Here is a 144179-nt window from a genome sequence, read left to right as displayed (position 1 = left end):
AGAAACTAAAAATGTACGAAAATTGACAAGAATCAAAGACATTAAATATGTATATATATTTATTAGTAAACTCTGATGGCTGGAGGAAGTTTCCATAGCTTCTCTTCTTTTTTCTTTTTTTCAATTTTTAAATATATATATATTTTTAGTTGGCGAGCACAATACCTTTATTTTATTTTTATGTGGTGCTGAGGATCGAACCCAGTGCCTCACAGGTGTGAGGCAAGTACTCTACCGCTGAGCCACAACCTCAGCCCAATAGCCTCTCTTCTAACTGACCGAACATTTCAGTTCTGATTTTTGTTCATGGCCCACATGTATGTGGGTGCTGTAGGCCATGGGCGTCCAATGAGCAGAACGTTGACTTTGACCTTTTGTTCATAATGCTGGGTGAGTTGGCATGATGGGTGATGCTAGTGCTCCTGAGAGGTTTACCAAGAACTAAATACAAAAGCATCTAAACCACTTCAACACATGCAAAAACCCAAATACAGTGTATTCACAATGTCCTTTTAAGCTGGATGTCACATCACCTGCAGCCACTCTAAAGCTTCAGGAGGGGAAACCAAGATTGCAAGATACAGAGGTTTGTTTTACCAACTGTTGTTAAAATATCTTCTGTTTAAAATTTTGCAAAACAAACAAAATAAGTGACTATGTAAACACATAGCTATGATCTTTGCAGGGCTTAGGAAGAATCCAGGCAAGTAAGGTACCTTGAAGTCACCTTTATGAAAAATCCAGGCAAGTAAAGTACCTTGAAGTCACCTTTATGAAAAATTTGTTCCTGGGCAGAGTCTCGTAGAACACAAGGGTTGCTGGAGACTTCACCTTGTGGATGAAGTAGACTTTCCTTGGGAAAATTAAAAACAACAATGACAACTAAAAATCTAAGATGATGCACAATTAATATACTATGAGAGCAGATTGGGTAGACTAAGAGAACACAAAAGTAGAAATGGGGTATTGACCTAGCCTTACTGGGCCAATGTCAGGGGACACTTGCAGAAATAACAACTCTACAGCTGTCTTCCCTGACACTGACCCTGCAAGCCTAGTGAATTATACAAGTTGAGTGGGAGTGAGGGGGGTGAAAAGGAAAGTTCCACACCTTCAGATAGTATATTTAGGTGTTTGGAGGTGTGAGAGACCATGGCTGATTTGGGAATGCAGGAAATATTTTTGTAACTTGTGGAGTAAGTGAGGCATGTGAGGATGGACTTACCTGAGAAGCAGCCTAGAAGAGCAACCTGGGCCAGACCACAAGGGAACTTGCATGACAGTTTGTAGCCTTTGGACTACTCTGAAGGAATGAGGAATCATTGATGGCTTTGGAGCAGGGAATTTAGACGATCAGGTTTACATTAGTGTGTCAGTCTGGTACCTGTATGGGAAACTTCACAAAAAATAGAAACACTTTTCCATTTCAAATATAGAAATGCAGCAAAAGAATAATAAGAAAATAATTCGAAAGATATGACTGAGCTCAAAATTGAAGAAAACTCCAAGATCCAGAACCAAAGAGGCTCCAAAAAGTCAAAAAAAAGTAAGTAGAACTTGAAGCAGTGGTCCCAAGGGGAAGGGGACTGGATATGGATCTTTACAGTTGGAGTTTGGGGATTTAATGAGGGAGGGGAGGGGAACTGGTTGGTGGTAGAATGCTAGAACTAACTTTTAGAGTAATAAATCTGGCTGTCTACCCAGGCCTCTGTGGATACAGTGTTAGGGCAGCAGGGTACAAGCCATATTTGCCACTAACAACAAATTCAAACATTATACAAATTCATAATATTAAACAGATTCATACATACTGAGATCCTACTAAATGTTAGCTAAGCCATTATGTACTAGTGTCAGGATTTTTTTTTTTTTTTTGTATCAGGGATTAAATCCAGGGGCACTTAATCACATAGCCACATCCCCAGCCCCCTTTTAAATTTTTTTTTTATTTTGAGATGGGGTCTTGCTAATTGCTTAGGGCCTCACTAAGTGGTTGAGGCTAGCTTTGAACTTGCTATCCTCCTGTCTCAGCCTCTCAAGTTGCTTGAATTAAAGGTGTGCTGTGTACAGGTTGATTTTTTTTTTAAAGCTGCTGAATCATTATCTGGAAAGATAACTAGTGATAAAAAGTTTTGAAAGTCTTGGAATTTCTTCCCTTAGCCTTAGCATGTTCTGTCTTTTTCCACCGAAGCCCTTGTACGGTCTTTGAGCCAGATGAGCTGATTTTAGGAAGTGCCTCCTAGCAGAACTATAAGGAGAGAGGGTGATGGTCAGAAAAGTAACTCTTGGAAAAGAAAGGATCTCACCCAGACTAGCCCTAATACCTGGTCTGATGTGTTAACTAAGGGATTTATCAACAAGGCTTGCAAATTTATCAGTTCAAGAGAGGCACTCAGCTTACTGAGTACCTTACCTGTCTACCAGGAAGTAGATATGGGCAAAAGCTTAGGGACAGATAACCGATAGACAAGGCAGAGTCCACAGGGCTGGGTGGATCTGTTGCTTTTCATGAGGCAAGCAGGGAGCAAACTCAGCTTCCGAGGAAGGAGTAGGGTGTGTATGGGTTGGGTGGAGACAGTCTGTGCAAAGGGCAGGGTTAGGCTCAGTTACAACCTGGGGATTTATAACTTTCTTCCTGGCCAACGAGAGTTATGGAGTGGAATGGTTGAGATCCAAGCCTCTGAAAAGGACCAGAGACATGTATGTATCCACGTATTCCATAGCTGCACATTCAACCAACCACAGATGGAAAATATTAGGGGAAAAATATGCCTGTACTGAACATATGTAGATGCTCCTCCCAAAACAATATATAGTATAACTCTTAAAATTTTTTTTTGTAGTTGTAGATGGACAGCATGCCTTTATTTATTTTTATGTGGTGCTAAAAATGGAACCCAGTGCCTCACACATGCTAGGCAAGCACTTTGCCACTGAGCCACGGCCCTCCCGACTCCCCCCAGTGTAACAACACTTGCCATAGCTTTCACATGGCTTTAGGTACTACAAGTAATCTAGAGATGATTTAATATGGGAAGATGCATGTAGGTCATATGCAAATATTATGCCATTTTCTTTAAGGGACTTGAGTATCTGTGGATTTTGTTATTCATGGGCCCCAGGAACCAATCCTCTGGGGATACCAAGGGACAGATTGTATGTAGTTGGAGACTAATTTGCCTTATTGTGTAGCTAAGGTTCACATCTCTCCGATATGGAAGCCACTGGCCCTGTGTAGGTATTAAGCACTAGAAATGTGCTTAGTCCAAACTGTGACAAGTTGTAAATGGAAGATACTTTTGGATGATGAAAATTTGACACACAGAGAAAAAAAGTAATCTATTTCATTACTCATTTTAAACATTAATTATATATTGACTCTATTTTGTATACACTGATTAAGTAAAATTTATCAAAATTAAGTTCAACTATTTCTTTTTTCTTTTTTTTTTACATGAAGCTACTAGAAAATTTAAAATTTTATACATGTGGCCCATATTTGTGTCTTCCATTGTGTTGGCCAGTGCTGCCCTGTCCATCTGCACTTGCAGTTACTATGAGATGGGGACACCTGGGTCCTTTCCCATCTCTTCTTTTTCTCTCTGAGCTATGGGGGCCTTTTACTTTTCCACAGTGTAACTTACTTGTCCTTATTCATGGCCCTGAAAGAAGCAGCAGCAATGACCTTGTATGGTCAGGTCCTGGTGGATCACCTTCAGGGATTTCTCAGAAGAGGCAGCAGTAGGAGAGATGAGACGGAGGCCCCACTCCACATCTGCAAAGGAGGGTAAGGAGAGCGAGCCAGCCTGTCAAGGCCAGTGGTCTCAACCAGGCAGATTCCTCCCTACCCCCAGGAACATTTGGCAATGCTTGGAGACTTCTTCGGTTGCCACAGCTGGGCGGAGGTTGCTACTAGCTTCTTGGGTACAGGCCCTGTATGCTGAAACATTCTATAATGCACAGGGCCACTCCCCATGGAGAGGAACTATCCAGTAGTGTCAAGGTTACAAGACCTTGGCCCTAAGCCTAGGCAGGGTTTTGGGCCTTTGTGTATCCTTGAGTAGGGGTCAGAAGGGAGGCACACAGAGCAGACCTGCTCTCCTTCTCCCACTCCCTGGTTCTTCATCAGTGATTCACGCCCTCCTCCGGCACTCTTGAGCCTGCCTGAACTCATCTTGGAAAAAGAAAAGTTCTTCCCAGGTGAGTCACATGCTGATGCCTCAGGTGGAGACCTTCCCTGCTGAAGATAGGCCTCTTGGGAGAGAGTCCAGAAAGGAGTCTGGCTAGAGGGGCGTGGTTATTTCCCCACTTTGACCTTGCCCCTCCTCCTCCTCCTCTCTCTCTTTTTCCTCTTCTTCTTCTTCCTCCTCCTCCTTCTCCTCCCCCCCCCCCACCTCCCTCTGCAGCTGTCCTGTGCTCATCTGGAGCTCCTAGTCAGCCTCACTGACTTGTTGATCAGATGTGGAGGCCCTGAGGGAGGAGGCTGGTGTGGAAGCTGATAGGGTTTTCTCAGAGGGAATGCAAAAGGGACCTTGCCTCTGGAATTCCTTGCAGAAATCCAGGTCTCTGCAGAGCAGCACTGTTGGTATTTGGGCAGATGCATCCTATGATTTCCCCACTCGATTTCACTGAGTTTGCATTCCAAACCCCAGCTCTGGAAGGCATACTTCTGTGCCCTTGGGGAATTTATAACCCTGCTGGGTCGCAAAACCCTCACACTTAAATGTATTCTGTACATGCTTTAAAGAGAGGTTGGTGGTCACAGAGGTTTTAAAGGAGCCGATGGCCAAGGCTCGAGGGATGACCAGGGTTGCTCAGAGCTGTGGAAAGGGTCTGTGCTCTGGATCCCACAGACTTTGGCTGCATCCTGATGCTATGATTTCTCAAAGGTGCAACCACCTTCATTATTAAATAAAGGCAGCAATAAAGTCTAGAATTAAATGGGTCTGAACGGCAGTCTGCTCCCACTGCCCCTACACAGTTGGATAGAGCCCATCCCAAGGAGGACTGCTGGATGTGACAGTGTGGGTGTTTCCAGATGGCTGTCCCTGTGAAAAGGCAGCTTGCTGATGAGGAGGTGGACTGTCAGCTCCTCATGGGGAAGATGCAACCCTGGGACTTTGCAGCAGTTACACTGGGCTTCCTCTAGAGGCATCCCTGTCTGCCCTGAGGTGAAACAATCCTGCCCAGTCTTAGGCCCCACAGGTCTCTATGACAAGAGCTATAGTTTGCTGAGCATCGATTCTGTATCTCATTTAAGTCAAATACCAAGCACTGGTTGATTATTTTTTCTATTTCAATACTGGGCCAGAGGCTGGGTGACTAAGACATAAGGTAAACAAACAAACGAGTAAGCACTCCAGGTATCCACAGCTAGTGTGTGGAGGGATGGGGAGAAAAACAGAACTGACACTACGGTGCAGCGTGGCGAGTGTTGGTGTGCACATAAATAAGCAGACCTGCCTGGCCTCCTGGCCTGGTACACAGCACAGTGCCAATTGGGTGACTGATTGGGACACTTTGCCTATTCAGCAGAGGTAGCTGAATGCCACTACCCTGAGCTGGGCAGTACATGTGTGCACAGATCCTCCCCTTACCAACCAGGCCAGAGCTTATCTAATCAAACTCAGGTTTCAGCAGTCAGTAGTCACACCCAGAGACTTTGCTTTCCTACCAAAGGAAAGAGATGATTCACCATCTTCTGGCCTATGTAAACCACCTGTGTCAGCTAGCTTTTCGTCACTGTGACAAAAATACCTGACAGGAACAACTTAGAGTAGGGAACATTTATTTCAGCTAACAGTTTCAGAGATTTAATCTATGGTCAGTGTTAGTGCAAAAGCACCAGGCTGGAAGCAGACGTCACGGACCAGCTCAGCATAGCCTTTATTCAGGAACGAGGGACGCCTCTGATGGATCTACTTTCCTGGTGGAAAATGAGCCACTGGCCAAAGGGGAAGTTTAGGCTTATTTAGGTCATACGGAGAGGTGTCTCCATTAATGAGCATGTCAGTTGGGGCTATCTTTACTGGGCAGATGGAGGGTGTGGGGTCAGTGGATGTGGGATCAGCGTCTGGAAACTGTCATTTCAGACTTGATGGATATATCCTACCCGCCACACAGCCTGTAACCGGGAAAGATGGTGACTCCTTCATTCCTTTTCCCTGGGGCCATATTATTTTGGAGTTTGTCATTTTCCATATCCAACAGTAAGCTGACACCATTGTTCTGAGCCTGAGGTGAGGCAAGAACATCATGGCGGAAGGGCATGGTGGGCGAAAGCTGCTTAAGACATAGAGGCCTGCCATGAGGGGGGTGGCAGGAGTGTGTGGGGAGAGAGGTAGGAAGAGAGGGAGGAGAAGGGGCCACAGGGCAGATGAATACCCTTCCAGGGCGCATTTCCAGTGACCCACCTCCTCCAGCTATGCCCCACTTACCTATAGTTACGCCTAGTCAGTCCATTCAAACTGGGAAGAACTGATTGGGTCACAGTTCTCATAATCTGATCATCAGCCCTGTGAAGATCCCTGCCTTTAACACAGGAGTTTTTTTGGATCACGTCATATCTAAACCGAACAGAAATTTCCTAGGCTCTGTATTGGGTAGATCTCCTGCTTGAAAGTAAAAAAAAAAATAAAATAAAAATAAAATAAAAAGTCCTACCCAGTGCTTAAACTTTGGTTTCTAATAGTTTAAAAACTTTTTTTTCCCCCTTTATCAAAGGAAAACCAGAGCACAGAGGAAAGAAAGATGGATTCTATCTACAGGAGTCAGACGTTTCCCAGAAGGCATTGCATGCAGGCTGGGACTAAAATGATAATAGAACTTTGTCAAGCTGACAGTGGAGGGGGAAGTACATTCCCAGCACTGGGACAGACTTGAGCAAGGCAGAGGTGGGTGAGAACGCACGGTCTGTTTGAGTCAGGCCAGGTCACTGGTTGTGGCTGCAGGGCATGGTGGAAAATGTGGGGTGCTTTCTTGGAAGGTCAGTTTGGGATAATCTCTCCCCACCCCACTCCACGGTACTGGGGATTTAACCTAGGGCACTTTACCGTGAGCTACATCCCCAGCCTGTTTAATTTTGAGACAAGGTCTTGCTAAATTGCTTGAGTTGCTTAGGCTGACCTTGAACTTTCGATCTCCTACCTCAGCCATCTGAGTTGCTTGGATTACTGGTGTGTGCCATCATGACTGGTGGGATGGTCTCTCTTAAGATAATAGTAGAGTCTAGAGTTTTACCCATTGGTCAAAATTTGCAAACTCGAAGGTCAAAATGCGTCATTTAGAATCCTTAAATGGATTAAAAAATGTAGCCTTTATTTTTTCTTTGTGGACAAATTTTTTTGGGGTAGAGGGGCTTATATTAAATCTATAGAGACTTTTTTTAACATTAAAAAGAGGAATAATCTCTTGATTCATTCAGAGTATTTATTGAGCATCTTTGTGTGTTTAGCATTGGTCTAGGTGCTGGCTTTTTATTTGAAAGCATGTGGGTCTCTAGGTCCATGTTTTCTTTTTTTACTTTTGCTAGACATGTGAATATAACAAAGTTTCTCTACTACAGTAAAAACTCCAGGCATGTTAAAAAGGCAACAGCCAGTAATCAAGAGTGTTGGGTAAACTGGGTTGAGGGGGACCAGGAGAGGCTGAAATAGCAGCTGTGGCTCAGCATCAGACGATTACGACTCTGCTGAGAATAAGACTAGCAGAGTGATCTTTTTTTTATTGTTGCATTCTAGAGAAACTGGGAGTATGAATTTTTACAATTCGATCTGCTGAAGTCTGAATGTTTATATCTTCCTCAAATTCATATGTTGAAATCCTAACCCCCTAGGGGATAATATTGAGAGGCAGGGTCTTTGGGAGAGGATAAGGCCAAGGGCAAAGACTTTATGAATGGGATTAGTACATTTTAAAAAAATTGGTTCTTTTTAGATATACATGACAGTAGAGTGTATTTTGACATATTATACATACATGGAGTATGACTTATTCTAATTATGATCCCATTCTTGCAGTGGTACATAATGTGACGTTACCCTGGTCATGTATTCACATACGAACATAGCAAAGTGATGTCTGATTCATTCTACTGTCTTTCCCATTCCCATCCCCCTCCCTTCCCTTCATTCCCCTTTGTCTAATTCAATGAATTTCTATTCACCCCCTTCCCTTATTGCATGTTAGCATCCACATATCAGAGAGATACTGCCCTTGTTAAGCAGACCCAAGAGCTGGTTTCCCCTTCCACCATGCGAGGACATAAGGCGCGGCTTATGAACTTGAATCCTCCCTGGACTCTTGAGTCGGCTACCGTCTGGGTTCCGCAACTACCGGAAATACATTTCTGCTGTGTAGGAGCCACCCAGTTTATGGCATTTTGTTGTAGCAGCTCAAATGACTAAGACATGATCTCATCGAATTTGCTGGGTTAAACTTGGTTTGCTGTCCACACACAATCTGTTGGCAGGATGCGTCAGTGATGTGGGTGAGCCGTCAATTTTCCTCCACCCCCTAGGCAGTAGGCAGCAAGAGAGGGGTGGCCACCGTGGCTAGACACCCACCCAGGACTCATTCTGCCCTTCCTTGATAGCCCGATCCCGAGATAGTCCAGACGGCCTGTGCCCAGCTAAGACTTTTATTTCCCAGCTTCCCTCGCCAATTGTGACTTCCAGTGCTGAAGTTCTGGCTCGGGAGAGGCACACAGCTGTTACTGGGAAGGCTATCTAAAGGGAACAGACAGCTGGCAACCCCCCCCCCCCACCCCCATTCTTCAGCTTTCTTCTTTGAGCACTGAATTGTTGGTTAGGGCTTCAGTAGCCGGACAGGACCCAGAGGTGGCCTCGAGTATGGAAGCCGCATTCCTTTGCTGGCCATTCTTTGTTATGGCCTCCTGGAGGCTGGAAGTCCAAGATCATGGACTGGTAGGAGCCCCTCTCCTTGGTTTACCAGTGGCCACCTGTGCACTGTGTCCTCACGTGGCCTTTCCTTTGTGTGCACAATCCTGGCTTTTTTGGTGTCCAAATTTCCTCTTTGTGGAAGCACAACAGTCAGACTGGCTTAGGACCACCCTGGGGTGGGCTCATTTTAACCTCATCACCCCTTTGAAGAACCTGTCTGCACATCCCACCATGTTCTGAGGTGCTGGGCATGAGGACTTCAACATATGCATTTTTGAGGGAACAATCAAGCCCATAAAAGAAAATACGCACTAAAGATGCTCGGACAGAAATACAGAAGGTTCCTGGATCTCTGTTGCTTTCACAGAGCCTTTACACCAGTCAGGACTATTTCCAGACTTTAAAAAAAATTCCATCACAATTCAGGACACCTGGGATGACTTCTCCCCAGTCCCTTTATCAGCCTAAAAAAAAAAAAAAGAATCTCTTTGTGATCACTGTCTTAGTTCTGTCTTAAATGTAAGCCCTTCTGGGAAACTTCTCTGACTCCTCCAGGCAGAACTCGTCCTGGTAAACCTTAGGAGGTTGAAATTCTTATAGTCAGTTCTCTGAATCTCTTGACATATTGGAGGCTTCCGGGAGAGACCTCTGTTTTCCAGAGGTTGGAGTCAGGGGAGCGACACTTGGACATTTGGAGGTTAGGGAGACTGTATCAGAAGAAAGTAAATGGGAAAGTTTGTTATTAACTAATACATCTGTGTATCCCATCATCTCAGGCTTAAACATGTAGCTCTCAAAATTCCACATGGCTGCCTTCTTGTTGTGACCTCACTTGGAGGGGGCGGGGGAGAGAAAGAGAGAAAGAAAGAAAGATCATTCTCTGGCTTCTCTTTTTATAAGGACATTAATCCTACTGGAGCAGGGGCCTACCCTTATGATCTTATTTAACCTACTTATTTTAGGCCTTACCTCCAAATACAGTCACTTAGGAGGTTAGGTCTTTAACATATGAATTCTGGGGTGGTGGTGGTGGGTGGGCGGGGTTAACTATTTAGTCTATAACACAAGATCAAGAATGTCCATGTTGAGAGGTGTGTGTTAGATGTTCCCTAACAATTCAGGACTCCTGGGTTCTCTGCTTTCTATGTTATGGACTTCTAGCAAGGCTTAGAAGTAGTTAAACTTTTTTTTTTCCTGTTTATTTGTTAAATGAGGTAGTTTAACACCTGGTTTACCTGTTGTACAGCATTTGATGAAGAGCAAATAAAATAATAAATGTGAAGATGTTTTGAAGAACTAGAATTATCAACATCAGTATTTCCAAAGTCATTTGCTTAACTCCTTTGAGATGCTTTGTCTTGTGTGCCACCTGCATTGTGAATTTTCTAAAAACTGGGCTGTCCTGGACAACAGTTTATTTAAAAATCCTTCTTCTTAGAATCAGATAAAAAGTAGGATACAAAAAAATAATAGTGAGGCTGGGTGCAATGGTGCTCACCTGTAATCCCAGCAACTCAAGAGGCCAAAACTCAAGTTTGAGGCCAGCCTCAGCAACTTAGTGAGGGCCTCTTCAACTTAGTGAGACCCTGTCTCAAAATAAAAAAAGAAAAGGGTATAGAGAAAGGGCCGGGCATGTGGCTCAATAGTTGAGTACCCCTGGGGTCAATCCCCAGTACAAGAAAAGAAAGAAAGAAATAAAAAAGAAAGAAAGAAAGAGTCATTCGAAGATGATCGGAACTCAAGTTCACTGGCTTCAAACCCCAGGGTTCCTCCCATATCACTTTATGATTCCCTGATCCAGTCCTTTGTGATTGAGCTGGAATTTAAAGAAAATAGTACCATTGTCCATTTGTGAGATGCAGATATCAGAAAGAGGCAGCGTAGTGTATTGGTTGAGACTATGGTATCTGGAACTAGACTGCCTAAATTCAAATCTTGGCTCTGCCTTTTATCAGCTGTGTGACATTTTAGACAACTTACTGAGTTTTTCTGTGTCTCAGATTCCCAAGGAATAATAACAGGACCCATTTTGTACAGTTGAAGATTAAATGAGTTGATACATGTACAGTATATAAAATAATGCTGGCACGTATTTTACCCTATCTAAATTCCTAATCTTATCTGTGTTTTATGGTGTGGCTACAGTGTTATGGCTTGGGAGAGAATGTTCCACCCTTGGTTACAAAGGCAGTTTGCCAGAACATCTCCTCTTTAAAGCCGCTTTCACGTCCTTGTTCCTCAGGCTGTAGATCAGAGGGTTCAGCATGGGGATGGCCACAGTGTAGAAGACAGACACCACCTTGTTTTGGTCCATGGAATTGGGAGAGTTCGGCTGAGCATACATGAAGGTGGTGGTGCCATAGAACAGGCAGATGACGGTGAGGTGGGAGGCACAGGTGGAGAATGCTTTGCTCTGTGCCTCCAGGGAATTCATCCTGCAGATGGTCACCAGGATGTAGGCATAGGAGACCAGGATAATGGTGAGGGTAAAAAGGATAATCAAGGCAGACGATGAGAAGACAATGGCTTCGACTTCCCTAGTATCTGCACTGGCCAGATGGAGCACAGGGGGGATGTCACAGAAATAATGGTTAATGACATTGGGGCCACAGTAGGGCAGCTTAAAGATGTGCCTCGTTAGCAAAGCTGAATTGGCAACAGAAGCAGTATAGGTGGACACCACCAGTAGGACACATAGACGCTGGGACATAATGGTGTGGTAGAGGAGAGGGTGGCAGATGGCAGTGAATCGGTCATAGGCCATGATGGCCAGGAGCAGACACTCAGCGGTGCCATGGAGAGTCATGAGAGCCATTTGGACCACACAGCCTGCAAAGGAGATGGACTGGCTTGAGATGAGGAAGCTCTCTAGCAGCCTGGGGGTGTCCACGGTGGAAAAGGAGGAGTCTATGAAGGAGAGGACGCTCAGGAAGAAGTACATGGGCGTGTGGAGCTGTGGGTTGGTGTGGATCAGGATGATCATGCCCAGGTTTCCGATGAGGGTAACTGAGTAGATGAGCAGGAAGAGCACAAAGAGGATGCCCCGGAGCCCTTCCTGCTCTGTGAGCCCCAGCAGCAGGAATCGGGTGACTTGGGTGCAGTTCTCCATCATGGTGGGCATGTCGCTGCAGAGAGAAAATAAGACCAGCTTGCACCCTAGAGCCAGATCCAGGGCCAGTGCCCAAGCCCTTTTATTTTCCCCAGAATGGAGGTTGGGGGAACTGGGGAAGGGGAACTAGTGTGGACTGAATACCTACTGCCAGCCATCTGTTACCTCATTTTCTTCTTGGCTATTTAAGCATCACACTTACCTTTGATCTAAATATTATGTCCACTTATATTTAGTGAGATTATCAACTTGCCCAAGGTCAGAGAGCTAGCACATAAGAAAAGTGGGATCGGAACTTAGTCCATTCGCATACCTGGATGCTTATCATAGAGTTAGAATCATTTTCTGTCCTCAAAATCTCTTGTTTTAGGGCTGAAGCTGTAACTCAGCGGTAGAGCACTTGCCTAGCACATGTAAGGCACTGGGTTTGATCCTTAGCACCACATATAAATAAATAAATAAAGGCATACTCCCCATCTACAACTACAAACAAACAAACAAACAAACAAACAACTTGTTCTATGAGGAACCAGAATCAATTAGTGAGCAGTGGTTGGCCCAGAGAGGAAATCAATGAAAGAATGAATTTGGGCCATATGTGGGAACAAAGGCTTCCAAGAGTGTCCATCCCCCCAAGGCCAGGGACACAGGAAATCCTATGCCTCCTGTCATCAGAATGTGAAGTGACTCAGCAGAGCAGTCATTTCCAACTAGTGTTGTGGGTTGAATTGCATCCCCTCCCCCTCAAAGACGTGTCCCAGTCCTAGCTCTACGATAATCTGATTGTGGCCTTATTTGGAAATGGGCTTCACAGATGTAATCAAGCTCAGATGAGGTCATCCTGGATGAGGCTGGGATCCTGATAAGAAAGCAGAGATGCAGGAAGGACAATGCCATGTGAAAACAGAACCAGAAGCCAGGCTCTGGAGGAAGCCAGCCCCGTGGAGAGGGAGGCAGAGGTTGTGGCTGCCACAAGCCAAGGGATGCCTGGGGCTTCCGGAAGCAGAAGAGCCAAGGAAGAATCCTCCCCTAGAGGCTGAGGAGAGAGCACGGCTCTGCCTACCTACTTGATATCAGACTTCTAGCCATGGGAACTGTAAGAGAATACATTTCTCTGTTTTAAACACCTATGGGTGTGTACCAAAGTACCACACCCATAGGAAACCAACACACCCAGTTAGGGATGCAGGCTTCTGTGCTCCCTGCAGGACGGCTAAATGGCTGTCAGAGATGGGACTTAAGCGGGACTTAAGGAGGGAGGCTGTGCTGGCACATGGCTTATGCTCAGGACTTGAAGCCAGCATGGGTGACGTCGCAAAGAGAAAAAAGAAAAAATTAGAGAAGGAAAGTGGGTTTTAAAGATCTTTATTGATAGAGCTAATAATTTGTGGAGAGAAAAATGGAACGTTAAAACAAAGTCTGCGTAATCGGGAGAACAGGCAACTACAGTAAACACGTCAGATGAAACCAGGACACAGAACTAAGGGCAGGTGTTTTAACTAGAAACAAGGCAGGACAGCAGCACAGGCCAGCCTTGTGGCTTTGGGGTCCAGGGGAGGACACAGTTCTCAACACAGAACTGGAGATAACCTCTAACCAGAGAACAAAGGTCAAAGAGCCCCCCTGTTTACCCTCATAGGCTCCCCAGAGGGCTCGTATCCCTGCAAGTGTTATCAAGCTCCCAGGCTTTGGCCTCCGGTAACCTCATCTTCTTGGTTTTCAGATAACCAAGGCAGCGCTCCAGGGAAGCTACTTGAGTCTGATTGTGGAGCTCTGTTCTGACTGTTTGGGCCTCTGCTCTGACTGGCTGGTGCCCGAGGCCTATCGGTTATCAGATGTTTGGAATTCTCTATGGGTTGAGTAAGACTGAGAACCCAGGAGGACTAAGGCAGAACCTCTTTTAGAGTGTCCTGGGGTACTAGAATAAAACGTTTTGTTTTTGTTTTTGTTTGTACAGGGGATTGAACCCTGGATTCTTAACCACTGAGCCGCACCCCCAGCCCTTTTTGTTTACAGTCAGGATGTTAGTAAGTTGCTGAGGGCCTTGCTAAATTGCTGAAGTTGGCCTTGAACTTGCAATCCTCCTGTCTCAGCCTCCCAAGCTGCTGGGATTACAGGTGTGCACCACCATGCTTGGCACTAACATGGTTTTTTGTTACTCCCATCTTAATGACAACTCATGACTTGTTGAAATATAATCGATGCCTGCAGATTTTAGCTGCGGAGAGCACCAAAAGGAATATTTCTTCACTCACGATGTTTCCCTTGGAGGAATATCTGTTGTGTAACACTCCTACCCTCCTCTGGTGGAGGAGGTGTGCCTTATGTGCCTCTAGTTCTGCTCTGCCCTCTTGTTTGCTGGCCAGAAGCACAGATTCCTGTTCTGCTCCTCTGGAATGTAGATCTTAAAACCAGGCCGTCAAGTCTGTCCAATTCTGGGGTTGAGTTTTAAGAAGACCACTTACCCACAGGTGTGAGTCACATCCTGCATTCCCAGGTTTTGTCAGTGATGCAGGTAATATTTTGATCCTCCAAATATCTTGTGGCTACACCTTCTCACTTTAGGGGTCCAGAAATTTGGGTGGGGAAGAAGGATGCTATTTATGGTGGTCCTTAAAGCCCTCAACGGAGAGCAAGCAAGAAGGAAGCTGGCAGAGGTTGCTTGCCTGTCCTGTTTCCTCCCAGATCTCCAGCAGACTGATGTGGCTGAGTTAAGGGATGAGGTGGCTGTAACACTGGGGTGTGGTGGAGCCTTGGAAGACTCTGGGCTCACGGTAATAACCCCTGGCTGAAAGAGCAGGAGGACAGCTCCCCTGGTTCCCTTGCTGAGGCTCCAGAGGCAGGCTGTCACAGCAATGGCCATGCATTTGGACTGAATGTTAAAGTGTTCCAACGGAGGCCAGGAGAGGAGAGATTTAGGAAAAGTGGAGACCTCTCAAGATGCGACAGTCCTGAGACTATCTGAAGATGTCCTGTTCCTGTGGCTGTACTCCAGAGCCACCGATGGGTTCCAGTTCTCTGATACTTTTGTTCTTTTTTTTGGGGGCACCAAAAGGGAATGCCCGGTATTCCTTGTTATTTGTGTTTTAAATACAGTGATTAGGGATATGTCCTCTCAGCCACTTTCATGAATAATTTCCCTCTGGATAGAAAGAACTTTAGTGAATGGGAAAAGAAGGCTGGAGGTTTCAGACCACCAGGGTAGTCTACGCACTATTTCTTCCTTTCAAAATCAATCAGTTAATCAATCAATCAATCAATCAATAAACAAACACTTATTAAGTGGTCCTGGTCATTGTTAACCATTGGGAAATACTGTCTGGTGGCTGGAGAATCAGCCTGGGACAGCAGAATGCAGAATGGTTCCAAGGTTTTGAGGGGGATGGTGATATTGTCACACTAAGTTGTGAGCCAGGAAGGTGGGGAGGGAGATAGATTAGGCAACCAATCACAGTGACCTTGTTTTTAATTTATTCATGAACAGTTAAATCCTATTACTGGTACTGGAACAACAAAGCACACAAAACATTTGCACTCAGAGAGTAGAAGAATCAAAAGATAAAGGAAATATGTAGGAGATGATGTATCAGTACTTGTTCCTTCGTTGGATATGTGGGCTGAGGGAGGGTCAGGGACGATTGCCAAGGTTCCTGGTAGCAAGGTAATAGTGGTGACGTTCACTCTAACAGTTAACAAGTTCAAAGAGTGATGCGGTGAATTTCAATTCTGATAGAGTGAATTTGGGAGAGCTAAATACTTGGGTCCAAGAGACAGGTGGGTATACTGTTTTGAAGCTTAGGATGGAGTTTACTATAGGAGTTGGAGGTTGAGGTGATTGGTATGATACAAAGATAAAGGGAAAACAAACCTGGTGTCACTTTTGTGGAGTTGGGAGAGAGATAGATATTAACCAAATAATCCTACTAATTATTGTAAAATCGTCACTGTGGCAATAGCTTTCAAGGTGAGGTACCCAATGCTGTGAACCTAAAACTGGGGAGTTTAACCCAGGGAGGAGGTTTTTCATACCTGAGAAGGTATTGCCATAGAAGGGAAGAGTGAGAATAGCCCTTATAAAGGTCCTGAGATCTGGGGGATGTTGGTGAGGAAGCGGAGCAGATTAAAGGCCGTGTGGGTAGAGGGAAGCATTGTCAGCTGAGCCTAGCAGTATTTTGTAAATTTATTGAGTGGTTATTTTGTTCTGGGAATTATTCCAGATATTTGGTTTTATTTAATCCCCTCAACAACTTTATGGGAGGTACTATCAATATCTCCATTTTACATATACGGAAACTGAGGCACAAAAATTAAGTAACTTGTCAAAAGACACAGCCAGTGTAATGGCAGAACTGGAATTTGAATCTAGGTGGTCAGGTTATAGAGCCTGTGTATCCTAAACCATGCTAAGAAATTTGTTTTCTTGTGGGATAGCATTGGCGATAATTATACTTATTTTTTGACCAGATCACAAGTTCAGTTGTGAAGAAATAATTGAAGGAGAGCCAATGGATGAAGGAGACTGGCAGAGAGGCTATTGGAATCATTCACGTGGGGTTCATGGCTTCAGTTAGAGCTGGGGTGGTGGAGACAGAGGTAAATGGATCTGAGAACTGTCAGGATTCTGTAATAGGTCAAAGATACCAGCGTGAGGAGAGCGGTATCAGGGTGGATTCCAAGGTCTCTGGTGTCAAGATAGAGCTGGTACTTGAAACGAAGAGAAGTTAGAGTGTGCCAGGGAGAAAGTGAGTTGTTCAATACAAGAGTCCCTGGGCAAAATCCTAAGGCAATTCATTTCAAATTTATTGCATTTTGCTTCTGAGTTCTGTTTTTTTCCATCCACCTGGGTCCTGGGCCTGGTGATCAGTTCTGAAAAACTGTGAGCATGACTTAAGAGGCAGGGAGGATCAGGAAGTCTGAACTGTGCTGGTGATAGGATCCCAACCTTTAGCTCACTTACCTGGGGTTGATCAGAGACCATTCATCCTTGAGCTTCCTGGGAGGGGGGCGGTGTTTCTCTTCCTCTTTCATTGATGGCCTCTGACCAGCTTTCTCAAGAACATGTCTCAGTCGGAACAAAGCTTTGAGAGTGTTTATTCCTGGGAAGACGCTTATCTTAAGATGCACCTGGCATTTTTCATCCTGATTCCAAGAGTTTTGAAATGTGCCTGTGGGAATTTGTGACTAGTTCTCCCAGGAGCCTCCCCAGAGCTGCAAGGGGCCAGAGGGATTTTGGTAAGGATGTCTGGGAACTCCCAAAGAGCAGAGATCCTCTTCATTTCTTATGTTTATTCCCTGAAGGCTTCTTTGTTGTTGTTGTGTTGTTTTGGTACTGGGGGCTAAACCCAGGCATGCTTTACCACTGAGCTACATCTCCAGTCCTTTTTATTTTTTATTCTGAGACAGGGTCTTGCTAAGTTGCTGAGGGTCTCACTAAATTACTGAACTTGTGGTCTTCTGGCCTCAGCCTCTTGAGTTGCTGGGATTATGGCATGACCCACCACACCAGGCTTCCCTGTAGGTTTCCATTTTTTAAGTTAACGAGGCTTAAAAGGCTCTTCAGACCAAGAGGTAAAAGGGGACCCATGTCAACACAATCCTGTTTCTCACAGGAAGTGATTGGAAACGCTGATGATACCAATAATCAGCACTTGTGTGGTCTTTGAGTATCTTGAATATTCAAATATTTTGAATGACTTTCCCAAATGTTATTCCTTTGGTCCTCAGAGTATTCCTGGGAAAGATGTTTGGTGATCTGTATCTCAAAATACACACACACACACACACACACACACACACACACACACACACACACATTTTTCCATATCTTTGGGGGATTTTTTTCCAGGACTCCTGTGAATACTAAAATCTGTAGATGCACCAATACCTTATATAAAATGGCATAATATTTGGATATGACTTATGCATATTTTTCAGTATACATTAAATAATCTCTAGATTACTTATAATATCTAATACAATGTAAATGTTACATATAGTTGTTATACTATATTGGTAAAGAAATAATGACAAGAAAAAAAACCCCAAGTCTGTACATGTGTAGTACAAACACAATTTTTCCCCCAATATTTTTGATTTTTGGTTGAATCCCTGAATGTAGAGCCCATGAGTATGCAGGGTTGACTGTATATCTATTCATTTAATAGTAGTGAAAATGCATCTTTTCCTTTCAAGAGAACATTATTCCCCTCTTGTCCAAATAATTTATTGTCTTTGCAAAACCAACACATGTTGGTGGTAAACAGAAAAATTTAAGTAATATGGAAAAGAACCAAAAAAGAAAGTAAAATGTCATTTGAAATCCCACCGTAGGAAATGGGAGTTGGTGTCTTCTTTCTATAAACCTCTCAGTGTGCTCATGACTGTGATTTTCCATAAACAGAATCATACTCTACAAGTGATTCTGTCATTTACCTTCCCACTCGGCAATATGTCATGAACATTTCCCATGTCAAAAAATAATAGTCGACATCATCATATTGAATGGCTGCATATTATTTCATCGTGTATATTTACCATCATTTCTTTAACTCTTTTCCATGGGTTGATCAAAGTATTCCCACCTTTCTGATTCTATATATAACTCCCTGGCAGATGCCCTCTTGCCATGAGGCGTAGGCTTGGAGAGCCAAGGGAGAAGGTGGTGGAAGTGGGGACTACTTTTCCTGGTCAGGAAGGAAGAGGTTGCTCTCTCGCTGGGGGGTGTAGGGGGGTGGGGCTTGCTCTTTGGGTTTTCGCAGCTTTGGGGAAAATCATGATGCAAAGCAAAGGGCCTTGTTAGGCAAATGACTTGTTTGTGTGAAAGAAATATAGTCCCTAGATACTGATGTGGAAGAGAGTTTCACCACTGGAGGGAATGGATTGCTTAGGTTTCCTGCAGATAGGAGAGATCTGCTGAATCTCTCTGCAGAGGGCAAGCAGTGCTGGGTCTTCTGACCTTCGCCACTGCATTCCAACCTGGGAATGTTGCCTGCAGCATCTGCCTCAGAAACAAAACCAAAAAGCCTCCATCTTGCCTTTTTTTTTAAAAAAAAAAAATATGAGATGGATCTAGCCATTAGTGGCAGGTTTGAAATAATCCTGTTTTTTGTAAACCTGATTGACAGATGCTATGCTGCAATGAAAGCAACTCTTGGATCAAAATCTTCCTACCTTAAAAATTCTGCCAAGCTAACCTGTTAGTTAGTAAACAAGCAGAAGCAGTCCACACTCCTGTCTGTCCTTGGGGACCAGCTCCTTTCTTGGCTCCCAGTTACACTGACCAGCAAACTTTTCATGAGAAGCTCACATCAGCGGGCAGGATCTTCCAGGGTGTAGAGAGATGAAGAATTAAATGGCTGTGCACTGATTCCGTGGTGGTGGAGGGGGAAGGCACCTATGAACTTTTACTGTTTGCTTGTATGGTATTGTGGTGTGTTCTATTCTGAGTATCGCGTGTCCTTGGTCTCAGAAAATATGCTCCTGAAGGAAAACCATGTAAAGGATATACTAAATAGATGTCCTTTATCATCTTTGCATCTTTTTTTGGCACTGGAATTGAATTTAGGAGCAATTGACACTGAGCCACATTCGCAGCCCTTTTTTGTATTTTATTGAGAGTCAGGATCTCACTGACTTGCTTAGCACCTCACTTTTGCTGAGGCTGGCTTTGAACTCGAGATCCTCCTGTCTCAGCCTCCTGAGCTGTTAGGGTTACAGGTGTGAACCACTACCCACAGCTTGCATCTTTTTTATTAAGGGGTAGAAATATATTAGTGGAGCCAGTCCAAAGAATTCCAGAAAGCTTGAGTTGAAAGGATTCTAGGGGAATATGTGGTTTAAAATGTGTGAGAGTGGGTAGAGAAGCCCAGACAGGGGCTGCCAAAAATTATATATAGCCAGGGAAATCTGGGGCCGGAGACTTGGTCTTTCAGCATAGGAAAGCACATCCTACAACTACCCAGGACGGCCACAGTACGGTCCTGCTGTTTCCAGCTCCACTGGATATCCTGGACCCTTTGGGGAAGCTGATGATTCATTAACCCTCTGTGGCACAGGTATGGCAATGAGCTCTTCTCCAGCTGAAACTGTTTCCCCGTTAACTGTTTCTGTGGAGTTGGGTGGGAGAGACGCAGCTTTCTAGCCCCAGCATAGAGTCATTGGTGGGAGCAAGTGAAGTTCTGTTTCCGTGGAAACATTAGAAAGTCTCATAGTGGAGTTAAAAAATAATAAGTTGAATGTGAGAACTTAGACCATCTGTGTCCACATGGCTTAACTGTTGGGGCTGAGTATTGAGACGTACCTGACTTAACTAATTGTTCCAGGAAATTCAGGCCAAGGCTATAAACCAATAAATAACTTCACTGTTTGCTTCATGGAATTCATGCAAGATATTTTATCTGAATTAACAGTTGTGTCCCCTGGGCAGACAGATGTCCTTTCAGGATAATAGATGGCTTACCTAGACAAACAATTTGCCCAATGAACAACAGTTTACTCACCAAGATTTGCTTCCTGGCCCTTCCATCCCTGTGCCTGTTGATGCTAAACTGTAATGTCATGAACTTTGTCCAATCCTGATCTGTTCCACACTTTGAAAAACCCACCATAAGCCTTATGAATATTGTTAGTGACTTCCTCCAATTGAGATACTGCTGAGCATCTATCAAGAGGTATTCTTTCTTACCACAGTAGGCCTAATAAACCTTGACTTTGGCTGATCAATACGGACTTTTGAAGAGCTATATAATCTCCTGTTTTCCCAGGGTTATTTGAGGATATTTTGCTTCCTGTTTTTCCCCCCCTTTCTTCTTGTTTGGGTCATCTGTACTTCTTTAACTATAATTGGGAAGAAAAGCAGATTTGCAATTCGCCTCTGTGGGTAGAGTTTTCCTCATCGGTAGACATTGGTACTGCTGAGAGGGTTCAGGTTAAATGTGAACATCAGGACTGGAAGCCATCTTACTCGTATGGTCTTTTCTAACTAACTTCTTCTTTTTTTTTTTTTTTTTTTGCATAAGGGGATATGGTAGACCCTTCTTTGATTTTAGAGAGATCCACTGAAGTTGGCACTATCATTTCATTTAATCCTATATTTTTATGCAAGGAATGTGCTTGTCTACTCTTGAGATCTTCTGGATGTAAGTTGGAAGAAGTGGTCTCAGTGGTCGTTGTGACTCTCAAAAATCCCAATACTAGCATCAGAAAAGGATTCAGGAGGAGATCAAGGAAAGGATTCAGGAGGAGGTCAAGGGAGAAGTAACTAGGGAATTGGAACTTTCTTTAGTGGCAAGAGGTTGGGCCCAAGCAGTGGCACCAGGAGCCCTTCCATTTTCTAACATTTTTTTTTTTTTGCCCCTTTGATCCCATTTCTTCATTCCTTTTCTTTATTGCTCATCAGGCGCTTTGTAAAAACTGAAAACTCTTGCAGGAGTTAAAGCTCTATGGGGTTAACAGAAAGTTAAACTGATGGAAAATGTGGGAGTAGCTCTTGGATTTTTTGGAGGCAGTATATATATGTGTTACATAATTCTCTGTTGGGGAGCAGGTGTTGGACAATCCTACACCTTATCTATTGCTTTGGTCTCAAAAGTGCTAACTTTGGCCACTGTCTCTTATTTGGAGCAATAGAAATGTGGCAGAGTGGTCAATGTCAGGCCTGGAAATATGAGAGGGATCTTCAAAAGAAGCTTAACTTGAAACAAGAAAATTTTTTTTCTTTTTTCTTTTTGGTACTGAGGATTGAATCCAGGGGTCCTACCATTGAGCTACATCCCCAGCCCTTTTATTTATTTATTTTTTAAAATTTTGAGACAGGGTCTTGCTAAACTGCCCAGGTTGGCCTCAAATTAGTGATCCTCCTGCCTTGGCCTCCTGAACTGCTGAGATTACAGGCGTGTGCCACGATGCCTGGCAACTTCAAACAAAATTTGTGCATAAGCAAGAGTCTGGAGAAATCTGGAAATGACCCCTTGCCCTCAGTCATGACAAGGAATGCAACATTTGTGCAGCTCCAAGCTTACCACCTGCGGTTCTAGCTTCTGGCCTGACTTCACTTTGTGATGCTGCTTTTCTTGTTGCCTTTGGTTTTGGAATTGTATCCTTCCTTTCCTGGTCTTTGGCCCTTGGCTCATCCTTAGTTTAGAATCATCCTTCTGCTCTCCAGAGTGTGATAACTTGTCCTGTCTCTGTTCTGCTAAAGGACTCCTGGGTTAGCTGGTCTCCTTGAGATGGTGAGAGCTTGGCTGAGCTTATGTGACCATGCCAGTGTCATAGAGGAGGGAGGCCATGCTGAGATGGAAGCTTTGCTGAGGACATTCAGGGAATGCATCCTTCAGAAGGTGTTCAAGACAATGGGGGTGGTGAAGAGGGTAAGCAGAACACAGAGGGCGTCCCCAGCCTCCGTTATATCAACACAGGAAAATTGGGTGTGGAGAGAGGGGAGGAGAGAGATCACAGGAGTGTGGATTAATGATGTTGGAGCACAGAAAGGGAAAATGAAGGTGTCATTCTGCAGGACCACATCACTGATACCAGTAGCCAATGCCCTTTTTATTTTTCATTTTATTTAAATTTTTTTCCCCATATCTTTACTGAAGTAAAATTGAAATACAATAAAATGCACAGGGGCTGGGATTGTGGCTCAGTGGTCGAGCGCTCACCTAACATGAGCAAGGCCCTGGGTTTGATCCTCAGCAACACATAAAAATAAAGATATTTAAAAAATGCACATATTTGAAGTATGCAATTTGATCAATTTTGACATGTATGTAATCAATACAATCAATATAAAAGGCACTTCCGTTACTTTTTTAAAAATTTGAAATCAGGCAGACTGTGTTTCCTGCATGATTTATTACATTAGAAATCAATCACCTTAAGACATATAGAACCCCCTCCCCATGGGTCAACTATTTCAAAATTAAATGGCACACTTATAAATATCTCACAGGTCAAGGAAGAAAGCACAAGAAAAGTAAATAAAAAGTGCTTTGAACTAAGCAAAAATAAAAGCTTAACATATCAGGATCTCTGGGATGAAACAGTACTCAGATGAACATTTATAACTCAAAGTACTTGTATCAGAAAGAAGCTAGAATAACAAATTATTTTCAAATTATGTAGTAGGAAGGAAACAATAAGAGTAGGAGCAGAAATATATGAAATAGAGAAGAAATAATGCAGCTAAAATTTGATAAAAATCAAACAATAAAGAAAAAAAGCAAGAACACAAAAATTAGTATCAATGGAAAGGGAGCTATCAAAATAACCCTACAGATGCTAAAAATATATTAAGGTAATATTATAATTGTATGCCAACATATGTGATAGCTTACATAACATGGTCTATATTAGAGATGGATCCGTGGGCTGCTGAGAAGAAACTGTATTCAGTCATTGATGGATGAAATATTCTAAATATGTCTGTTAAATCTAAATTATCAATTATATTTTTTATTTCTATAGCTTCTTCATTTAGTTTTTGTTTGGAGGATCTATCCAGTGGTGACAGAGGCATGTTAAGTCACCCAGTATTACTATGTTGTTGTCTGTTTGATTCTTGAAATTGAGAAGGGTTTGTTTGATGTACGTAGATGAGGATCCAATGCCCTTCTACTAATTCAGATGGGTCATGTTGGGCAAGTGGGGAAACTGGTATCAAATGAGCATTAGCTCTGAACCATGCTCTATGCTGGCCTTTTAACCATGTGTTTATACCAGTTTCTCATTTAAAAATTATGCCAGGTATCAGACTAAAACCAGATTTCACCGTCAGAACCATCTGATTCCATAACCCGTATGATTTTTGTTTGATGTCATGTATTATGTAACTGCATTTTGTTTCAGCATTTCTGGTTCATGGTGAAAGATAAATAAAGAATTTGGGGAGTATGGTTGGGTGGTCCACAGGGGTAGTTTGATTACCCAAGAGGCCTGACCTATATTTAGGGGCATGTGATTTCTCAGTGACTTCTAGGCCTGGGGAATAGGAAATGAGGGACGAGCATGGCAGAATGGAGAACTAAGAAAAGTCTGACACCTCCAGAGTCTCTCCCCATGGAGATCTTTGGTTCTTTGGTGGTAGATTCTGTCAACTTATTTGTGGCTTCACTGAACTTTCCTATGGATGGAAATAATAAGGGAGACAAAATAATATGCTAACACAGGCTGGAGAAAATCTTCAGTGTAAGGATGCCTGTTAACCACAGCTAAAATGTCCTGAGCTCTAACTGAAGTCCTGATTATTGTTCAAGGCCCTTGTAGACATTAAATCTCCTTTAATCCACACAAACACCTTTTTGAAGGAATTAATGTTGACATACTTATTTTTTTTTCTGATAAAGAGTCCAAGGTTGCACATACAGCTTTGTATGACAGAGCAGGAATTCAGTCTTCAGCCTGGCTGTGCCCAAATTCCATGATCGAAACCTCAAGGGTATACTGCATTCTTAAGGGAAAAACAAACAGTCAAACCCAGTGAGATGGGGCAAGACTGCATGGACACAAAGACCAGACTCCATGGTGATACCACTGAGCACTACCCAAGGTTTTGGATCTAATTCAAGATGGTTCGCTATTGGTTATTCTGGTTGCTTCTTGCTATATAAGAAACCATCCCAAAACATATCTTAAAACTACAAATTCATCAATTTGTTATTTCTCACAATTCTGTGGTTTAGGGATTTGGTCAGGGCTTGGGTGGTCTGCCTTCTGTATGTGGTGTAGACTGGGGTCCCTCGCTCGGCTGTGTATAGCTGGTGGCTGGGCTCTACTGAAAGGTCAGTGAGGTTTTATTCCATTCTGGTGCTTGGTGCTTCTCCAAAGTGGGCTGCCCACATGGCTCATTGGGCTTTCTCAGAGTATGGTGGTCTCAGGGTATGCTTCCAAGGTGGAGGGAGTAGAAGCTGATATCTTTTTTAGGGCTAGGCCTGGGACTGGCACAGGGTCTTTTCTTCAAGTCACAAGTGGAATTGCCAGATGAAATACAGGATGGATGCATAGTTAATATTTGGATAAACACGGAATAATTTATGCACTGTTGGATACATATTTATATTAAAGCTACCTGGTCAGAAAACAAATGGCAAAGAGCTCTCTATTTCTATGCCTGGGTGTCCCTCTGAGGATCACATCTAAGGTGAGCTCCATTTTGAATACTGTCCTGTATTGGCAGAGTGGCCAGTTGTTCTGTTGGCACTTTCCTCAGCCTTACCCTGGAAACAAGCCAAAACACACAGGTTTGACATGCATGCATTTGGAAATCCCTCCAAATAATACAATGTTAGCTCAGCTTTATTACTTCCCCAAGGTTTTAATCATCCAGGGACCTGTAATCTGAGACTGATGTAGCACAGAGGAAACGGCCCCAGGAGGAAGAAACATAAAGGAAACACGCAGAGGTCACCATGAAGTGAATATTGGGTTGAAGAAGCCGAGGCTGAGCAATTTGGGTTTTTAGGAAAAGCGTTAGCAAGATCCTCCTTGTTGCTGTAAAGATCATCAGCTTCCATGAAATGTGGGAACAGCTGGAGCAGCGATTTCTGCTCAGGAGGGAGAGTGAGGAAGCAACTCTACTTCATCTCTGCAATGGAGTCTTTTGTATTTTCTACACATGTGAGCGGAGAGGAGATTGGTGAGCTGGAGGCTCGGTCTCTGGCAGCCTGTCTAGCCAACGTGTGAGATGGATTTAGCCATGAGGTGTGACAGTCGCGCTGAGTGAAAACTCTGATTGACAGAAAGGGATGCGAGGAGCTGGAGGATGATGGCTTGCCCTAGGAGCTCTGCCATGGAACTTTGGTGCTGAGCTGCCAGGGCAAGGACTCACATCTGTGCAGAACGTCGGGCACACCTCATGACTGGGGTACTCAGAAGAGGGAGAGTCACAAAGGCACAGGCGCCAAAATAGGAACTCCTGAGAAAAATGTGAAGAATCCCAACCAGCCCATAGTTCCTGGTCTTTCCCTGGTCTTCCTTCCTGTCTCGTCTTCCTAGGGTATACTGCAGGGGCCCTCCAGACTTGCTCTCAGCTTTCATCTGCGGATGCTATCTGTGTACACAGAGTGATTTGAGTCATTTTTATGAAGCATTGTAGTTTTGAACTTAAAAAGCACAAGTCAGCAGAAAAGCAAACTTGCAGTCGGATGCAAAAATAACACTGGACAGAAGCCACCCTGTTCAGACCCTGAGGCCATGGCTCATCTGGCAGCACTTCACAGATCTGTGGCCATAGAGCTTTCTCGGGAATAACAGCTCTGGAGGGCTGGCCTGGAGACCTCAGCCTCTTAGAATGACGGCAAACATCAAACTTTTCAAGCATCTTAGAGAAGAATGGGGCTCTGAGAATGCCTGGTCCCCGCCGTGGAGCAAATCCATCTTTACAGAGCTTAGCCAGGCACTGTCTGTGAGCTCATGGAAGTCAGCTGGTGGCCAGATCCTCAGGGGTCCTGCAGAAAGTCAGGATGAAACTGGATCTCTGACCCACCCCCCCAAGAATGGGATCCGTGTTCGGAGGTGCCCTGATCTGGGGAGGAGGCAGGAGGACCACTCCCTAGCAGAGCCAGGAATCTTTGCAGGGTGTCAGCCTTTCCCTGTGGACGCTAGTTACCTCTGACCAGTTCCATCTGGGGCTGTCCTCAGGTTGTCTTGGGATTCTCTCCCCAGGGCGGGTCCCTTTCTCACCTACATTTGTCTCTTTCCATCCTGTGTCTCTTAAGTCCCATAGGGTCAGCAGGGAATGGCACATATGGAGTTTCCTCCAGGGAAAGAGTTGGGAGCTGAGAAGTGGTGGCCCCACATTGTCCTTGGAGGTGGTGCCTGGAGAGACAGTCCCCTTGGTGAATGCTCTGGTTTGGCAATAGTGTGAGTGTCTTCCCCAGAGTCTCACGCGTTGAAATTCATTTCCTGTTGGGAGATATTAAAAAAGGCGAAAACTGAATCCAGTCATCATGTCTGGAGATGGGGCTTTTGGGAGGTGGGTGATTGGGATTGGATAAGGTCATCAGGATGGAACCCTGGTGATTGAACCCTGGTGGTTTTAGAAGAAGCAGGAAAGAGACCCAAACAGAAACACGTGTCTGCTCTCTGTCTCTTGCTATGCGAGGTCCTGTGCTGCCTTGGAACTGCTAGCAAGAATGCTCCCACCACTCTCTGACTCCTGGCTGCCACGCACGAGGTGAGAAGCTTTTCTCTGCCATTCCCTTCCACCATGACATTTCTGTCTCGCGGACCACAGACTGAAACATCTGAAACCCTGAACACTCTCCTCCTCACCCCACAAAAGGAGGTCATCTACCAGATTCAGGCTCTTGAACCTCTAGGACTATCAGCTAAGTAAACTTCTTTTCTTTATAAAGTTACCCAGGCTTTGTTATTATAATGCCAAATGGAGTAATACGGTGAACGATAGCTGTCAGCCACTGGAGAGCTTGAGTTTTCCACTCCAGATCCTAATGCCAGGGCTCACTCCTTGCTTTTTACAATTCCCCTGCTCCCCCACCCCGCAAGAGCCTCTAGAGTTAATTTAAATAAATATGAGACTCTTAAGAACAAGATTAATACCCAGGGATTCAAAACAATGGACTCCCCCTTCCATTTGTAGCATGGGATTTTGGGATCACATCTCTGTTCCACACAAATAGACCTGAGGCCCAGCAAGGTTAACTAAGGTTAATCTTTTTTTTGCACGATGGACCCAGTAATTGATAATCCTAATTATTCATTTAGGATCCATTGCTCGCCAGGACTGTGGTCCAGCTGTAGCCCAGTGACTTGGAGCCTGGCCAGGACCGCAAGCTGGCTTTTCAGTAGCTGCAACTGATATGTCCCTGTACCTTCCCTATGGCTCCCAATAGAAAAATTCTGGATTTTTAGGTACTGCTAGGGTGTTAAGATATAGAATAAATAAAAATATTCCTCAAATGCCCTTAAGAGAGTTTCCAATTTGACTTAATTTCTAACCAACATTCCAATGACTTCTATCGTGTTCTGTGGCAGATGGTTTTAGGTGAAAGAGAGACGAGGACACTGGCTGCATTTGGACAGAAGGGTGTGTGGGAACAAGGGGTTGGATGCCTTTGCCATGCCGTTGGCTTTTTCTATACTCGCTTCTCTGCCTTCCTTCCTCTGTTTCATTTAGGACACTCACGTATCCATTTCTCGGGATTCTGCTTACTTCTTCTTGGTCTGTGCCTAAAGCCGTGGGGTAGCATGCAGGTATAGGAGTTGGTGAGGTTAGAAAGCAGAGTCTGAGTCTACCAAGGTGATAAAGAAGGGTTTGTACCCTCTTCTTTATTCTCTGGTTGTCTGTGTCTCTTTGGACGTAAGGGGATTGATTATTCAAAGGAAAAGTCCCTGTTAAGACAATGGCTTCTTTTATTGGAAAGATTTCAGGCTCTAAATTCCTGAGTCTGGGTTGGAGTGTTGGGGTGGTGATGGTGTGTGTTAGTCAGGTTTTTGTTTCTCTGAGCAATATCTCTGACAGGAATAAGTTAGAGGAAGAAAAGTTTATTTTGGCTCACAGTTTCAGACATCTCAGTCCATGACTGGCCAACTCCATTGCTCTGGGTTAAAGTGAGACAGAGCAGCATGGCAGAAGGGCATGGCAGAGGAAAGAGGGAGGGAGGAAGGAGGGGTGAAAGGGAGCAGGGAGAGAGAGAAGAGCCAGGGACCAGATATAGTCCTCAAGGCCATGCCCCTAGTGATCTACTTCCTGCCGTCATATCCCACCTGACTATAGTTACTACCCAGTAGTCATTCAGCTGTCAGTGGATTAATCCATTTACTGGATTAATGAGGTCAAAGCCCTAATCATTGCTTAAAAATCCCACCTCTGAATGTGACTGCATTAGGGATGATGATGTTAACATGTGAGATTTTTGAAGGACATTCCAGATCCAAACCATGACATAGTGGTAAGCGATTGCCTGGAACTTGCTGTATTTTTCTGTGATAAGAAGAATTAACCCAAGTTTGTAAATGAGTCTAGGAGATAATGCCTGTATCATCCCAAAGCATTGATTAACATGTTTGCACATGTTTTATCTTAAATCATTTAAAAATTTTAAAAATTTGGATGAACAACATGATATTGGCTGCCGTGGTGTCTGAGCAGGCAGTTGGAGCATGATGGAGTGTCACGGAGGTGGCGATTGATGACACTGGGACCTTGTTAGAGCAAGATGAATGCATTCTCTGTCTGTAGAGCTGAAATGAACACCCCCATTGTGTAGGTGACCACCACCTGCTGGACATACAGGGCTTGGCTCAGATGATATGGTAGAAGAGAGGGTGACCCAGAGCAGACACTCTCCTGTGCCATGGAGGATCATGAAGGCCATCTGGGCCATACAGCCTGCAAGAGAGATGGACAGTTCAGTGGTGAGGAGGTTGGTCAGCTGTCTGAGAGTAAATATGATGGAGTCGCAGTTATCACTGAAGGAAAGCCTGGCTCAGGAGGAAGTACATGGGTGTGGAGGGCAGAGCTTGTGCACATGAGATCTGTCATGCTCAGGTTCCTCCCTAGAATATGGAGCCAGTCCACAGGAAGATGGTCTGTCTGGTCTGTGAGGACCTGCAGGATGATGGTATTGTGCCCCAAATGCTACCCATTTGGTGTGTTTTCCATAAGATTATAAGAAACAAGAGTATGGACTTTTTTTTTTTTTTTTGATACTAGGGGTTGAACTCAGGGGCACTTGACCACTGAGCTACATCCCCAGCCCTATTTTGTATTTTATTTAGAGACAGGGTCTCACTGAGTTGCTTAGTGCCTCACTTTGCTGAGACTGGCTTTGAACTCGTGATCCTCCTGAGCTGCTGGGACTATAGGCATGAGCCACTGCACCTGGCAAGAGTATGGATGTTTTCACTAATGTATCTTTACACAGAAAGACAACTACTCCATGATTTCACTCATATAATTTCAAAAACTGAGCTCATAGAAGTGGAGAGTAGGATAGTGGTTCCTAGAGGGGGAGGATGGGGAGAGACTGGTTAACTGGTTACCTGTTAACAAGTAGGTTAACAAGTAGGAGGACTAAGTTCTGTAGTATTATTACATAGAATGGTGATTATAGTGAATGATAATATAACATACAAATTAAAAATTAAAAAAAATAGCTAGAAAGAGAGGATTTTGCATGTTATCATAAAGAAATGATAAATGTTTGAGATGATATATAAGTTAAATGAGTATCTTGAGTTGATCATTATACCATGTAAATATGTATCAAAATGTCACACTGAATCCTATAAATATGTAGCATTATTATCTGTCATTTAAAAATAGAAACTTAAGAAAAGAGATGGCCTTTAATGTCTTCAACAATGGAGAGGCTCTGCCTATCTCTGTGTCAGGCTACCCCCCACAATGATCCCTCATGTCACACTCATTCTGTTAAGAGTTCCCTGAGTCTCTTAGGATTAGGTTGAAATCATTATTTTTTTTCCCTAATTTTGAAAAGTATGGCAAATACGTAGAGCATAAAATGTACCATCAGAACCATTTTTAAATTTACGGCTCAGCAATTTTAAATCCATTCATCATGTGCAAACATCACCACTTTCCATCTCCAGAACACTTTTAATCTTGTAAAACTGTAACTCTATACCCATGAAACTCTCCATTTCCCCTTCCCCCTAGTCCCCGGCAACCACCACTTTACTTTCTGTCTCTGTTTTGATCACTCTAGGGACCTTGTATAAGTGGAATAATACAGTGTTTGCTTGCTTATGGTTTGTTTCACTTGGCACAGTGTCTTCCAGTTTCCTCCATGTTGTAGCATATATCAGAATTTCTTTCTTTTTTTTTTCTTTTCTTTTTATTTATTTATTTATTTTTAGTTTTAGTTGGACACAACACCTTTATTTTGTTTACTTATTTTTATGTGGTGCTGAGAATTGAACCCAGGGCCTCGCACGTGCTAGGTGAGCGCTCTACAGCTGAGCCACAATCCCAGCCCCAGAATTTCCTTCATTTTAAGGATGGAATAATATTTCACTGTATGTCTTTTCCACACTTTGCTCATTCAGTCATCCATCAGTGGACATTGGGTTGCTTCCACGTTTTAACTATCAGGAAGGTCTAAACTCTTTAGCTCAGCAGATGTCCTCCATGCACATCTCCATGTCCCCTAGTTCTCAGCCCTCCCTCCAGCAACTCTGAAAAGCTTTCTCCTATAAACACATCATAATCTTACGCCTTGTCTACATTCCATGACTTATTCTTGGAAAGTATTTTGGTCTCTCCAAACCCAACCTAGAGTTCTCCTTTTCTCTCCTTTGATTTCAAAGATCCTCCTTTGGTTGAATTAATGACACTAAATTTTCATATTACAAAAATGCACAGCCATCTTTCCTATTATATTTTCTTACTTGTAGAATGGGAGTTACTTAACATCTCAATTTTTTTTTGCCTTATTGGCTATCACAGTTCTTGGTTTCAATGTATAAATATAAATGAGTTATCAATTCAGCAGGAAAATCTTCTCCGCTCACATTCGGACAATTCAGCCTTGGTTAAAATATTCTAGCCATTTTTGACCCATGGAAATGGTTAGCAAATCATATTGACTCTACCCTCAAAATAGGTACTGACTTGTTTGCACAATACCATCGTACCTTGCTTGGATTGTTATTGTTGGCGTGTCCAGCTGGGAGTCCAGGTCTTTGGTGTCCCAAACAAAAAATGGAGCAGGACACACAGAAGTGATAGTCAAATACAGATTTATTGAGGGTGTAGGTAAAAGTGGCATCCTGTAAGATAGAGTGGAATGGCCTGAGAAAGAGAGAGAGACCAAGGCTCTGATGACTGGAAATTAGTGTCTTATAGGCCCAGGTGTGAGGCATTCGCTTCCCTATGTGGGCCTGATTGAAGACCTTACCCATCTGCTCCCACAGGTCACCTTATGACACCTGATTACAATAGTGTCCAACTTTCCCTGATGGGTTAATTCAGAAAATCTAATTAGACTACTGTCTACTTTGCCCCATTGGTCATTTTAGAGTACTGTGGTAGGAATTGTTACGTTAATGGGACTTATTGTAAACAGGGACATGATGACTCATCTTATACCCTGCCTCTGCCATCTTGGATTCCCTGAACTTCTACCTAACAGGATTATAGCAATTACTCTCTTTTTCTTTGGGTACTGGGGATTGAACTCAGGGACACTTGACCTCTGAGCTATATCCTCAGCCTTATTCTGTATTTTCTTTAGAGACAGGGTCTCATTGAGTTGCTTTGCATCTTGCTTTTTGCTGAGGCTGGCTTTGAACTTGTGATCCTCCTGTCTTAGCTTCCTGAGCACCTGGGATTACAGGTGTGCATCACCGCGTCTGGCTGCAATTACTCTTAGCTGTGTCCCACTTTCCTGGTGTGAGCAGAGCAGTCTGAGAGGTTCTGTTGACACACAGGCCCTCATAGTGGTCCTCCAGCCCTGCTCCACTTGGTTGTCCTCTACCCTGTTACTCTTCTGCTTCTCTGTCCTCCTTTGCCACTCTTCTCACCCTTGCATTCTCTACTCTAGCTACATGTGTTTCCTTGCTTCCCTTGGGACTCACCAGGTGTGACTCAGGGCTTCTGAACTGTTTCTCAGAACACCCTTACTGCAGTTAGCGGCAGGGTCCTTCCTTATTTAATTTAAGCTTTGGCTCCATGCCACCTCTTTGTGAAGCCCTCCCTAACCATTCATTTAAGACTGAAACCTCTCCTACTCAGAGCTCATTATCCCTCTTCTGTTTTGTCTCTGGTATCTCTTACTCTCTTCTAACATCGTATATACACACAATCTGTTAGTTTTGCTTCTGATCTTTGTCCTGACATTAAGATGCAAGGTCCAGGAAGGCAGGGTCTTTTGTCTAATTTGTCCCTTGCTATATCTCCAGTGACTGACACACAGTAGGCCCCCCAAGAAGCAGATGTTGAATGGGAGAGTGAAACAAAAACGACACAGAGTGTCTTCAAAGCACATCAGGCTGCAAAAAGGATAAGTACAGATGAGAGAGTTCAGAATTCCATCTGACCAAACCAAACAATAAAAATTGGAGAAGGGTTATAAGAGAAGAACATGAAATACGGAGACATGCGTTGAGTTGTGAAACTCAGTATGGACTGAAAGTGGAGTTTGTAGTGCCTTGTTGTTGCAGCAGCAGAACCTGGCTGTAGCTTCCTAACATAAAAGGTAGGAGTCCTCCAGGGAGGTGCATAATCCTTTCCACAGTCTTGAATTTAGTGCTCAAATTCCTGCATCCCTGTTCTTGACCCTCTGACAATTATCAGTTTGTATTTTAGATGCTATAGAAGCCTCGGGTTGATTCTTTTCAGATAAATGTATGCTTTCCATTCTTTATTGGTAATTTTGTGTAAGATCTATTTATACAGATACACATGATTTTTTGTCATAATTATTCTACTTAATACAAATTTGAACACATATTTGAATATATACATATTGAGTATGCATACTACTTAAGATGTTTGAAACATTTAAGAGTGCTTAATTTGCCTTGAAATATTGAGGATGATTAGTTAAACCAAATTAACAAAATTTATGTTTGATTTGACTCTGTTAAAATGCAGATGAGCATTTGGTTTATTAAATGTATACAATTTAATTTAGTAGATTTTCAAGAGTTGTTTAAGTATTTATGAAGGCATTTGAAGGGCTTGAGAAATCAAGTACATTTAAATTTGTAATTGTAGTTTAAAAAGCTTAAGGGAATTTAATTAATTAAGTTTATAAATAGTTTTTAAATACTTAGGAGAATTTGTTTCTTTTGATTTTTTTTTTTTGTGATTTTACTTTGAATTAACCTAATTTGATTGTAAACAATGCTCAAATTACATGGGGGGAACTTGTTAAATTTTTGGGCTAATGGAATAGTAATCAAAAATCAATTATGATTGTTTTAACTTTGAATACAAACATTAGTAGATATATAATTAAATCTGTGATATTTGAAAATGGCATTGAATGGTCTAAGAAAAGAGTTCCACAACTTAAAAATTTTATCGCCCATTAACAGAGGGCTTTAGATATTCTCTTTTATTCACAAATGACCTGAACATTAAAAAAGAATCACTTGTATCATGGTGCATTGTGGGGGCTCACACACTTGCAAATTCAAACTCATTATTAAGGGGAACAACATGAAGTACCCAGGAAATCGAGAACCTGAATTCTCTAAGTATGGCTTGGGTTCTTTCATGCTTTATAACATGATGGCGGGCAAATCATTTCAGAACATGGAGTCTTTCTTGCTACCCATCTGTGAAGTGGACAGATCTTGGCTGGGTTTTTTTGGGATTCAGGGGACTGAGATGACAAAGAGAGAGGTGCTTTGTAAAGAATGATGTCCTTATCATAATCCTGGGTGGATATGGAGTGAGAAAGAAATATTAGGATGGAGGAAACAAATATGTGCTGAGCCCTTGCTCTGTGCTGTTCTCTGGGCCAAGCGACCCCTGACCCAGCCTTACCAGCAGGAGGTCACTTGGAACCTTCCTGGGAAATCATGACCCCCAGAGTCCTCAGGCTCTGAACACACACCCTTTGGGATTCCCCCAGCAATGACTGAAGGCTGTGCTACTCTGATCTCTGTTCCAATAATTAATTCTGCTTGGGGACTCACCAAGAAGGGATTCAAAAAGTCTTTGTTGCATTAATCAATTTCACTGAATTTTTGGGTAGCTAGACCCTAGAAAGAAGAATAAGGGAATCAGCTTTCAATTTTAGTGTCTGCTTTCTTGAATGTGAAATGTTTTTGTGGGTATAGAATTCAGGAGGGACGAGAGTGAAAATAAATCCTTCCACTATTTTTACCCCTTTGATTCCCCAGCCGCTCAGTCTTTCTTCCTCAGAAACTGCCCCCCTTTTTGTGTGTTTCTTTCCACGATTCGTCATGGCTTATATAAGCAGTGTGTGTACCTATATATTCTCCTCTCTCTTTAAAAAGATTCCATAGCATCAAGCCACACATGGAAGCAAACTAAATACATTGTTCTGCTTTTTAATTTAACAATTTACCTTGGAGAGTTTTCCATGTCAGGAATATAATGCTGCCCACCCCCGCCACCCCCACCAAGACTGCACAATGTCATATTTTATCAATGTTGCTTTTAAGTAGTTCCTTAATGAGGGGCATTCAGATAGCTGACACTCTTTGGCAAATACCAGCAAAACAGCACCTGTCATAAAGCAATGTTGGGTGAAAGCAATTTGGAATCTAGAGCCATAGAGACCCCTCCATAAAAATATTTCCATGTAATCTCTGACTTATCTTTCTTGCAAAGGGCTTTCCAGGCTTGCTGGACTTTTCAATGTTTTCTTTTCGGGGAGCAGATAAGAGGCAATTGGCAGAGGGGCTTTGCCTGGCTTTCTCTTTTTCCCTCCCAGGCAGATGGGACAGATGTTCACAAGCTGGGGACATTGATCTTTGATCGTGTTGTTACAAGAAGTGTGCCCAGTGCCCGAAGCGGCACACCCAACATCATTGGGTATGCCTTAGACATACAGAATCGGGTTCTACCCAGACCTCCTGAACTAGGTCTGCATTTTTAACAAGATCTGCCACTAATTCCTATTCCCCTTGGAGTTTGAGGCTGGCTAGCTGGCAGCCCGGCTGGGCTTATTGCAGGATCTGCATATCTTTGGAGAGGGTCAGAGACTGGAGGTGCCTGCTCTCTACGTGGAAACTCCCTAATCACCAAAGAAGCTGCTCTAAGCACCACCCCTGTGTCAGGGCTGATCCTGAAGTGCCTCCACATTTGGTGAGAAGGTCTGAGAGTGAGCTGGGAGGTCTGCCAGGGGGAGTGTCAGAAGGCAGTGGATTCCAAGGGGACAAGGAGGCCTGGAGAAGTAGACACTCTTTTCATAGCCCGGAGAGAAGGATGCTGGAGAGACCCTGGCAGGAGAGTTTCCTCCTTTGCACAGGATGACAATTCCCTGTCTTTATAGGATTTTTTAGTTGATATTGTGCTTAAAGAATAGCCATGAGTGGTTAATCTAAGTATCTCTTTTTGGGGGAGCAGGGGTTAAAAAGAGATATTTTAATCTAATAAATAGAAGAATTAGTACAAAACTTAATAATGAAGTATAGAGCAGCCTGAATGGTGGGATGTCAGGGGCCCAGAGTCCAGGAGGACTTGCAGACTGAGTGCCTGGCTCTGAGGACCCCCTCTAAGGAGCAAGGTGAACGTCTGAAAGTTCTGGAACAGCTTGGAGAACAGAGGGCTTCCACGCCCCTCTTCCTGCTCCTCCTCTGACCATTGCTAATACACCACCAAACTGTTCTTGAGAAGGGTTTCTTCCACCAGCTGCTGGCTTCTAGGACGGGAGATTTCTTTCTGGGAAGGATCATTGCTAAGTATTTGAGGCATGAGTCTTGGAATCAGCCAGCACTGTATTTTACTCCAAGTGACAGACCTTACTAGTTTCGTGACCCCAGGATGAGTTGTTTAGCCTCACTCATTTCTGCAAAATGGGAATAATGTCCCCATCCTTAGGATTGCTAGGAGGATTAGATGACATGATACATTTGAGGCACTTGGTCAGTGTGTCTGGCCCAGAGTAAATATTCCGTGCTTGCTATTATTTCTAAACAGGGGCCTTGTGGGTACAGAGAAGAAGGGGAGTCACTTTGGAGCACAGCTTTTAGGAATTGGGGGTCATCCGTGAGCTCACTGACCTGTGGAGCAGGAACCACCTCCCTCCAGTCCAGCCTTCCGATGCCCTATGGGATTGGCATTGCCTTCTGGGATGTTGAGTGTCTTGGACTAGCTCCAGGGGCCGGTATGCTCTCAGACAGTCCCAGATCTCTCCTGCCTGGGAAGGCTTCTGGCTGAGCTGTTATCCAGCCTTTCCACCCAGTCCTATGAGAATTGGTTCATTCTGGCTTGTCCCAGGGGCTGAGCCAGAAGCCACCGACTGGTGATGTGGGATAAACAGGGGGTGAGGCTGGGGGTGGAGCTCCTTTTGAGCTTGGGAACTTCTGGGGTTCCTTGCATGGGACTGACGCTGCTTCCCCTGGAGCCCTCTAACTTTTGTTTAATAAATGTGAGGAGAGAGAGAGAGAGAGAGAGAGAGAGAGAGAGAGAGAGAGAGAGAGAGAGAGAGAGAATATGCATGAAAACCCCTCATAGGGGGTCCACACAATATCACCTTCTTGGGGAGCCCGAGACAGTTGCTTTTCCTCATTAGCAGCCAAGAGGTTGTTAGGGATCTTCTTCCTCTTTCCTCACGAGAGAAAACTGAGACCCAGTAGAACTCAGGAACTTTCCTTGGATCACTCAGGGCTCCCGTTTGGATGTGGTTTGTGGCTCATGCTGAACCTTAATCTTTCAACCGCCAGCATCAGGAGGTAGGTAGGCCATTATGAGGTGATTAGGCCACTGGGGTTCTGTCCCTACAAATGGATGATTGTCTGTGCTTGTCAGTTTTGTGTCTCTGTGACCAAAATACCTGACAACCGTTTAGGGAGGAAAGATTTATCTTGGCTCCTGGCTTCAGTCCCTGGTGAGGGGGTCTAAGGCTGAAACCTGCTCAGCCCATGGCAGTCGGAAAGGGGAGAGGGGACGACAGGGACAAGATAAACTCCTCTTGGGCCACCCTCTGGGACCTATTGCCTTCAACCATTCCTCACCAGCTTGTAGTTCCCACCATCTCCTGGGAGGGTATTCAGCCCTCAGTAGACGGATCCACTGCTGAGGCCAGAACCCCTCATGGTCCAGTCACTTCTCCAAAGCCCCAGGTCTGGACTTTGTTGCTCTGGAGACCACACCTTCAACACATGAGATTTTGGGGAACATTCCAGATCCAAGCTATAACAATGTCTTTATGGAGACATGGTTGGGTTGGGTCTCTCAAGAATGAGTTAGGTCTTGGGGACTGGACTTGTTATAGTGAGGGCTGGTCATTTTAAGCAAGATTACCTGGTGCACATACCCATTTGCCCCTCTTGCACATACTCCCACCTGTGATGTCATTGGTGGTGTTATGTTATGATGCACCTGCTTGATCTTGGATTACCCTGCCTCCAGAACCGTGAGATAAATAAATAAAAAATAAATAATAATTTCTCTTTTTAAGTCATCCAACCTCAGGTATTTTGTTGTAGCAATACAGACACAGAAAATCACTGGTAAGTGTGATAGAACTTGTGTGCTTGCATATGTGGCAATAGCTTGCATGTATATTACCTTATTTTATCTTCACGCAACCTGAGATCTGCTCGGTAAACATTGTGTTCTCCTGTAGGAAAACCTCAGGAAAGGGGTGTGACTCTGTCAGAGACAGTGGGGAAAAAGCCAGGTACTTCTGGTGTTTGATCTTTGCTTCTTCTTACAGCTCCCGGCCTCTGAGGGTTCAGCCATATTGGAGAGAGAGAAAATAATCTAGTCTAGAGAAATAATCCCCAAATTTTCAAGTAAGTAAGGCATAAAGCAGATTCAAAATCACTGCACCACAGTTTCTCTGTCCTTGATGAGATGTCATTGGTGGTGTTATGATGCACCCTGCATGTTAGCAGCAGATTCTGATAACAGGGCACCTTCCACTTCCTCTTCAGACCTGAGTCCTGTGTAGTACTGACAACCTGTTTGTCACAGGACCTTGGGTCTGTTGCTGAATCTCAAATGGGTTCCGGTGCTGTTCTTTCTTCCTAGTGCTTTTCTTTCTCTGATTGCATTTCTCTCTTTCCCTCCATTCACCTCTAGCCCAGCATATTTCACAACTGCAGAGACCCCATTCCCTCTGCGTGCTTGGCAGATGTCCCCTCCTGGAGCATACCAGTGACTTAGACTTGTCAACATCACAGGCTCTGGGTGGCCAGCCTTTTGTTTTGCAGCCGCTGCTCCTAACCCTGTTCCCTGTCATCTGAGACGTCCCCTCTCTTGCTACGGCTTCAGTTCCGTCTCTTTCAATTTGGTCACAGGTGTCTGAGTTATGCCTAAGTGGCCCTGAGGTATGACAGCTTTCCGCTTTTCCTATCTCGAGGATCAGGTTGAAAATCCTTCTGACAAAGGGAAACTGTAATGGTTGTTCATATTATTTAAGAATCATCCTCATAAAAAATGAGAGCAGCTAAGTCTAGAGCCAAGGGACTTGGATAAAGGAGGCAGAGAATATGTGTGAGGAATATTTACAGGAAAGTATGAAAGGACCAGAAAGCATCACATATTTATGAGGCACACAAACTGCTGGGTCTTCGTGGAGCACTCAGTATTCATGAAATCGTACCTGGGCACCCTTGGGCGATGCCCTTTTCTGGTCCCACTTGTTCTCTGCCTAAGACGTGAGGATAAAAGGCACGGCTGCTCAGCAAGTCACCAGTGATCAAGAGCTCTTGGCCAGCGGACTTGCTCCTCCGTCTCTTGCGATGGAACATTTGTTGGCCCCAGGCAACTTCTGTTGACACCCTTTGTTATGCTCAGCTCCATGTTCTCAATGTCAGTAGGAAAACTGATGGAGATAGAGGGAATGAGACAAAGACACACACACACACACACACACACACACACATTTTGGGTAGCACAGGATTGAGAAAGGGTGGTTTTTCCATCCTGCCTGCATAATTTCCTAGATCTCTCTCTTTCCCCCTGCATCCCCTGTTTCTGAGGTTACTAACTTAATAAAAATTTTGATTTGAACCTTTTAATTTGATCCACACGTTTTCTGCTCAGTAACCTCCTAGATGGTGCCCTGGGAATCTACCTTCTCACCCAGGCAAGATGGTGAGATGGGGGGCTGGGGATGTGGCTCAAGCGGTAGCGCGCTCACCTGACATGCGTGCGGCCCGGGTTCGATCCTCAGCACCACATACCAACAAAGATGTTGTGTCCGCCGAGAACTAAACAATAAAACATTAAAAATTCTCTCTCTCTCTCTCTCCTCTCACTCTCTCTTTAAAAAAAAAAAAAAAAAAAAGAAAGAAAAAAGAAAAGAAACTATACCAAAAAAAAAAAAAAAAGATGGTGAGATGTCAAGTTGGAGTAAGTGGACTTACAGGTCCCGTCAGTGGTTTTAGGTGGGGGCATGGAGTTGAAGCAGCTTGGCCCCTGAATCATACAAAGGAAACTGTGGGGACAGGGAGAGAGGTCAGAAGGGGGTCTTGGTCTCTGGAACACGTTTGTACGTGTGATGGTTTTGTCGTGGCCACCCAGGTGGATCTTGGCATTCTCTCTGCCTGGATCCCACCTCAATTTTTCATCCACTCTAGCCCTGTGTTTGGAATGTCTGCCTCTTCTCATGCTCTGCTGGATTCTCTGCTTTGAGCCAGAGAATCTGGCTTCTTTCTTGTATTTGGGTTCTGACTGGAAGAGCCAGTAAGAATGGCCCACAGTGACGAAGGTACTTCCAGATGAAGCTGTAAGGAATTGGCCTCACTCTTGTGCGGTTAGGGTGTTGGTTTGGTTATTAAGCAACACAGAGTTGTTGGGCAGGTGTTTGTTTGTGTGAAGAAAGTCCCATCTTTTTTTGTTTTTTTGTTCTATTAGTTATACAGGATGGTAGAATGCAATTTGACACATTGTACACAAATGGAGTCCAACTTCTCATTCCTCTGGCTGTAGTCATACATGTATATAGGGTAACAGTGTCCATCTCATTCTGTGGTCCTTCTCATCCCCATAACTCTCCTACCCTCACTCCCCTCTATACACAAACCAAAGTTCCTTCATTCTTCCCTATCCCTCCCAGTGCCCCTCCCCCATCCCACTATGGCTTAGTGTCTGCTTTTCAGAGAAAGCACTTGCCTTTTGTTTTTGAATTGGCATATTTCACTTAGCATGATATTCTCTAGTTCCATCTATTTACCTGCAAATGCCATAATTTCATTCTTCTTTAAGGCTGAGTAATATTCCATTGTGTATATGTACCACATTTTCTTTATCCATTCATCTGTTGAAGGGCACTTAGGTTGGTTCCATAGTTTAGCTATTGTGAATTGAGCTGCTATAAACGTGGGTGTGGCCGCATCACTGTAGTATGCTGGTTTTAAGTTCTTTGGGTATAAACGGAGGAGTGGGACAGCTGGGTCAAATGGTGGCTCCATTCCAAGTTTGCTGTGGTACCTCCATACTGCTTTTCACAGTGGTTGTACTAATTTGCAGTCCCACCAGCAATGTATGAGTGTACGTTTTCCCCACATCCTTGCCAACAATTGTTTTTGCTTGTATTCTTGATAATTGCCATTCTGACTGGAGTGAGATGAAATCTTAGAATAGTTTTTGGAAAAATCTCATCTTTAGACTCCTCATTTTGGGATACAAACTGGGCTTAACGAGATTTATAGAGAAGGCAATGCATGCACTCTGGAGAGATCTGGAAGTCCCCTCTGAGTCTGGAGTGTTCTGTGGGTGCTGAGCATCCTCCCTATATTTAGCTGTCACGTTCGTCTCCCTCAAGCACCCGGTGCGTCTCTGCACTCCTCACCCAACAGCATGCAATAGCTCCCTGAAAAAAATCTTTATTGGTGCATTATAATTATACGTAACAGTGGGGTTGACGATGCCATATGTCCCTGAAATTTTATGAAATAAAAGGCTGACAAACACAAATGGCTTCATGTGTCTTTTAATTGCTTCCTCAACCTACACTGACCATTTTCTTCCCTTTCCTTGGTGATATTTTGTGTATATATAATCACCTTTCAAGTACAAAGACAAGAACTCAAAGTAGATAAATTATTGCCTGTAATCCATCACTTTTTCCTGTGTTCATGCCTGTATCTTTTCTTTTTTTTTAAAAAAAAACGTTTTTAGTTGAAGATGGACATAATAACTTTATTTCATTTATTTTTTATGTGATGCTGAGGATGAAACCCAGTGCCTCACCTGTGCTAAGCAGGTGCTCTACCACTGAGCCACAAACCCAGCCCATTCATGCCCATTTCTATGAAGACGTTAGGCCAACTATGAGAACTTAATCAACTAGTTTGCTCAAATTTTTTCCATCCACTTTCATGAATGAGATTGACCTATCATTTTCTTACATGTTCCTGTGCCATTATAAACTCAGGTTATAATCACCTTTCCAAAGAATTTGGAAATGATCCGTTTTATTGTGTCTTCAATGCGTAAAAATTCTTACTTTTAAAATAATATTTTCTAGTTGTCAATGGATCTTTTATTTAATTAATTTATTTATTTAATTACGATGCTGAGGTTTGAACCCAGGGCCTCACACATGCCTGGCAAGTGCTCTACCACTGAACCCCAACCCCAGGCCTCCAAAATTCCTACTTTTGAGACCTTCTGGGCCAGTAGTTTTCTTGGTGGCCAATGTTTTTCAGGTGAATCTAAGTTATTGATGAGTTATGGGACTGTGTAAGTTCTTACTCTTTTTGTGTCTGCTGTAGTCAATTTGTTAGGTATTAGAGATGCTGGAGTAAGGTTTGCATGGGCTTTGTTTTTTATACCTACAGGAGGGAGAAGCTCTAGATGGGTGTGAGGAAGACCAGGTCAGTGTTCTGATGTTGCTCGGCAGGACGTCATCATGAATGAGAGGGAGACGAGGGGGTATAACTATGTATTAGGGGATGAAACTAAGATTTGCTTCTACAGGCATCTGACGTTGCTCCACTAGCTCTGTCTTTGACAAGACTTATTCTGCACTTGGGGCCATGATGGAACTGGGAGGTGTCCGTGAACAATCTGGGGTTTTTAGCAGTGTTTTTAAAGATTCCCCTACTTTTCAGTGGAGACATAAGCTTGCATCAGTTTGGCCATTCGGAGAAACAGATATTCCTTTCATGTCATGTCCTTAACAATCTTGAGTCAACAGTTCCCACTGGAGATTTAGTGAGAGTCTTCATGGCATTGAGTAGAGGAAGTAGAAATCTGAGTCAAAATATTTTGAAGCCACCAGGTGGACTTGGTGGCCCATGCTTGTAATCCCACTAACTCAGGAGGCCGCGTCAGGAGGATGGCAAGTTTGAGGCCAGCCTCAGCAACTTAGAGAGGTTCTAAGTACCTTCGTGAGACCCTGTCTCAAGAAAGAAGAAAAAAAAGGGCTAGGGATGCAGCTCAGTGGTAAAGCACCCTGGGTTCAATCCCTTCACAGAGGAACTCATTTAACCATTTTACCATTCTTTACATTTTATAATTCTATACAGTAGCCACGGAGGGACGAATGAGGAATCCAACCCTTTGGGAACGGGTGGATACTTGGAGGAGACTGGGCTAATTACACGGTTTTGGCAATTTCCAGGGAGGACAAAAAGAAGTGATATTGGGATGAGGGAACGTAGAATCCAGGCTGGGTAAGGAGGGACGTGAAGCCGTGGCGGGTCAGGGGTTTGAGAGACCTTGTCAGTGTGCTTGATCAGGAGACTCTGGGTCCAGGGGTCACTAGATTGGGGGTACTAGAGAGAGTCAGCTGGAAAAATGGAGAACACTGACTGGGGAGCGGGTGACTTGAACTTGACATGACAGAGAGGCTGTTATTGACAGGTCAAGGTCTAACACAAGGTCATAATCACAGCCGTGAATGGCTGAAGAAAAGATGAGCTATAAAAAGGAGTCGGGGACTGGGGATGTGGCTCCAGGGCTGGGATGTGACTTAGAGGTAGAGAGCTGGCCTGGCATGCCTGAGGCCCTGGGTTCAATCCCCAGCCACTTAGAAAAACAAAACAAAAGAAAAGAAAAAACACCAAACCCCAAACCAGCACAAACAAAAACTCACCAAAAAAAAAAAAAAAAAAAGACAACAGGCAGGGTATGAGAAGGATCAGTCCCACACGGAGAACAATGTCATAACTCATATCTTATCTGCCTATTACAATGCAGAAAACTTTATTTATTTATTTTAATGTCTTATTTGCTTATTATCATCACCTAGAGTTTTGCAAAAGTCTTAGTGCCTTTGTCCTCCTTAGACCAAAGAAAGCAGGACCTCTGTGGCTACATCCTGACATAGACAGACTTCACAAGAGCTCCCCAGGCGGTTCTGACGTGCAGCCAGGGCTGAGAGCCTGTGAGTTACAGGGACATCAGAATCACCGAGAGTGATCTTCGCCAGGAGCTTCATAATCAGGCAGAGGCCCAGGGCTGCAGACGGCAGTCATAGGAGGGATGGTAGGTGGCATAGTCTGATGATACAAGAGTAACTTAAAAATTTTTAAGGTATTCCAGCTTCTTGGTGTGACTTAAACCCCAGTTTTCTGCTCAAAAATCATCTTGTTAGAACTTTTCTGATCTTATACAAATAGCAATACCCCAGTCCCTGTCTTTCCTCCCCTATTATTATTATTATTATTATTATTATTTGTTACTGGGGATTAAACTCAGGATTGCTTCCCTGCTGAGCTATGTCCCAAGCCCTTTGTATTTTTTTTAAATTTTTTTTTTTTTTTTTTTTTGAGACAGGGTCTCACTAAATTTCTGAGGCCAGCCTTGAATTTGTGATCCTCCTGTCTCAGCCTCCTGAGACACTGGGATTACAGGTATGCACCGCCATGCTGAAGTCCTTCCTTCCTTTCAAATGGCATTTTTTGCCATCTGAGCCACTATATTCCTTCTCATTTGTTCTTGTCTGCCTTCTCCACAAGAATACAAGCTCCACAAAGACAGGAATTCCTGTCTGTTTTGTTCACCCACGTAGTCCCAGGGCCTGAAAACACTGGATAGAGTAAATGTTCATTAAATGGAGGTGGTGATGGTGGTGGTTAAGAGGGGAGTAGAGTGGGAGTGAATATATAGAGCAAGTGTAAAATAAAGCAAGTTCTGAAACAAAACATCTAATATGAACCCGTGTGTGTGTGTGTGTGTGTGTGTGTGTGTGTGTGTGAATCTCACATATAAAGGCCTGTAAGGCGTATGCTAAGATGTTGACAATAGTTATCCTGGGTGAGGGGACTAGAGGTGAGATTTTGCTTTACTCCCTTGGTGTGTCTGAGTTCTTTCCAACTGTCATGTATGCACTGTGCCCATCTCCCACTCTACTCCCCTCTTAACCACCACCATCACCACCCCCACAACAACAAAAAAGAACCACTGAATGAGCGGAGAGAGGAGGAGGTCTTGGAGTAAATACTGGCAAAGGCAAAGACTTGCCTAAATCCAGATGAATCCCTGAAACAGAAGCTGCTAAATCCGAATAGCAACAAAGATGAGGGAATGCTTGTCTCCCAGGGAAAAGGTAAATCTGCATACTCATTGTTTGTGGCAGGCTCCAGGGGAGAAGGCACATTTGTATGTTTTATTTTCCTGGAGGTTCTCATCAGTAATCGAGATGGTACAAATACCACCTTACCCTTGGGGAACGCTACAGCTGAGAGGTGCTGAGGCTTCTGGAAAAGCAGAGACCTAGAGACGGTGCACGTGGGACTCTCTCCATCGGATCCCTTTAAGGTCGGAAATGTGGGTGTCTGCATTTTCTGTTTTTCTCATTCAAGGTGAAATCAGTCAGGTGCCATGTAGCCAAGGAGCTGCCGTGGAAGGGTTAATTAAAAACAAAATGGAACCACCATTTCACCCAGTTATCCTACTCCATAGGATTCTGGGATGACGGATACCAGGTTGTTTTAGACAAACAATTTGATTGTTCGGCAGGGAGAATGGGGCATATTGTGCAGAGTTTGGGGAAATTTTAAAGGGGTGTGTGAGTTCCCACTCGTTTTGGTATTCAAGTTTGTTTATTTGTATGAAAGGATGAATTTACCTTTGAAAGGGTTGCTGGCTTCCTTTGGTATCTGTTAGCCAACTGGGAGTTAATTTGTTTCTAAAACAGTACAAAGTTTTTTTTTTTTTTTTTTTTTTTTTTTTTTTGGTTTCACCTACAAAAGTGAATGGGTCTCTGTATTTCAAGGTTGCCCATTTTTTTTCTGCATTTCGTTGAGGCCGGAGATAAGAACTGCAGGCTGCAGAATACAATGGGCTATTCTTGTAGCTCCATGTGACTGAGCACCATGAGTAATCTCTGTTCTTGACCCTACACCCACCTCCAGGCTGCAACTTTGTTATCACTTCCCAATGCAACAAAGGATTAATGAATAATGACAATTTTACTGAACATTTCTTGGGGAGATGGCAAAACTCTATGTTATCCCGTGGAGATAGTTTTGATCTATGGCAAAACCGAATCAAAATTCCCATGAGACATACGTGCTATCTTTCCAAGGGGGAAAGGTTTCACATTTCCTTTATCTCTTTTCCCTATGTTGTTAAGCAAAATGGTCTGATTTCTTTCAATGTCTTCAGTCTCTCATTCTCCCATCTGTCCCTCTGCCTGGCCAAGACCCTCCTTAGGATCTACTCCTTTCAGAAGGGAGAGGGGACGTAGGGAGTGGGGAAGGATTGTAAGCATCTGACAATCCACTTTGCCCTTGGAGGGATGAATGCAGACAAGGAAAAGAGAAGCCCTTATCATCTTGCTGGGACTGGGGTTCTCGTGAGCACGGGATCCTCCTGGACAGTGTTTCCTAGTTATCCCTTCTTTGTTTACATTGATGGGAGGAGGCTGGGCTTGGGGATTCGTAGGGTTGGTAGCTTTATCTTTCAAAAGTCCAAAAGCAGGGAGGATTTCCAGCTTGGATTTTTTTGCTACTTCCTTCCCCTTCCAAGTCTCTGCTTCTAAATCCCGAAAAGATGAATTCCTGTCACTTCCCACTGAGAAACTAATGTGACTCCATTTTTTGAGAAACCAGCCTCTACCTCAGAGCAAAGCCTGTCCAAGGAAGGGGGTGTGACCCTTGTCCTTGGAAAAACCCACAGAGCACTCCTAAGCACATACCCACCCTGCTGAGTTGTTTGTCTGTGAATAACAGGAGAGATCTGTGGTGCCAGGTGTCCCTGACTCACTTAGGCTAGGGGGGGACCCATAGCAACCCCCTAGCAACCTCCAATCAGCATGAGACAGGGAAAATACCTGGAATGCCAGATGACCCCCAAGTAGTTTATGGTGGTTGATAACGTGTTGGGAAACCATGTAGTTTAGCACGTACACCCCTCGTGGCCTAAACCAGTCAATTCAAATGAATCCCCCTCTGTACTAACCCATCACCCCTACCCAACTTGTTCCCGCCAGTGAATGTGCTAATCCATGTTAAGAGTTGTTGTTTGACTTTCCCGAGGTATGGAATGATTTGCTGTGTGATGTTGTAATGCATAGAGTATCCCCCAAAACCTATAAAATCTTACTGGACAAAGGACCGGGACTCACTCCCTGGGACTGCTGCGTTGGGAACGGTTGTGAGTCCAGGCTCAAGCTTGCAATAAAGACTCTTGTGTGATGGCATCGGATTCGGCTCCTGGAGGTCTATTGGGGTCCCACGAATCGGGCATAACACCACCTTCTTTTAGGCGAAGACACCGGGGATCTGGCTGATAAAAGTACACCATAATAAAGCACCCCGAGTCCTAGAGCTGTTGCCTTTCATTGTGATCTGTCTCCTAAGGTAGACGTTCTTCTCCATATTAGTTCTAAATTCAACAGAAAAGTCACATATGCGCAATCACTATAAATTTTACTCCATGTCTTTAAAATATGTTCTTAGGCTGATAATTTTGTAAATTTACCCCATGGGGTCTGCTTCCTATTGCTATCGACTGTATCTTTCTCACTCCTCATTCTGATATGAACAGTTTGTCCAGCATTGCAGATTCATCCATCCATCCATCCATCCATCCATCCATCCATCCATCCATCCAAACATACACCTATCCATCCATCCATTTAAACATCCATTCAATGTGGTGAAAAAGGTTCACTCATACATTGCTGGTGGGACTGAAAATTGGTGCAACCACTATGGAAAGCAGTATGGGGACTCCTTAGAAAACTTAGAATGGAACTACCCTTTGACCCAGTTATCCTACTCCTCAGTTTATATCCAAAGGACTTAAAATCAGTATGCATTGATGTGATGTAGCCACATCAGTGTTTAGCAGCTCAATTCACAATAGCTAATCTATGGAACCAACCTAGATCCTCTTCGACAGATGAATGGATAAAGAAGATTCATATATACACAAGGGAGTATTACTCAGTCATAAAGAAGAATGAAATTATGGCATTTGCCAGTAAAGAGATGGAACTGGAGGGTATAATGCTAAGTGAAATAAGCCAGTCCCCAAAAACCAAAGGCCAAATATTCTCTCTGATATTGGATGCTAACCCACAACAAAGGAGAAGTCCATTGGATTGGCAAAGGGGAATATAGGGAAGGGAGTGGGGAGGAGAATAAAAAAGACAGAATTAATTAGACATAACTTTTCTGAATACATGAGCAGTGCAATTCTACATCATGTACAACCACAAGAATGGGATCCTAAACAGAATAAGTTATACTCCATATAATATGTCAAAACACACTCTATTGTCATGTATATCTAAAAAAGAACAAATTAAAAAAATTCAACCAAACATCTATTCATCCATCCATCCATCTATTCATCCATCCATCCATCTATTCATCCATCCATCCATCTATCCATCCATCCATCCATCTATCCATCCATCCATCCTAACATCCAACCATCCATTCAAACATCCATCCATCCATCCAAACATCTATCCATCCATCCATCCATCCACCCATCCATCCATCCAATGTTATTGAGCACTTACTATGTGTCAGGCAATGTTCTAGGCCCTGGGGAATGTAGTGAAAACATAGTGAGAAGATTCCTGCACTCATGTCTTTTACACCAGAAAGTATCTGAAGGTGACAAATTCTTTGGAGAAAATCAGCAAAGAACGACAGGTCTGTGTTAGGGACTACTATCATTGGGCTAATAAGGAAGGTCTTTATGAGGAGGTAACATCTGCTGATTTAAAGTTTCAGGGCTCATACAATAAAATTATTAATTTACCTTTTCCTCCTGCCTCTCAGTTTGAATTTTGGAGTCAATGTTTTAATGTAGACTGTACAACTCTCATTTCAGAGATAAATATGAATCTAGGACAGGGATTGGCCAATTTCTTCTGGAAAGGGCCAGATAATAAACAGGTTTGGCTTTGCAGGGCGTAGTGCTCTGTCACAACTCAGAACTCTGCTGTTCACAGCACAGGGGAGGCAGCCGTGTTCCAATACAACTTTATTTACAAAATCAGGGGCCCCTGAAAGGCCCAATCACTGCAGCTTGCTGATCTCTGACCTAACGAGCACTTTGCCCAAACTGCTTCCAAGTGACGCATTAGCCCTTTTCCTTCAAGAAGAAGAGCCTCCTCCCTTACAGTGCCTTTTGCTTTATTTTTTCTTCATAAAAAGGTTCAGATTATGATACACTAATTTGGAGAATTTGTAAAAACTTCCAAGAGAACAGTAGGAAAAAAAAAAAAGTGAAAATCCTACCCTTCCCTTCAACTACACTCTGAAAATCATGACTGCTAACAGTGTGATGTACCTGTTTTAGGCTTTTTGTGTGTGAATATTTGCAGAATAGATATATACATGCACATATCCAAAAAGGGGGGCTTCCTCTTCCTTTCGATCCTTTCTCTTCCTTACTCCTCCACTCCTCTCTGTTCCCCTGCCTTTCTCCCTCCCTCCATCCCCTTCTTTCCTGTTTTCCCCTCTCACACACGATGTCATTCATTCTGAAATACTGGCCCTCTGCTTGCTCCTTTTGGAATGCCTCTTGGGATTTGAGAGGCACGCATTCCATGGTGGCATCCTGGAGTTGCCAGTGGACATGACGTGAGTGTCAGAGTATCCGTGGTGAGTGGTGTTGGGAGCAGGTGCTGGCGGGGTGTTGGGTGTCTCCACCCACACACCCTCACCGTGATGGGGTGTAGGCCAAATGCCAGCAGCTCCAGCTCTTTCTGGGTTTGCTTGCAAATACAAACAGCTGGTCTGGAGTTTGGAAGGAGACCCTGTCTCCATCATCAGGCATACAGACCAGCACTGGAATGAAAGTCCTGCTCCTGAGCAGGTAGGTGCCATAGTAGGACTGCCAGACACATTGGGGAGAAATGGGCCCAGGTGGCCCCAGCCCAAGCGCCCTCTCCTTATGCAGATGATGCCTCAATTTAAAAATAAACCTTAATCATACAGTGGCCACAGGCCCTGCTGTACGATTCCAAGTTAATCATACACCTCCATGCCCCATTTTTTTTTTAGAAAAATTGAAAAAAAAGGATAATACAAAACACCCATATATCCCCAATTCACAATTATTAACATTTTTCCATATTTGCTTTGCCTGTTTTTCTTTCTCAATAATTAGTATATTCACATATTTATTTACAGAACAATATATATATGCTAAAATATGTATGGATATACTTTTAAGTTATATTTACAAACTATGGTTATAAACATGGAACACTGAATTTGCCATCTTAACCGTATCAAACCATACAGTTCAATCGCCTTAAGTATATTCACATTATTGTGCTCCAGATCTCTAGAACATCTTCATCTTGCAAAACTGAACCTCAATCCCCATTACACATTAATTTTCCCTCTCCCTTCTCCAGTCTCCCGCCGTCCTACTTTCTGTTTGTATGATTTAGTACTTTAGACAGCCTGTGTGAGCGGAATCATGCGGTGTGGGTCCTTTTTTGTGAATGGCTTATTTTACTTAGCATAATGTCCTCAAGCTTCATCCGTGGTGTAGCCTGTGACAGGATTCCCTTCCCTTTTTAAGGCTGCAAATACCTATCTCTCCATCTCACATTTTCTTTATCCAATGTTGGTTGATGAACATGGTTTTATGCACTTATATCTTTTCCCAGACTACTTGAATCACCACGTTGATGGTTCTCAAGTAAATCACATGTCTTAAACTCTGCTTTCTCCAGTCGTAGCTATTTGTAATATTCCTTAGGCCAATTAGCTAGCCCCAAGGGCCTGGACAAGTTAACTTATTCTCATACACCATGCCACTCATCCTGATATAGTTCCCAGTAAATCACTGCTAATAAAACTCAGCACCTATTTGACCTATTTACTGGGTGAGCTGAAAAGCCATCAGACTCCAGTCGGCCCAGGAGAAAGGCTCCGGGGGTGGGTGGGGGTGGGTGGGGGTTGGGGGGGTGGGGAGGGTGGGGGGGATGGGAGGGATGGGGAGGGGGGGAAGGCTCTGAGTGGACTGGCTCTGCCTCAAGGCTCTTGAAAACATTTCGTATGAAACATGGACCACTTTAGTTGGCTAGGATTTTGGAGGACAGTCATATTTCTTTTTTCAGCAAATACCTTTTGTGTTTTGAAAAGAAATAACCTCAGGCTTGCAGCTGGGCTCTGCTGCGGTCCACATGCTATGTCCCTGCCTCCTTCAAATCCATAAACTGAAATCCCAATCCCCAAGGCCATGGTGTCCGGACACGGGGCCTTCTCCAGGTTCTTAGGTCACGAGGGCAGAGTCCTCATGAATGAGATTTGTGCCTTATAAAAGAGATTCCGCCCCCCCCCTCGCCCCCTGGACCTAATGAGAAGGACATAATGAGAAGTTTGCACTCTGTGGCCCGGCGGAGAACCCAACCATGTTGACACCGTGATCTTGGACTTCCCAGCCTGAAGAACTGTGAGGAATGAACTTCTGCTGTTTATAAGTCACTCAGCCTAAAGTACTTTGTCACAGGAGCCCTGGCAGCATAGCCCGGGGACCCTGCTTGGAATCCTGGCTGGCCAGATTAGTTTACCTACCCAAATAAGAAACAGGCAAGTGATGGTAAAGGAAAAGTGGATTTTACAGTTTGGGGACGAACAGCAAGATTGCTCCCCACCCCACCCCATCCTGCCTCCACAGAATCCGTTACAATTTACAGAAATCAAGTCCAGGTGATGTCCAGATGTAGATGGAGTTCTCCTGTGCCCACCAGGCGATGTCCAGATGTAGATGGAGTCCTCCTGTGCCCACCAGGCGATGTCCAGATGTAGATGGAGTTCTCCTGTGCCCACCAGGCTGGGTGGGAGACGACTCTCCATTCTCTGCTTCCTTGGTGTCCCCAGCCTGGGAGGCAGCTCGTTGGCCTGGGCTCTAGAACGAGAGTCCCACAGGCTGCAGAAAGTTCTCAGGAAGTCCTTCTTCCTTTCAGCCTGCTTTACCAACAGACTAGGGCAGGCTCTGAGGGTCAAGGATTGGGAAGATGGATGAGCCGAAAATGGGTGAAGGGGTCCGTGGGAGGTGCGGACCCACCTGAGATGGGCGTGGATGGAGAGGACGTTGGAACCCCCTTGAACACTCACCCGAAGGCTCTGATGCAGAGGAGGCTCTCCGTGATGGGGGAAGTGGTTGCATTCCTTTCTCTGACACCCCAATACTCAAGGTTGCTCCACGCAGAGTGACTATGGTGGCAGGGACGGAGGCTGTGTGTGCTCACAGCTCTCACTTCTCCTCACCAAGGCTGGCTTCCTATTGCCTTCTGAGTGTCTGCATACTCATCAGTAGCAGCAGCCCTGGAGCTCGGGAAAAGCTGTGAGAACTGGAGGGCGGGGCGGTTACGAAGAGGCAGGTTGGCTGTATTGGATTTCTTCCAGGATGGAGAGTTGTTTCCAGAGACTCTAGATTGAAGTTGGGTTTCATTGCTTGCCTCAGTTCTGCCAGCACCACCATCCATATGCCTCAGTCTGAGAATCTGCACCAGTGGCCTCTAGGGAATACTTGGCAATGTCTAGAGATGTTTAAAAATGATCGTGACCCAGAAAATGTTCTAGAAGCCCTTCCAAGGCACATGTAATTGAGTCATCAGTGTTAATTTGTTGCCTTATCAATGTTAGTTTCCTTAGATATAGAATGGGCATAATAATATCCATGTCATCGTGTCACTGGGACCATCAAATTAGGTTACATATGTAAAATATCTGATGAGTGCCTCACTTATAGTGTGCAAGTAATAAATATTGGTTTCACTCTCATTCCTTTAACAAACGATTAGGTGAAATAAAAAAAAAAAATCTCTACCTTTAGGGAGCTCCTAGGATGTGTATCAGTTAGCTAGAGCTGCTGTAACAACATACCACAGTCTAGATGGCTTAAATAACAGAAATTTCGGGGCTGAGGATGTGGCTCAAGCGGTATCGTGCTCACCTGGTATGTGTGTGGCCCGGGTTCGATCCTCAGCACCACATATAAACAAAGATGTTGTGTCCGCTGAAAAACTAAAAAATAAATATTAAAAAAAGAAAATTATTTAAAAAAAATAACAGAAATTTCCACACAAGTCTACAGTCTGTAAGTCCAAGATTAGTGTGTCAGGAGGGCTGGTTTCATTCTGAGTTCTCCTTCCTTGCCTCGTAGATGGCCATCTTCCCCCTCTGTATCCTCATGGGTTTACTGTGTGTGACAGTTTTAATTGACATCTCTTGCTGTGTAGGGCAGGGAATGCAGGTACCTGCATCTAGTGGGTAGATGTCAGCTATGCAGCTAAACATAGCAGAGTGCACAGGACAAGCTCTCATCTACAACAAAGGATTATCTGCCCCCAGTGTCAAGAGTGCTAAGGTTGAGAAGCTTTCATACCACCAAGATGTCCTTCAGATGTCAAAACTGGAGGGAACTTAGTCCTAGTTAAAGAACTAAGATCAGAAGTGTGTTTTGGAATGCATTCAGTTGTAAGTAACAGAAAACCTGACTACAGGATTTTATTTTCTCAAGTAAGTTTCTGGTTTTGGTTCAGCGGCTCAAAAATGTCTGAACTGAGGTGGCTTTTCTGAGGTTGCTCCTTGCTTTTCTTCACGTTGTCAGCTAGCCCACTAGAACGCATGCATCACAAGGGTAAGGACTCGGGTTTTCTTACCGCTATATCCCCCTGGCTTGGGAAAATGCCTGGAACACAGCAAGTATGCATTTACTGTTTGCTGAGTGGTTTGTTGTAGCTCCAGCTATCACTCAAGAGTTCCAGGCCACTGAAAAGTCGACAAGCTTTAAAAGAAGGGCTAACCCCTGTGTCAAGTAAGTAAAACATTCCTGGGGAGTCCATAGCCAACTCCTGCTAGAGCTGAATTGACCAGAGCTCAGGGTGACCTTAAAGAGAAGCTGGGATATATACTTTTCAGCCTGGCACACCCACTTGGATATTTCTTTCCTGTAACTAAGGAAGAAGGAATGGATACTGAGCCGAAAAAAAAAAAAAAAAAAACTCAAAAAAACCCCCATAAAACCTTGAAGTCGTTCCTGTAGACTTGCCCAAGCAGGAGCCCAGAGGGTGAGAGAGATTGCAAGATAGCAAGGTCAGGGCCACAGAAAAAGAAACCAGAGCAACTGCTTCATAGAAACTGATGGGAATCGGCAGAGAAACAGCCTGGTGGTGAACTTGTGACTGCTTGCTGCCTGTGACTCAGATGTCTCATTTGCATACAATGTAACGAATCCAGTGCTGACCCTATAGTTCCAGCAAACCAAAAATGGACTTGGAGGTTCAACAGTTGGCAGGAGCTGAGCTCCGAGACTGGTTAATCCTGTAATGAACAAAACCAACGAATGGTTTGAATCAGGCAATCTCTTTTCCTTATGAACTTTATAGCTTTTGCTTCTACAAATGTCCTGCTCTTGGGTCGGCGAGATTGTGTTCCCAGGTTTTCTGTAAAACTCGTGTAATACGCAAAGAGCTTCGGCAGTTTTGTGGAGCTTTTAGTCAAACTTTATTAAAAAGTCATTAAGATGGCGACAGTGGAACTTCTGAGCGCTTCCACAGGTCACACACCTGTGAAGCAGGCTTTGCGGCTACTTATATAGGATGAAACCCTCAAGGCTTTTAGACTAATTCTCTTTTGAGTTATTTTTGACAGCGAATCTGAAGACCCCGTCCCACAGGGTTATGTCCTTTTGTGTTGAATCAGATTTTCTCCTGCTTTGCCCAGCAATAAACTGAGAGTGACACTCACAGTGATTCAGAATTGTTATTTTTATTTTATCAGCACTCATTTGGGGTAGCTGCCACAAGGGAGGTTCTGGTTAAATGTAAGGGAATGAACCTGTGATGTCACAGGCAATGCCATCTGTGGATCTACCAAAATTTTAGCAAGAGGGGGAAAAAACCAGATATGAATCCAGAAGGTGAAGGGAGTATAAGAAGAGGGCAGAGCAGCTGAGAAAGAGAGGAAGTTTATTTTTAAGCCCCTCCGGAAGGCAGAAAGAGTTAACAAGACATTGGCCTAGCTGGAGTCCCAGGGTAGCTCTAAAAGAGGGGCAGGCTGGGCAAAAAACAAGAAGACTATTGAAAGTCCAAATGAAGAGTGATTGTACCCCTAATCCGGTACTTCACCCCAACAAATGATTAGAGGCAAGTTTTATGTCTGGAGAAGCTGAAGAAAGAACTTTTTGCACTTGTGGATACCAGGTCCAGTTGAGGGCAGGAGTCAAATGCCAGATTGCAAATGTGGGTTACTGAAAACCCAAAAGAGGTTCCCTAGGCTTCTCACTCATAAGCCTGGGGAACCTCCCAGAATGCTTGCAGCCAGACTCCTAGCTGGCCCTTCACTGATGCCTCCAAGGCAAGAATCCAGGCCCAGGCTTGGTGGGCTGGGTGTCATTCTTAAATACGAGTGGACAGTCTAGTCTTTTGGGGGACATGTGACCAGAATGAAAAACAAATAAAAGTCAACAAATAGGAAAGTAATTTGGAGAAAAGAGTACAGAGAAAAAAACGTCAACTTCAAAATACTATAATATTTCATGAGAGATGAGAGAGGAAGACAAGGAGAGCTGCTCCCCACCGTTTTCTACATCTGTTCTTTGTTCAAAAATGTTCAATTTTTTTTTTTGTAGCGCCATCACATCTTGAAAACTATGTAGTATATCTATTAGTTATTTCTCAATTCGGTCACCTCTGAAGGTAAGCTAGATGAGGGCGGGGACTTGGTCTTGTTCATTCTCTGTCACTATTGCTCACGACTGATAACGAGGTTCTCAATCACTATTGTTGATTGAGTGGATAAAACCTGTATCCATCATCAAAAACGAGGTGCGATAAAAATGCTAAAATGCTGAAAAACACTGGAATATTAACAGTGTAATGTAAAAATAAAATAATTTGATAGGAAATTTGAAAAAAGAAAACTGAAGAAATGTCCTCAAAATACAGAATCAAGTGATGAAAAATAATAAAGAAAACACAAGAGAATTGGAAGATCAGGCAAAGAGTTTTGACATCAGACAATAAGAACTTCAGGTGAAAAAAAACCATGAAATTGAAGGCAAAAGATTATCACAGATAAGGAAAAAAATTACAGATCAAAAACATACAAGTTTCCAGATTTCAGGAGCTCACTGATTGGAAAGATAAATGACAAGGCACATAACTCTAAAATTTCAGATTGCAATAAGAACCTATAGAGGGCTGGGACTGTGGCTGAGTGGTAGAGTGCTTGCCAAGCATGTGTGAAGCACCGGGTTCGATCCTCAGCACCACATAAAAACAAATAAATAAAATAAAGGTATTGAATTCATCTACAACTAAAAAATATTAAAAAAAGAACCTATAGAGTTAAAAGAGACCATGAACAAGAGATCATTACCTAAATGTCCCTGGACTTCTCACTATCAGCACCAAGATCAGAAGACAGTGGGATGATGACTTCAAGAGGGTGATGCCCACTTCTGAGGCCTAAGCTTAATCAAACTCTTAAGCTCCTGTGGTTTACAATAAAGAAAGGTTCAGATCTGCCAGGTCATAAAAATGTAACTCTCAGGCATCCTGTCTCAGGAAGCTGCAAAAAAAAAAAAAAAAAAAAAGAAGAAGGGGCAGGAATCCCCTTCCTGAGGATGGCTGCATCATGCCAAGAGGGCAGCCGATCCAGAGAGGAAGAGGAGTTTGTAGGGCCCGGGAGACCTGTCTCTGAGAAATATTGAATGAATGAATACGAATTACTTGTTATGAAAGTGAGTTTTTCGTTGTTTTGGAATAGTTTGGGGGTTGCTTAAGGATGCATTATTTATAGGCACATAGAAAACTTAGCAAATGAAAAGCTAAGGCAATTGTCAATTCAGGAAAAATAAAAAGTCATTCAAAAGATATGTGACTGTAATATACCTAATATACCTAATGAGTCAACTGTGAGTTACACTTTTATTAGCTCACAATGCAAGCCTTAAATATTAATTTAGCAAACAATCCTGATACAACTTTCTTTGGAGAGGATGATAGAGAAGAAACATAAAGACGTGGATGTGATGTGTGGGCTAAAAGAGCTAAATCTTTGTTTTCTTGCAGCCCAAAATGAAAGTCTTGGAAAAAACCCTATAAAAATGGTAAAAGCATGTGATCTAGAAACAGCAAACAAGAAACAAATGGTGGATTTGAAAATGCCTGGGGCGGGGGTGTTGGGTCTGGGCTAGGGAGGTGTGGATCAGTCAGCCTCATGGCCCTGAGCAGCTCTTTAAACTGCATAATGAAGTCTTTTGAGAATACAAAATAATTAAATAAACCTCAGTATGGTAATGAAGTGGTGGTTTTCCATAGCACTTCATCTGTAATCGATTGGCCTCACGGTGTGGGATTAACGGGAGTGGGGCGTTGGGCTGTCATGTGGAATGTGTGATCTGCTTTGAAGCCAGTCACGAGCTCCTCTCTGCAGTAGAAGATCTGGGAACCAAGAGTCTCCCCGTGCATTTAAGGATAAACAAACATACAAGTAGCTCCCAAACACTAGGCAATTTCTCCTAGCTGCAAGACACAAATACGCTAATTTCTACCCTTCTACCCTGTCCAGGGATTGACTTAGTTTTCTGTCCCACTTTGCAGCTACATGTGTCTACATAATTGTTCTTACTCCTTGTCTCTAGTTCTGTTCTTTCTACTCCTTTTCTTTTTTGGTGGTGCTGGGGCTTTGGGCGTGCAAGGAAAGCGCTCTACCAACTGGGTTACATCCCCAGCCTTCTTTTTGAACTCGTTCCAAGAAGTGTTCACTCCCAATACTCCTCTAAAACCAGCTCCTTCAAAATCTTTACTGACTTTGATGTGACTAAACCTGTTGGTGAACTCAGTTTGTATCTTACTTGGTGAATCGAAGTAAGTGAATACTAAGGGAATGGGTGACGTTTGACACAGTGGAAGATGTCAGATTCTCCGGCACCCTTTCTTCTCTTGATACTCACTAAGCACATTCCAGCTGCTTCTTCTCTGTCTCCTTTGTGGGGTCCTCCTATCTTTCTAGCCGCAATGGAGAGGTCCTGAGGGCACAGTTTCTGGGCAGCTTCTCCTCCCTCCCTCTACTCCCCACCCTGGGTGCTCTCAGGTCGTCTCATGGCCTTACGTGTGATCCATAAATGGAAGACTCTCCAGTTTATATCTCTAGTACAGATCTCTCCAGACTCAAGGATCTAGTTCTCCCCTTGATTTTCCTACTTGGATGTGTCTAAAAGGATTTGTTGTTTGTACTGGGGATTGAACTCAAGGTACTTTACAAAAGAGCTACAGCTCTTATTCAGAGACAGGGTCTTGCTAAGTGGTTGAGGCTGACCTCCAGCTGTCAATCTTCTTCCCCCAGCCTCCAGAATTGCTGGGATTACAGGCATGAACTACTATGCCTGGTCCCTAAAAGAATTTTTTAAAAAATTATATCCAAATCCAAACTACTGGTCTTTTGCCAGCGAACTTGCCCTTCCCATGCCCTATCCCACACGAGTTACTGGTTTTTCTGTCCTTCTAGTGGCTTAGGCCAAAACAGGATATTGCCTGGTGTCTCCTCTTTCCCTTGAACCCCACACCCCATCATTGGTCAGATAACTCTGCTGTCTGCACTTTCCAAACATGTGTGAGACCTGATGGCTTCTCATCACCTCTAGTCCCATCCACTGTGGCTTCCCACCGGGATCACTGGAATAGCCACCTAACTAGTCTTGCACCTGCCTTTGCCTCTTTGCGGTTCTTAAAAAAATTCAGTAGTCAGAAGTGACCCATGGTTTCAGCCAGACCGTGCCACTCCTCAAACTTCTTTATCGACTTTCCAAATAATTCTTCACATGGATGTGATTTTTTTTCTTAGATTTTCATTACAAAATTTTGAAGTCATGTGGTTAAATTCATGAAGTGTCATGACATAGCTTCTTCTTTTTTTTTTCGCTGTCGATGGACATGATACCTTTATCTTATTTATTTTTATGTGGTGCCGAGGATCGAACCCAGTGCCTGACTCGTGCTAGGCAAGTGTTCCACCACTGAGCCCCAGCCCCAGCCCCCTGACATAGCTTCTTGATGGAGTGTACCTTTAATCAGGTTCAGAGTGGTATTGGGAAATTTAATACCTTTTCTGACTGCAAGTTCTCTCTTGTTAATATAATATCACCATCCATGCTTCCCCCCAGAATCCCCCCACCCCTTCTCTCACTGTACTAGGATAACTTCAGCTGTGCTGTAAGAACATGGACTCCAGATCTCTCTAACATCACTACGTTTTTCCTCTCACTCCTGTTGATTGCAACCAAAGCATGGGAAAGAGGGACCTGGCTGACGGCTGCTTCTGTTCCCTGCAGAAGTGGAAAGTAGCTCCAGGGTCACATGAGGGTTTCCCTCTACTCCAGACATCTCTCACGTTGTATTGGCTATAGACAGTCTCCCAGTGCCCAGAAAGGAGGAAAAGTGGGATTCAGTGAACAAGAGGCATTTTTTAAAAGAACATTTTTATTCTTATTATTTTTTATATATGACAGCAGAATGCATTATAATTCTTATTACACATATAGAGCACAATTTTTCATATCTCTGGTTGTATACAAAGTATGTTCACACCAATTCATGTCTTCATACGTGTACTTTGGATAATAATGATCCCCACATTCCACCATCATTTCTAACCCCATGCCCCCTCCTTTCCCCTCCCACCCCTCTGCCCTATCTAGAGTTCGTCTATTCCTCTCATGCTCCCCCTCCCTACCCCACTATGAATCAGCCTCCTTATATCAGAGAAAACATCCAGCATTTGTTTTTTTGGGATTGGCTAACTTCACTTAGCAGAATCTTCTCCAACTGCATCCATTTTCCATGCCATGATTTTATTCTCTTTTATTGCTGAGTAATATTCCATTGTGTATATACGCCACATTTTTTAAATCCATTCATCTACCGAAGGGCATTTAGCTATGGTGAATTGTGCTGCTATAAACATGATGTGGCTGTGTCCCTGTGGTACGCTGTTTTTAAGTCCTTGGGGTATCGACCAAGGAGAGGGATAGCTGGGTCAAATGGTGGTTCCATTCCCAGTTTTCCAAGAAATCTCCATACTCTTTTCCAGATTGGCTGCGCCAATTTGTAGTCCCACCAGCAATGATATGAGTGTACCTTTTCCCCCACACCCTCGATAACACTTATTGTTGTTTGTATTCATAATAGCTGAAGAGGTCTGGTTTTGACACAGTTGCTTCTCAGGTTGCATTGTCTGGGGGTCAGAGGGAATTTGTGCACCATCATGAAAAGTGCCACCTACATTTTGATGATGATATAAGCTTTATTACGAAAACAATCTTACTTATATAATCCCAAAGCCAGCTCTTTGGTCTCCTATTTCTTGTAAAGTCCTCAATTTTTGCCCTGAGGAGATCTTGCTGCGGAACTCAGCAACTCTTCCAGTATAAAAATGTCATTACAACAGTCTTGGGACCTACTTTAAGGGTCCTCATTTCAGAGATTAGAGAGCATAGACCAGAGAGTTTATATGCCTTAGGTAAGGTCACACAGCAAGTGAGTGGCAGAACCAGGATGCTTTATTGAGGGTCCTGACTCCTGGCTTGGTTTTAGGATCCATTTGCGTTTCTGATGAAGCCTCTTCCCATGATTTCTAGCTTCCTTCTAACCCCGTAGCTCTCTGCTGCCCTCTATTGGCCTCCTCAAGTTATGATCAAGTGAAAATTTGCTCCGTAGTCTCACCCCACACACTCTAATTCCCAGGTGCTGAGAAAACAGCAGGACCAGTGGGTAGTCTTACTAATTAACGTTTAAGAAAAGCAACTCTAATTGGGGTGTTGAGCCCTCTAATGAGTTTCTGCTCTCAGCCCATCACTGTGTGGAAGTGATCCCTTGGACGACTCATAACAAACCCATAAGGAAATGCTAGTAAGTCTCTTTTACAGCCAATAAAGCTGAAGACCAGAGGCGATATGACAATATGCTCAGGATGTGGAGAGGACAGAGTGAATTATTAACGTTTGTTCTACAGACTGTTGTGGAACACATATTATCTGCTGGACTCTGCTAGATGTTGGGATACAATTAAAGTCTCTGCATTTCACAGCGCCTAAGATTCAAGCCCAAATGATTCTTTCTCTTTTTCATAGAACTAAACCACAATGTTTACCTTCTTTCAAGACATTCTAATTGCTACTTTCTTTAGGAAGTTCTTCCTGATCCCGCCTTTCTCCATTTCAGACATGAAAGCACAATTTGTCTTGGCTCTATCCAGGTCATAGCTAACGTTACCAAAGCCCAGTTGGAGTGCTATAGTTTGAATGTGATTTGAGTGGTTTGCCTGAGAATTTTATATCAAAATTTAACTCCCATTGTGAGATAGTAAGAATGAAAACTTAACCCAGCTCCTGTGTTTAGAGGTGGGGGTTTGGGGAGGTGATAAGGATCAGGTTAGGTCACCAAGGTGGAGCTACCATAATCGAATACTTATTGGAAGAGAGAGAGAGAGACCAAAAGAGACACATGTGCATTCCTTATCTCTTGCTCTGTGCCACCTACAGTCTCTGCCAGAAAGAAGGCTATCACTAGATGCAGCTCCTTGCCTTTGGACCAGAACAAAGAACCTAAATAAGCCTCTTTTCTTTACAAAGATTCTAGCCTCAGGTATTTCATTGTAGCAATGCAAAAGGGATTGATGCCTGGTATTCCCTTTGTCTTTTGGTTCTAGGAATGGAAGGTCTGAATAGCCTCTTTTGGGGATGACAAATATGTTGCGTGTGAGCTCTTACCTCAATTAAACTTTTTAGCAGACATTGATACTAAATTACAATGTCTTTTCCATTCTTAGCCTAACTATCCTTCTCTCTGCTTCTCTTCTGGTCCATTATGAGCTTGTGTCAAAAGCTTTTAGCCCAAATGCTTTTCTCTAACATATATGAAATGCAGAATTATGAATGGAATGGTCTGGTTGCATCTTGGAAGGAAAAGTGTCTCAGCACATCCTGAGAACCAGGGCCTCACTCACTTGGAATTTCAACCAGTTATTCACTGCACTGCAGAATGAGTAAGCCTTCAGACAGATATGTGAAATTATTATCTATTTTATTTATTAGATGTGGGACCTTGAATACAGAAGTTGTATAACCTCCCCAAGATCTAAAGAATCACATGTTATTTTAGTGGGTTATTGTAAGATTAAATGAGGCAGTGTGTATAAGACGTACAAAGTCAGTGCTCAATAAATGAAGATTATTTTCTTTATTGGCTATGATGCCCTCTTGACCTTTGGGAACCTGTGTATTACTTTGCATTTTCCAGAGAAACAGAAGAAGATGTAGATGTATGCAGAAAAAGACTCATAGACGAGTGGAGTGTGGTGGTGCATGCCTACAGCCTCCAGTGGCTCAGGAGGCTGAGGCAGGAGGGTCGCAAGTTCAAAGCCAGACTCAGCAATGGTGAGGTGCTAAGCAATCCAGAGAGATCCTGTCTCTAAATAAAATACAAAGTAGGGTTAGGGATGTGGCTCAGTGGTCGAGTGCCCCTGAGTTCAATCCCCAGTACCAAAAAAAAAAAGAAAGAAAAGGGCTTATAAGGAATTGGCTCCTAGAGTGATGGGGTTGACAAGTTCCAAGTCTGTTACATTAACATTGCCAAAAGGTCTTTGCAGATGTGATTTCTATGTGGACTAGAGACAGGAAGATCATTCTGGATTATCTTGGTAGACTTAATCTAAATTCTTGAATTCTCTTCTTTCTCTGGTGCTGGGGATGGACCCAGGGCTTATGCATGCTGGGCAAGGTCTCTACCCAGGCTCCAACTTGAGTTCTTAAGAGCAGAGGAGTTTCTCAGATGGAGATGGTAAGGAGGAAGCAGGAGACATGAAGCAGAAGGAGAGCTTCTATGGGGAATGGGAGGTAAACTGCCTGATCCTCACGCCCCAACCGAATGCATCCATTCAAGACTGTGGGCATCATCTAAGCAGGAGGGAAAAACAGGCCAAGACAACCAGAAGGGACTGAGCCACGCATTCCCAGGGCACCTGCCAGTGTCACCCACCAGCGTGGAGGTGGAGTCAACGCAGGAGTGAGGCAGAGACAGAGATCCTGGTAGGACGGAGCTTCAACACCATCTTTCCAATGAAAATGTGAGAATCTGAGGGTGGCGGGAGGGGAGTGCATGAAGGGGTGGAGAAATAGGGACAAGATTTAGAGGGATCTAAATTTCTGTCTTAACTCAAATAACTGGATGCTTTGGGCACCTGTGCAGAGCAGGAGGAAGGAAAAGAGGAGGGTGATATTCAAGTGCAGCAAAGCTTGGAATCCTTGAGTATGCGGTCTGACCCAGAGTGCCTTGGGGACCCTCCCTCACTCCCGGGGTACGTGTGCATGTCAGATGGGAACTAAGGGCATCACACCCTGCGGGCCACGTGGTGACATAGGATAGGTTACTGGACCCCTTTGGGGGCCAGTGAAATGCTGTCTCCGACTAAGACTGTGGGATAACTGTGCTCTTTTCCACTGGGCTAATGCTACGGTTGTAGGTCCAGAGCCGTTGGCAGCCACCCTGCCATCAAGTGGAAAGGGTTTGTTAAAAGTGAAGCCAACCTGAGAGCCTGGTTTATACCCAGGGGGCTCCCATCATACTAGTCCACTAATGTCCTTTTTTTTTTTTTTGGTGCTGGGGATTGAATGCAGGGCCTTTAGTATACTTGGCTAATGTCCCCCCCCCCCCCCCCCCCCCCCCGCAAATGAGAACTTTTGACTGCACCAGCTTGAGTGGAATTTTCTGTTATTTGCAACCAAAATGTTCCTGATGCACAGGTCTCGTTTTGTAGGAATAAGGAACAGGAGGATCAGAGTGTGGGACGGGATGTCCCCAGGGGTACATGCATAGTAAGTGGCATTCGTCATAGTCATCGCAAGCACGCACATCTCTAAAGCTGCTCAGGAAACCAGCCACGTCCGGAACACCCGGGGATTACACAGATCGCCCTGGAGTTATGCAATTTGTTTCTGAATCCCCTCAAAATTGATTTTAAGGGCTGTTCCTTGTCATGTTTTTCTTTCCTAGTTCCTCTGGGAGTATCTGAATCTCAGGTCAAGCACATTTACGATACAATTTGAATCAACATTGCCAAGCTGATTAAGATATTATCCCTCTGCGCGCACGCACACACACACACACACACACACACACACACACACACACACTGAACAATGTTTTGCTCATCTCTGAACCTGTGTGGGGTGGACTCCTTTACAATTCAGACCTCATCATTTCCTAGCTGTAAGGAGATGTCCCTGGATGTGTCTAATGGAACTCTCCCGATGGCCAGTGTTGGACATACACTCATTCATTTTGATTTTCCCCCTTTGCCCTAAAGTTACATTGAATCCTCAATGCTGAGAGACATCCCCTTTGCTGATTTGTGAGCTCTCTGTATCCACAATGTATATGTATTCTCACAGGTATTTGCATTGGGATCTGCTATAACAACTCCTTCTGTGCCCCTATATCCCTGCATCGGACCCTTATTAAATGCTCACTCTGTGCTAGGCACCATGCTCTGAACAACTCAGATGAGACTCAGACCTTGCAGAGTGTACTTGTACATTGTAGAGGGGCTTTGCTCTCTGCCTCATAGCCTCTCTAGGCTTATATGGTTTGTGGGTTTACACTTGTTAATTCCTCGTTTCCTGAGTTCAGGGTGAAGGTGGATGGAAGGGAGGAAACTTGGCTTCATTGGTGATAAAATCATCTTTTTCTGTTTTTAAGTCCTTTCCCCCTGCTGGCTGGAGAGTCATTTCCTGTTCCCTTTTGTTTCTCCCTTCCTGTTGATCCCTTAAAGACCTCTGTACCTACTGAATCCTCTGGCCCCTTTGTAGTACGTCTGGTACCAGGTGCATCCTAGCAGACTTAGTACATGCCAGAGAGTGTGCTAAGTGCCCTCTTACTGCAACCCTGTGTGTTGGGCATCTTGGGAATAGGTCTTTCTTCCTTTCTCTTTTTTGTTTGTTGCTTTTAGATATACATGACACTAGGGTATATTTTGACATATTATACATACATGGAGTGCAAACCCTGGAATCAGTTTTTTCTACCATAAGTTAACTTCAAGAATTTTTTTTTTCATTTTCAGTCAATTCTCTTTGCATTACTCTTTGAATTGGGAATGTTCAGAATCAGATTCAGCTGCTATTTAATCTGGACTGTCTCTCATAGGCCCGATGCTTCCATAAAATGCAACAGATGGAGACGACAAGAGCAAGCCTGAATGAAGTGGCTTTTATATCACTACTGACCTGGTCTGGTCACTTTGGGCATCAGAATTTTACTATAGTTGAGTTCTACAGAATTCAACTATCTCACTTTAAAGAATATGTACCAAGAGCCTGGATATGAAGGAGTGGTAAGTTCATGCTTCAAGAATGCCGTTTACTTATGGCAGAGTAAAACTTCATTGTCAAGGGCTGTGGAATGGTATTGGCCAATTATATCGCTATGCTGTGTGCATGTATGAATATGTAAAAACAAATCCCATCAAGATGTACAACTATATAATGCACCAATAAAATATGTGGGAAAACAAAACAAAACAAAAAAACAAGAACAACAACACCACCACCAACAAAAAAAATCTCCATTGTCATTTGCAGGAAAAGGGATGGATCTGGAGAACATCGCGTTAAGTGAAATAAACCAAACTCAGAATGTTAAGGTCATATGTGGAAGCTAGGGAGAAAAAAGGAAAAAAAAAGGGGATCTCATGAAAATAGAAGGGAGGCAGTAGAGTTGAGGAAGTGGATGAGTGGGAGGGAGGAGGGGTGGTAAAGGGGACTTACATGGGAATGAAATTGATCAACTAATATGTGCATGCACAAATGTGCCACAAAGGAAACTACTATTCTATATAATTATTATATAGCAATTTTTAAAAATGCCCTTTCCTGAAAAAACAGAGCAACACTGGCTAAAATAAGAGAAAACAAAAGAAGGCAGTTAGGGTCAAATACAGACTAGTGTTTTTGAAGATCCAGGCTGGCACAGAAATACAGTGGTCAGGGTGGAAGGGGTGGGATAGACTTGCTGGGTCAAGAGTATTTCCTGTGAGATGGGGAAGCACCACAGGTTCACCCACTGAAGCCCAAGGGTAGGGTGACGTTCACATCTCATTCTTGGCCCTTTTGGAAAGAGACTGGAAACAAACTTGCTGCCAAGTGAAGAAACAATGGATTCACTTCAGATGAAAGTAATCGAACAGAATAATCAGACAACCCTTTAATGTAAGTGTATTGATTATTCCAAATAAATAAATGAAGGAAACACTAACTTCCTGAATAAAAGATATCTTATACATACATGTGCCTACATATGCAAGTGATGACTCTGGAAGGATAAATAATAATCTGTTGGTTGCAATTTTGCCTCTTTTGAATTTTACATTAAGTGTATGTATTCCCAATTCAAAATTAAATAAAAAGTTTTTTCCTAAAAATTTAATTCAAATGCAAATAATTGTGAACAAACATGTCTAGGCATGTGTGCATTTTCCTTATAGGAGTACAATCCTACAGTAATTTTACTTGAAGAAATATATCCCAGAGATAAGACCACCTTACATGTTCAAAATAATGTCATTTAATACAGAATTATTTTAATGGCAAAGACTAGAAGTGGTTCTTGCAGGAGATTTGTGAATTAGTCATGTTCATCAATGGAGCACCTTTAGTAGATGATGAAGCTCATTTCATACAAATATGAAATTATCCTTGTAATATTTTGTTCAATGAGCAAGGCGAGAAGAAGTATGTAGAGTGTCAACATTTGTGCATAAAAGGGAGAAAAAGAACTCTTGTGTGTGTCTGCATGAATACCTGCATGCATTTCCACCTATGTGCATAAAACGTCTCAGAAAGAATACAAGTAATTGATGCATTGGTTGCCACAGAGAAAAGTGAAACTGAGCAGCTGGAAGGAGAAGCAGGAGGGTAACTTTTCATTGTTTACTGGTGTAAGCTTTGGGCTTGGACCACATAAATATATCACATATTTTTAAGAAAATATGATGTGAAATGAATGGGCTGAAATCTAGTTCAGATGTAGGAAAAGAAAGAATTAGAGAATTGGAAGACAGAATATAGGAACTCACTTAGGATTCATTAAAGAGAGTAAAGAGAAGAAACATGTAAAGGAGGAGTTATATACTGACAACAAACTTCTTATTACAGTAACAGACCTGGGAAGATGTTATGGCTTGGATGTGAGGTGTTCCCCCAAAATTCACATGTGAGATAATGTGAGAAGGTTCAGAGGGGAAATGACTATGAGAGCCTTAACTCAATCAGTGAATCAATCACTTGATGGGATTAATTGAGTGGTAAATAAAGGCAGGTGGGTGTAGCTGGAGGAGGTGGGGCATTGAGGGCTTGGCTTTGGGCTATATATTTATATCTGGAGAGTAGAAATCTCTTTCTCTCTGCTTTCTGATGCTCACGTGAGCTACTTTCCTCTGCCGAACTCTTTTGCGACGATGTTCAGCCTCACCTTGAGCCTGGAGGAATGGAGCTGGCTGTCTACAAACTGAGGCCTCTGAAACTGTGAGACTCCAAATAAACTTCTCTTCCCCTATAGTTGTTCTGGTCAGGTCCTTTAGTCACAGCAGTGAAAAGCTGACTAAAACAGAAGATAATAGAATAAATTTGAGGTGCTGGAGAAAATCTGTCAACCTTTAATTTTACCATCAGCTATACTATTATTCAAGGAGAGTGAAATAAAAACATCTTCAGACATATAAATACTGAAAGACTTTACTACACATAGATTGTAACCAGGAGACTTAAAATTTACTTTAAAAATGGAGGGAAGATGTGGAATCCAAAAAAGCAAGCATTTTCTAAATACTTTTCTGACCCAATTCTAAAACATTCTAGTGAGCCTGGAGATTAATAAAATGTGTTGAAAATTTTAATTAATGGTTAGAGTCTAAAAATTACAACTTTTAACAGCAATAATAGCAATTTGGAGAGATTATTCAAGATGTGGGGCTTAAAACACTCTAAGGATCCAATTGTAGCTGGAAGGAATCAAAAAATGTAAAGTTTGACACAAAATTTAAGCATTTGGGTTGAAAAATTCAAGTCAGCTATTAAAATAATAGAAATAAGAGCTACAGTTCTCAAATGAGAAGCAAATACACATTATTAAAGAAAATGAAGTAGAAAAGAAGAAAGAGAGAATGGTAAACAGAAAACACAAAATGTGATAATATAATAGTCTAAATCAATTTATGAATTATGACTTACAAAAATGTAAGTGAAATAAAATAATCTTTTTAAAAATAGAAGCAATCGAAGGATTAAAAAAAACCCACAAAAATGAAACTCTTTGCTTCCTACCTACAAGATAGAATGATTAAATGTGTACACACACACACACACACACACACACTTGAACACACACACTGACATATACAGGTTGAAACTGAAAGAATGGAAGATGATGTATAATGCAAATAATAAGAAGTTACTGTGACAAGATTATCAGAAGACCAAAAATATCTTAAAGCAATAAACATTTTAAGGATAAACAAAAAAACTAAAAAAATATAATAAGTGAGAGCACACATCAAGAAAACATAATAATAACAAAATTCCATGTTCCTAATACAACGATCATGTATTATAACATTGCAATAAATAGGGCAACCTTTGACAGAATAGTAAGGGGAAATTCATAAAACCATTGTAGGAGAGTAATACAACTCATAAACTGAAACCAATTAGAAACAAATTAGCTTTGAATAATAAAATTAGCAAATGTGACCTAATCTCTAAATATACATATTTAAAACCTTTGCACACAACATGTGCATGTACATATCCCTCCCAAGTACAAATAGAAGCTTTGTGAGATTTGAACATGAGTTCAAAAAGGAACTCAACTTTCAAAGGATTGATATAAAAATGACCACCATGTCTCAGGACAGAATCAAGTTAGAAATAACCTAAATGGCAAAAATCAGTCTAATGCCCCTACTTTCTCCTTTTTCCTACTTATTAGAACTTTTCTAATGCATACCTGAGGAACTCATGAGTTAAAGAAAAGGTAAAAAATATAACCATTAAGTATTTAAACTGAACAGTTTAGAGTGTATTATAAATAAAAATGCACCTGAGCTGGTCAGAGAGGTGACTAGAGTAAAATATATAACTTCATCGTATTCATTAAAAGTTAAGAATAATGGAAATAAATGCATTGTATTCAATCAAAATAGCTTAAAAAGAAAAATAAAGTAATCCGCGAAGGCAAAAGGAGGAAAATAATAAATGTAAGAGCAAAACTTAATGAAATAGAAAATTAAGACAATCGAAACCTCATTCTTTGAAAAATGAAAAAAAAGGAAATAATGAAATGAGCAAATCTTTCATAAGATTTATCATGAAATAAAGAAGTAATATGTATATAAGCAATCTATGAGGTCAAATATTTGGAATAGCACCCCTGGATATATGACACGTGTAAGTAGATAAATATTCAAGGGAGAGTGAGGGCAATCTCAAGAGAGAAGACACCTAGGGTGTAAAGAATTGCATTTGGAGGACGATGCAGGCCATCTTGAGAGTGAGAGATGCTTTTGGGGTTCCTGGCTCTTCTTTTTAAAAAAATTGTGGTGAGGGGTGGCTATGGGAAAGACTGTAGGAATGATATCAGTCTGGTGACCTTAACGTAGTTTCTGATTGTCTGGTCAATCTCTGGATCCTCAGGCTGATATGGTCTTCCTTATCTGATCAACAGAGAGCACAGGAAAGTACCCTGAATTATGGGCTGCTCAAGATATTGTCTCACTCTTTTATTTAATCGATTTATGGAGGGGGGGGTTAATTAACAGTACTCAAGGTGATTATCGTTAAGTCAACAGATTTATGGTTAACTAAGTTTTACAGATTTTCTAGGAGTTAGGAGTAAATGTCCTGGGAGAGAGACTTGGAAATGTATTTGAAACTTCTGAATTAAAATTTTATTTCATTGTCCTTTCCTTATGACTCCTTTTTACCCATCTTAACAATATTTCTTCTATCCTACCTCAGGGCTGCTCAGGAATGCCTCTTGTTATTGTAGGGGTGGACAGGTACATGCAGGTGTGCAGGTGCATGCCCCCACTCTAGAAGACAATGGCCTTCTTGGATCCATGATAACATCTGGGACGTGGGATCACATCCCTCTCTCCTGTAGTAGCTCAGAGCCAGGGACTGGCAGAGTCTAGCTGGCATGGGACTTTCCCTGATGACCCCTCCTCCTCTGCTCTGAAGTGTTTGTCTTGAGAGTCTACAAAAGTGGGGCTCCCGTACAGCTTCTGCCTACCCTCTGGGGTAGAGTTCCTCCTGATTCATTATCTTCTTTCCTTTGTTTTCTGGAGGCTTCACACCTCCGCAGAGACCTGATCCCAGGGGCCGTCCCTGGGGGGTTTAGGTTTAAACATGGAGCCGGTGTCATTTTCTTGCCAGTGATAACTACCCTATTCCTTCCCGTTCCAGCTCCGTGGAGGGCAGACCTCTGCCCTCTCTCTTGGGTTCAGAGAAGCTGGGATCTTTGAATTTGGGGTCCCCGTTCCACAATGGGACCCGAGAACCTGCCCTTCCCACCAGCTCCAGAGTTCTGAGCATGTTTGGTTTTCGTGTTCCATCCAGAGAAGAAAGCGACAGGAAGAGGTTGCGGGGACAGGTGAGTGGTTCCTCCAGAGACCTTTGCACACCTGGACGTAGGCTGTTGGCTTCTGGAGTACCTTACGCTCACATAGAGTAAGGGTGCTGAGGGACATTGGGGGGTTTTAGGTCTTTTTTATCTGTGGCCGCCTCCCTCAAGCCACCTCAAATAAACCTTCAGTTTAAATAGAATCCATTTGCTTGTTAGTCCAGAGCAGCTTCAGGACCACTCGGGAGCCCCGGATTCCATCCAGTCCTCGGCTTTCCATCCAGTGAAATGCTGCAGTGATCAAATGGTTTATAAGCAAGAGAAGCAGGACAGTAAGGTCTCCCCAGAGGTAACGTTGAAGTTTTCCAAGAACGGACACATCCCTCTCAATGAGTTTCAGAATGGCTGGGGCGTGGCAGGTGGGGAGTGGGGCAGGCAGAACAGGGATTGTTATTCCTTTCTTGAGACTAGGAACTGGAAGCTAGAAACTTTGATTCCCACCGTGGTTCTTTCCTGATCTAGTGGACTCTCCAGTTCAACAGGACTCTGGGGTCTCCGTTGCCCCCATGACTGGAGAGGGGTCAGATTGGGCTGTTTTCTGATCTGGACTCATCACTTACTAGCTGATAAGAGCAAAGCTTATGTTCTTTTTGTTCTTCTTCCCAGCTATCTGGCGATGGAGGAAATATAGGGCATGCTAGACCAGAGTTTTAAAACAGCTAATGTAGTACAGCTTTCCAGGGAATTTAAAATCCAATTCAGCAGCTAAGAAAAAAGAAATTATATAGAAAAAAATCAATTCAATTTGCCTCCTATACAAGGGAAGTGACAGTAGGCTGGCTCTAGGCACACAGGGTGTCATCCCTGCAGGCATCCCGTGATCTCAGAGCTGGGTGACAGCACGGTTTCATGGACCTCACCCAGATTGGACGGTTCTTCTGTAAGTATAGGTGGGCTTCTGTTTCTTCCCATTTCCTCAAAAAGAGGTGGCTGGAAGGTGAAAGAGAACTAAGTACTCTGGGTCCACATAATGGTAGGAACATGCATTTATTCTTTTATTCATCAACATATTTATTGCATGTGGATTACCTGCCAGGGACTCTTTTTGGTACTGGCAACACTATGATGAGCAAATTGTCAAAGGCACTATTTTCAAGGAACTTTTGTGTGTGTGTGTGTGTGTGTGTGTGTGTGTGTGTGTGTGTGTGAGAGAGAGAGAGAGAGAGAGAGAGAGAGAGAGAGAGAGAGAGAGAGAGAGAGATTATAGTCGAGCAAATAAGTACCTATCAGTTGAAAAGGAAGTTGTGACCAGGAAATTCCAGCTGAGAGGGGCTCAGAGAGTGATGGGAAGTTGCCTTTTCAGACAGGTGGTCAGAAGTGACTTCTCCATTAAGGTGGCCTTGTGCACAGAATTGAAGGAAGCGCCAGAGGAAGCCACATAGAGATGAAAGAGGGAACAAGAATGGCACAGGTCCTGAGATTTCACTTGATGCTGCTTCCTCCATCTTGAGACCATGCCTGCAATGTGCGTGTTGCTCTCCTGATTTGAAGATGGAGACACAGAGGTTCAGCAGGTTTAAATGACTTTCTCAAAATCATCGCTAGTACTAGATGGAGCCAGGGTCAAACTCTGCTCTTGTGGTTCTTGAGACAGTGCTGTTGACACAGGGGACCATGTGCGTGAGACGGGCTGCCTCTTTGCAGTGGGAGCTGGGAATCAGCCATGCAGGGAAGAGCAGCCGAGGACAAGCAGACAGCAGGGGCGGGCATCCTGGGGCCCCTTCTGTCTGCCTCATGGCACCCACCTGCCCTTGCTCGCTCACCATGGTTGGTGGTTATTTTCTGAAATCATGACCTGGATCTCAGTAAGCTCATTTTCCATTCCTTTCACCTTTGGGAACAAGTCTCCCAGGGGCCAGGTAGAGAGAACGGAAATGGAGAAATTCAGTCTCTTTTACCAGCCTTGTCACAGAGCCACACAAGCTAATGGCTTCAGGAACTAAGTTTTTAATTTCCCTGCATGAATCCCAAACTGTTTTTCCATATTTGTAAGAAAAAAAAAATCTCAGCCAAGGAAACACCATCTTTTGAGGACACCAAATTGGGTCAAGTTCCTGGGTGGCCTCTCTCCTTATTTAGTAGTTGTCCTGTGTGACCGACTCCTCTCCCCTTGGCCACTTGCTCCCCACGTGGCACTTGGTTGATGAAGTTCTCTTGACCTCAGAGAGGAAGCTGATGTCTGGGTGCCTCACTGGGCTCCTGCAGGTTGCTGCAGCCTGTAGGGGTTTCCTCCAGCCAGCAGGGCTGTGAGCTGCAAAGAAATTAACCTCACCGTCAGGGCCGGGAGTCAGGGCTTGTAGGCATGTCATTTGGTGAAATGGAACAGCAGAGAGGTGGCATGGTGTGCCACATTTGGCTCCTATCTCTGCTACATAGAGTTCTTTAATCATGTGCAAGTTATTGACTGTTCCTGAACCTCAGTTTTTTCAGTGGTAGGAAAAAAGGACAAATAACACTCCTATCAAGGATAGACCATTGAATCATGATATTGTTATGAAGAAAAAAATAAGATAATAGGAGTCTGGCAGAATTTGGCCCATGGCAGGGATACAGTTTATGATCCCTTCTCTGTTTTGGTGAGAGGCTCACCTTCCTACCAACCCCTGGCCTGTGAAGGTGGAGGGGATGGAGATGCAAAGCAGGATCTGGATGCTGCGGGGTGAGGCAGGGCCCATTCTGAACTCTTGTTCCGACGGCATTTCTCATTACGCTGTCTGAAGTGATCCCATCAGATATACTTACTCCATTGTGGTAAGCATCACCCTCCATCTGGGGTTTCTTTTATTTCATTTCGGTTAGGAGGAGGGCCTGGGATCTGGAGGCACCAGGTAGTCTCCTGCCTTCCTGTGCACATCTCCTTGTGATTCGCTTGGTCTTATTCATGAGGTTTAGGCCTCTCCCTCTGGGATGCCTTCTTCTCCCAGTTCTGCTCTTGGTTTTGCTTCTGTCTGGCCTCCACCACCCTCACTGTGATCTGGTTGGGATATTTGCTTCTTAATCTCCCCTGTTCTTTCTTCTAGGCCAAATTAATTGTCCCTGATTTTGTTTTCCTGGATGCATAACAGATTCATCACATCTTGGGTTCTTAAAAGGCAGGGCTTGGCCCCTATTAACTGTTACAGGCCTGATGCCCTGTCCTACGCCTGGCACGGAGGGTCTCCCTGACGGATGCTGAGTGGGGAAGTGGTCAGCATGCAAGTGGGCATACACCACATCAGTGAGTTAATGGGTTTGAATGCTGTGGGTTTCAAAATTTGCCATGAGTTAGGTAATCCCGAGATTCTCTTATTTAATGAATGGAAGTGAGTTAACATGCAGTCATGCGTTGCATAAGTTGGCTTGGGCAGGAACAGGCCACACTTAGTGATGGCATAGCTGTTGTAGTTTGGGTAAGTACCTCTACAATGTTCACGCAATGACAAAACTGCTTAATGATGCTGTCTGCAGAACATATTCCTGTTGTTAAGTGGTACATACCTGAATGCTAGTAAGTGCAGTGATGGGACATTCATTCAGTTATTTTATTCATTTAAACTTTTTGAATGGTTTTCTCAATATATTCATCCAATTCATTTGACAGCTAGAGTTCATCCCTTGAGTCTTTCAGAGGATGCAACGAGGTATCAGACAGTAGAGGAAGAGCTGGTAGAATTCAAGCTCATTCTTAGGATTTTTTTTTGTTTGTTTTGTTTAGATTTTGGCCTTCAATTTGGAATTCAAGAAAAGGTCTCTTTGCACTTTGTTAAGTAGATAATAGGATAGGAGAAACAATAAAGAAACATTTTTTTTTTAAATCAGGCTGAAATTGCCCACCTGTGTCCAACCTATACCTTCTTGGGTGTCAATTATCCCCCACCCCATCTCTCTGCAGAACAAGAGAAAATAGATGATTTGGTAACAGCTTGGCTGCATGATGGTGGCAGAGGTGGTGTGTCCATCAAGTAGGGTAACTGAAGCTTACCACAGTCTGATGATATTCATTTTTTTGTTCATCTAACAGTCCGGTGTGGGACGGGGATTAGCATATTATAGCCCACGGTCCATACCCAGCTTGTAGCCCAGTTTTATAAGGCTCATGAGCTGAAAATGATCTTTACATTTTTAAAGCTTTGCAACCCCCCCCCCCATATGTGGCAGAGACTATCTGTGGCTTCCAAAACTTAAATTATTTACAGTCTGGCCTGTACAGAAAAAGCTTGATGTTCTCTGTTTCAGGAAGACATGAGTTGTATTCTGCAGGGAATTCGGGTTCTTTCCATCTTTTGACTTCACAATGGGGAAAGAACAGGGAAGCCACACACACTTCTCAAAAAAATCCCAGCCACAGATGACATGCATCCCTGAGTGGATACAAGAAGGTGAAAATGTAGTCCCTTTCCAACTACGCCATACTGGGAGAGCATGAATCTTTGCACTTTCTCTGTCTGAAACATCCTACTTCTCTATCCTCCTTTGCATTGGAGTAATAAAGCAGGTTCTTTCAGTGGATCTAATCTGGACCTGATATGAACCCCACAGGTTTTGGCATACTCTAAGCCATGGATCAGAGAATTACAAGGCTCCGTGCTTGACCTCAGGTTGGCTGTTGGCGGGCACCTGCTCTGTACCAGGATGCTCTTCAGTATCTGCCAAGGTTCCTGGTACAGAGCAGGTGTGTTTTTGTACTTGTTGGCCTGATGTGCATACAAATTGGGGGGAATGAGGAAAGTAAAATGCACTTAAATGAAGACAGATAGGACTAACAAACTTGTGTCACAGCTGGAGGGACAGGGAACATTTAGAATAATAGTAACAATTCATATATGAGACAGCCAAGCTAGTGTATTGCAGATCCAAGGCTGATTCCAGATCTGTGTGACTCTACATCTCATGTTCCTCCTGAATACAGAGAAGAGAGAACATTTCAGAGAACTTTACTCCAAAATCTGTTTATAACAGCTGTCAAGTCAGGCTTCCACAGCGTCTGTGTACAGTGAACATCTCCTCTAGGGAGGGCAGGTAAGGATGTTGCAGCTTGGACTTAGAAATGGTGAGGATATGCACAGGAATCTGAAGTCACTGACCTGTTCATTTCTGATTTTGTATCTCTGCGTGCTTTCCTCATCTGGAAATCACAGGATGTTGAAACCAGAAGGAACTTGCTTAATTATAAGCAGGAGGGGAAAGGGCTTTAAAGAACTTGGCAAACCTGGATTCAAACTCTCTTTCAGGCTTAAAGTGGCAACCACCAATTATTTAGCTCACAAATTAACAATTGGGGAGGATTCATCAGGGAAGGCTGGTGTCAGTCTGGCAGTCGTAACCGGGGATTAAAGGATATATTTGTTAGACTTCTTATTCACCTACATTAGCATGTTACTGCTGGCTGTCAGTGGGAGATTGGCCAGGGTAGGGGCCCTAGTTCTTCTCTATCTGGGCTTTCTGCAAGCTGCTTGGGCTTCCTTACAATATGGTGGTTGGATTCCAAAAAGCAGGAAGTGAAAACTGACAGTTTCTTCTGATCCTGAAAACAGGCACAGCAACACTTCCATTTATTTTGCCCAGATTCAAGGGAATAGCTATTGATCCCATATTTCAGTGGGAAGAGTGTCAAAGAATTTTGGGTTGCTTTTTTTTTTCTTTTCTTGGTACCAGGGATTGAACCCAGGGGCACTTAACCACTGAGCCACATTCCTAGCCCTCTTTATATTGACATAGGGTCTTGCCAAGTTGCTTATGGCCTTGCTAAATTGCCGAGGCTGGTTTTGATCTTATGATCCTCCTACCTCAGCCTCCTAAGTCACTGAGATTACAGGCATGTACCACCATCCCTGGCTTTGGGTTACATTTGAAAACTTCTGTAGGAATGGAGATACTACATTTCCCCTTTACTCTTAAAATTAGATAGGAGTTTAATCTCTTTGTACTTCATTTTTATTAGGTTTTCACAATGGATGATCCAGCTTGTATTTGAGCTCAATCTTGTGGATTCTATGTTAGATCTCCTGACATGTCCATAGTTAAGGCCAATATCACTCCATGTTATACTCACAACAATTTCCCAATCTGGCCTCCCTGCTTCTTTTCTTATCCGCCAAACTTGCTCCTTCTGAAGGGCAAAAAGGAAGGATTGCTGTCCTTAGAACTCTTCGAGCCCTCTGTGGCCCTTGGATTGAAGCAAGCTTTTCCTTTCCCTTGACAAATCCATCCACAATGTCCTCTGTGGTGCTTGCGATTTTATGCTTGCAACATTCTCTCTACTTCTCTACTGTTTATCTCGTGAACTTACATTCTCTCTACTTCTCTACTGTTTATCTCTTTTTCAGGTTCAAGTTTACTGCCTCTTCCAGGAAGACCCCTCAAGACTGGTTGAGCTTCCCTGCTATTTCCTTCCATAATATCCTGTCTCAATCCTATTCAACCCTTTTCATTTTGTTCTGAAATTGTCCATTTTCCCGTGCCCCTCAGACTTTGCGTTCTTTGTGGGTGGGGGCAGCGTCTGACTTCACCTTCCTTTTCTGCCCTGGAAGGTATTACAGTCGACATCCTCTTAGGCTCTCTTGGAGTTTTCACCATCGGGAAGGCTATGAGTCTACCAAGTTCTCCCTCCCACCTATGCAGCCATATACTCAAAATTGGACCCAAGTAACACAGTTTGTCATGGTGGGCTTTGCTGGGGTGCAAGAGGCACGCCTCCTTTTCTTTGCGCTTTTCCTCACCATGTACCTGTTCACCTTGGCAGAGAACTTGGCCATCATATTAGTGGTGGGCCTTGACCACCGGCTCCGGAGACCCATGTATTTCTTCCTGACACACTTGTCCTGCCTTGAAATCTTGTACACTTCAGTCACGGTGCCCAAGATGCTGGCTGGTTTTATTGGGGTCGAGGGGGGCAAGTATATCTCCTATGCTGGATGCCTGTCCCAGCTCTTCATCTTCACCTTCCTTGGGGCAACTGAGTGTTTCCTGCTGGCCGCCATGGCCTACGACCGCTATGTGGCCATCTGTATGCCTCTCCGCTACGGGTCCTTGGTGTCCTGGGGCACCTGCATCCGTCTGGCCGCTGCTTGTTGGCTGGCAGGCTTCCTCACGCCCATTTTGCCCATCTACCTCATGTCTCGGCTGGCATTTTGCGGCCCCAATGTTGTGGACCACTTCTTCTGCGATGCCTCGCCCCTGCTGGCCTTGTCCTGCTCGGATGTCACCCTGAAGGAGACGGTGGATTTCCTGGTGTCTCTGGCTGTGCTCCTGGCCTCCTCTGCCGTCATCGCCGTGTCCTACGGCCACATCGTCTGGACGCTGCTGCACATCCGCTCGGCTGCTGAGCGCCGCAAGGCCTTCTCCACCTGTGCGGCTCACCTCACAGTGGTGGGCCTCTTCTATGGCACTCTTTTCTTTATGTATGTCCGGACCAAAGTGGCCTCCTCCATCAACTTCAACAAGGTGGTGTCCGTCTTCTACTCCATCGTCACACCAATGCTCAACCCCCTCATCTACAGTCTTCGGAACAAGGAGGTGAAGGGAGCCCTGGGCCGAGCCTTTTCCCTCAAGTCCTGGAAGAGACAGTGAGGAGGCAGATGGAGGATACCCAGCCTCCTTTTCTGGGGTCTCCAAAAGGAGCATGGTAAGGACTATGGGAGGAAGGTGTGGCTGGGTACCCAGGAGTTATAGACTGTGCAATAGTTAAAGGAACATGCTGTGCTGCTATAACAAGAGAGGCTTAACTACAACGTAGCATTAAGAATGTAGGATATTTTGTCTTCCTGGCAGAAGTCCATGGTGAGGGTTCCAGGTTGATGGGTAGCTCTGAGCAGCAGGTATTCCAAGGTTCAAGTTCTTTCTATCTCATAGGGTCAACCTTCCTTAAGATGTTGGCAAAGTAAAGCCAGCAGGCCAAATCTGGCTCAGCACATGCTTTTTAATGGCCTGTGAGATAAGAATGGTTTTTACCTTCCTAAGTGCCTGAATAAAAATTAAAAGAATAATGTTCCCTGACACAAAAGTTCATAAAATTCAAATTTCAGTGTCCATAAATTAAGTTTTATTAGAACATAACCACATCCATGTATCTTGCTCTAATGACAATTAAGGCCATTTTTCTGCTAAAATAGCTAATCTGAGTAGTTGTGACAGAGATGACTTGCAGCCCTTGATCTAGAAACTTCTTGCTATTTACACGGTCAACACTGGGCAAGAGAGGCCAGAGTAAAACCTGGGGGAGACACACTCTGGGCCTTAACGTATCTTGAGCAGATGTGGTAATGACCACTTCCACTCACCTTTTTCAGTGAGAAGCGAGTCATAAGTTACATCTAATCACAAAGGAAGTAAAATTAGTCTCTAGGTGGGCAACCAGATGCCCAGTTTACTTATTGTAAAAAAATGGAAGAAAACACAATTTGATAGACAACCAGCACTTTCCACCACAGATGAAATTCCCAGAATCAGAGCTGATTTTTCCATATGATTTATGTTCATTTGTAATATCTGCATTCTGTGATTTGAAATATAGACTGATCCTCTCCCAAATCAGATGGTGTTTGCAAATTGAGTTCAAGAGATCTCTATGGCAATGCCAGTTCTAAGTTATGCTTAAAAAGACAATTACAATTCAAGTAGTTCCCTACATGTACCAGTTGCGTTCCTAAAGGCATGTAGAATCACCATTTGAATGTGGATTCCAGAAACTACAGTAAATGGAAGAAGGAAATATTGAACTTGGGACCGATTGGGGGGAAGGACAGATTTTCTTTGACAATGTTCCTCAACTGGCCAGATGACATGGCAGCGTCTTTCAACACCACAGATTTGCTTAATAGCATTTGAGCTGTTGTCTTTCCCTCTGTTAATAGGGAGTACACAAGTCAAGCAGTTTGAAAACCTTACATTTACTTTTTTTTTTTTTTTGGCACTCTGAATTTAACATGGGGCACTCTACCACTGAAGTACATCCCCAGCCCCTGTTATTTTTTACTTTGAGACAGGGCCTCGATAAGTTGCCAGGGTTGGCCTTGAACTTGCAATCCTCCTGTCTCAGCCTCCAGAGTTACTACAACTACAGGCGTGTGCCACTGTGCCTGGCTCATTTACTGAATATTATATCACTAATGTGCTTTAGATTCTTTTCAACGACTGTGGGATGCAAAAATAGTGCTAAAGTGAGAACTTCTCAGGATCAAATGGAAGAATTCACCTGAATGAAATAGAAGGACTCTACATTTCCAGGCACTTGACTCAAGGAGACATTAACACAATACCTATTGGGTTTTGACTGAGGAAAAGAAAATGCACTGGGTTACGTAGTACTCATTTATGCTAGCAAGAAGAATTCAACTTTAAACACAAGTACTGTTTTCTGAATAAGAATAACTCCATGGGAAGTATTAATAATGTCTACTATTTTGGGATTCTTGAGGAATAAGTCTATATTTTTGAGACAAATTGCATCAGGAAGGCTCTTGCACGTATAAAGTGAATCTTGTTTTAATAAAACCTTATACAAGAAACAAACCTGGGGGAAAGCCCCACTCTTGTGAGTGTGATTATTTAGATTACAAAATTAAAACTATCGCTCTCTTAAAAAAAACAGCTACCATCAGAATCTGGGGCATACGAAAAGTGGAGGTATCAACAGACCATGTTTTCAAAGTGGCTACTAATGGTAGATCCACGTGCAGTGAAGATAAACTACGAAATTGTGTCAGGGAAAATGCACATTTCAGAAAATAGAAAATTTCTGAAAACACAATTGCTTCTCCGAGGGTTTCTGTTCCTAGAGTGAAGCATGGGCTCAGTGTGAAGTGCTGCCCGGGGGGTCTGTGACAGTCACCTGTCCTCATTTATGAAAAGGCAAGTAGCTAACCACAGCAGGGACAGGTTGTTTACTTAGAAGAAAATTTCATAGTAGACATGTCTAGTGTAGTTCAAACAGGTCAAATTGGAAATGTTAGACCCCAAGCTCTTTGCTTATAAGAATAAGTTTTAGACTCTCCAAAGAGCCTCCCCTCCCTATGACCTAGCTTAGAATAAGGGTCACAAAAAAAGTTTTAGTTATTTGGCAATAAAACAAGATATCCAGATTTTGCCACTATTCATCATTTTATTGAACTATTTAACAAATAATTGTTTGTGCTTACCATGTGCCTTGTACTCTTTTAAATGTTTTATAAATATTAATTCATTAACTCCTCAGTGATAATTCCATGAGGTCAGTGCTATTGTTATCCTCCTGGGGTACAGAGAAGCTAAGTAACTTGTCCAAAGTCACGCAGCTAAGTGGCAGAGCTAAGGCTTGAGTCCTGTGCATCTGCCTCTTAATCTGTGTATAGTGGTGATGCTCTGGGTAAATTGGTCCTCTCTGAGCATTTATTCCCTTATCTGTAAGAGATCAGAGCAGACAAGGTGTCTTTAACTCTCTACTTTTCATGTGTTTCACGTGTGCCGAGCACTTTCACTATTTTCCCATTTCATCATCCCCACAACCTGGAGGGGAGAGCTCAGCCTCATCCTCTGCAGGAGGAGACGGAGCCTCAGGGAGGTTAAGTTACATGCTCAAGTTCATACAGCTACAAAGGGAGGAGCCAGAGAATTTGAACCACACTTATTGGACTCCACTCAACCCCTCTGTCTCCATGCCTCCTCTCCCGGGTCTCCTCGAGTGCTAACTTTGCATAAGTGGATCCATTCGTTCATCAGACGTAATCAGTCTCTTCTGTGTCCCTGGCCTTGACTCTGTGCTTAGGGGCCAAGGATGAAAGAGACCACCTGCTTCCATCAAGGACAGTATTTTTTTGCAAATGTGTCTTATCTCCCCTGATGGGATGAAATACAAAACAGAGGCAGCTGGGGAAAAGCAGGGGTTCTGGACCAGTGTGAGGGGGCTCAGAGGAAGGAGTGTTCCCCCTGGTAGGGAGTGAAGAGGGCATTCCCCAGAAAGCAGGACTTCCTGTGATCCCCTTCTGCTTTCCTCACTTGGGATGAGGCCTGCCAAGCATTTGTCCTTTGGTGTTCTTGGCAGGGTGGAGAAGGATGATGTAGCACTTGGGAACGAAGAGACAGAACAGGAGGCCTGCTCCTGATGCCAAGATGGCAGAGACCGCCACGGCCGCGGTGTCTTTGCTTTGTGGGCAGAGATGAAGGACACCCGGACACGGAGCAGACCAGTGTGCTGACAGTGATGTGCTTTGCTTCATTGAAGGTGTCAGGCAGCCTGTGGGCAGGGAAGGCTACCAGCAAGCTGAGCAGACCTCGCAAGCCCAAGTAGCCCAGCATGGCAAAGACCAGTTCCAAGGAACCCCCATTACACTTCAAAGTCACCGAGGATCCTGGCTCTGTGGAGTTTATGGGCTGTGGGGGCCATCTGGTCACCCAGAGTATGCACAAGGCCGTCTGGGGCAGGAAACAGACATTGGGGAGGTGCCAGGGAGCATCGGCCCTGCCCACACCCTGATCTCCGTGTCTGGCCTTGTGGCATGGAAGGCTGCCATTACCACTATAGTCTTGGCCAGCACAGTGGACACACAGACTGTGAAGGTGACCCCAAAGGCTGCCTAGTGCACAGCACAGGTGAGGGGACCTGGGTAGCCAATGAACATGAAGGGACAGAGGAAACACAGTGCCAAAGAGGACAGTGGGAGGTAGCTGAGCTGGCTGTGATTGGCTGGGACGTTGGGGGTGTTCTGGTGCCTGATGACTGTGCCTAGGATGGCCAGGGCGATGGGGAGAGCAGGGCTGCACAGACGGCCAGCGCTGTGCTGAGGGGCTCCTGCTAGGACATGACGTCCAGGGTATCTGCGGTGCACTGCGTCTTCTTCCCGTTGGGCCCCTGGTCCACGGGGACACTTCTGGCGTGTGGCACTCTCTGAGGGAGAAAGAAACTGGGTCAGAGAGCAGAGCAGGGAGGCTCCTGGAGACAGCTGAGCGGTTCCACGACGTGTGGTGGCTTTTGCAGGAGGCTCCGAGTATTTCCGTCTCCTTGCAGTGGGCCTTCCAGATTGTGCGATGTCCCCGGAACCTGAGCCAAAGGCACAGATGGCAGAAATCCCCATGGTGGCTGCTTATCATGCGTCAGACTATCATGAAATAACATTGAGCAACCTACACAACCTCCTTTCCGGGCTGCGTCCTTTTGAATTGAACGACCATCGCTGCACTGTCATAATTAATAGTTGTAACTACTTAATCTGTGCATTTGTTTACCCAACAACCTATTTTATAAATGTTTATGAAGTCCTTAGCATTTACAAGGAATCCATCTCTTTTTAACAAAATTTTGGTTATTTTTTGAGATGGGGGTCTCACTATATGTTTCCCAGGTTGGTTTTGAACTCCAGGATTCAGGGGATTCCCCCTGCTTCAGCCTCCAAACTGCTGGGACCGCAGCTAGACACCACCATGCCCAGCTAGAAGAAAGCCTCTCTTTTTAGAATGCAGCCACCAGTCTCTTAAATCATTCCAGTGATAGAACTTGACAGAGCTTTGTATTTTGTAGTTATAGGATAGATTTTGCAGCTGGGCCCTGAAATGGTCACATAGTCCCTCCCATTTAACCTCTTATCCTGGCTTGGGTTATTTTTGCTTCTAGAGACTTTTATTCCATGTACCCTTAATCTCCAAGTCTAAGGATTCCTTCTTATTTATCTTTCTCCCATCCTTTTCAGCACCCAGTGGCTTCTCCTTGGCTTCATTGAGTGGCACCTTTTCCTTTAGAAGGGAAAAGAGTTTTCCCAATGATTCCACCCTCTCAGAAAGAGTTTTCAGTGTAAGAAAAGACTTTGTCCGACTCTGTGGCTTCTTTAGTTCCCGGGGCCCTGGACTGGTGTCCCCTTCCGATCATCCTCCTTTCTAGTACGTCCACCATGTGTTCGTCTCCCCTGATCCCACGGCAACATATGCTGGGCTTCTCTGTGAGCACATCAGCAGCTGCTCATTTCCTACAGAAGAGTCTGTGTGCCTGGGTCCAAAGAGAGGCCCTCTGTGATCTGGTCACCTGCTTCCTACATCACAGTCTCAACTCAGTCTGCCCATGGCTCCTCCTTGCTTTCAAACCTTGAATCTTTGCTGACTTACCCCTTGGCCTGGGCTGTCCTTGTTATGGCTTGTTGCCTTTAGGATGTCACTCATAGATTAAGGCCTGCATCACACACCGCTCCCTTCAGTGAAAAGTCTCCCTGCACACGCCTCTTCAGGATTACTTATTCCACTGTTCTCAAGGCTCAAACTTTTACGACGGCTGATAACTTGGCTTCATGGTCTAGTTTCTTTCTCAAGAGAGCTGAGCTAGGAGGGCAGGGTGGGGGCAGAACGTCATTGTACTTGAACACATCAGGAACTCTAGGAATCCAGGGACTGTGTCTCCTTGGCTGTTGCTACACTTGTACACGGCAGTATATAGTAGGTGCCACTTAGTACCTGATGAATGAAAGACATCTTAGGAAAATATGTTTAAGTCAACAGGGGGAATTTTCTTCAATGTTTTTGGACTACCAAGTGCCAGGTCTTAAACTAGTTATAGGATTTGGATAAATTCATGGTTGATTTAAAAAAAGGATATACGAGGCTTAAGTGACGTGAGTGTAACCTGCGGGAAGGACACATTGACCCCATCTTTTTGGTCTCGTTGTTCTGGTGCTTTTTCTCACTGAAGGATCTTCCCTGGATGTGAACATGAGGTTTGATCTGAAGCTTACTCTGCTGCTGCTGCTGCTGGCCACACTCTGGTGAGGGCCAGCCTCCCTCCTTACCTGGTGACATGGCCAAATGTAGCAGCATTTTATCTTGTCAAATTAGGTCAACTTCCTTGTTCCCACAGGACATTTTTCATTGCAGATTGAAGAGGGTACCTGCGCAGGAGAGGAGGGAGAGAGGGCTGGGACTTTGCAGGGGAGACTCAGTAGTCTTCGACCAGGCTTTAGGGATCAGCAGTATCCCCCTCACCTAGCAGGTGTCTCCCTCTCTCTTTCTTTTTCCCACTCCTTCCCTTTAAAATCAAACCCTTCTTTAACTCCTTTTTCTTTCCCTCTCTTTTTGTTCCCCTTCCCTCCCTCTCTTTCTCAGATAATTATCAATGTGTTTCACATACTACGTTCTGTCAAAGGCATGAAGGAAGCTGAAACAGGTAAGGATGCGCTCTCGACAATTTCACTGTCTAGTGGGGAAATGGAGGCTTCTTGAGCCAGAGACAGGGTTCGGTTAGAACTGCTCTGCCATGTATGGACTGGGTGACCTTGAGTTTCACCTCTCTGGGCTTCAGTTCTCCCTTCAGTAAACTGGAGACCGTAGTGATATCTGTTTTGAAAACTGTGTGAAGTTTGAGTGAGACAATCCAAGTGAAGCTACGTCATAAGTGGCCGGAACTTTGTAAGTGCACAGCAAATACTCAAGAAGGATAATATTGTGAAGTATTAGCTGGGGGAGTGTGCCTTTCACTCTGGGCTCAACAAATCCTTCCATCTGTATTTCAAAAAACTCATTTCCCCAGCCCAGACAGAATCAAGCTCCACAGTGAATGAGAAACAAAGATTTCAAAAACTATCCAAGCCTCAGCACCATTCACGAGTTTGTTAAGCCTGGGGTTCCTCAACCTCTGCATTACTGACATTGGGGCAGGAAAATTCTTTGTTATGGAGCCTGTCCTGTGCATCTCAGGAGGTTTAGCAGCAACTGTCCTCCACCAACCGGATGCCAGGAGCACTCCCCTGAGTCGTGGCAACCCCAAATGGTCTTCAGACATGCGATGGTTCTCCAAGAGGCAAAATCACTGCAAATGGAGAACAATTGAGATTCAGATGATGCTTGCAGAATAAATTTTCTTGGGAAGGCATGATGAAAGGATATTGTAGCCTGGGAAAGGAGAAATGAGCCAAGAGGGAAGTACCGAGCTGCAAGCTACCTCAGACGGTGGCACTGAGCAAGCACCTCCACCTCCAGGGGCGGCAGCTCTTGTCTGTGGAGCCAGGGTGCAGGTTCTGCCTGTGCTCCGTTCCCTGCTCTCCAGCCACCTAGTTTCCTCCTCCCAGGGTGGAGGAATTTGGAAATGGAGTAGGATAGATGAACGCATGGAAAGAGACATTTCAGACTAAAAGCAGGACCAGAGGGAAATAGTTAGAAATCTCTACAATGGGCGAAGAACGTGCATACCCGATGGAGAAATCTTCTACTTTTATTCTTACTACACACTGGTCTGCGGAAGATGCTTTGGCTGCCCAGTGAAGGGAGAGTTCAAGCTGCTGTAATAGAGAAAACTGCAGGAGGCCTGCCCTGAGAGTTGAGGTGTAACTGCACTTACATGAGAATTCCCCCCTCTGCCCCGCTGAGCTGCTGTGGGGTCTGGCCAAGGACTAAAGGGTTTCCCTGGGTCATTTCCCATTGTTTTAAAAGAGCTCAGCATCGATTGACTATTTCTTGACTATTCCTAGCAACTCCAGGAGGACACATTAGCTACCTCAGGGTGAGCTTGGATCTGCAGTGGAATACAATTTATCTTCTCATTTTCTTTGTCTTTTGTAAGCTTCTTCATTTGGGAGTGGCTTAGGGAGGTTCCACTCAGAGATGTGTAGGTTAATAACTCACCCCTTTTGACCAAGTAGGCTCAATATAACAAATACTCCTGCGTGTACAGAACTTACCTATAAGTGCTCTTCTGCTCAGGTAACAGCTCTCTCATTTATCGGTAGCTGTTTTCCATGGGGCCCCCTAAAATCAGAAAGTCCAACGACTTTCTATCCTCTCTGATCTGGGAGGACCGCCGATGTTTCTAATGTCAAATGCTGTCAGCATCTCACCATCCTTGGTGAAGAAATCTCTTCCTGGGTTCTGGTGGTGAGGTGGACATTCCTGGTGTCATGGCGCACCTGAGAGAGGATAAGGAGACAGAAAGTGGACAGGAGCAGCGCCAGTCCTGGGGTGCTTCCTCCCTGCTACTGCACAGTTCCCCCATATCTGAGCTTGCTGGTGCTTGTGTGGGGGGGACCTGATATCCACACATTTGATTAATTCTGATTAAAAAAAGAACCCTCTCTTTTCACATGCTGTGAGTTGTGTTCATCTATGGGTGCTGGAGAGCCAAGTGAAAATCAAGGCAATGGGAATCTAGAAGCATTGGGTTTTGTCTAAAATAGATTCAGAGTTATGCTGCTCTATGAATATGAACCTATCCAATTCTCTACCACCCACCCACCCACCCATCTATTCATCTATCCATTCAAGTCCGTCTTCTGTCTGCCCCACGCTTTGGGCCACTCCTGCTAATGGCATTTTCTCCAAAACTCTGCCTGATGTTTATGATAATTTGTGGCTCTTTCCAATCAGAGGGTCAACACCTGGGGGGCAAGCACATATTTTTGCCCATTTCCTATCCCCTCTTACTCCAAGGTTCCTGGACATTGCTTAATACATGCTTGTGGCATAAAAACTTTTTTGTTGAGTTAGCCTGAGAGATTCCAGCCAAGAGGGATCATTCCTGTCTAGAAATTTCTTGATTGGGGGTAGGGCTGTAAAAGAAATAATTAATAATTAAGAGTGTGAAGGGAAAGCCTATGGAATGGGAAAAAACGTTTGCCAGCTACTCTTCCAACAGAGAATAAATATCCAGAATATATAGAAAACCCCAAAAACTTAAAACAAAAAAATCTAAATAGCAAAATTCAATAAATGGGCAAACGATCTATGTAGACATTTCTCAAAAGAAGAAGTATAAATGGGCAACAAATATATGAAAAAATGTTCAACATCTTTAATAATCAGGGAAATGCAAATCAAAAAATACACTGAGATTTCATTTCGCTCCAGTCAGAATGGCAGTCATCAAGAATACAAATAATACAAATAATGATTTCTGGGGAAAATGGTATGCTTACACAGTGCTGATGGGATGGAAAATTAGTGTAACCATGTTGAAAAGCAGATTCCTCAAAAGGCTAGGAATGGGACACCACTCTTTGGTGTTTATCCCAAATAATTAACATTAGCACACCACAGTGATACATGCATACCAATGTTTATAGCAGCCCAATTCACAATAATCAAGTTCTGGAACCAGCCTAAATATCCACCAACAGACGGAAGGATAAAGAAAACGTGGTAGATATACACAATGAAGTTTCACTCAGCTATGAAGAAGAATGAAATTATGGCATATACTGGTAAATGGATAGAACTGGAGAATATCACACTAAGTGAAATAAGCCAGACTCAGAAAGTCAAGGGCAGGGGTGCAGGGGCAGAAAATAAAAGTTTGTTGGATTAGACAAAGGGAGATGAAGGGAAGGGGAGGGGATGGGAACAGGAAAGATGGCAGAGTGAATCCGACAAAACATTCCTATGTTCATTTATGGATACACGAGCAGTGAAACATCTTATACAACCACAAAAATGGGATCCAAATTAGAATAATATACTCCAGGCATAAAACAAGGAAAAAAATAAGAAGGAGATCACATGAAAATAAAAATGGGAAGGTGGAGTAGAGGAAAGGCATTGAGGGGAAGGGACGAGGAATGGGTAAAGGGAGCAACTGTGGAATGAAACCGACCAACTTATGCTATGTGTGAGTACATTGTATTGAATTCTACTTTTAGGTGTAACCATAATGCATCAATTAAAACCAGACAAAGATGTATAAGGAGGACCAGTAGAGTAGAGGAGGGGGATTGCAGGAGGAAGAAGAGGAGGAGAAGGGGAAGTGCTGGGGATTAAGAATGAGCAAACTATATTGTATGCATTTATGATGATGTTAAAATGAACTCCACTGTTATATATAACTCTACTGCTCTAATAAAAAGACAACAAAATAAGTCGTTCCTGATTTGAAGATTTCTTTGGTTTAAACACATGTTTTTCACCAAATTCACCTTGAAACTCATCTGTCTTGTGGTGATATTGACAGGTGAGGCCTTTGGGGAGATGATTAGGTCACAGGGTTCTGTCCCTATGAATGGGTTAGTGCCTTACAGAATCGATGGAGGGAACTAGCTAGGCCTGAATTTACCCTTCTGCCTTCAACTGCATCAAACACAAGGAGGTCCCCACCAGACACAGAATGCCAGAGTCTTGATTTTGGATCTTCCAGTTTGTTGAACTGGGGGATCAGATTTATTTTACTCACAAAGTACCCAGTCTTTATTAAATTGTTATACCGGCACAGAGGCACTAAGAAAAACTTCAATTAATGTTAGAGGAAATGTGCTGGGCACCATAGCGTTTGCCTGTAATCTCAGCAGCACTGCAGGCTGAGATAGGAGGATCATAAGTTTGAGGCCAGTCTTGGCAACCTCGGGATGCTCTAAACAACTTAGTGGGACACTGTCTCAAAATGAAAAATAAAAAAGAGCTGGGGATGTAGCTCAGCGGCAAAGCATCCCTGGGTTCAATCCCCAGTACAAAAAATAAAATATGATAAAGAATTTTCCTCTACTTCAACTTTTCAACATTGTTTGGACGTTAGCAGTGGTGTACTGCTTGTTCAACAACTGTCTCTCTGGGAGAACATAAAAGTCAGCTTTTTTAGTGTTCTCTAATTTTCTAGGTGAGAATATTCATAACATGGCCAGCCTCAAGCTCCCAGTGGGGTAATCAACAATTTGCACAATTCCTGAAAAATAGACAATGGACCCTTGTTGGTGGGAGCCAGTTCTGTCTTGTTACTCGAGACCCCTAGTATCTTTGGTGAGGCATCTTACGAATGTCCTGAAGAGGCAGCTGTCCACCTCTCCCTCTCTCTGCTGGAGATCCTCATGTTCTCAGGCTGCCAAACTATGCCTGCAGCCAAACATGGTCTGCACCTGTTTTTGTGTGGCTTGTGAGTTAATGATAGCTTCTAAATTTTTAAATCGTTTAAAAAATTAAAAGAATACTGTTATATCACACATGGAAGACATGTGGAAGAAATTCAAATTGCAGTGTCCGTAAATAAGGTTTCATTGGAACACAGTCATGTCTATTAGCTTATGGATTACCTGTGGCTTCATGCATGCTACTCAGTGGTGTTGAGTACTCGTGATAGAGATTATGTGGACTGAAAATCCTAAATACTACTATGTAGCTCTTCACCAAGAAGGCTTATGCATCATTCTTAGTAATGTAGTCCATTAGTGGATACTTTGGAAAAAATTTTTTTTCCAAGTAAAATGTTATTCTGAATACCAATATATCATGTGGAAAAAAAATAGCATCTCTGATTGGAGCAGGCAGAATGGGGGTCCAGATTCCCACCTCTTAGCCTCTCACTGCCCGGAGACCAATCCATAAGCCTGGAACTCTTAAATCCTTCTCTAGGACCCTGAAGCTCTAAGGAGCACACTATAACAGTTACCCGTCTGTTCCAACCTTTCTATGGTTATACAAATCTTCCTTGTCTAGTTTGTTTGACCAAGGTACCTAATTTCCAGAGAGGCAAAGAGACTTTTCTTAAATCACACAGCAAACTGGGGATAGAACAACAACACAGACCCAGCTCTTCGGGCTGAAAAAGCAGTGCTGTCTCTTGAAGCTCTTGGCTGAAGCTTTTGTCCTCCCAAACATGCACCATCCATCTCTCTCTCTTTCTCATTTTTGGTACCAGGGTCTGAACTCAGGGGCACTTAATCACTGAATAATGTCCTTTTTTTAAAATTTTTTTTTTTTTTTTTTTTTTTTAGAGACAGAGTCTTACAGAGTTGCTCAGGGCCTTGCTAAGTTGCCAAGTCTGGCTTTGAACTTGTGATCCTCCTGCCTCAGCCTCCCAGGCCTCTGGGATTACAGGTGTGCAGCACAGTGCCTGGCTGCCCCATCTCTCTTTGAGGCTATTCTAGCTTTGCCTGTCTGATGACAGTAGGAGGACTATCTCACGCCCCACTGCTGAGCCACAGATGAAGCATGGGTGGTCGTTACCTATCTCATGTGTGATTTTGCAGATGTATTATTTTCTTAACTGTTTGGTGAATTCTTTCCTACTCTGGACCTCATGTTGTCTTTGCTGCATGTCAGCATTGGCAGGTAGTGCCCTGAACGGCCACTGGCCTCCCTCCTGGCTCTGCCTTCCATTTCCACGACCTCCTCTATGGGTCAGAGCAGCTGATTTCTAAGACCTCTCTCGGTTCTCACATCATCACCATTGTTGTTAGCAACACCAGATCACCCGGAGCGGGCTGTACCTGATGACGGGCACTCATCACCTCGCACTGTTCATATGCATGACCTCTTATTTTTTTTTTAAATAACCCTGAAGTGTAAATATTATTATAGTCTAGAGAGGAGAAAGCTGAAGCTCAGACAAAGGTGAGTGACAAGACCCCACAGAAATGTCATTTTGGGATTGGTCTCAAATCCTTTGGGCTCTCAGTTCAGCTTTCCTTTCATTGGGCCGCTCTGCCTCTCTGCATGTCTGGGCTTCATCCTACCTGGGGTGGACAGGGCTGGGTGAGGGATTTGCTTGCTCACCTGCCAAGGCCTGGCATTCTATGCATTGGCACATGTGCCGCCCAGGTGTGGTCCCTCTCCTGGAGAGCAGGATATCAGGTTCCCCTAGGTGACCAGCAGGGCTTTGGCTGCTAGGTAGGCTTGGGGAGTGGCAGTGAGATCAGCAAGGCTGAAGGTGGACAGGTGGGCAGTCTGCATGTTCTCCCGCCCTGTGTGAGTCTGAGCCCCTTCTTTAGCACTTTGGGTAGAGGCCATCTGGATCCGGGCAGCCCTCCCACAGTTTCCTCACCAGAGGGTTGCCTGGGAATGTGGCTGGGTGCAGTGTCAGCTGGAAATCCTCAAAGCCAGGCAACCTTCCTGAGGGGGTGGCCAGGCTGAAGCTACCATTCAGGAGCTTCTGTGCTCCAGGACCCAACACTGAAGGACTGTAGAAGAAGGAGGTGGAGAAGACCCATGTCCTACCAGTCACATTGTCCTGAAGGGCCTCAGCCAGGAGTCTGAAGTAAAAGTGGTGGCAGTCACAGAGCATGACCTTGGTGGTAGGGGTGGAGGTGATGACTTTGGCTGTGTTGTCAATACTGCTGTCTAGATTGCCGATCCTGTTGGAGAAGGCCACGCTGCCACCCTAGTCCCCATCTGCCATTTACTTTCCAAGACTACATCACTGACGTTTGGTAGATGCTATGTCCAGGCCCTTCTCAAACCTGCGGGCTCAGGTCTGAGAAGCGAGTTCACCTTACGAAGGAATGCAGTGGAAAAATCAGGTCTTTTGGCACAGGTGGGAGAAACAGAGAAGTACGGATTTCTAAGGGTTTTTCTTTCTGCATTATGCCATTCTTGACATTGAGGGGTACAGACTCAAGGGAATTAAAAACTACCGTCATTGTTAGGAGACTAGAAACAACATACATACCTTCCAAAGCAGCAGAAGGAAAAAAACGAATTGGAAAAAAGTCAGCAAACTTAGGATAATAGAAAAAGGTACATAAAAGCATAAAAATATCTTTTAACAAAATCAAATGAAAATATTCTGTTTATTATTTCTATTACTATGTTTTTAATTGATTGATCAAAAGCAATAACACAACACAGTAAATAGATGAGTATATGGAAGCAGATGAGATTATGGAAACATATCTGCAAAAAAAGTGAATGTGGAGAGTCGTGCTCCTGGGGTGGGAAGAGCGTGCTCTCTCCCCTACTTGCCTGTCTAGGTGAATGCTCCAGCCTCCTCTCTGCTCTGGGCCTCAGAAGACTGATTGCTATGAATGCTCTGCCCTCTGTCTTCTGGCAGGAGGCCTGATAGGAGAACAGTGTGGGCAGAGTGAGGCAGGGGCTGCCAGTGCTCTCTGCTCATCCATGCTTGGCAGTGGCTGTCTTCTCTATGAAGGCCATAGCTCTGGTAAGGGGGAGGGGCTCTCCTCCTTCCTCCCCATGGATAGAAGCAGCTTCATACCTTGGCATCCTTCACCCTGAACTTGGCTTTGGAAACAGCCCCTCCCTCGAGCTCTCATCTCAGGGTGCCATCTGGGCTTTTCCTTTTTCAGGGGCAAAGAGGAGAGGACCCTGCAGATCCTGACCATGACAGGCACTTAAGAGTTGGATAAAGGAACAAAAGTCAGACTTTTTTTTTTTTTTGCCATTTCAAAGAGACACACAGAAAGCAAAATCAGAAGAAAATTCAGTATCAAGGGATGTGTCTCATTGAAGTTTCAGATGAGGGCCCTGGATCTAGAGGCTTTGCAGCCCTTCTGACCCATGGAAGGAGGCCAGGCCTTTAGAGCAGCGCGGTAGGGATCAGCCCGTCAGGGAGTGACTGCTGGTGGGCAGGTGAAGTGGGCGCCACGTGGTGGACTCAGTTTTCTCAAATCTGCTTGTTAGCAGAAATCTTTTAGGATCAATGACAGGGCGGTGCTACAGCTAGTGGAATATTGGTGTTAAGAGACAGTCAAGGGATTAAGAGATATTATGTTTGGTAGAAAATATAAGGACTAAGCAATTATGGTTTGTTTTCTTTCCTTTTCTTCCTACTCTTCCTCTCCCTCTCAAGTCTCCAGATTACTCAGTATGGGGCTTGTTTTGGACGGTCCCCAGCACTCTGTCGGGAAGCTGTCCCACCCGTGACACATAAAAGTCCTTTTATTCCAAGTGCTTGGTGACTCTCTGGGTCTATACTGTACAAAATATACAGAGGATCAGGGAACTGTCTCTTCTCAAAAGTTAACTGCTCCTTCCAGGATTGTATTGTTATAATTATTGTCAACAACAATAACAATTAACGTCATTTAGTTTGTATTGTTATGCTATGTTATAGTCTGTTAATACCTGCAAAGACTAAAAGCTAGACACATTGTCATTAGCCTTTGTTATCTTTATTGTAGAAGAGGATGACATGATCAGAAGGATGACTTAACTTGTCAATATCACATAAGTGTAAGTAATCTTCTCAAGATCCTGGCTTACTGACTGTCAAGCCAGTGCCCTTTGGAATTTCTAGTCCTTCTTCTTCCTGACCCATTTCTGTGTCTGCTGGGGGTCATTCTAGGAGTCATATGCATAAGGAGGGTCTAAACTGGGTCCTTTGTTTTTTAAGGACTCTGGGGTTTTGCAAACCAGAGTTAGGGATGTCAAGGGCCATTGCAAAATGCTTAGTAATTTCCTGAGGTAGACTTAGGACTTCCTTTGAATATTAGCAAAATGAAGGTAATACCCAACAGGTGAATACCCCAGTGCTAGAGAAAAGATGCATAACATTCTAGTATTTTTTTTTTTTTTTTTTGTGGTGCTGGGGATTGAACCCAGGGCCTTGTGCATGTGAAGTAAGCACTTACCAACTTAGCTATATCCCCAGTCCAAGATGCATGCATTCTAAATGAGTTCATTTTGGGGGGGCTCAAGACCCAGGTATGTGTAGCCTCCACGGCTGATCCTGTGGAAAGCTAAGTTCAATCTCCTGAAGTTAATATCCCCACTAAACACACTTTGGGCTTGATGCTGGAGTGACCTGGGAAGTGAGATGGCATATGCTCAGGACTGGAATGTTCCTGAGGGACTCTCTCTGTCTCCTACATGAGCGAGAGAGTCAAATCAACTAAAAAAGTGACTCAGCCTGCCTGGGTGTCTCTCTCTTTTATAAAAGAGACAGTCTGTGCTGAGCCAAATGTTGGCTGCCTCGGCAGGTCTGACTTCATAGCGGCAATGGTCCAGGTATTTCCTTGTGCCCTGATGCTAGATTCATGGTTCATCATTCTAAGAATAATCTGGTTTCAGTCAGGGGCTTTTCTGTAAGGAGCGAGTACAGTGAGCAGCCACAGGGTTGGTAGCACTGGAAGTTATATTTCTTATTCAGAGTTAACATGATGTTTGGACTTGACAATGATTTGGGGCAGCACGAGGCAATTCTATTGAGAGTTGTCGCTTCTGGGTGAGGGTGCACTTCTTGAGACAATGATGTCTCCAGGCTGCCTGTGTCCCACTCAGCTCTGAGCTCTGTGGGGTTGACAGCCAGGCCTCACTCATATTAGGTGGTGAAGTGGCTTGTAGCTATTGATCAGAACACACCTGGCGCATGGGCGTGAACTGGGGTATGTCTGGAGCTACAAAGCAGAGTCTTCAATAAACAGCACCTTGGTGTGAATCTGTTAGAAGGCCTGAGTCCCTTGTCAGTGGGGCCCTTCACCTAAAAGCAGTGGCTGCTGCCCTGATTTCATGAGGGTGACGGGCCTGGAGAAGGGAGCCCTGGTGAAGGGAGTAGCCACGTGGGGTGGATGGTCTTGGGTCTGACACCACCATGGCACTGCAGTGGGACCTCAAAGCAACCTGATACCATGGGGATGTGACAGATCTCATGCACTTGATCAGTGAAGGCACTTAAGAGCCAAGAAAAGTGATTTGTTTTCATACCTTGGAAGACTGTTCATGTAAATGAAAACTGGAGGAAACAGTCCACCGTCAGCCACGTGGCTAGTGTCTGACTTAGAACATGTGGTCTCTGTAACCCACGGTTCCAGTGTGGAGCACTGAGGCAGGGTGCTTCCACCCTGAGCTCTCCCAGGGCAGATCTTTGGGGGGCTCTGTGGGTTTACGCTCACCTTCTCCTCAACTGCAGGACAGAGTGTAGCCCCCATGTGCCTCAAAGGACATGAGACTGTAGCATCACGCTCTATACCATAAGGAGAGGGGTGCTCAGGAAAAACTTGGAAACAACTACCACAGAGATAGGCAGCCTCTTAAAAAAATTTTTTTTTGTAGTTGTAGATGGACAGAATGCCTTTATTTAATTTATTTATTTGTTTATGTGGTGCTGAGGATCGAACCCAGTGTCTCATGTATTCTAGGCAAGCACTGTGCCTCTGAGCTACAGCCCCAGCCCCAGCCCCAGCCCGTAGGCAGCACCTCTGTCTAAGTGGGGTTTCCCTTCCTGTCTTTTGTAACTTCTTCTCTCCCTGGAATCAGTGGTCTGGGTTTCAATCCCAAACCATTACTCATTAGCTATGTGACTTTAGGCAGGTGAAATTTTCCTCCTCCAGCCTCAATTTCACCATCTATAAAATGTGAATTATAATAGTGGCTTTCTCACAGAGTTTTTGTATTAAATGAGATAATAAAACGAGGATAATAAAATAATAGGAAATATGAACACAATATTGGCTATAAATTGGGCATTTAAATAAAATTTTTAGATATATTAACTCATCGGATCTTAAGAATCGTAATATATGCAAAATATAGGAAAAGCAGTTTCTGGAGTAGCAGAGACACGATAAACGGTAGATGTAGCTATTATTAACTTACACTAAGTCAATATTGCAGAAGGAGGAAGGAATGTGTGAATGACTGACAATATGCACACAACACTGCTCCTAGAGGGTAAAGTATTCTCATCGGGTTGGATGATTTTTCATTTGAAACCACAATGGAGTCTGGAAAGGAAGGTCTTTAGGGGTTAAAAAAAATCACAATTAGGCAGTCACGTACCTTTCTCTAGGCATGCTGGGGAAGATAAAGTTTCTCCACCTTGGAAGGATTTGATAAACACTGCTTCGCTGCCTAACAGGTTTGGTGGATATGGAAAGTCAAATAAAAAATAGTCAGACAAATATTTCATAGAAGTCTCAAGAAATCTCCCAGAATGTCTTGCTATGTTTGCTACTTTCCCAACCTCTGATAAGGGGAGAGGGGAGAAATGTGACCATCCCAGCCTGGAAGTCCTGAATGTGGGGCAGGTGGAGAGGGAAGGGCTGCCAGGGGTCATTAATCCCTTGGCTCCCTGGCTCTTTAACAAATTAATAGAATAGTTATGGGACTTTGGCCTAAGTTAGACAGATTTTAGTTTTGGCCCAAAATTTCATTGGAAAAATACTTCCAACTTTCAAAGAGGGCTGGTGACCTCACCTTGACTCATGTGTCACCTTATCATTTTCTTGTCATATTGTTGCAGACCAGAGATTGTCATGGAGCAGCACGGGTCTTTAGACCAGAATGAGGGAAGCACTGAGCTAGTCCAAGACCTTCATCCCAGTTTGTGGAAGGAAAACTCCCAGGCTCTGGGTCGTCACCTTGCTGGTAGGACATAGCCTGCTGTCTTTCTCCCTGCTTGTATCTGTCATTGTGCCCTGTGCCAGAGTACAGATGGTTTCTGACTTAGGGTGTTTCACTTAAGACTTTTGAGTCTACAATGGTGTGAAATGTTAGGCATTCAGTAGAAGTCATACTTCAACTTTTACATTTTGTTTTTTTCCTGGGCTAGTGACATAAGGTACAATGTTCTCTGGTGGTGCCGGGCAGTGACAGCTCCCTTGCCAGCTGTGCCAGCATGTGGGTACACAAGGAAACTCTCGAGCGGGCCACGTTGCCAAGCAAGGAGGTTTGGTGGATTATTAATGCATTTTCAACTGAGTGATATTTTCAGCTTATGCTGGATTTACTAGGATGTAGCCCCACTGTTAAGTCTAGGAGCACCTGTATGAAGTGGTTTCCTCTTTCCAGGTACGACTCTCACCTGAGGGACTCTGTTCGCAGAGAGCAGCTCAGCCATGGGCTCTGACTCCAGCAAAGTCATCCCTTCAACCACCCAGAGGGGTTTCTGGGGGCTGCAGCCAAAGTTGGTCATGGGCTGGAGCTTGTTGGATAGCAGGGCCAGGGTGCTCTGAGAGGTCTGGACCCCTGAGATGCAGGAATCGTAGATTTGCTGTCCTGCCATGATGTTGGAAGGAAGGCTGGGTCCTCTTTTGCCTCAGCCCCAGCAAAGAGAAGCCTCAGAGCATTTCAGAAAAATTGATCCTGGAATCTTGAGAAGGGAAAGGACGGGGAAAGCTGGGATTGGTCAGTAGCCCTACAGAGCCCCACAAAACATCCCTTGACATGGAGAAAGAAGGCAGTTTCCCAGAGATGGATAAGGAGACGCACAAAGTGACAGTATGCAGACATACACACATACTGGCAGTTGTGCAGACAGGCTGACAGCGATGCAGGCACACATGCACCAGTCCATAGTCTCCCTACCCATATGCATCTGTCTATAAAGTCAGTGGGTACAGAATGGATGTGACACAGAAAGACACAAACACTGGGAGAGATGACTCAGATGCAGAAACAGAGACACATCCAGAGACCAGCACTCGGATGTGGATGAGTCAGTGAGACCCGGTGAATGGGACAGACACATTTGGAGAGTGGTAGCCTTACACACTGGCAGACAGATGGGCACAGGCACCTGCATAGACAAACTGCCACAGATACAAGCCCAGAGCTCCGAGTAGACGCAACAGACACACAGACTGGCTTTGACAGTGGCTCAGGCGGGAAGAACTAAGACAGACATAGGGGCAGGGGGACATAGGGGCCTGGCTGAACACTTCCCAGAAATCTTTTTGGGTAGGGCCTGTAGGCTCAAAGACTGAACTCTAGTTTGAAACTTGGTAGGCCTTGGAGATGCTTCAGATAGTCCTGAGAGCTGGGTTCTTGGGTGAGAGATGCTGCCAACATGGGCCTGGGGCTGTCCGGCTGCACCCCATGACTCTGCCTTCATATGCACTTCTCCACAGCTGTAGACACCACGATGTTGAAAGTGTTCCCTGGCCTCAGATTGCACATTGCACATTGCACAGAGGGGGGCATTCATGCCTAGAGTGAAAAAGGGACTTGGCATTAGTTAATCAGCAATGTGGAGAGGGTGGGGACTAGAACCAGGCCTCTCAAACCTCTGAAAGATTCCAAGGGAACTCAGGAGGAATGCGCTGTCCTGCTCAAATGTCTCCCTGACAGAGATCCTTGGAGGGTGGGTGACAGCTGCAGGGGCACCCTGCTGGGTAGGGGGATGAGGACAGCTGTTCCTGTCACCCCCTGCCTAGGGATCAAGCGCATGACCTCCGCTCTGCACAGCGGCTGCTCCAGAGGCTGCTGTCTGTTGACTTCTGGTTGATCCACCAGGGCATGTAAGGGAGCCACAGCTCCAACGAGCACATCTCCCTCAGTAGACAGGATGCTCCGGAGCCTGAGCCTTGGCAGCTAGCCAAGGGCATGGATAGTGTTTACCATGGCAGCTGCTGAGAGCAGAACAAAAGGACAACTGCCCAGGGCATGGGGACTGTCCTTCCCTGTCGGTGGGTGGCCGGGGTCCTCTGTTGTCAGAGCATCTGGACTTGCTTCCTCTAGGAGGCTCCAGACACACCTGCTGGGTTTCCAGGAGACCTCTCTCCTTCCAAAGGGAGTGAATTTGCTAATCTCCAAGCCTTTTCCCTGCATGACTGTGACTTCAGAGTTCTCTGGGTCTCTGAGACCCCCCTGTGGCGCTGGCCTCCGGCCGCCCCTCACCTTCTGCGTTCAGTCAGTTGCTAACTTTCCTTACTTTCTGGCTGAGATGCCTGGCAGAGACGGGCCCTGCCTCTCAATACTTCTTTACTTCCGGGGACCCTGCTCCTGGGCCTGTGTGTATGAAGGAGGCCGACTTCTCTGATCTTGGATCTCCTGGGCCTGCTTGCACCCTATAATCTTCAAAGCCAGAATGAATCCAACGGTGCTCAGCAGAGGCCTGAGGTCTCCAGGGAGAAGCTGAAAAACAACCAGCGAAGCAGCTTTTCTGAGTGCAAGGCCGCAGGGCTCTCTCTCAGGTCCGGGAGGGTGGTATGCTTGGTATCCTACAGGCTGTGAGGCACCTGCAGGGGGACAGCGAGCCCTAGGGTTGATCTTCAATCTCTTTTGACCTGGATTTTATTCCTGGTTTTGCCATGCATGTGTTTCAGGGTCAATGGGCAGGTCCCCTCCTCTTTCTTGGGGCTCAGTTTCTCTTGGGTAATAGGGAAATACCTAACCCTAACCCTGTTTCAACAGCAAAACCCTCTGTGACACCTTACCTAGTGTGGAGAGTACAAAGGGTTCCTGAGACAGGGATTCTTCCAGAGAGGTGCAGTTGAGTACCTGAGGGCAAGCCAGAGGAGGCTGGAGCCAGGGCTCCGAAGGGCCAGACCAGGTGCAACTCGACAGCATGAAGACATCCTCGGACAGCGTTTCCCATTTAGTCCTCACGGTAGCCCATGCCCACAGAGGAGCCATCCCTCTGATTTTACAGATGCGATGCTGAAGTCCAGAGAGGGTGATTTGCCCCCAGCCCACAGAAGAAGTCAATGCCATCCAAGTCTCCTGGATCCAGTTCCAGACTTGTCCTGAGTGACAAGGTCGTCTTTCAGAAGCAGGGCAGAGCATCATCTGCAAGAACTGCCTGCTGACTTTCTGGATGAGGCTACTTATGCACCTGGGCTGCTGAGTGTTTGGAATATTTCTGAATGCAGGTAGAGAGCAGGGCCTTGAGCCACGGACTTTCTCATCTGAGCTACCTTGCAGAGCAGATGGACAGACAGCTGGCCACAAGCTCCAAGAACGCCTGAGGTACACAACGGCTAAAGCCTAAAATTCCTCTGTTATCTGAGATGCTTCCTCCAGCCCATGCCAATGAGCTCATGCTGTGTGAGAAGATCCCCCAAGTGTGAGCCCTCAGATGCTTCTCAAGCTACATCGTAGACCATCCCCAGTGTTTGAATCCTGACTACTGCTGTGTGACCTAAGGGGCAAGTCATCCGGTGTCTGTGGGTCTCACCTTCCTCTCAGGCAGAACGGGAACAATGGTGCCTTCCTTGCCCATGGGCCACTGGTGAAGCCTAAATGTGGTAAGTAGCTAATTGGAAGAGATTTGCCCATTTTAGGAAAAATAGGGTTGGTTCTTCCAGGGAAATTCAGTTAACAACAGTATATTTGTGTATCCGCTCTCTGGAGCTTCAGATCAGGGACAGGTACTGTGCTGCTGGTGGACCTGAAGGAATCCCAGGTCCAGGGAGTAGGAGATGTGCCCAGCCAGAGACAGGGTCGGTGAAGATAAATTGTCCACTGCATCATTCTGCCTAGATGACAAATGAGCGCCCAGGCCCAGATGTCTGGCTCCATAATTTTACAAGAAAGGAATTTCAGGGTCAAGAAGAGGGAGCAACTGGCCCAGAGAGAAACTGCTTGTCTGCCCATGCATCGGGGGTGACAGTACAGCTGTCCTGTGGTTGTGGGGTGTGATTTTTGCTCTTGACTGCTCCTAGATGTGTCCATGCCTTGCACATTGGAGCATCCCCACCTCATCTGGAGTCAATACCCTATTTGCATGTGTCCCCATTGCACTTGCTGGCTTCAGAGCAGATGTTGTGTGGCCTGGTCTTAGCCTTCCCTACCGATGTCTTAGGGGGCCCTGGCGGGTGTTTGATATATGAATGGAAACAAGACCCCTTGACCCATGCTGTCTTTCCTGTTGATATCTGCAGTGGGCAAAATCTGGAGGAGGCACTTTACTCCCATTAACGGTACCCCTGTTGGTGTGGGGAGTTTGCAATGTGGCTCTTCTGCTCTGAGACACAAAGTGGCCAAAGTCAAGGTGTGAGGAGGCCCTTTTCCTGGTGTCAGTCCTTGCTGCACTTGACCTCTGCTTCACACCTCCCTGAGAGAGGACGACTATCCATCTCCCTATCTGTGGGTCTTGTTTATTCAGTCGGGCCCTGAGCAGAGTTGGCTGTGCCCTAAGCATCTCACTTCAACCCTTGGAGTCAATTTCTGCAGCTGGTACATCATACGCTCCTACCATAGGAGCTCAAAAGCGGTCCATGGACAGATACTGGGTCACCCTTCCCCTGGCTTCTAGGTTTCTGAGCAAAAATGTCCCCCTCTCTACTCTGAGCTCCCAAAGCCCATGCAAGTTGGGACCCTCATGGTCACAGGGTCCACCTACTATCAGCTTAGGACCACTCTGCTATTTAACAAAGGAAGGAAGGCGGCACCAGTGTTGGAACTTCAGGCTTCAGTGGTAGATAAATTGAGAGCGTGACTCTTGAATCACCACAAAAAGCACAGAACACAAACCATCGCCACCAACATAGCCAGGTACTGGGCCATGTGTCCTTACTATCATGCTCAGGTGGTTGGGTTCTGGGCTGGTTGAGGGGCTCAGAGACAGGATGGGGCTGCCTAAATTCTCTCCAGGGTGCACAGAGACTTCTTTGTCCTTTGGGCCTCTTTCTGGGAGATGGAATCTTAGAGAAAGCCAAACAGTGTCCTCGCCTGACACAGCTGAGCAAGGACCAGTCCAGACCCCTCCTTTCTGCAGGCCACTGATGTCCCTGGTCTCATGGCTGATGCTGACTTAGAAGCTGTGGTTTGATCTTGTCAGGCAGAGGTCACCAGTTCCACCGAGTTTATGAAACACACAAGGAGGGGCGAACCTTATTTCAATTCCAGAGGTCTCACACGCTTGAGACCCAGGGGAACCATGAGAGGAGAAATGGTCCCCTTTAAGGCCTGCCCTTGCCTTGCCCCCAGATGAGCTGCATATTTATCTCATAAGATTAATTCCCCACAAAGTCAGACAGACAGCTCTTTCCCAGGGACCTCCTAGAGTCTGGGTGAGTAAATTTGCTCTCCTATGATTGAATCTGCCAATGGTGTAAAAGAGCTATGAGAAGAAGGCAGTGACCAAGGGTTATGGGTGAGACTTAGAGCTACGTGCCATGAGCAGACAATTTTCCAGGTATGAGCCACCGTATAGTTTGGATGCTCTGTGCTGCAGAATTTATTGGTTGAAATCTAATCACCAGCGTGATGGTGTTAGGAGGTGAGAACTTTGGGATGTGAGTTGGGTCTTATAAATGAAGTGCTAGGGAGCTACCTGGCTCTTTTCACGATATGGAGACACAGCTATATGGCACTAGTTATGAATAAGAAAGTGAGGCCTCACCAGACATGGCATCAACTGATGCCTTGACATTGGACTTTCCAGCCTCTGGAATTATAAGAAATAAGTTTTTGTTGTTGAACAGCGCACAATTTATGCTAGTTTGCTTTAGCAGCCTGAACCAATGACGATAAGTGTTGATGAGGTGTGCAGGTAATTGTGTCCAACCATCATGAACCAACATCTGTGTGATCCATTCTTTTATTTTTAAAATTATAATTATTGCCATTATCAAGTCAAACAACAACAAGTGCTGGCGAGGATGTGGGGAAAAGGGTACTCTTGTACATTGCTGGTGGGACTGCAAACTGGTGCGGCCAATTTGGAAAGCAGTATGGAGATTCCTGGGAAAGCTGGGAATGGAACCATCATTTGACCCAGATATTGCCCTTCTCGGACTATTCCCTGAAGACCTTAAAAGAGCGTACTACAGGGATACTGCCACATCGATGTTCATAGCAGCACAATTCACAATTGCTAGACTGTGGAACCAACCCAGATGCCCTTCAATAGATGAATGGATAAAAAAATGTGGCATTTATACACCATGGAGTATTACGCAGCACTAAAAAATGACAAAATCATGGAATTTGCAGGGAAATGGATGGCACTAGAGCAGATTATGCTTAGTGAAGCTAGCCAATCCCTAAAAAACAAGTGCCAAATGTCTTCTTTGATATAATGAGAGCAACTAAGAACAGAGCAGGGAGGAAGAGCAGGAAGAAAAGATTAATATTAAACAGAGACATGAGGTGGGAGGGAAAGGGAGAGAAAAGGGAAATTGCATGGAAATGGAGGGAGACCCTCATTATTATACAAAATTACATATAAGAGGTTGTGAGGGGAATGGGGAAAAAAACAAGGAGAGAAATGAATTACAGTAGATGGGGTAGAGAGAGAAGATGGGAGGGGAGGGGAGGGAGGATAGTAGAGGATAGGAAAGGTAGCAGAATACAACAGTTACTAATAGGGCATTATGTAAAAATGTGGATGTGTAACCGAAGTGATTCTGCAATCTGTATTTGGGGTAAAAATGGGAGTTCATAATCCACTTGAATCTAATATATGAAATATGATATGTCAAGAGCTTTGTAATGTTTTGAACAACCAATAAAAAAATAATAATTATTAAAAGAATGATCACTTACTATATGCCTGTTTGTGTTCCACATATTGTATATATATTAGTTTTGAAGTCAGCAAACCATGGCTCACAGTCTAAATGTGGCTTGCAGCCTATTTTTGTAAAAAATGTTTTATGGCTACCCAGAGACGCTTGCCTATGGCTGCCTGCTCACACAAATGGCAGACCTGAGTGATTGTAATGGAGATTGTCTGGCCTGCAAAGCCTAAAATATTTACCATCTGACCCAGTTCAGAAAAAGCTTATTGGCCTCTGCTTTAAACTTAACTTTTATTTTACAAGAAATACAGGGAGAGTGTCATGCATTAGTTTTCTATTGCTGAATAACAGCTTACAGTTAGCAGCTGGTAATGACCACAGGTCAGAAGTCACAGTTTTCGGTGATGATTCTTCCTCTTCCTCCCACCATCCCTTGGCTTCCTTACCAGTCCCTAATAGCCCTGTTATACTTTCAGTTTCAGGCCATTTTTTTTTTTTGAAAAAAACTTTCACATATGAGATAAAAATATAATATTCATCTTTCATGTCTGGCTTATTTAGTGCAACAAAATGGTTCCTAGTTCCATCCATTTTCCTGCAAACGACAGGATTTCATTGGTATTTATGGCTGAATAATATTCCATTGTGTTTATATACCATATTTTCTGCATTCATCCCTCTGTTGATGGGTGCCTAAACTGATTTCACAGCTTGACTATAGTGAATAGTCAATAAACATGGACATGCTATTGTTTCTCTTGTATGCTGACTTAATTTCCCTTGGACGCATACCCAGGAGTGGGAAGGCTGGTTTGCCCAGAAGATCCGTCTTAGTTTTTTGAGGAACCTCCACACTGTTTTCCAAAGGGGATGTGCTAGTTTACAGTCCCACCAACAGTTTATAGTGGTTCCCTTTTCTCCACATCCTCATCAGCATTTGTCAATTTTTTTTTTTTTTGGTAATAGCCATTCCGATTGGGGTGAGATAGAACCTCATTATAGTTTAAATTTACATTTCCCTAATGGTTAAACATATTGAGGGTTTTGTTACATATTTACTGACCTTTTTATAAAAACCTTTTTATTGGTGCATAGTAACTATACATAATAGCGGGATTCACCATGACATATCTGTACATGAACATAATAACATCATTTGACCAATTTCATTTTCCAGTATCTTCCCTTTTCCTTCCCTCCTCTCTCCTATTCTCTTCCTCTGCCCTCATGGTCTCCCTTCTATTTTCATGATATCCCTTTCCTTTTTTTTCTCTCCAGCTTCCACATGGGAGAGAAAACATATGACCCTCTATTTTCTGAGTCTGGTTTATTTCACTTAACAGAATGCTCTCCAGTCCCATTTGTTTTCCTGTAAATGACATAATTTCAATCTCCTTTATGGCCAAATAAAGTTCCATTGAGTGCGTGTGTGTGCGCGTGCATGCACGCGGGTGCACATGTGTGTATGAGCCTGCACACATGTGTATCTGTCATTTATCCATCTATCATATCTATCATTTATCCTATCTATCTATCTATCTATCTATCTATCTATCTATCTATCTATCTATCTATCTATCTATCTATCATATTTTCTTTACTGGACACCCAAGTGAGTTCCATAACTTGGCTATTGTGAATTATGCTGCTATAAACACGTGTATACATGTATCTCTATAGTGTCCTAATTCTTTTGAATAAACTCTGGACTGTATGGTAGCTCCATTCCTAGTCTTTTAAGGAACTTCCATGCTGATTTTCATAGTGCTTATACTAATTGACGTTCCCACCAATATTGATAAGAGTTCCTTTCCCTCCACATCCATGCCAGCATTTGTTGTTACTTATATTCTTGAGGATTGCCATTCTAGTTGGAATGAGATGAAATTCTCATCGTAGTTTTGATTTGCATTTCCCTGATTCACAAATATATTGAACATTTTTAAATTTTTTATTTGTTGGCCATCTGTACTTCTTTTGAGAAATGTCTGTTGTGTTCATTCAATTTCTTTAGATCATTTGTCCTCTTTTTGATCGGATTATTTGTTTTATTTTAATGTTGTTTTCTTGAGTTATATATATATATTTTATTTTTTGTCCGGGTTCAATTTATGTGATATATTGATTGATTTGTATATATTAAATCTTCCTTTTTCAGATAAGCAGTTGGCAAAGACTCTCTTCCATTTTGTAGACTGTCTTTTTATTTTGTCGATTGTGTTCTTGGATAAGTGGAAGCTTTTTAATTGAATGCATTCCCATTTTTCACTTTTGTTTCCTGTACTTCCTACTGAGGAAGTTGTTTCTTGTGCCACTACCTTGAGGGGCTTACCCTGTTTTTCTCTAGTAGTTTTTGGTCTTACATTAAGGTCTCTGATCCATTTTGAGTCAAATTTTGTACAGGGTGAGAGTTAGTGGTCTAGCTTCAAATTACTATAAGTGAATATCTAGATTTCCCAGTCCAATTTACTGAGAGGCTGTTGTCCTTTTTCTAAAGTATATTTTTGGCAATTTTGTTGAGAATCAGTTGGCTGAAAATGCATGGGTCTATTTCTAGATTTTCTATTCTGTTCCATTGGTCTGTGAGTCTGTTTTTAATGCCAATACCATGCTGTTTTTATTACTCTTGTTCTATAGCATGCTTTGAAATTAGATATTGATATACCTCCAGCATTGCTCTTTTTGCTCAGGATTGTTTGGTTATGTAGGGTCTTTTGTGCTTTTGCATGAATTTTAAGATTTTCTCTCCTAGCTTTGGGAAGAATGTCATTGATATTTTGATGTGGATTGCATTGAATATGTAGATCGCTTTGGGTGGTTTGGTTGTTTTAACATTATTAATTATCCCAACCATGATTATGAAGAGGTTTTTCCACCTTCTGTTTTATTCAATTTCTTTATTTAATTTTTGTAATTTTTGTTGTAAATCTCCTTAGTTAGGTTTATTCCTAAGTTTTTAATTTTATTTTTTGGGGCTATTGTGAATGAATTTATTTTTCAGACTTCTTTATTGGTAAATTCATTGTTGGTGTATAGAAAAACTTCTGATTTTTTATTGTTGATTTTGTATTCTACTATTTTAATAAATTTATTATTCTAAGAGTCTTTTAGTGGAGTCCTTGGGATTTTATAAGTATAGAAATAATGTATAGAACTATATTATCTGCAAACAGTAAAAATTTGACTTCTTTTCATATTTTTATGACTCATTTCTTTCTCTTGCCTAATTGCTCTGGCTAAAATTTCTAGTGCTATGTTAAATAAGAGCCATGGGCATGTACATATTTATCTTGATTCTTGTCTTGAAGGAAATAATTTTAGCTTCCCTGCTTTCAGTATAATGTTGGCTACAGACTTGTCCTATACAGATTTTATTATGTTGAGGTATGATATTTCTGCATCTGGTATTTTTCTTCTGGACTTTTATCATGAAGAGATGTCAAATTTATCAACAGCTTTTTCTGCATATATGGAGATAATCCTGTGAATTTTTTCCGTGGTTCAATTTATGTGATATATTGATTGATTTGTATATATTAAATCTTCTTTGTATCCTTGGAATAAAGGCAATTTGATTGTGACATATGATCTTTTAAATGTACAGTTGAATTCAATTTGTGAGTATTTTTTTTTGTTCATCAGGAATATTGATAAATATATTTTTCTTTTTGTTGTGTCCTTGTCAGGTTTTGGTAGTAGGTTAATGTTGGCTTTGTAGAATGAGCTAAGGTGACCTTTCCTTTCTATTTTATGGAATAGTTTGAGGAACATTGATGTCTGTTCTTTAGTTTTATAAAATTCAGTAGTGAAGTCCTTTGGTTCTGGGTTTTTCTTTGTTGGGAGACTTTTATTAATGATTCAATTTCAATGCTTGTTAAGGATTTATTTAGGTTTTCATATCATAGTTATTGATATATATATATATATATATATATATATATATATATATATATATATATATATATATATATATATATATATCATACTGATTGAACCCAGGGATGCTTAATAGCTAAGCCACATCCCCAGTCCCCTTTTTAATTTTTTTTTTTTTTTGAGACAGGGTCTTGTTTAAGTTACTTAGGGCCTCATTAAGTTCCTGAAATGGGCTTTGAACTTGTGATCTCCTGCTTCAGTGTACCAAGTTGCTGGGATTACAAGTGTGCACCACTGTGCTTAGCTAGGCATATATTTTTCAAAATATTCCCTAATGATCCTTTGAAGTTCAGTGGTATCTGTCGTAATGTCTCCTTTTTCAACTATAATTTTGTTTATTTATTTATTTGGCTCTTCCTTCTCTTCCTAAAGATGGGTTTACCCAAAATTTTGTTTATTTTTTCATTTCAAAGAATCAACCCTTTGTTTCATGGATCCTTTATACTGTCCTATATTTATTACATTTATTATTTAATATAGAAAAATAAAAAGAAATAAAGAAAAAAAAGAAAAAAAAAACAGTCTTACTTGCCAAGGTGCTTGGATAAGGGCAAGGGCAATTATGACCTATGTGGACCAAAGCTTCTCTCTGGGTCTTGAGCTGTGTGCTCCTGTGGGAAAAACTATGCATATGGGCTTTCCACCACCCTCCTTTATTCAGCCGTGATGCCCTCCAGGGATTAGCCAGAGTGATTTGTGGCTGAAGGCAGTTTAAATTTTTCTCAACTGCTTTGCCTCCTGGAATAACCTAGTTGAAATGTGGAACTCCTCATGCAAAGATTCCTTTGGAGCTCTTTAGGCTGCAATGCTGGGGGTGGGATAGGACAGACACCAGCGTTATGGTGTGTACCCAGATGGTTCTGAGGGTGGGAAAGGCCACAGAGCCATAAAGATCTGTGCCGTGATGGGGGTGGTGGGATCTGTGAGATCTGCCATCCTTGTTCATGGTGCCATCAGACTTGGTGCCCACGCAGAACGCCATGTGGCTGTGCACGCCACTGAACTCAGAAGGCAGGTTCTCCAAAGTGCCTTTGGTTCCTCTCTCCATCCCACTTCACATTTCCCACAGCATAGAACTCTTAGCAGATGGACTCCATACCCTGAGCCAAGACTGTCTCACGGAAGTCCATTAACTGTGACCCTGCAGTTGAATGGCTGCAGGGTCACAGAGATAGGGAAATTCAGATGTTTTTGACTTCCAAAGTGATTCAAGCTAAAAAACAGGCCCCTTTTCAAGATGACTCTGGATTTAAGCACTCGGAGAATTCCAATGCTCTCCCATGGCTACCCATCTCAACATTCAGCTGACTACATATCGGTGGTTTTGGTTTTATCTTGGGAACAATCAGGCAAGAAGTGGGTTCCTCTATACTGCTCTCTTGCCCTTTTGGACTAGCACATCAAATCTCTTGATTAGTGGTAGCTTGGCATGGACAGCCTTGATTTCTCCCATTGCTTCCATTTTCTTTGACTTGATGCCACTGACCGGAGCCTCATAAATACCAAGGTCAGAAGCAAGTCCTGGATCGATTAATTTAAGAAGATTCTTGAGTCCTCAACTTTGCTTGCTCCTAACTTTGACTTAAAACATGGCGGTGGATCATGATCTCATTGAAGTTTATCATCTTTCATTTCGTTGAAACAGAAAAATGATTTCAGGGTTTCTTAGTTCAAATGCTTTAAAAAGAGATTAGGTTCATCCAGCTGTCTTTTGTTTGAGGGAAGTACATACATGAAAAAAATTGAAAGAATGTAACCAGCTTAATATTAACTGCCTGCTGTGTCAACAAGACAAGTTATGTGACACAAAGCAGCTTTCACACATTCTGTCTGGGCCATGGATAGGTCTAGTGCCACATCTTGTCTAGAGTTGTCCATAACTCATTTTGGAAATTTCCAGTGAAGACTTGTTGAATTGTCACACAAATATCATTATATTCTAGTACTTAGTAGCTCCTTCTCTTGAGGTGAGATTATCCATCCTTATTTAGCTACAAAGTCTTTGTTTTTTTTGGAATGGAAATTTACAGACATGAAATCTATGCTTTGGGATAGCCTAACTAGGGGGTCTCCAAGGACTCTTTTTTTTTTGCTATTCTTATTTCTGAAGCACAAGATTATAAATACAATTTTCTTTGAGGCTCTGAATCTCTGAATTTTTCAAAATGTGAACCAAGTAATGAGCAAATTCAGATTTCTAAATAGCAATAGTCTTTATAAATTTATAGCAAGGTCTTTGCTAGGGAAGGTGATGTGCGGCTCGGCTGTCTTTTATATCTCTCTGAGCTCTTTGCTTGCAAGAACTGTTCACGGGGTAGGCAGTGGGTGAGGAGAGGAGGCAGCATGGTGTGCTTCAGCAGCCAGAGCTGAGGGAGACCCTCACAAAGGTAAGGGGCTTAGTTCTTCCTGAGATATCAGCGTAGCAAAGAGGCCGGAACCACAGAGCCAGTGAGTCTCCAGCTTGCAAGGCCGTTCGCAAATTCCACCATGGCCTGAGCAGGAAGGAAGCCACACTAAGGGGCAAGACACCCTAATGGTGAAGAGGGAGGCCTGTATCTCAAAGACCTCCTTCCCTGGGCCAGTGAGAGTCTCAGTTCTGTTTTATATAGTCCTCCTGCTAATTGAAGTGATCATTCATGTATATATTAAAAGGAAAAAGGAAGGCCAATTATTAGCCCAATTCACAGGGGTCCCCATATGTCATCTTTGACAAGAACAGGGTAATGTTGATGGGAGCCCAGAACAGAGGGAAAGAGTGGCAAGCGTTGGGGTGGTGAACTTCAGGATTTCTAAGTTATGACATCAAAGAGTGGCAGGACTGTTGAGTGACAAGGAATGGGCTGGAAGGGGTATTGCTGGCTACAAACTTCACAGCTTTTGCAGTGTTTCTCATGTGCCTGGTGGCCCTGGTCTGCCTTGTCTCCCTTCGTGCCTATAGGATGCATACAGTGCTGGAACCTGTTGGATATGTAGCCATGGGAACAAAACTACCTAGGATGAGAAGTCCTCTCATGTCCACCTACCCCCTCTGGGACACCTGGACTCTACCAGTGACCTTTTTGAAGGCAGCCTTCACGTCCTTGTTCCTCAGGCTGTAGATCAGGGGGTTCAGCATGGGGATGACCACAGTGTAGAAGACAGACACCACCTTGTCCTCCTCCAGGGACTTTCCTGAGCCGCTTCGTATATACATGAAGATGAGGGTCCCAAAGAAAAGGGCCACAGCGGTGAGGTGGGAGGCGCATGTGGAGAAAGTCTTGGCCCTGCCCCCTGAAGACTTCACCCTCAAAACAGCCTTGATGATGAGCAGGTAGGAAATGAGGATGACCAAGGCATTGGCCAAAATCACAAAGTTGCCAAAGAAGACAATGAGGACCTCAGTGCTCGTCGTGTCACCGCAGGCAAGCTTCAGCAGGGGCGGGAGGTCACAGAAGAAGAAGTTGATCCGGTTGTCCTCACAGAAGGAGAGGGAGAAGGTGCACGTGGTTCTCAGGATGGCCCCAGACATCCCACAGACATAGGCTCCCAGCACCAATCTCCAGCAGACTCTGGGATTCATGGCCACAGTATAGAGCAGAGGGTTGCTAATAGCAACATAGCGGTCATAGGCCATCACTGCCAGCAGGAAACACTCTGTACCTGCACAGATGGTGAAGAAGAAGAACTGGGCAGCACAGCGGCCATAGGAGATGACCATTTTACCTGTGGTCAGCGTGGCCAGGATCTGAGGGGTGATGACGGAGCTGTAGCAGGCATCTAGCAGGGAGAGGTGGCTCAGGAAGAAGTACATTGGGGTGTGGAGCTGGCCATCCACTCGGATGAGTACCACCATCCCCAGATTCCCCAGAAGGGTGACAAGATAGAAACTAAGAAAGATCAGAAAGAGGGGCATCTCCAAGTTGGGGTGGTCAGTAAAGCCTGTGAGGATGAACTCGGCCGCTGTAGTGAGATTATTTTTGGCCATGGATTCAGCGTGGACTGTTGGTCTGAGGATGAGAACAAAGTAAAATAACAAAACAAACAAAACAAAATTTTTAGAATCAGGAACAGAATCTTTTTCTCTATGGTAGAAGATGAGTTTATAATTCTGAATTTAGGTATAGAGTTTTTTTTTATTTTAAATTTTTCTTTAGAAATCCTGAACCCGGATGATTCTCCTTGAGCTTCTTCTGCATTGTATGGAGCTGAGAACCCTGAGTTGGTGCTTCTGATTCAAATTAATTCTGCTTCATCTTGGGGATTCCTCTGGAGATACAAGACACGTGATTCTCAAGTTTGGAAGGGAGCAAAGTGACATGTATTCTAACCCCATCTGGGGCTGGAGTCCCTCTCCTGCATACCCCGTGTGGTCATTTAGTTGCTACATGAGCCTCCATCTGCAGACAGCTCCACCGGTAATTCTCTGTTTTGGATCTGGATTCTTCCTCTCTGTACCTTCCACCCACTGGCCTTAGTTTTATCCCTTCCAGACATGCAACAATTTTAATCTCTTCTTACCATCTGTTCAGAAGGTGGAAGATGATGATCTACTCATCATGTTGAATAATTCCTTACTGTATACAATGACATATTTTTCTTCTTATTATATGATTATTCAACCAGGCAGTTGAAATTTCCTGGTCAGTCAGTGATAATGAATAGATACAAGTTTTTTTTTTCCCTCCATGTTAATCTTTACCACTCCAGCTCAGAGGTCATCATCTTCACAATATTATTTATTTATTTTTTATCATTTAGAAGATCATGATTATAAATAATATGTCCAAACGTATAGTCTTGCTACCTTTTAGTTATCTGACTTTAGGAAAGTTATCTAACACGTTTGTGACTCAATTTCTCATCCATGTTGCAGAAAATGTGTGCCTATATCATAGGGTTATTTTGGACTTTAAATAAATTAATACCTGTAACAGGAATGCTACAGAGTCCAGCTGTTGAAAGAGCTGAATAATGCTAGTTAATCTTATTTTTGCTATTATCATCAGTCTTAAAAAATATCTATTGACTTCTTGCTCTGAAAGATAATGCATTCCCTCAAGAAAATTTTGTTATATTGCAATTTGTCTCTCTTTAAATAATATATTTGTTTGTCTACATATATATATATATATATATATCTATGTGTGTATATTTTTTTTCTTTCAGTAATTGAGTAAATTTAAACTCTCACTAAGGTGAAAAAGTCATTTCCCTATCGTTTCTTTTCTCTTCCTTTCTACCCCATTAAAACAAATATTTTATTCCATTTCATGTGACAATGTTTTCTATTCTAATTAGCTCTTCTATACTTTTCTATGGGTTGATTATGACAATAATAAGAGGCATTTCTCTATTATTATTACATGCTTATCATACACTAAAAGACTAAATAGCATGATAGAATTTGTAGAGGAAGCAATGTCACTAAACCTTAGCTTGAGGACAAGCTTTCAAATATCAAGTGAAATGATGTTCTTTTCTTATACTTTACCAGATGCTCAAAATAATTATATTTGATTTGTTTTATATTTGAGTCATGGAAATTTTTGCATTCCCTGTAATTTTCTGTTATCACTGGGCACAGATTGGGGTCACATCAGAGTGAGTGTGCTTGCTGCTGGCCCCTTTCCAAGTCCAGCCAGAATCCCCATTAAAGTGCCTAAAGTCCAAGTGATGCTTGAGATCTTTGCCTGGAAATCAGGATTCATACCTTTTTTTCTTCAATGTCATCTCTACTGTTCTAGAACTTTCCATATGCAATATTTTATACATCCTGGCAACAATCCTACTGGACAAGTGACATTTGTCTCATTTGTGGATGAGAAACAGATGAGACATGTAAAACTAGCTGTTGACCTCACATGTGGAGGAGCAGGGTCCTCATCCAAGACTCCTGATTCCATTTTCTCTCTTTGCTCCCCTGAACCATTTCCCTGCCCTCCTAGTACCACATCCCCAACTCTCTCATGTTGGCATTTGCTAATTCAGAATTATTGAATCTATAACCAGATCTATAAATATCAAAATTAGTTTTTAATAAATTCTTTTTCGCCAGTACAACTATTAACTGCTCTACTACAGGGGATTGCCATTTTGATAAGACTCATGGTAGTCAAAACTACTTACTCATCAGAATACCTCTTTTTCACTTTCTTTCATACATTCTTATATTCATAATCATCTGTCATTGCCTTCACATCCCTGTGAAATGGACATGATTGGTGCTGTTATTATTTTGGTGATGAGAAAACTGATGCCCAGAGAGATTAATGACTTCTTCAAAAGTCAAGGAGTGAGTTGTCTGCAGACCTGGGGAGAGCAGGCAGTTCTCCTGGTGACCATGGGAGCACTGTTCTATTTCTAGTTCTGCCGAGATCTTCCTGCCACAGGTTCTGAACTGGTGATGAGGCCCTGAACCAGCTTGGGCATCTATAAAATCATGATGGCTTTATGGATTCCACAGGTAGAGATTCCAGCTGCACACACTTTCATGAAGGGGCCAGTGGAAAGTGCCCTTGAGTCCACAGCATCCTCAGGGTCTGACCGAGGATCCCTAGTGAGAGGAAGACATTGTCAATCACACACAATGCTCCATGCCACCCCAGCACCAGGGTCCAGGGATCAGTCAAGCCTTGCTAGAAGCCCATCTTGGGATTGTTCCAGCTGGGCGGTTGCCGTCTCTATGACAGGCACTGAACCGCTAAAGAAACTTCAAAGGGTTTCTTCCTGTCCTTGGGCTTCACTCTATTCTGAAGACAGTGGATCTAGATTATATGGTCATCTTCTGCCTTTACAACCCAGGATCTTATGACGAAGTGTACAGGCTAAAGGAGGCTCTTGGATGGGTTCCTAATATCCATACTATTAGAAATAGGTGCACTCCTTACTGATTAGATATGTACTAATTATTGATTAAATATGTACTAAGTACTGATTAGATAAACTGTGCAGGCACTATTCCAAGTGAATTGTAGTTACTTAAACATAATATTGTGGGACCTTAGATCTGAGCTGAATGACTCATACTCTCCGGTTCCCGATGGCAGTCCTCGTTGCTCAAGGCAAGGCACTTCTTCATTATATTTTATTGTTTCTGGGCTTCTCACCCCATCCTCATGCCTTTCCCTGTCCTCATGGATATTCACTCTACTATATTTGAAATTCAGGGCTGGAGTTATAACTCAGATGTGGGGTGCTTGCCCAACATGTGTGAGGCACTGGGTTCGATCCTCAGCACCACACAAAAACAAATAAAATAAATATATTGTGTCCAGCTACAACTAAAAATATTTTAAAAACTTAGAACATAACAAAATATATATCCTTCCACGTTTATTCTTTTTATATTTGTTTACAGATATGTATATATTTAAAAATACAGTGGTTTAGTTATGTTTTCAAATTTACACGTGTGATGTTGTGATACAAATCACACTTTATTTCTTTTTTCACATCCACCATATTTTTTGTGATCTTTTATGTAACATAAGCAACTCTAATTTGTTATTGGTGACTTCATTATCATCTTCCTTGATATGCTTATAGCATATTTAACTGATCCATTCTGCTAAAGATTTTGGATACTTTGCATGTATTATCTAATTTAGTCCTTGAAATAGACCTTTAAGCAGCCTTTATTATCTATTTTTACCAAAGAAGAATTTAAACCTCTAGTAGATTAATTGGTCTAAACTCAACTTCCATGGGAGGATAGAATCAAGAATGATTTTGGAGTCTTTTTTTGTGATCTAAGTTTTTTCTTCTTTTCCTTTTTTATGGGTTAGGACAGACTTAGTTGTACCATAATCTCTTTTTGGAAAAACTTCTTAACTGATTAGAACCTCAATTTCCCCAAGAATAAAATGAGGACAGAATAATGATTTTTGAAAACTTAGAATGGATTTTTACCTAATGGTAAATTTTGCTTATTTTCAAACAGAGAAATTTGCAAGATATTTTCCAGAAGGAAAAATGGCAGGATCTGGCTGGCAATGCCCAGTTTTGTATGATGTTATTTAAGAAGGGTTTGTGGTAACATCAACTTGGATTGAGGCAAGAGCAGAGGGAGTAGAGGTCTTTGATTCAGGTAGATGCTTAAAGACTTTATTTCCTTTTTAACTTGACAATAACATTATGACTTGGGGATGTTTGCCCTTATTTTATAGATGAGGAAACTGAGGCTTAGAATCATCAAGTATTTTGCTTGAGATTTCACAGCTAGAAAGAAAAAAATATTTAGATTCTACACTGGTTCTCTGACCCCAGTTGAATGACGAGGCTGTATTACTTTTCTAAATGCTGGTAGCCATTGAACATCTGCTCTCTGTCAATCATGATGTTACACATTCTACACACATTATCTTATACAAATCTCACAATGCTATGAAATTTGTACTGGAGCATACTAAGATTCTGAGTAGTTAAGTCATTACCCAAGGTCACATAACAAGTCAGTAAAGAAACCTGGACTCTCACCTAGGTTTATATTATTCCAAAGCCAGAGTTTTAATATGTATAGTTAGTTCTCTTACCAGCATAGATATAGAAAGCATAGTAATTTACAGTGACATGTTTTTTATAAACTTGGCACTTTCTAATATCAACTTCCCATGAAGTTATATTTTCTAAAATTGACCTAGTGATACATCAAGCCAGAGAGATTAAAATGTTCCAGTCTTACTTGCGTGTTTCATACAAGAGCCGACATCCTAGGCTGGATGTGGTCCCAGGAGATGGTAAATTCTGATAGCAAAGGCCAGATTTTCTGCCTAGTTCCATCTTACTAGTGTGCGTGGACCTTCCCTCAGAGCCAGTATCTGCCCAGGATTTTAGGGTGATAATTAATGTGTTTATTACCTGGTGCAATAATCCAGTTGATTCATCTTGGAAAAACCAACCTAAGGTTTTTTCAGGCAATTCATAAAAGGCAGTTAAAGTCGCTCAGATAAGTGAATGTAGCTGACCAATTTTAGGTTTCCTTCTTATTCATCAAGCCAGTGAGTATTTAAGATGCTTTGGAGGTGGTTTTGTGGGAGAGATGCTGTGAGCCCAGAGGGTTTTGCTGGATCATGAATCAGCACCTGAGACCCTCCGGGGCTCCTGGGAAAAGGCAGCCCTGTCAGGGAGAATGCACTTCCGCAGAGCTCATTATCGCATCCTCTCCACACATCTTAGAGGATAAAAGCAAATCTTTTGGGATTCTGTGGCAGCTCCTAGGCCTTGTGAGTCTCTTGTTAGTCTCAAAGCTTCTGCAGGGAAGGGCTTGGTTCTTTTCATCATTGGCCCTTGTGTTCTGCTGTCCTGCAATGAGTGCTCTTGGGACTGGAGCTTGGATGCGGACTTTTGGTGAAATTCTCTTTACGTTGCACCCATCCTTGGTCCTGATGTCAAGTCCCATCTCAGGGGTGGAAGCCTCATTGCACTGTCTGCTTAGTGTTTTACAAAGAAGACCAATTATTGGAAGGGATGTGTCCAGGGTGGCCTATACACATTTCAATTACATCTACCCTGGATAGCTTGTTAGCTCACCTTCTTTGAAGATTTATTTGGAGGATCTGTATCCTCCAAATCTGAATCTGTATGGTCAACTTTCTCTGGCTACTCCAACTCTCATTTCTTCCCTGGCCTCTGAAACTCATGATTTCTTTGTTAGAACCACACATGGTGGCCCTGCATTCCACTTGTCTTCCATTGTTCATAGCTCTTCCTTAGCGGTTAGTCTCATCTCCTTAGCTGAACTGTGAGTTCCTGGAGAACACTTCTGACTTCCTGCTAATTCCACCATGAACTTAGTTCTGCCTCCGGCAAGAGATTTGACATTTTGCAGTTTATAATAGCCACTCGCTGACTGAGCTGTCCTCAATATCCCTCTATAGGGGTGTGACTTCCTAGAAATTTCTAGGAACAGTGATCCCTTACTCCAGCGAAGGATATAGCTGTGAGCCCATAGTCATCAGTGCTCACAGTAGCTGCAGGTGATATGCGACTAGTAGCTGGGATACTGAGAAATGGTCTTTCTTCCTGATGGACTTTTGAGTATTTATATCTGGGGCTTCTGATACCACCATGTTAGTGGAAGTGGATCAGAGGGAAAGTTAGGAGATGTGACCTGATGAGAAAATTTGAATTTCTGAAGAAATCATGCCTGAAGGCATTGGAATCAAATGGCCTTGGTACATGAGTTGGTAAATTTATTTTTTTTTGTATTGTAAGTATATTTTATTGGGTTTTCTAACCATTTCAACTGAAAAAAGTTTCAATACCAACTCTGAGGTATTTATTATTTTATATATTTATACAGGCATAGGACTATTTAGAAGAATATATACCAAATTGAGGTATTTATTGTTCTGAATATTTATATAAGCATTGGAATAGCTAGAAGAGTATAGATCTGTCAAAATGAGTATCAGCAGGCCTTATAAAAAGGATATCACTTTCGTAATCTTTGGAGATTTGTTGGAAAAATGACATATTATCAGAAAGAAAATATTTCAGTATTTATAGTACAATAGGAAGGGAAAATGGGGTGAAAATAACAGAGAAAAACTGGAAATACAAAAATAGCAAATAACCTGCTTGATATAAACTTACTATGAAGCTTTATTAATGAAAGAGCATTCTTCAGACATAAGAATTTGTAAATATATCACTATAACAAATTACAAATCCTGGAAGAATATCCAAGTGTAGATGAGAATCTAGAATATGATGAAGCTGCCATGTTACATCAGTGTAGAAAGAAACATTGTGGGAGACCCACCTTGCACGTGACTGGGTCACACTCCCCGGCTGGGTGCTGAGGCACTCAGGTACAGAAATGTGGCAGAGCTTTCCCCACCCTTCTTGGGTTCCAGGGTCAGTGTCTTGCACATGGGTGTGTCTTGCTACAGCCCGGTGGGTGAAGCTGTGCTCACCTGTTCCTTTGTAATATAACCCCTTGCCCTGTTTAGGATAGAATCTTCCATGGAAGTGCCTTGTGTGTGTCCCCTTCTCTTACTGTGCCCTTGGGTGTGGCCTACCCAGGTGTCAGTCAACCTGCTGACAGTGGACATCATGAAGATACTCAGCCCCCTGAAACCTGACCCCTTGCCTCATTTGAATAGCTTCCCTCAATAAAAGGGGTCAGCGCGTGCTCTTGCTCTCTCTCTCTCTGTAGACCCTTAAGATCAGAGGAGCCATCATAGCGACCCCAAAGAAAAAGGTTTTTGTGTCTCTTGTTGATTATTTTGTGCAGCCCAGTTAGGGAAAAAGGTCACTGTGACGGCTCCTCTGACCTTAAGGGTCCGCAGAAAGAGAGAGAGAGAAAGCGAGAGCATGCACTGACCCCTTTTATGGAGGAGAAGCTATTCAAATGAGGCGAGGGGTCAGGTTTCAGGGGGCTGAGTATCTTCATGATGTCCACTGTCAGCAGGTTGACTGACACCTGGGTAGGTCACACCCAAGGGCACAGTAAGAGAAGGGGACACACACAAGGCACTTCCATGGAAGATTCTATCCTAAACAGGACAAGGGGTCATATTACAAAGGAAGAGGTGAGCATAGCTTCACCATGGGGCTGTAGCAAGACACACCCATGCACGAGGCACCGACCCTCGGACCCAAGAAGGGTGGGGAAAGCTCTGCCACATTTCTGTGACTGAGCGCCTCAGCACCCAGCCGGGGAGTGTGACCCAGTCACGTGCAAGGTGGGTCTCCCACAAAACATTTTAAAAATTTTTATTTATATATGATGAAACATTTAAAAAAATTTTTAGTTGTAGATGGACACCATACCTTTATTTTATTTATTTATTTTTATGTGGTGCTGAGAATGGAACCCAGTGCCTCACATGTGCTAGGCAAGCACTGTACCACTGAGCCACAAGCCCAGCCCCAGAAAGAAACGTGTATTGAATCACTGATGGTGGAATTCTTGACTACTTGGAAAGAGAATGTTGAACTGTTTCTAAGACTTTCCTTGGAAAATTTTGATATATCAAATGTGAGAGAGACAATATAGGGGAGTCTCCGTCTTTGTTGTTTCTTGGTGGGAAAGATCCAGGGGCCACTATCTGTACAGGACACTGAGGAGTTTCCCCTGAGATAAAGGATTCAAAGTCTGGTCTCTGCAGAGATCCTGGGATGTAAAATGTCCTCTGCAGTCCTGGGTGGGGAGTGAGCCTGTGTGGAATTCATCGAAAAGGAAGGAAGGAGAGATCTTCCTTTGGGCAGAGCTCGATCTCTGGTGGCAGGTGTTAGATGAAGCACAACAGTCAGTAGGCGGTATACATTTTTGGGAATATAAATTTTCTCTATCGTGTTCGAGGTTAAGATACATACATATCTTTATTTTCCATCTGTGTGTATGTATATACATATATTTACACACACACAGACATACAGAGTCATTCTCAAATTCCCCAGGGGATATCCAGGGCCCAATCCATTGATACTTAAGTAAAACATGGCTAGGTATTTGCACATATGTTCTCCCATATACTGTGATTCATCCCTAGATAACTTGGTACTGCAGTGGGTCATGGGTCCCTCCTACTTAGGCAACTTTATAACAGTTAATCTTTTTCTTATTAACTCACTCAATGGAACAATATAAAACAGTATATGAACTTCAATCCCAATTAAAAAAAAGATGTGTAAATGCCTATAGAAAAAAATTATGGACAGGTATAATAGTACCAGACCCTGCTCAGAGTGTTTTACATGAGTCATTTTGTTAAAAATGTGTATAACCACCCCAAGAAATGGGCATAGAGAGGTGACATAACTCCTTACACTCACGAAGTAGAGGGAGGATTTAAACCCACCCAGTTGACTGTCAGAATTTATGTGCTAAGTAAGCACATTTTAGTGCATTTCCTTTCAAACTGGGAACAGGGCTTATTGGAATGGTGTGATTATAGTGGTTTCCATTTCTTTTGCTATACCTTTTGTTCATTGTCCAAGTTTTCTGTATTAAAGAAGCTTATTAATTATCAGCTGAGTGACATCAGCTAGGATAGCAATGGTGGTTGAGAGTCAGGCATTGGGATCAGCCTGCCCTGGTTGCAATCTCAGCCCTCCCCCTTCCTATGTGAGGGGCTGTTTCACCTCTCTAGTTCACCCTTTGGTACGCTATAACAATAGTATATATTTCATAGGATTTCTCTAGGTGATTCAATAGACTAAACATAAATAAAATTAATATGGTGTGCTGGGTACTGTTCTAGGTATTTTATTTTTATAGCTAATTAAATATTAGTTGAATAATTGAGTAAGCAGGCCACTGAGACTTCGCATACACATTTCACTTGTGTCTTTTAAAGAAGGTGGGTCAGAATGGGTCACCTTGGGTTCATGACAACTCCTCAGAGAGCAGAACACAGAAGTAGCGTCCTCAACCCCAAGGTGAAGTTGAATTACGGTGGAGGCTTCCAGACAGGATGAAGGTTGACGGGGAGGAATGGAGAATGCGAACAGTGCCTGGGCCCTTTTTGGAAGTATTCTTTCCTCTGGGAGTTGGAGAAGCCTAATTAGAAGCTTAGGGCCTGATTAGAAACTCCTGTCAATGGCAATCCCCCTGCCTCCGTCTTCTAATTGCCTTCTTGGGGTGAAGGATCCAGCCCAGGATAGGGCAGAGATCCAGCACCTATTGACAGTTGCTCTTGCGAGTGCTGGGGTTTGTGAGCTGCAGGTGCTGATGATGTCCATTTCTCCATCTCCTTGAAGAGCCACTTAGTCTCCACACCCTGCCTGCACTCACTCAGGCTTCTGGACTGGGGAGGGCCCTTGGTGCTGCTGAAGGTGAGTGTGGCTCTGGTAGATCAGAGAGAAAATGAACCACAGTCCAGATCAGAAGTGTACTTGACAATCTGAATCTTGGGTTCCTCTCTTCTGAAGTGGGGTTTCCTTTATAAAGAAGGGTCGACACTGAGTGTGACATTTTTTTCTGGGGAATTCAATGTGCTGGGACTTTCCTCTTCTGTAACACTGGACTGATAATGTCTCTCCAATGTGTTTTAGGTGATTTTTTTTAGCATCAGAAGTCACAAAGTAGGTGACATGCCATGAAAAGGTAAGGATGCTATTTGGATGTCATGGATTCTAATTGAGAAAGTGGAGAGAGTAAGGAAAGCTCTTGTGGAATCTCTTAAGAAACTTGTGAAACTCTGTCAGGTGTTTGGAGTTATCCAGTGTGATCGCATTGACCTTACAGAGAGCTGAAAGTTACAGGCAGGCTCCAAAACAGAACAAACTCCTTTCTGGGAGAGTAATTTCTCCATCCTTGGAATTGTTCAGGCTGCGTAAATGTAACTGGTCAGAAAGGATCTCTGTCCAGCTCGGAAATGATCTGTCAGTGATGCTAGAGAGGAGATTTCTGTCCTGGGTGGCAGGTAAGTCTTAGATCCCTGCAGTTCAGAGTCTTTGGAGCAATGTTCTGTGCTTGGCTCAGTCATTTCTAAGTAGAGAGAACTGAGGTCTCTCCTTTAGAAACTGGTCAGCTGGATGCTGACTCTGGGAGAAGCTCAAGGAGATTAGGGGGTGAAAGAGCCCCAGTCAGAGCTCATGAAAACCCATGCCCACAGTCCTGCTTTGTAAGACGGGCTCTGTCGAGAATCCTCAGCATCACAGCTTCTCTCCCTCCTAATCCCCCTTGACAGAAGGGCAGTAGCTCTGGAATAAGAAAAGCTGTGTTCTCTGACAGGAGGAGCAGCCCAGGCAGCAGAAAGAGCATCTCCTCAGGCTGCAGGAGACCTGGGCTCTAGTCACCCCAACCTTTCCCCCTGGTTGACTGTATCTGGGCAAGATGCTCCTCATCTCTAGGATGGAGGTAATACTACGTCATTACCTCTGAAGGCAGGAGGTTGAGACCGTCACCTTCTGAGGCTCCTTTAAGTTCAAAACTCCACTGCATTCAATCTGGGAAGAAGCTAGGTCAGAGTGAGCAGGACGGAGGAGGAGAAGGGTCAGTGTTTGGGCAGACTTTATATGCCATTATGGAAGCTCATTCCAGGATCACAAAGTGACGTCCCCTCCCCTGGCTATTTCATATAGGGTACACGTATCTCTGTGGCGTGTGGTGTGGTAGGATAAGGGTCTAGGTCCTGGGTCTGGCAGTTTTGCTTCTCTAGCTATGTGGCCCTTGGACAATTCCATTGAACTTTCTGTGTTCCACTTTCTTTATCTGAAAATGGGCTGTGTGAGGGTCAAATGAGGTAACGGGTCCATAATGTTCTAAAGGGAGGGATTATGAGTAGTTTGTAGTATCTGGGGGATGGAATTCACATCTTCTTTCGTATGCAGCAGAACTGTCCTTTTCTGAACCCACAATATTTCATCTCACTTCATCCTCACGACACTCCTGTGGCTTAGGTAGCAACGTGACCACCATCACATAGAACAAAGTGGATTTCAGCCAGGGACTTTAAGTGACTGGCTGGGATTTGACCCCACTGTGACAGAACTTCAAAGCAGTTTAGTTCCTTGATACCTTGCTGATTCTGCCTTTTTTTTTTTGCTATTTTCAGTGCAATATATTGCCAGATAATATTTTTTTCTGTCTTGATGAGTTTTTATTAAATTAGAAAATAATCAACCAATGTTTTCTGAGGGTAACAGGGAGCCCTTGGATAGAAACTATTTTCATCCTTAAGTTGAACCATTTCAAACGTGGCAGAAGGAACTGACATACTTTTCCCATCATTTAAACATCCTGAGGGTCCAAGTTGTCCCTGTCACATTGAGAGGCAGCCAAAACATTATCCCTCATCTGTTTTCCTCTTTCCTCTTTAAGACAGCACAGGCAGAGGATGCCAATTCGATTATGGGGCAGAGGGCAAATCACCATCATCCATGTCTGTTTAGTACTAAATATTTCTCACTACATCCCTGGTGTCCAGTATGCTGCTTGGCACAGAGTTCATGGGCAAAGCTTTTATAAATTTTTGTTGCATGATTCCAGCCGAGAAAACTGGCTACATAACTCTAGGCATAGAACACCACCTTTCCATGTCACCATTTAAAGACAACTTTAAACGGACTTGGAGGATCTAAGTGGATTAGTTTTACTGAGCTATATAAATACTCTTCAGATCCATGACTATTTATTTCCCACAGCATGTGCTATTATAAAGCTGATCTCTGGGCACTTATAGAAATCCCTTGCAAGTGCAAACTTTTTAAATTTTAGAATCATCTTCCTGTGCATTTTCTTGTTTGATTCTTAGCAGCCTCTTGGTTCTTAGTACAGTACTCTTTCTTCTCCAGAATGACAGATGGAGCCTATTAAGGTCCACTGAAATTTCTTCTGAAACCCCCGTTAGTTTTCTGAGATTAAGAGGAGGGTTGGGGAGTATTGATAATCTCAAAGAGCAGACAATCTCCTTTAGCTTCTGAGTGGGTGAGGATCACGTATCTTACTTGTGTGTACTGTTGGTGGATATAGAAACGAGGCTGTGAGTCTTGGGCAGACATTACTAATGTCGGTGGAGGGTGACCCAGAATTATGGAGCCACATTATAGCAGGGCCCCCAGAAGTGAAGTGTTTGCACACCTGAATATGATGGTATTCAAGCACTTTCTTCTGGTGTGTCCTTAGAAGCCAATGATTTCAACTATTTTGAGGGCTTCAAAAACGGGAAACTGATTCTTCAGTATTCTATTCATACTCTCCTGGTCATTTAGTTTTTCTGAATGCCTGGGACCAAATACTTTCTTCTAAGGCCACACACATCCATGGTTCTTCTTCCCACCTTGATGTTATGGTGCGGTTGCTGTTTTCCCTAATCTTAATTATTAGGAAATTGATTAAGGCTGTTCTGCCTAGAATTATAAATCATTCAGCAGTGTTTTAGGAATTTAGACTGTGTATCACATGGCAAGGTGATAGTTTTTGGAAAAAATATGGTAGCTCTTCTGAAGATCAGAAACCACTGGAAAATCTTGGTTTCCCTCAAAATTTTCTTCTGCTCATTAAAATGGACACCGTTGATGCTGAGAAGGATCTCATCCAGTTTGCTATGGATTAGGAGAACCTCTCCCCACACTGTCTCCAAATGAAGGCCTAGGGAGCTATCTTGAGACTTTAAGATTTCAGGAGCTGGCTGTAGTATGGCAGACCTGGAGACCTCCTTCAGCTTTTCCATTTTCTCCTTGAGCATCTGCCTTTCTCCATCATCCATACAAGATGAGTCTGATTTAGGCTGAATGCCTGTTTGTGCATTGTCTTTCCAGAACCCATTTGGCAGAGTGCTCTGGCGGCACTGTTATTGGCCTGATGCTGATAGGGATAATTATTCTGATTATTCTGGCATCCAGCAAATGGGCAATTTTATTTTGTATTTATTTATTCATCAATACCTCTTCCCCAAAGAGATTTAAAGTGGTTTATAAAAATGCACAACATGCAGCAAGATAAGATAAATTAAAAATGAGGAATGAGATTTGGGCAAAAGGGGAGTATCTGCTAGCAGATGGTAATCAGGGCATGTTCACACGACTGTCATCTTTCAACTTAATTCTGTGCTAGAGGTATAATGGGGGATTAGGGAAGAATGGGTTTGCAATAGAGGGGATGTTCTGAGAGGGTGAGACTCCTGGTTAGGAGTTCCATTCTGATTGTAAGCCTGAGCACCTCTCCTGCCTTCCCCTTCCTGCAGATAGGACACACAGAATACCGTGAGGTTACAAGGAGGAGAAACTAGGCAGTGCTTCCAAATAGGGTAATTTGCCAAGATTTTTATTTAATATTAGTCTTCTCCTTGCCCCAAGTGTAAGAGGGTAATGTTTGTAAAATTACTGGAAAAGTCCTGGGTATAAGAAAAGTGTCCACAGCCTGGTATTGTTATCTCATTGTTATTGTACTCATGAACAAGGGGATGATTGAGAGCATGACCTTGGGGACTGACAGGTCATGATTCAGATCCCTGCTTGGTGGTTTACCTAACCAAACGACTTAATCTCTGTCAGCCTCTGCTTGTGTGTCTGTAAGAAGATGGGCTACGTTAGGGTATTGTGAGAAATGAATGAATGAAGCAGTTTACATGAAATACCTAGAGCAATAGTTAACATCCTGGACACTCTCCTCACGTCGCTCATTATAATTATTACCAAAAGACAAAAGTACAACTGATTTAGTTTATGTGTCCAGCTGAAGCATAGGCCATGGTTTAGGTTAGTGGAAAGTGTGGTGGATTTAGAGGTGGAAACCCTGGTGCTGTTTATTCACTGCATGATTTTGAGAGAGTGGTTTACCCAATTCGAGACTGATTTTACTCAGCAATAAAGCAGTGATAAATTAAATTTCTTAGCGGTTGAAGAACCAAAGGGTTTATAAAACCATTTTTGTAATAATTTCATGTGTCAGACATGCTCTGTATTAGGCACAGTGTGTTGCCATGAATTCTATCTTTTCCTCAAAGCACAGCAGTGCTATTATTGTTATTGAATAGGTATCAAAATTGATTCTAGGGGTCAAGGAATTTGTCCAAGTTCACACAAATGGAAATGGCTAGGCCCAGGTTTGGAACAAGCTCAGTGTATCTTCAGGGCCCATTTCCTGTGCACTATTTCTGGGATCCAGCCTTACCTTTATGCTAGGTTATCCTGGGCTCCCTATGGAACTTCCAGTATTTCAGGGGCTTCTCTTTCTTATTAGAAGGATAATACTCTTGAAGAATGTTGTCTTTAAAAATGTCTCAAAAGGACCTGGAAAAACTTCACATATTTTGTAATGGAGTGGGAAAGACTACTGCTATTTTTAAAAAATGTCATTTAAAGTATTATTTTGGGTAAATAGTGTGTGCAAATAAATGTGAATAATTATTAGCTGATCTCATCATTTCTGCTTGACATTGCTTTTCAGTGAGCTCTAGGATGGTCCTGTTCAATATCCTTCTTACTTGCATACCCTAAATTCTCCACATCCTGCATTTCTTTTCATAGAACTTGTCATCTGCTAACATGGTAGAAAATATATTTCTTCTCTTTAAAGCATATTGTATACAGACGGTTCTGCTACAATGTCTGCTCCACAGGCAGAGATCTTTCTTAGTCTGTTTTGTTCTAAGCAATCAGAAGAGAGCCTGGTACAGGGTAACTTCTCAGTAGATTCTTACTGAATAAAAACATGAATACAGATTCTTTTTCCATCGGGTCAGGATGATATGCTTGAACTCGGAAGAACACAGCAAGTCATTGTTCTGGGAGAAGATCAAGATAAGATTTAGCCCTCAGAACAGGAAAACAATCTAAATATTTACACTATTAAGAACTTGGTGTGAGGCAAAAGTCCCCATCAGATGCTGACCTTTGTTCTACCATTAGAGCATTGTTGCCAAACGCTGATCAAAGTTTGATTTATTACTTATCTGAAGTGCAATAGGAGATTTTTCTCAAGTTCAGGTTTTGTTTCAAGGATGAAAAGAGTATACGAGGAATTATCTTTGAAGTCCACATTCCATATTTTCAATTCCCCAAATTATTAGCATCCAAAGGCACAGAGACAAGATTGTATTAGAACAATCTATATTAGAATTGTAAACTCCATGTGACGGCTTTGTCCCTTAATGAGTTTTGCAGGCTAATTCTGGAATGGCAGGATGCAGGCATCTCATTGATTGATAATGATCTGGTATTTTTTTTTTAATTGGGGCAGGTCCTTGGGAATAAGAAGAGCACTTGGAAACCAGGCCATAATGCTTGGCAGGAGCAGAGATGGGGAAGCGACTTGGCAGGCAGCAGGCTGCGGAGGTTCTAACTGTGCTTGCTCTTTATGTCCCTCTGTCTCGCATCTAAGTTCACTGGGCTTAGGTGCACATAGGCAAAGTTGATGTTGGAACTCCAGGGGGCTGTGGACTTGGTGATAAGAAGATTCCAGACTGAATCTAGTAGTGTGTCATTCCCATTATCTCATAATTAAGAAAAAAATTTTGTATGGATTCATCATTTTTTATTTTTTTAACAAGAAAAAATGTGTATGTTTACGGTATTTATAACAATGTTTTGAGATATGCACACATTGTGGAATGGCTAAATCAAGATACTTAATACATATTATACTTTTTTTATGGTGAGAACACTGAAACCTATTCTCAGCAATTTTTAAGTATACCTTGCTATTAACTATAGTCACCTTGTTGTACAATAGATGTCCTGAACTTACTGACATTTTTTTTTTCCTTTTGACCAGCATCTCCTTAGTACCCCGACTATACCATTCTACTCTTTGCTAATCTGAGTTCAACTTGCAGATAGCATGTATGAGGAGAACATGTGGTCCTTATCTTTCTCTGCCTGGCTTTATTTCACTTTATGTAATGTCTTCCAGGTTCATCCATGTTTCACAAATAACAGGATTTCCTTGCTTTTTTATAGCTGAATAGTATTTCATTGTATGTATACCACATTTGGAAAACATAATTCTAAGTGTGAGTGAGATCAAGGGCCATGCACAGTATGCAAATATGTCCTTCACCTTAATGTTAAGACTTTGGGTTGTAATCCCATTAAATCAAGAAGGAGGCCTAGGGTCAGACAAGTGAATTACTTGCTCAAGGTCTGAAAGGATTTATACCTGGTGATTTCAAAGCCCAGTCCTTAATACTATAACACTAGGGTTTTGGACTCTAACACTAGGGTTTTTCCAACGCAGTGTTTTATGGCTCTATGTGAAGCTGATATAGCCTCTAACATGGGACCTGCAAGTGTGTGGAAGTATTCAAAGAAGCACACTCTAACCCTGGCTTTGCCTGGTTATGATGAATCTTGAACCATGAATCACTTCACTTCTTTTTTCCCTTATATTCTTCTGTCAAAAGTGGGATTAACAACATGTGCTTCCCAGAGTTTCTGAAGGATCAAGTGAAAGGAAGTTTGTGAAAAATGTACAGTAGTTTACAAATCTAAAAAAAAAAAATCATTATATTACTGAGCAGTGATTAAATCCAGCCTTCGTCACCTTAGTGGATCCTCAATGAGATTTATTATTTTATTTCAGCAGGTGACCTTGGCTTCATGGCAGAGAACAGCACCAGGGTGGTGGAGTTTATTCTGATGGGGTTCCAGGTTCACGCAGAGCTGCAGTTATGCCTGTTCTTCGTGTTTCTGGCCTTTTATCTCATCACCATGGGGGGCAACCTGGGCATGATCATGCTGATTCAGAGTGACCCTCGGCTGCAGACTCCCATGTACTTCTTCCTCAGCCACCTGTCCTTCCTGGACGTCTGCTACTCTTCTGTTATTGTCCCTCAGTTGCTTGAGACCTTGAGGACTGAGAAGACGGTCATCACCTACGAGCGCTGTGCCACCCAGTTCTTCTTTTTTACGTTCTATGGTAGCACCGAGTGTTTCCTTTTGGCTGTGATGGCCTATGACCGCTACGTGGCTGTGTGTAATCCCCTCCTCTACGCCACGGCCATGACACCGCAGACCCGCCTGGGGCTGGTGGCTGCTGCATATGCTGGTGCCATGGTGAATGCCGTGGTCCGCACTGGGTGTACCTTCTCCATCTCCTTCTGTAAATCCAATCAAGTGGACTTCTTCTTCTGCGACCTTCCACCGCTGCTGAAACTGGCCTGTAGTGAGACCAGGCCCCGGGAGCAGGTCATCTACCTCTTTGCTTTCCTGGTCATCATCTTGAGCGTTTTCGTGATTCTTGTATCCTACCTGTTCATCATTTGGGCCATTCTGAAGATTCAGACAGTGGGTGGTAAAGCCAGGACCTTCTCCACTTGTACTTCTCACATGATGGCGGTGGCTCTATTCTTTGGGACACTCATATTCATTTACCTGAAAGGTAACATGGGCAAGTCCCTCTGGGAAGACAAGATTGTGTCAATGTTTTACACTGTGATCATTCCCATGCTAAACCCCGTGATCTACAGCCTGAGAAACAAGGAAGTGCAGGAGGCTCTGAAGAAAGTCTTCAAAAGGTTTGTGAGGGTTTCCCAAGCCGAGTAAGGCTGGTGCTTCATCAGGCCAGAAGTCCCTGCAAGTCATGCTTTGAGTTTTTAATCTCACTCTCTTAAAACATCAACTAGATTTCATAATTACTAAGCTATCGTGAAGCACAGAAATGGAATTTGGGGTTCTGGAACTTTGTTAGTTCTATGACCTTGAGTTGGAGATGCTCTGTATCAGTTTTCTTATCAGACAAATTTCTGCCTTGCTATGACTGAAGGTTGAGAGACCTTCAGCTAGGCACAAGAGAAATGGAATACCACATTTGTAAATAACAATGTGCTATAGAATATGAGATGTATTTTTCTTACCTGTTCTAGATATAGTTTGAATGTTTTCTTTAATTCTTAAATTTGTTTTAATTAGTTATATATGACATAGAATGCATTTATGCACTTTGATATATCATACATAGATGGGATATAATTTCTCATTTTTCTGAATGTACATGTTGCAGAATCACATTGGTCATGCAGTCATATACATGCATACAGTAATAATGTCTGTTTAATTCTACTATCTTTCCTATTCCCACATTCCCTCCCATCACTTCCCTCTACCTAATTTAAGGTAACACTATTCTTCTCTAGTCCCCCTCTGCCTTATTGTGAGTTAGCATCTGCATACTAGAGAAAACATTTGGCCTTTGGTTTTGTAGGATTGGCTTATTTCACTTAGCATGATATTCTCCAGCTCCAACCATATACTGGCAAATGCCATAATTTTACTCTTCTTTAAGCTGAGTAATATTCCATTGAGTATATATACCACATTTTCTTTATCTATTCATCTATTGAGGGACACCTAAGTTGGTTCCATAGTTTAACTATTGTACATTGAGCTGCTATAAATATTGATGTGGGCTGCAACATTATAGTATGCTGATTTTTATGTTCTTTGGGTATAAAGCAAGGAGTGGGATAGCTGGGTCAAACAGTGATTCCATTCCCATTTTTTTGACGAATCTCCATAGCTTTCCATAGTGGTTGCACCAATTTGCAGTCTCAGTACCAATGTATAAGTGTACCTTTTTCACCACATCCTCACCAATATTTATTGTTACCTGTATTCTTGATGATTGCCATTCTGACAGGAGTGAGATGAAATCTTAGAATAGTTTTGATATGCATTTCTTCAATTGCTAGAGATGTTGAACACTTTTTCATATATTTGTTGATCAATTGTATTTCTTCTTCTGTGAAGTATCTGTTCAGTTCCTTAGCCCATTTATTGACTGGGTTATTTGGTTTTTTTTTTTGGTGTTAAGTTTCTTTGAGTTCTTTATTAATGCTTTCCTGAGATATAGGTTGAGTTTTTTTTTCCCTGAGGCTCATTTTTGTGTCTAAAATAATTACAAACCTATAGCTCAGTTTTTACATAGTAAGGTCAGTCAAATTCTTTGGTTGTGGATGGTGGGGTGGATATTAATGTTTCTTAACATTTAGTCATATCCAATTTAGGTGTTTGCCATGGAAAAATTACAAGCAGTGAACAGAAGGAAAAATAAAGAGAGGAAAGGAGATGTGATCTAAGAAATGTTCAATTAGTATATTAGCCTACTTTCTAAGATGTCATAGAGGGTAATGCACTGTAGAATGAAAGAGAAATGTAATGATCTGCATTAGTTGTTGGAAACAATTTTATCTAGATGTAGGGCTGAACTGAATCTCATATTATATATATGAGATTTGTAATATTTGTAATACTTTGTAATATTTCTTGATCATCAAAGGTCAGAAGCTCTATTTTATTTCTAAAGTATTACTCATGCACATCTGCCTCAATTAACTCAAGTTATTTCCTATTCTTCAGTAATGAAACCCACTATCTATTTTCATCTCCTCTAGGACATTTACTTTATTGTCAGAAGACAGATAACTATGAATTCTGACTGTCACTTTTTAATGACCTCCGTATCCGCTAGAAATATTACTTGGGAAACATCTCCATGGAGATCCCACAGTCTTATCCATCAACTCAGCAAATATTTATGGACTATCTACTATGCCTCAGACATGATATTAGTTCAGAACAGAGTATTCAGTACAACGTATTGCTCCTCTTACATGGGAATTAGAACCCGGAGCATGGACAGATAGTAAACCCTTTTTACAGGGAATTAATTTTTAAAAATCATTTTGGAAAATAGAACAAAAAATGAAACACAGGGATTGTTATATTGTCTATCATAGAGTTCTGACCGATTTTGGCGTGGTAAGAAAAGTTCTTGCAAAACTAATATTTAAGCAGAGACCTAAAGAATTAAGTACGCCATAGTCATGGGATGGGGAGATTGTTCTGGACGGGAAGAGTTGCATGAGTGAGAGCCTGTGAGGCAGGATGCTTTGAGGAACCAAGAAAAGCCACAGTGGCGGTAGCATGAGGTGGGGAAGCTTAGTGTGAGGTGCAGCTGGTGAATTCAGAAGAAACCAGGGCAAAGGGCCTTGCAGATCTGCTTAGGGACTTGTGAAACTGATTCCAAGAAGAGCAAGGTATTGAATGGTCAGCTCTGAATGTGGGAAAATTTCTTTGGCTGCAGTATGATGTGTGGAAAGGGGGCATATGGGGTGGTGGAGATGGAGGGACATAGACTCTCTAGGTCTAAGAAACACAAATTGTGGTATTGTGTGCATGGCATTTGACTTTCATGCGATTGTGTATGCTTCATTCCAGGATTCACCTTGGGCTGGAGAAAGCCAGCAGGTGCATGCCCACGAGGTTGGCTTGCCCGCCTTTTCATTGGTGCACCCTTATTTCTATACAGTGTGACTGTCCTTGGGCACCTGAGGGGTTAACCCGTTTGTTCCTTCCTCAGGGTGGTCATACTCCTTGGGGGTCAACACACTCATTAACCTCCCATGACATGCCCGGCTGTGTTCCTGAGCTTAGGAAACCACCTTTGCAGGAATTCTTATGTGTTTAATGGCAGAAAAATCCATCTTTAAATTACAAAACAAAGAAATTAAAGACCAAAATGTTAAACAGGGGTTTGCTATTTTGGTGATGGTGGGTGTTGTTACCTCATTCTCCTCCCAACTTCTACTTTCTGAGTGACAACCAATATTGCCCATAAATGAATGACATTTGGTACATGTATGATTTTGAAGATACATATGTATAATTGCTTTAGGTAGGTACCAAGTAGGTAAAAATAAAATGAAGTTTTTATTTATTTCCCTCTGATTCATATAGAAGACAACAGAGGAAATGGCGTTTATGTTGTTTTGACAATTACATGTATTAATATTTGAATGGGAATATTCATAAGTTACCTAATACATGTCAAGTTCCGTCCTGAGTTTTCCTTTATCTCAATTAAAACTCTCGTTTTTAAAAAAATGAAAGTCTCATTCTTAAAATAGACTCTCGATATAATCTTTTAGAAGTAGAATCTAGCCGGTAATCTTGGAATTGTTTTCTTTTGATTCCTTCTCAACTTGGAATTTCTTTCTTTTTAGGAACTGGGCTTTTAATGTTGCAAGTTTTTAGTTGTAACACTTTGACTTCAATATATCCACAAATAAAGAAAGCAGACCCTCGAACTCTGCGTTGACCTATTTAACTCCATTCATCCAGAAGCCAAAGTGCTGTGTTCTTGTCATCATTTAGAACAGCACTAACACTTTACTCAGGGTCTTACACTGTACATATATATTAATTTCCAAGAAGGAACGTAGGTGTAAGGACAGATTAACTAGTATAAGGACATGGTGTAGAGGGGACGATGGCATGTAACCCACACAATACAGGCTCTTAGGCCCCTGGAGGAAGTGTGTGTTTATACATTGACGCTGGTCTGTGGGTGCAAATGAGGTGAAGGGGATCTGCAATACACCGATAAGAGCAAAATAGTCACATTTTTTTTTTATCATGAGGATCAATACAGGACAGATAACACTTTCATATTTCTCCCCCGACCCTTGCTCAAATCCTGCTGTCTAACCTACAAGGAAAGGAAAACCCCACTGAAACCACATGCTCATGGCCAGAGGGCAGAGCTGCTGGGGCGCCCACACCACCCTTCCCTGTGGATCTCCCACACCTTTCTGGCAGCAGTGGGTGCAGGGAGCAGAAAGGGAGCAAAGCATTTTGGTTGAAAGGTTTTCACTGGTGATGGAGTTCAAAGGAGGCAGGGTAGCTCTAGGTTCTGAGTCTCATTTTGCCTGATGCTGAATTCAACCTTCAGAGCATATTTTCTCGCAGATCTTCCTCAGACATAGTGTGTTCAGGAGGATGAATCACTGGGAGATCGGGAGAGCTGACAGAAGTTGAAAGGAAAGTAGGCTGCCTGCTTCCCTGTGCTGGGGCTGCGAGGTGGCTTGTGGAGATCAAGATGCGGCATGGACATCATACAATTCATCCTTTTAATCCTGTTGGGAAGGAGAATCTCAGGGCTCTCCACTTATCTCTTCTTCAAAAGTCATGAAGCTTTCTGAAAATAGTCAAAAAGAACATTGTGTCTGTTTCCTTTTCTTGACATGTCTTTGTCCTTATTGAAAACATAACAGTGCAAACACAAAAAAGTTAAAAAAAAAATGATGGCTACAGCAATAAAAAGTACCTTTCTCTTGCCGAATGTGCTTCTCTGGGTCTCAAAACTCCTCAGAAAGGTATTGTAGGAAGAGCCCATCTACGTGTGTTGCTTTGCAGATTCGCTGTAGACACAACCTAAAATGTTTTATTCATTCATTAATTCAATAAATTAATCCTTTATTTGGGACCGCTACCTGCTATTGGGCACTGGTTTGGAGCAATTTTGGAGAGCTATCAATGAAGAAGATAGACAAAAAAAGAAATTCTCTGTCACGTGGAGCTTATATCTTCATGGAGTCAACAGAGGAGAAACATTGACTATAATAAATGAGAAAAGAGTATAGTAGGTAATGTAATATGTTAAAATGTGTTAAGTTCTGTGGAAAAACTGAGGTGTGAATCTTACAACCTAAATGAGTACTTTCCTATTTCAGAAATACCGGAATGAAGAGGTAGGAGGTATTACTTGCTTTCTAGGCTGAATATAATCTCTGATAATAAAATTGATCTAACATTCACTGAGTTTGTATTTTGTTCACAACCCTCCAGTGAGGGCTGGAGACAACTTAGACATGGTCCCTGATCTCAAGGAGCTTGTAATTTAGAAGGAGTGAGAAATATGTAAAGAAATGTTTGCATCATGTACAAAAATATACATGTACATGTTCTGCCGTTGATTCACAGGCAAGGTATAGTAGTGGCCAGAGTGAGAAATGATAAACTTTTCCTTGCAGGGATTGATGATCAAAGATGGCTTTGAAAGGGAGAAGACATTTCAGCAGTGTCTTGAAGGATAAAAAGAAGTTCATGTCATGGACCGGCTGCTGGGGTAGTGGTGGGTTACCCCAGGCATCTTTAGTTGCTGAAGCGAAGGTGGAGCAAGAAGAGCAGGCAGATCTTTCGAGCTCCTTTCTGATGCTCTGAGGTTTGTACTCAATCCCATGGCCCTTAGGGAACCAATGAAGAGTTTAAAGCAGAGAAAGGATGTTTCCAGATGCATGTGCAGAAAGATCCTGCAGCATTACATCAGCACAGCTCACTGTCTGAAGAGACATTCATCTTCAATAAAGAGACTCTGATGATAAAACCTTTATGAAATTCATTTGCCTAATGCTATTTTCTCCTCCCAAGCATCTTTAGTCTCTTCTTAGGATCCTCCATATTTAGGTGCTACGAGGTGCTGAGTCTTATGAATCAAAGGATTGCATTCTGGGTTTCTCTAACTTCAGATGAGAGGAAAATAGCCCATGTTCATGCGTAGCCCCAGCAAACTGGTCCTGGTTTCCTAAGTGGTGGTCATGAGATTCGAGAAATATAAGGAAATAAATGGTGGATGGTGGGGAAAGTCCCTGGCTGTTTTGATTGGAAACAGCCTATTTTCTTGATCCTGAAATGGAACACAGCTTAGCTTCCCCTACAGGAATAGAATTAACTTTGCAAGAATGTTCAGCATCCAAAGGGAAGACATTACCAAAGAGGCAGATGACCTGGATTCTAATTTGCTCTATGTATCAGTCACTGCATAGAACTATTTCTGGCTCAGTTGTTTGCATATGGAGTTTGGGGGGCATTTCTCACTAATGGGGTTCCTGTTCTGTCTTTGCCTTGTCAGTATTCCAAAGTGGTGATTCAGTGTTCTTCTAGATATGTCCATGAGACTATGCTACTCTCCTGCTTAAATACTTTTAATGACTCCCTAGGAGTCCTAATTAAAAATCAAGACTCCTTACTACAGCCTATTAGGCCCCCATGAGCTGGCACCTGCCTATCTTTCTGCTCTCATCTGTTCCTTCCTGGTGCTCTTGATTATTAAGCTCATCTCTACCTTGTGGCCTTTGCATGTGATGTTCCCTCTGCCTGGCAAACTCTTCCTGCAAACCCTGAAGTGGCAGTTCCTCATCATTTAGGTTTCTGCTCAAATGTTGCGGACTTCAAGAGGCATCTCTGAACACTGCATCTAAAATAGCACTCCTACCCCGCCTCTGTTCCCTGAGCATTATCTCCTTACATTACTTTGCCTGAGCATAGAACCACCACCACCACCCCAAATTATATCTTTTAAATTTATGCAGCTGTTTGCTTCATTGTGTTAGTGGTACACTGTGTGTGGGCAGGGACTTTGCTCATCTTGTGTCTTACTGTATTTCCAGTGGGTAGCTTAGAACTTGGCCCACAGTTTGAAAATTAACTTAAAAATCTTCCCCTTGATTATTTAACCTTTTTTTTTCATTGTGCTTAAGTCTAGATAAGATTACCTTTACCATTTTAACCACTTAACTACAATTTGGTGGCACCCAGTATATTTGCACACTCATCTCCAGAACTATTTCAGCCTCCCACACTGAGTCTCTGTGCCCATTAACCTCCCCCTCCATCTCCTGGGAACTACTGTTGCACTTTCTATCTCTGTGGATTTACCTCTTCTCTGTTTCTCATATGAGTGGTATCATATGACATTTGTCCTTCTGTTTTTGACTTATTTCACTTAGCACAATGTTTTCAAGGTTCATCCACATTGTGGCATGTATCAGAATTCCATTGCTTTTTATGAGTGAATAACATGTCATTATGCGAATATACCACATTATCTTATGCATTCATCTGTTGGTAGACACTTGACTTTCCTCTTTTTGATCATTGTGAAAAATGCTGTTATAAACACGGATGTGCAAATATCTGTTCAAATTCCTGTTTTCAATTCTTTTGGGTGTGCACTTAAAAGTGGACTTGTTGGCCCCTATGGTATGCTTCATATTTAAGTTTTTGAGGGGACACCTAGTGCTTCTCACCAGAAGCTGCACTATTTAATATTCCTACTGGGAAAATACAAAGAATCCATTTTTCCACATTTTTGTCAACACTTATTTTCTATTTTTTTTATCACTAGCCATCCTAATTAATGGATATGAAGTGGCAACTGATTGAGGATTTGAAATTACATTTCTCCAATGACTGGAGATATTGACCATTTTTCATGTGATTCTTGATTATTCCTATATCTTCTTTAGAAAAAAATGTCTCTTCAAGCTCTTTGCTCATTTTAAAATTAGGTTGTTTGAGTTGTATATGTTCCCTTATATGCTGCATATTAACCCCATATAAGTTACATGATTTACAAATATTTTTGCTCATTATGAAGGTTGCCTTTTTACTCTGTTTATAGCATTATTTTATACATAAGTTATTAATTTTTGTGAAGTCCCATTTGTTTATTTTTACATTTATTTCCTGTGCTTTTGCAGTCATATTTAAAATAAGTCCAAGGACACGAAATTTCCTCTGTTTTAAAAATTTCGTTTTAGCCCTATGTTTAGGTATTTGACGCATTTTTCAGTTATTTTTAGCATATTGTGTAAAGTAAGGGTCTAATTTTATTCTTTTGCCTGCAGATACCAGCCTCCTATCATCATTTGGTAAAAGTGTCACTAGACTAATTTATTGAGGTCCTTTGTACAATGAGAGGAGACATAGTCTCAGGATTCTGAGGGAAAGACTCTCAACTCATGTGCAGGACCAGCTTTTCCCTCCTCATTTCTTGCTGGCTCTTTTTCAACAAGGAACAAGAGAGGCCTGGCAAGGTTATACAAGCCCAGGCACCATGGCTGAATGGCCACTCTGTTTCAATTTTTTAAATTTATTTGTTCTTTTTTAGATATACATGACGGTTGAGTGTATTTTGACATATTACACAAACATGGGGTATAACTGATTCTAATTAGGATCCCATTCTTGTGGTTGTACATGGTGTGGAGTTTCACTGGTCACGTAACCATCTATGAACACAGGAACGTTATGGCCCATTCACTCTACTGTCTCCTCTATTCTCCTCCCTCCTCCCTTCCTTTTATTTCCTTTTGTTTAATCCATGAAATTTCTAGTCTTCAACCCCACTTATAGATGACAACTGTGTTTTAAGTTGCAACATAATTCACAGCTATCAAGCTATGGAATCAAAGTAAGTATCCATCCATGAGTGGTCGAAAGAAAAGGTGGTATAATACACACACCACACACACACACACAAACACACACACACACACATAAACACACATACACACACACACACTGAAGTACTATTCAACACTAAAAAGGAAGGAAAACCTGCCGTTTGTGGCCACATGGATGAACTTGGAGAACATTATGTTAAGTGAAATAAGCCAGGAATGGAGAGACAAATACCAAATGATCTCACTTACCTATGGAATCTTAAAAAACAAACAAACAAACAAAAAACTGAACTCAAATAAGTAAACTTCTACTAACAGCGGTGGGGCTGTGTGGGTGTCAGACTGTAAGGGCTGGGTAAGAAGCAGGAGCTAAAGATGCTGGGGGCACATGAGTACTACTTCATTCTAACCATGGGGACAGACAGTCTTTGCTGAGCAAAGACATTTCTAGAGAATGAGGCCTGTGAACTAGTGTTTAATTTCCACTTCTCTACATTGTACCAAACTACCCCAGGCATCAATGTGAGTGGTTTTGGTCTTGCTGTTACTGTTTTGTTGTTGTTGTTGTTGTTTTTAGTTGTCCTAGGACCTTACATTTCTTTTCCAGTTAGGATCAGGGTAGAAATGCAATCCTGGACAATTCAGGAACCTGAATTCGGGGAGACCACCATGTTAGCCACCATTGTTGCATTTCCCGGGAGACCTGTGGGCAGATACAAGTTGTGTGGGAATCCTCTAGGGTAAGGCCAGTGGGCGTGAGTCCCAGGAATTGTAGACTGAGTGGAATCAAGAGAATTGATTGGTATGGAGATCTGGGATGGTGCAGCTGGGAGCTAGCTCTGGAAGTGTGACTGGGGATAGATTGGATGAGAGAATGAAGGATGGGAACAATTAAAATCACAGGCTTGGAACATGCAAAGTGAGCTATTGCTGGATTTCCTAAAGAAGGACCATTCCAATGCACAATGAATGAAACTACTGGTGTCTCAGCATTCTCATGGCACTGGGGAACAAGCTTTTTAAAACATCATGACCAATATTTCCTTGGAAAGCATCTCATTATTTTAATTAGTGTTAATTTGATTATTAATAAGGCTTAGAATTGTCTCATTTACTTACATCATTTTTATTTATTTTGTAAATTTTTGATGTATTTTGTCAATTTTGGCTTGTAAGGGTAATTTGTATATTAGCAAAACCAGTTCTTTGTCATTTGTATTGCAAACATTTTTCCTAAGTTTGTCTTTTGAGTTTTTTTTTTTTAAATGGTGATTCAAACATCAGAGAACCCAAGTAACTGAGTGATTCAGACTGAGAGGATCCACCAGGAAGGGTGGTGAATCATGCACAAGAAAACCCTCTTCTATAAGTGCTACCACCTCTGGGCTCTAACCAAGTATTGCCATGCACTATGAGAAAACAGTTTTCTTTTTTAAAGAAAGTTTGAAACTGAGTTTTAAAAATGGGAAGTTTCTTGATTTTTAAAAATCACATATGGGCTAAACAATGCTTATCTGATATCTCTATTTCTTTTGTGGCCCACCAGGGTGTGACCTCCTGGCTCAGATAATAGGGGCCTGGTACATAGGATGCAGCACACAGTCTCTGGATCAGATGACCTTTCACAACTTCTCCGGCTCTCTGATTTCCTGAGCTATCTAAATGCGGGGGATTATTAATAGCGTTGCTCTATCACTAGAATATGACTCAGCATATGAAAAGAACAGATAGGATGGCGGAAGAATTAGGATTTGATGGATGGAAGAATGTTTCTGGGATTAATCTGCTCTGTATCATTTTATGCCAATAAATATTAATTGCTGGTAATAATAGTGTGGGGGAAATCACATAAGCAAGTTGTAAGAGGAGAGAAAGAGCCAGGAGATATTTAAAGTAGAGATGGTGGTGGGGGGCAGGAAAGCAATTTTGGACTAAAACTTGGTGTTCAGAAAGGAAATTAAGAGTCTGAGCACTTTGCTCTCAGCCCAGTGAGTGGCCTGGAGACACAGGGTTGTCTGCAGACTGCATTAGTCACTAATAAAGTGGAGTGTTTTGGCTTGCAATAAAAATCAATGCTGTGGATGTTTTGTTCTGTGGTGAAGCTGAGAGAGGTAGAAAGGAACAGGAATTATTATCACCTCCCGATCCTTCATGATTTCTTTGAATCTTTATAGCCATGATTGGGGACACTGAAGACACAGCCGGGGAGAGATGGCGTTCCCTCCTGTCGCACCCGAGACCTGACAGAGTGATCCCTCCCTGCAGCTTTTGGAGGTTCTGCCTGCAGAATGCTGGGAAGCGGTTCCTTCAGGGCAGACAGACCTTCCAGTGTCCATGCACCACGAGGTCGTGGTCATGCCTGGTGGGATTCAGCCGTGCACAGCAACACAGTAGAGGCTGTCCCAGCCCCTCTCATGTCCCCTCAGCACTGGCCACCCCAGCTCACACCACCTGGGGGATTTCTCCTGTAAACACCCTCCCCTCTTTTCCTGAGGACTTTCTCTACTCTCAAGCTTGTCAGGAAGGAAGCTAAGGCCGGGAGAGTAGCCCTCAAAAAGGAGTGTCCCGACTTGTGGGAAAACTCAGACTCCTCGTTCCCAGGACGGTCCAGTTCCGAGGTGAGCTCCTGGCTGTCTCCTGGACATGGCTACAGCTCTCAGCATGAAGCAGCTGCTCCCAGACCTGGCCTGTTCTTCCTTTCTTTCTTATCTCTCTCGTCCACCTCCCTACCTGCACTTCTTGGGGTCACCTCTTAGGTAAACAGTTTGCCCTCAATTCCACAGCTCAGGGGCTGATTCTAGGAAAGCCCAGCCTGCCAGGGGCAGCAAGGAACTTGCTGTGCAGACTAATCCAGGGGAATCGTAATTCTGGGTTAATGGTCCAATTGGGTCTCCTTCAAAATTCACTTGCTGATGTCCTAACTTCCGGTACCTCAGGATGTGACTTTATTTAGAGGTAGAATCTTTATAGGGGCAATCAATTAAAAATAAGGTCATTAGGTTGGCCCTAGTCCAGTACGACTGGTGTCCTTATGGAAAGGGAAGCTTGGACATAGAGACGGCCAGCACAGAGAGGAGATGAGGGAAGACACTGGAGAAGACAAACTAAGGAAAGGACTGGAACAGACCGTCCCTCAGAGTCTCCAGTGAAACCAGTTCTGCAGGCACCTTGATGTCAGACTTCTGGTTTCCAGAACTGCGAGGACAAGTCGGTCAAAGCCGCCCACGTTGTGGTACTTTGTCATTTGAGCCAAACAGCTGGTGGTCCTTTGTTATCACAGCCTTAGTAAATTAACACAGCCTGACACCTGATGAGGTTTCCTATTGGCTCAGGCATTATTCTGGGCATTTTGTATACATTCCCTCAATTATTCTTCACAACAGTGCTTTGAGATTAATAACAATATTGTCTCCCATTTACAGACGAAATGGAGGCACAAGGAGGTCAAGAAAGCCGGATACGTATCTAGAACTGAATGCTGGCCGTTTGTTTTCAGAGTTGCACTCTGAGTCATTATGAAGTTTGCTTCTCACTACACTGACCTTCAGCAGATGAGCTTTTAATTGCTTAGACATGAAGCTTTTTTAAGGGGTGCATTGTAATTACACAATTTAATGGGATTCGACGTGATATGTTCACTCATGCACATATCAGAATTTGGTTGACTTTCTTCTCAAGTACCTCTCCTTTCCCTCTCCTCCTCTATCCCCCATTTCCCTTCATTTACTCTGTTGCTCTCATTTTCTGTTTTTACAAGATCCCTTTGTTATTTTATTTTGCTCTCCGACTTCCATAGATGAGAGAAAACATTTGACCCTGGACTTTCTGAGTTTGACTTACTTATGATGATAGTGATTACAAAGTCCTGCATTAGGGTTCTTCAAAAAACAACAGGAGGGCTGGAGATGTGGCTCAAGCGGTAGCGTGCTCACCTGGCATGCGTGCGGCCCGGGTTTGATCCTCAGCACCACATATAAACAAAGATGTTGTGTCCGCCAAAAACTAAAGAATAAATATTAAAAAAATCTCTCTCTCTCTCTCTCTCTCTCTCTCTCAAAAAAAAGCAACAGGAGATATATTCATATTGACATACTTCTCACTTTTTATGCATATATATATTTATACACATATATATCAATAGATCATCTGCGTGTCTGTTTATACACCTATGCATCCATCTGCAAATAATTCTTTTAAGGAATTGGTTCACACAATTGTGGAGACTAAGTCTGAAAGCTGCATGCTGCAGACCCAGGGAGAGATGAGGCTGTGGTCTTCGCTCTGAAGCCCATCTGGAGGCAGAATTCTTCTTTCTTTGTGTCTTTTCCAGTAAGGCCTTCAACTGATTGGATGAGGCCTGTTCATGTTATGCAGGGTGCTCTGCTTTCTTTAGTTATCCGATTTAACTGTGGAACGTATCTGAAAAATACCTTCACAGCAACACTTAGACTGATGTTTGACCAAATAGCTGAGAACTATCACCTACTCAAGGTGACCATCACAGGCCCCTTGGAAGATGGCGTGGCATAGCGATTACTCCTAAGGAGGTGCTTACTCTTGAAACTGGTTAAGTATGAGGTCAGTCCCTAAAGTGAGTGTCTTCTTAAATTCTGAGTTCCATTTGTGAGAGAGAGAGAAAGGGGTGGGGGAGAGAGAAGAAGAAGAGGAGGAGGAGGAGGAGGGGGAGGAGGAGGAGGAGGAGGAGGAGAAAGAGAAAAGAGGGGAAAAGAAAGGGGCCAGGGACAAGATATTGTCCCCAAGGGCATGCTCTGAAAGACCCTCTCCTTTCAATTAGGTCCCACATCATACAGTTTCCACCAAGTCCAATAGTCCATTCAATTATGAATCAATAATTAATCAGTGGGTTAATCCATTGATGAGGTTAGAGTCCTCATGATCCACTCACTTCCTCAAAGTTCCACCTCTGAACACTGATGCCCTGGGGACTAAGCCTTATTCATGTGAGCCCTTGGAGAACATTCCTGAACAAAACCATAACAAACTTCCTTATAGGATAATAAGACAATCTCTCTAATAACCTATCAGCCAATATCATGCCTTGGCGCATGTGATTTCCGTGGCAGTTAGGGTGGAGAGCAATCCCTGAACCTGGCTCTTGGACTCTATGTAATCCAGTCCCAACCAACAGCTATCCTCACTTTGCTCCATACTTCTCTTAGCTGAGTCCTGGCACCAACAGCTGCTCCTAGTCACTCAAGTGTATGACTTTGGGTAGCGGCAGTCCCTGACCTATTCAGGCCAGCTGATCTGTTCCTTCTAGCACTTTCTTACTGGAGGCTGCTCCTACCTGCACCGGTTTTAACTTCCTTCCTCAGTAATCTTCTCAGCACTTCCCTGCCAGGGTCATATGAACCTCTTATTCTCTTTCATATAAATCTTCTTTGTAGCTTTTAATGTTAAGTAGATATTTACATTGCTGAGTGATTATTTGATATTTATTTAATGTCTATTTTCCCAACTGTATTGCAAACTTGAAAAGAGCAAGCGCTTTATCTGTTTTGGTCATCATTGGACTCTTATCCTTTAGTAACCAAAAATAATGGTTGTGAGAAAAGAAATAAGCAAGGAAGGAATGAAGGAAAAGAAATAAAGTAAAAGAAGAAATGAAGGAAGGAAAGAAGGGAGGGAGGGAGAGAAGAAGATTGTGGAGTGGCTGGCAAGTAGCTTCTGCTTAATGCTACATGGCAGGCTTGGAATTTCTACTGATGACCTGTCAGCCAGGTAAGGATGGCCCATCCTGTCCAGAAAGAACTATATATTGCTCTTCTCATGTCTAGTAGCTTTTCACTGACTGGCAGGTGCTTTTCTGATGAGACTTAGAAAATGGATTGGAGGATTTTTAAAGAATTTAATTTTCTGGGAACCAAAGAAGTAGACGTGAGCAGGTAGATGCGTGAGTTGACGCTCTTCTGAGTACCTCGATTAAATGGCTGGTGGCAACATGTTTCCCATGGATCAAGCTCCATTCTCCACCCGACACCCTCTCAGGCTCTCTTAGTCAGGGATTGTTGGTTGTGGCAAATGGAAATCATGTCAAGCTACCTCAGTAACAGTGGGGAATTTTATTGTCAAGACAAAATAGTCAATTTCAAGGATAAGGGAGCTGAATGCAAATAGGCACCCTGGGAACTGGACTCCAAAAAGCTACTGGGAACCAAAACTTTGTTCTCATATCTCAGGGGTGTTGTGGTCTGATTCATCTCGGATTCACTCTGATTCTTTTTGAATCCTTTGACCAATGTCCTCTGTACAAGGGCTAAATATGACCACCAGCCCTCAAATATATGAAGATAATCAGTTCAAGTTCTTACTACCAG

General features: G+C 43.1%; 4 protein-coding genes and 1 long non-coding RNA gene across 5 annotated transcripts; 3 read left to right on the top strand and 2 right to left on the bottom strand.

The window, feature by feature from the left end:
* Positions 1-11079: 11079 nt before the first annotated feature.
* Positions 11080-12012, bottom strand: LOC101975239 (olfactory receptor 5P55). Its single transcript, XM_005331677.2, has 2 exons — positions 11453-12012; positions 11080-11371 (listed from the first exon to the last, which is right to left on the bottom strand). Exons 1-2 carry the CDS (start codon positions 12010-12012, stop codon positions 11080-11082), a joined length of 852 nt encoding a protein of 283 aa, XP_005331734.2.
* A 32186-nt stretch (positions 12013-44198) lies between these two features.
* On the top strand, positions 44199-101342 carry LOC144376734 (uncharacterized). Its single transcript, XR_013437195.1, has 3 exons — positions 44199-45137; positions 96568-96692; positions 99459-101342. It is a non-coding gene; the product is annotated as an uncharacterized LOC144376734 (long non-coding RNA).
* On the top strand, positions 76735-80073 carry Or6q1 (olfactory receptor family 6 subfamily Q member 1). Its single transcript, XM_005331575.3, has one exon. It carries the CDS (start codon positions 77349-77351, stop codon positions 78300-78302), a length of 954 nt encoding a protein of 317 aa, XP_005331632.1. The 5' UTR covers positions 76735-77348; the 3' UTR covers positions 78303-80073.
* Positions 101343-110465: 9123 nt separating the features above from the next.
* On the bottom strand, positions 110466-111434 carry LOC101966443 (olfactory receptor 9I1). The gene has a single exon (XM_005331574.3). The coding sequence runs from the start codon at positions 111408-111410 to the stop codon at positions 110466-110468; it is 945 nt and encodes a 314-aa protein (XP_005331631.1). The 5' UTR covers positions 111411-111434.
* A 16970-nt stretch (positions 111435-128404) lies between these two features.
* LOC101974955 (olfactory receptor 9I1) lies at positions 128405-134412 on the top strand. Its single transcript, XM_005331676.3, has one exon. It carries the CDS (start codon positions 128417-128419, stop codon positions 129359-129361), a length of 945 nt encoding a protein of 314 aa, XP_005331733.2. The 5' UTR covers positions 128405-128416; the 3' UTR covers positions 129362-134412.
* The last annotated feature ends 9767 nt before the right edge of the window (positions 134413-144179 follow it).

Source organism: Ictidomys tridecemlineatus, chromosome 4 (genome assembly GCF_052094955.1).
Source record: "Ictidomys tridecemlineatus isolate mIctTri1 chromosome 4, mIctTri1.hap1, whole genome shotgun sequence".
Classification (NCBI taxonomy): domain Eukaryota; kingdom Metazoa; phylum Chordata; class Mammalia; order Rodentia; family Sciuridae; genus Ictidomys; species Ictidomys tridecemlineatus.
This window is presented reverse-complemented; position numbering and strand designations above follow the sequence as displayed.

Coding starts and splice junctions, on each gene's coding strand:
- LOC101975239 (XM_005331677.2), bottom strand. CDS start 12,012: ATGATGGAGAACTGCACCCAAGTCACCCGATTCCTGCTGCTGGGGCTC. Junction 11,372..11,452: donor CCCCCTGTGCTCCATCTGGC/CAGTGCAGATAC, acceptor CACCATTATCCT/GGTCTCCTATGCCTACATCC.
- Or6q1 (XM_005331575.3), top strand. CDS start 77,349: ATGCAGCCATATACTCAAAATTGGACCCAAGTAACACAGTTTGTCATG.
- LOC101974955 (XM_005331676.3), top strand. CDS start 128,417: ATGGCAGAGAACAGCACCAGGGTGGTGGAGTTTATTCTGATGGGGTTC.
- LOC101966443 (XM_005331574.3), bottom strand. CDS start 111,410: ATGGCCAAAAATAATCTCACTACAGCGGCCGAGTTCATCCTCACAGGC.